Source organism: Lepidochelys kempii, chromosome 12 (assembly GCF_965140265.1).
Source record: "Lepidochelys kempii isolate rLepKem1 chromosome 12, rLepKem1.hap2, whole genome shotgun sequence".
Lineage (NCBI taxonomy): Eukaryota > Metazoa > Chordata > Testudines > Cheloniidae > Lepidochelys > Lepidochelys kempii.
In genome coordinates, this window is record NC_133267.1 from 29,979,595 (window position 1) to 30,123,773 (window position 144,179).

A 144,179-nucleotide genomic window follows, 5' to 3' on the forward strand; every position below is an offset into this window, starting at 1 on the left:
ATGCATGCTTGGCTTGAGAAGTGTGAAGGGTAGTTAGACCACTATAGGGTTATTTCACCCTTCCCTGGGCCTGCGCACAAGTCCCCTCTCTGTGCCCAGGAAGGATGAAGAATAGTGGGACTGATGTGGGGGATGCACAAAGGTTAATCTTGTGTGTGGGGATCCCATAGAATATTTAACACTGGCAGTCAGTACTGACTTGTATGCTTTCCCTGCCACACTGAGAACTTCCTGCATGTGGGGGAGATGTTTTAGGGGCAGTAACCAGTGAGAAACCATCTGTATTGCCATATTGGTTGGTATAGTGTGATCCAAGGTTAGTGCTGGAAGCACAAGGCCTCTGGGAGATTCTGGGAGATCTATGGGTTATAGAGGTTGAATCCCCTTTAGGCGAAGTGGGTAAACCCTGCTTGCCCTCTTTCCCCAGATTTATGGAGATGAATTCACAGTTTTCCCAACACAGAAATGGACCATGTTCAGGGACCAATTTAGTCCAAAGTAATAATGGCAAAGAAATCACCAAATAGCAGCAGCTTTGGTGTGCTTGGAGCTTTAGAGGAAATTTCTGCTAAGAATCCCAGTTCTGAAAACTGGTAATAATAAACACTGTTAAATAGTAAAGATGCAGCAAATAGGACAGGAGATCAGAAACCAATGAGAGAGAGACACAGAAGTGAAGACAGGAAGATTGGCGGGAGGAGCACTGTGACTATTCAGCCTCATTGTGGTTGAATTCGTTGTAGCCCTCTGCACCGTGGGAGGGTAGGAAGGTCTGAAGAGTGAGCCCTAATTAAAATCAGCTGATCCACATGAGAGATGACTTTCTCCTTGCATGTCTTTGTGCTGAGTGCATTTAATTAGGTGCAGAGTGCTGATCGTGCTCAGTGGGATTAAAATTAAAAGTGCATTTGCCAGCTATTTTTAGTACAGTAGTGATATCCAGGGACTTAGCCATTCAAAACCTCAGGGCTAAAGAGACAAAGAAGCTGTACTTCCTGTGCTTTGCAAATAGCTTTGGAGTTTGAGCAGCATTTCTCTACACCTGCCTTTTTTGAAGCCACAAAGCATTGAAATTTTAATGTCTACATTCCCAATGATTATTTATAATGATAACATTATTAGCTGGGTTTAATGTTCTAGTTGTTGTGAACATAAACTTGAACATATTTTGTCAGGGGCTATTAATAGAGGGTAAAACATTGGGGATCTTTGTGTTTTTCTTTTAGCCTGAGGAATTTTAGGCACATGCTGTTTTCTATTACTTTTATATTTTATTTCAACTGCATCTTTGGCTCACAGAGCATTTCTGGACAGAGGGAGTGCCTGAGAGCTTATCTCACTTTCAGTTTTTAATTTTCAGTGAACAAGCAGGCTTCTAAGCAAAAGTGCTTGACCAAATAGAGAATGATCTTTACTGTCCCAGACCCAGAAACTGTTGCATCTTAAACGCTTGAGAAACAAACTGCAACCTCTGGGGCTGTTGCATCTTAATACTGCATTCACTGAGTGTATATAATATGGGGATAAAGTTGAATGCTGATTGGAACCTATATATAGTATACTGTGCTATAAAACAGCCACACAGTGCTATCAAGCCTTAAATGCATAACTTTGTTGGATGTACATACTGGGCCAAATTCTCTAGAATTGCAGCTGCATACTTTTATGTACGTATCTATTACGTGTTGTTTTCTCTCTTATACTTTCCGTGGGGGAGAAGCATGTACAACAGAGGTCTTGTTTTGGTAGTTTGGGTTTGTTTAATATACCTGTTGCTCTGTGTTTAAGTTACAGAAGGCAGATCAAAGAAATGGATCTTGCACTTGGAACAGAAGGCAGTTAGATTTGTGACGGTCCTTAATTCCTTGGGGAACTCGTTGCGCAGTCTCACGGCCCCTGAGGAAGCTCTCAGATGAGCTTTGCCCGAATTGTAGAGCATTCCATTGTGTCAGAGTTGTAGGTGTTAACCAGTCTTCATCTGAGAGCTTTATGCAGTCTTTTAGATAGTCTGGGCTTAGGTTATGGAACTCCTTGAAGATAAGAACTAAGACCTTGAACTTGATTTGGTGTCCTGTTGGAAGCCAGCGTAGGAAGCAGAGGACAAGTTTGATCTGCTCATAGTAGCCTGTAGTCCTGGGGCGATATGCTGCACAGTTTTGTACTAGTTAGTACCTAGACAGTGGAGGCTTCATGCTCAAGTATCGTACTGCTGTACTCCAGCCAAGAGCTGATGAAGACGTGAATAACTGAGGCCCGGTTATTGTCCTCCAGGATGGAATGGAGTCTCCTAGCCAAATGCAGATGGTAGAAAGTGTTACTCATGGATGCTGCTGTGCAAGTGCTTAGTATCAGTGAAGAATCCAGAAGTAATTTTAAACTACAGATTGAATTGACCAATTCTGGGAGTGTATCTATCTTCAACCCACAGAGACTGCACCTTAGCTGCAAATTCTTCGAAATGGTTTCCTGTGCCCACCAGCATCCAGGGCCATCCCTACCCTACACAAATTTCCATGTGCCCTGCGCAGCTGCGTGCTGCTCCAGCCTCTGCTCCGCCTCTTCCTCTTGGCCCCCGCCCCTGCTCCATCCCAGCCCTGCCCCCACTCCTCTGAGGACTGCAGCAGGGCCGTGCCTGCACACTCGGTGGCGGGAAGTGTAGCAACCTGGCCCCAGCTGCTCCACCAGTGAGTGCTGGGGAGCGGTTCCTCCTGCCCTCCAAGCCAGCCTCCGCCCCATGGAGGCCTGCCCCCCCCGCCCCATGGGGGGGCTGCGTAGGGCTCCAGAATAGCTGGGGACGGCCCTGCCAGCATCACCTCTGTCTTGCTTAGGTTCATCTTCAACCAGCTGTTCTTCATCCATGAGTTGATCTCATCAAAGCCATCTCAGTGGTAGTGGTATGGTCACAAATATAGGTCACATTGTATATCATCTGCATATATCATCTGCATCCACATCGTCTGACCAGGTCATCTGTTGGTTGCATGTAGATGTTGAAAGGGACCGAGGCGAGAATCTATCCTTGTGGGACTCCACAAGTGAGGGGCCTAGTAGTGGAGTTAGTTTACCATCACTATTCCTTGGGTAGATCCCTTCAGGAAGCCCTCAAATTATTGTAGTGCATCACCCTGGACCTCCAGCCCAGCTGTAAGGCGAGGCAGCAGTATCTTATGGTTGACAGTGATGAATGTTGCAGAGAGATCCAGGAGGATGAAAATGGATCTCTGGCCTTTATCCATGGGCAGGAGGAGGTCAACCATCAGTGGCATTATAGCACTTTCAGTTCCAGGTCCTGGGGTAAACACAGATTATGCCAGGTCTAAAACGTTATCTTCAGTTAGATGATCTTGTAGTTGGCTTTTAGCTAGTTTCTCTGAGCTTGCTCAGAAATGGAAGATTGACACTGGGGGAGTAGTTGGCTAGAACTGATGTATCCATTGCAAGAAGTCTCACTGCACAATTTACAGGAACCTAAGTTCCCTCTAAGCTGTGGGTTCATGCAGCAGCCTTTTAAGTGCTGCTCATGTGCTCAGGCTGTGGCGGGGAGAGATGTCTCTTCCCCCAGACCCAGGCCAGCCTTGGCCCGGACCTGCCGTGGCCAGAGAAGAGGAACCTCTCCCCACCCCAGTCCAGGTGCTGCTGCGGGGAGCGAGAGCTGCAGGGAGTCCTCTCTCCTTGCCGTAGCCCCGGGGCAGCCTGCACCCAAAACCCCTCATCCCCAGTCCCACCCCAGAGCCTGCACCTCCAGCTGGAGCCCTCACCCCTCTTCACCCCAACCCTCTGCCTCAGTCCTGAGCCCCTCATCCCCGGCTCCACCCCAGAGCCTGCACCCGCAGCCAGAACCCTCAGCCTTCCACCCCAACCCTCTGCCCCAACCCTGAGCCCCCTCCCACACTCCAAACCCCTCAGCCCCACCCCCACCACATGAATTTTGTTATGTGCACCAATATGGAGGTGATGTTTCACACAAAATTCATTCTGCACATGGGCGGGAAAAATTAGAGGGAACACTGACAGGAACTATTACAATTTTCACACACATATTTGAGGTTTATGGTTGCAAAAATGTTGACATGCAATTGTAAATATGCAACTATCCAAATGTTAACATAGTATGTATGCGAATTCACAGGGGCTATTTTGAAGGCCAGAGCAGGACCTGTTTGAAATGTTGGCTATATAATTTGATGTGGGGGTTAATTGACATCGGGGCTTAGATGCTGGGATAGGCACCTTAGATACAAAATTACTTTCAGGAACTAGTATAGATGTGTCTGTTTATCTTAGTTTTTTCTAATAAACCCTCAGTTAGGCTAAAAGTCTAGAAACGTTTTGCCTGTTAGTAATAAACTGCTGAAAAACAATCTGAGTTAGTCATAAAGAAATTCAAAATCCTGTCTCTAAACGTTAAAGAATTCAAGATAATTTGTGCTGTGTTTGTCCAGAAAATCACTGAAAATCATCGCTAGGTATATTGTTTTGTTTATAGAGCAGTTCCAGCTTTCTAACAAAAAAACATGCTATTTATTAGGTTTCAGAGTAACAGCCGTGTTAGTCTGTATTCGCAAAAAGAAAAGGAGGACTTGTGGCACCTTAGAGACTAACCAATTTATTTGAGCATCAGCTTTCGTGAGCTACAAAAGTGAGCTGTAGCTCACAAAAACTTATGCTCAAATAAATTGGTTAGTCTCTAAGGTGCCACAAGTCCTCCTTTTCTTTATTCTATTTATTAAATGTCCACACCAGGGTCATTTCTAAACATGTCCACTGGGTGGCCGTCGAGGAACACACATACTTTTCTGCTGGCAAAATATATTAGGGTTTAACTTTGTGTCCTATTCTGATCATACACTAGAGTGCAGTCTCCCAGCAAAAGCATCATATAGAGCAGGGGTCTGCAACCTTTCAGAAGTGGTGGGCCAAGTCTTCAATTATTCACTCTAATTTAAGGTTTCGCGTGCCAGTAATACATTTTAACATTTTTAGAAGGTCTCTCTCTATAAGTCTATAATATATAACTAAACTATTGTTGTATGTAAAGTAAATAAGGTTCTAAAAATGTTTAGGAAGGTTCATTTAAAATTTAAATTAAAATGCAGAGCCCCTGGACCGGTGGCCAGGACCCAGGCAGTGTGAGTGCCACTGAAAATCAGCTCCCGTGCCGCCTTTGGCATGCGTGCCATAGGTTGCCTACCCCTGATATAGAGGTACAGATATTGCCAGTCTCAAGGAGAGAGAGCAGGAGCCACAATCACTCATTGGTGCACAGTCTTGACTATTGTCCTATCTCCTCCTACCACTGGGAATGTAAGGAGGGAGAAGTCCCTGTGAGTCCCTAGGATCAGAGACTGTAATTGCCCATGGTTCTTTCACAGATCAGGAAATGGGGATTGGGAGAATCATCTCCCATCTCTTGAACCATCTTCCTCCCTCCATTCTTCCCAGCTGAAGGGACAGTCACTACAGGGATCGATATGTGTAAACAGAAGTGCCAAAGTACTGCAAGAAAGCTGTTCTGGTGGTTATTCCAGAATCAAGGAAGTCGCAAATACCCTGGAGGAAATCTAACTTGACAGTGTCCAGGACTTGATTCTGACATTAAACACATCGGTTTGACATGGGTATACTTCATTGGCTGCAGTGATGTCATCCTTGATTTACAGAGATGTAACTGTGATGAGAATCAGACCCCAGAGGCTCAAGAGAGTTCAGATAAACTTTAGATAAACATCCATGCTTTTGAGAGCTTTTCTGAATGGAGGCCTTAGCTCATCAAGGAACTTCTCTGTAGGAACCTAAGTGAAAGACCATGAAGTGTCGCAATGACTTCAATCCAGTGACATGGGAGCATAAAGGGGAAACATGGTCACATGCAAATGCAACCCTGTGCAGCCTCCCTGCATCTTTTTTTCAGGCACAGGACAATTACAAGAGCTTCATGTCCTGCACTATCTCCACATGCGCTTGGGCCAGGGGTGTGCACTGTCTTGCCTCTTCCCCATGAAGTGCTGGCTGGCACAGCTGAATCAGCCTGGGGTTGGTAGTTGATAGGCAGTGGGAATCTGCTACTGGTGTGGAGCAAAAGAGAAGAAAGGAAAGGTTCATTCTAGAGCTGGTCACGAATTTTCTGCCAAAGTGTTTGAGGTTTTTTAAAGGAAAATGCAGCTTCTGCAGAATTGAATTTTCCCAGTGGAAATTACGAGTTAGCTGAAACGTTTTCCATATTCCCTCTAATATGCGACCCAGATCAAAGCCTTTCAGTTTGTCAAGCTGAATCTAAAGGTTTCATTTTGTGTCATTTTAACCTTCACCTGAACTGCGATGATGCCTCAGGAGTTGTAATTTCGGTGTCTCATGCATTTACTCTCCCCTGTGGACTGGGCTCCCTACCTGGACAGCCTCTTCCGTGAAGAACCATGGTCTCTGCTCTGTTTGAACCAATGCGATGTATCTGACTGTGGTGCAGCATGAAAGAAGTAGTTTAGGAAATTCTGATTTTCAACCAGCTCTGTTCATTTCCTGGCATGATGCAGCCACCTGTACCCCGCTCTTACACATACACATAAATGCATGATGTAGGCCTTTGGTTGCCATGAGTACTAATTTGCCTATTGCAAGTGTAAGTGGAGCAGTAGCAAGTTACAGGGTTTTGGGTTTTTTTTCGTCTTTCCACCATACATATATGAAAAGCCAGCATTCTTGGCTCAAAACCTGCAGGATTACTATGAAAAGTTAAAACATGATGCTGGAGCCAATCAGCCCTTACAAGCTACACCTGAGGGGAATTTTTTCTTAGGGAAGTCATTAAAATGTTCTTCTTTTCTCTTGATTAGATGTGACTGTTATGATTTAAACGGGGAGCAGCATCTTGTTCATGGATTCCAATATAAATGGCAGTGGGGGCCTTACTGTTCCAAAGCCATGACTTTAAATCAGCATAGTTCCTCTGTCAAAGTGGATTATTGCAAAACACTGCACTACAGAACCCACCCCCTCCAACAGTTTCAAGGGGGTCAGGGAGGGAGGGAATGCACAGAGAAAGGGATGGAACTAAGAGAGAGATATACAGAGTTCTGCGCCAAACAGTCACAAAGATTTAAGGTTTGGACGTCACATGGATTATTAACAAATCTGTTTGCAGCCAAATACATTTAAACCACTAGATGCAAAAAGGAACTGCCTCCAATTTGTGTCTCTTCCATCTATTTAGAGCCTTACAATGACACAAAGAACAAAGATGTCCTGAAAACGGAAGTGCAGACTCGCCTTTCAGAGAAGCCTTTTGGTGTTTGAAGGGAGCTGGCTGGGCTCCAACAGGCAATGGGTGCAGAAAATTAATGAGAAAATTAGGAAAGGGGGTGTACAAAAGTCAGCCCCAAGAATAACAATCTTCCCTAACTGCTCTGATTTTAATCCTAGCAAAGTGCAGATGTGTCATCTAGAAAGCTGTTGATGCTACTTCACTTAATATACTTCTGCATATTTAATATTATTGGCCAGATCTTCAGCTAACGTCGGTATAGCATTTATACCAGCTGAGGATCTGTCAGTATCCCTACCAGTAATACATTAGACAGTATTTGAACATTTGACAATTAATTTTAAAAAGTATCTAAGCATATGCTCTTCTGCTTACAGGTGATGTCAGCTGCTCGAAAAGTTGCAACTGCTGATGCTGAGACAGTCCTATTAATTGGACATTGGTGCATCTATTCTCCCTGTGTGGCATATAATAGTTTTGTTTCCTGAAGGATGTAATACTTTGGTCTAATTCTGGTTGTTGGGTTTGGTGTGGAGTAGGCTGGCGGGTCTTAGTGGCCTGTGATATACGGGAGGTCAGACTACATGTTCTGCAGGTCCCATCCCCAGAGAATTATACTGTTAAAATTGTTGCTTTGAAAGTTCAGACTCTTTAATGAGTTCAGTTATTTGAGGAGGTGAGAATAATCTATGGTAAATGTCTTGTTGTGATTCCATTGTTTTAGAAAAAGAACAATAGGTCATTAACACTGTGACTAACCCAGGCAGGCTTGTTCCCTTGCATATAGCAGGATGAAATATATTGGTTTTTCAAATGAAAATTGGTCTATTTTTAATCAAAATTCATTTCTTTGGACATTTTTTATGGCTTTTCTGACAGAAATAAAGTGAACATTTTTCACTTGTGGAAAGCCAAAAACAACCAAAACAATTTTTTGTTTTTGAAAATTAAAAAAAAAGAAGAGAAAAGAAAAGATTTCAATCTGCCCTAGTAGATGTCCCATATGGATAAGCAAATTGTAGTTCTTAATGGGTGATGCTGCTGTAGTTTTTCTTAATGGACTGGGTCATGTCAGTAGATCTGCATCCAGAGAGGAAAGTATTTGAGTCGATTTCTCTCCCCCTTCCACCTAGGAGAACTTTGTGCTTCCATATCATTATCCCCCATCTCTGTGGCCCCTGCAGAGAACTCCTGACATGTCTCCTACAATGGCAGAGAGCAGGGAGTGGGCAAACCACTGCTGGAGACTGGCTGAATCACATTGTTGTCTATGAAAATTAGTCAAAAAATCCTGGGGCCCTTCTGCAATCCTGGGCTCCTATGTGACTTGCACAAGTCCCTGATAGCATGATAGCAACAGAGCTCCTGTGGTCCACAGCTAATATGGAGGCATCCCTGTGCATCCCTGATTTGGGGTGGGCCCCGAGGCCTTTCCTGTTAGACAGGATGTCATGGGGAGATCTCAGGGAGGGAATCTACACAGAATCTTCCTGCTACCACCCTCACTCCTGCTTGCTTTTCCATGGAAAGCAATGATCTGAGCTAGTATTTCTTTTATAAAAATCCCCATAAACCTTTTCCAAAAAGCTATTGTGTCAGCTCTCATATATCATTATGAGAGGATTAATGAACACCAAAACAAAATGAAATTCATCCTCAGCCACCTGAAGTCATTTAAATGATGCTAAGAGACTATTTTAAACTCTGACGAGCACAGAAATCCCATGTTAAGGCTGAAATATTGGGTGACAGTGGCTTGACTTAATTCTGGAGGATGAGTTCAAATGTTGAGGCTTATCCAAATGTCTTTGCCTCTGTGGGCAAAATTGAGGCATTAAAACCAAGTCGCTTTGTGGTTGAATACTTTATATATGTTCAGCTATAACAGGGGTTCTCAAACTGGGGGTTGGAAACCCTCCAGGGGTCATGAGGTTATTACATGGGGGGTCACAAGCTGTCAGCCTCCACCCCAAACCCCGCTTGCATCCAGCATTTATAATGGTGTTAAATATATTTTAAAAAGTGTTTTTAATTTATAAGAGGGGGTCACACTCATAGGCTTGCTATTTGAAAGGGGTCACCAGTACAAAAGTTTGAGAACCAGTGAGCTATAAAAATATGTAATGTATCATTTCATTGCATGAAATATTACATAGCTACTATAGGAAAGATAGGTCTTACTTTTCATGGCATATAATGGGAAGGATGGTCTTGACGTTAACGCTTTGGACAGGGGGTCAGGAGATCTGGGATTCAAACCCAGCCCTGCCATGTACTTCCTGTGTGACTTTGGGCAAGTCACTCATGCTCTCTGTGCCTCAGTTCCCTATCTGTAAAATGGAAATGTGATTACTTCCTTTGCATGTCTTGTCTATTTAGAATGTAAGCTGTTTGAGACAGACACTGTGTCTGACACAGTGGGAAAGTAGCCTTGGTGGGAGATTCCAGGAGCCACTGCAATATAAATTTAATAATGACAAGTATCAATACCAACTGAATTTTGTGTCATTCACAATCTGAAATATTCTTCCATGAAGGTCCAGGAGCCTGTTTCTTGTACAATTATTTCTTTATCTGTCTATTGCAACCCATACAGTCTTTTTCATCTCTTTCCAATAGGGAGCAGATAGAGGTCCTGAGTGACACTTTTACAGATGTGTTCTTTTTCCCAAATGCATCATTTGCCCAAACCACTAGCCTCATTTGTGGTTGTTCAAATCACTTCAATGAGGTTGTCTAGTTCTTTTATGGGAGGTGGTTTTCTGAACCATGTCTCACCATTTTCCTTACATTACTTGGCATGAACCATTAGAAACTATTAAAGTATTTTTCCCTGGTGCTTGAATTTGAGACCCGTAGCTGACATCTGGTATAGAACCCTTCCTTCTGAAGGAAATACCTTTACTTTTCCAGATAATGCAAAGCCTTCTCATCCTGTCCACCATTTTTGCATGTAATGGCCACAAAACATTTTAGTTCCCTGTTCCTGCTCTCAGCATATACCAACAATGTATCACACCTTACAGATTACAATATCTCTACACAAAAGGAAAACTTAACAACTGAATTGCTATCTGAATTCTGAATGTTCTTGACACTGTTGTTTTAATTCAGATGCTAATTTAAATTACATGGAGTCTTGGTTTTTTGGTTTTTTTTAAAGAGATTTAAAATGAAAGTACACTATGGTCCAGAGGGACAAAAAAAGTATTTTCACTAGTTAGAGTTCACTGCATAACAATAAGTGGTGGAAGAAAGCAGCTGCGAGGGGTTCCGGATGGCCGTTACTAACGAGTGAAATTGTCTAAAACTGTTTAGTCTACCATCTCATGTTGCCACTTTTATTTATACCATGTTAGTCTTTCAGTTGCATTATTTAAATCAAATTTTTAGCTATTTAGTTAATTAATTTAGCCTTCTGCTTTAGTTTCACTTTTATGGGCTGATGAGCTAAAGTGGCTTGAGGTTAAACAAAAGCAAGTCCAAACATTAAAAGGGTCTGCTGGATCCGACTCTGCAGAAATTCAGCAGACAGATGAAGCAAGACAAAAGTACAGATCTGCCCTATATTCTGCCAGTCAATGGCTATGCTGATGGGAGTCAAGTAATGTTTGTGTCCCCAAGTTGTAAAATTTCTGAAAGAAGTGAAGGTACAGGCATGACATCTCAGCATTGACTAATATTCTTCAGCAGTTTTGAAGAACAGATTGAAAACCTCTGTGAAAAGTGGCATACATTGTTCAGAAAATGGAAAGGAAATCCAGACTGATTTGGCTCTTGTTCACATGAGATTGGCTAGTGAAGCATTCAGGGCATTCTTTCTGGAAGTTATAACTTCTTATTTTCAAATGTCTTTTGACGGAACTGAGGCATCCTGTCATGCCAAGAGCTCTTTGCAGTCCGTTTACTGACAGGATAACTCCCTGAATGCTCTAAGTTTATTAATTTCCACGACTGATAGTCATTATTATCTCTATTTATGACTCAGCACCTAACTTGCACTCATCTCTAACTCCTTTTTTGTTTTGACTCATTCCCTTGCTTATCCCACTTTGTTTCTCCATCTCTCCTCAGTTATCCTCTCAGACCTTGGCAGTGATGTGCATTGCTTTCTAAAGTTAAAGACAAAGCTATGTTACTCAATGGGTCATGCACTGTGCTCTTCAAATCCCCACTTAAAATTCACCTGTGTGGTGAGGCCCACAAAATGCTCAACGATGGCCAGGCAGCTGGTGTACTATGACCAAGGCTTTATTACACAATCATAATTATCTCACTTAGTTTGTGCTCCTCCTGTCTGCTTGCTGCATCCACTCCTTATTTCTCATCATGTAACTGACTGTAACGCTTTGGGTCAGGGACTGTGTTTTCATTGTATGTGTGTGCAGTGTACAGTGGGGCCCCAGTCACTGATTGTGCGGCACCTATGGGCTATTACAATAGAAATAATGAAGACGGTAATTTATTGTGTTGATACTTCTGAACGGGATTCACTTTAAAAAGGAAACCAGCAATTTGGCTCACGTTGCTATAAAACCACATACAGCAAAATGCTCATCTGCCTCCAGCAACAGTTCATGACTTCCAGGCACCTCAGGTAGTTGCGTTTGATTAAAACAATCAAACCATTGATTAACTATCTGTTCAGTTTCAGCAGTGTAATGAAATCTGAGTATGGAAAATGCAGGTGTTCTTTTTACAAAAGCCGCCATTCTGCTTTGTAAAGTGAGCCTTGGAGCAACTAACTCATTGAAAATTGCCAAACTTTGCAAACCAAATATCAGTATGAGGATTCAGCAGTTCTGTAATAGATATATATATAAATTTGGGGTTTATCCAGCAGCATAACCATACACATTTATGCAATGTTGTCTTTTTTCCAGTGTTTGGCTCCATATTTTATTTCTGTGCATGTAAACTGAGTGCACACAGGTGATACTTCTGTCCCAACAACTGGAAGATCCTACTGAAAAATGTTAAGATGCTCTACAGGCAAGTCAAGTGAGGTAATGGGAGATTTTTCTTGATAGCAAATGCAGTTTCTCACCCAGTGCAACTGCTAACTGGATAGGTCAAGGAGAACAAGTGAACCAAACATGACCTCCTGAACACAGGAGGTTTTTTTTGTGATTGTCCTGCCATCATGCTAATAAAACCATAAGCTATATCAGTTCAGGCTCTTTTAGTGTTTGAAATCTAAACTCCATTCACTGCACAGTAGTAATTCAAGTAGTCCTTGCTTCTACCACAGCAGGCTTTGGTAAATCCACAGCATGAGGAAGGTCAACAGCACAGGGGTGGGATTATGGTGTTAGGGAGGGGCCATGGGGCTTGTCAGACTAGTATACTGTATTTGTCTTAATCTAGAACAGTCTGGGATTATTTGCATTAATATAGATAAACACATACACCATTTACATGTCTCAGCATCTATTTATAGCTTCCATATTTTATTCAAGAATTTTACAATTCCAAATATAGTGAACCAGTTAGAGTACTTTATTATAAAACTTATAAAATAATTAAATATTACACTTATATTTTTGCCTTTTTTACACCATAATCCATACTTTCTGACACTATCATTTTCTCTTCTGAACTGTTGTCACTTACTTAAGGAAGTAAGTGATGAAATATAAAGGAAAAGCTATGCATTAATAAATTAATTATTTTACATCAAATAATAAAAGGACACAATTATAAAAACAAAACAAACAAAAAAAAACCCTTGCAGTTTTCCAAGAAAAAAAGTTATAATTATACAAAGTCGAATATCAAGACAGAGCCTAGTTGATTGAGATATGTTTCCAATCAACATTTCTTAAAGTATCAGAGAATACATGTTTTTCATTTAAATTGTTGCAAAAGGAACTGCTAATTTTAACTGACCACTGTCTGGCATTAGTGCTGAGATGGCTAATCCTAGTTTGAAATGATACTTTAAAAAGCAGGAAAATTGAGCTACATTCATCAAAAGAAGTTGTGGGATTGGGTGGAATTAGATAAATATGTCCCTTATAGCCACTCCCCAGAAAATTACAGTAGGACACAGCCCTGTTTCAGTTACAATGGTTTTGGCAAACAGATTGTGTGTTTTTTCCAATGCAGAAACATTTTAAATGGTACCTTTTGATATATGATATCTATTGACTGCTGGATACTGAATGACTACAAATATCATTGCAAGTGCTATAAAATGTTTAAGGAGCCTGATCTAAAAAAGTGTATTTTGAGGTTTATGAAAATGTCTAAAAATATAATTGAATTTGATTTTTCTGATTATCTTATTTTTCCAGCTGATTATATTTCATGTATCAATAGTTAACCATTCTGAGAAGTGTATGTGAATTAACAGACTATCCTATTCCTGCTATTTCTCTTTTGCTGACTGATGAACCAAAATTTGCAGAGAAAGTTGAGATAAAAATAAGTTACTCTTCAGCAGATTGGCATTTAAACAATTTATCTTCTGAAAAACATATTTTGAAGTTTTATTATTTAAAAAAACCAAGTTTAAACCTTAAAATGATTTACCTAACGTGCTTAGAATGTTGAAAACGATATAACCATTGAGCTCAATAAATCTTTGAGTTCCTTGAGTTAGTCAAAATGTGAAATTCTATTTTACCTGTATTACACAGCAATACTAAAAGTCCCACATATTCTACTGGCTGAATATTTCTAGGAGTACATTTCAAGTTGCTAGTTAACCACCTCTGAGTTTCTACATTAAGCAGAAAGTGTAATTTTTCAAAACAATAAAAACATTAGCATGATGCCAAACTTGCTTTTCCAGCAGCAAGTCTAATACAGAAGCACCATTTATCTTCGTAGTGCACTATTTACTTAGTGTGGTCACAACACCTGTGATGTGTGACACTGCATGCTCCCAGCAACAGCCATATCGTCCTCTCTCTCATGAGAATGGTAGTAAACCTCCTCCTTACTGTGAATGGACATTATCATAACAAATATTGAAAAGAAGCAATGGTGATAGACTGAGATATAGTACACTGCCACACTGTAACCTCCAGCATGGAATTCTCAATCTCTTTTGCTCACATTCTGATAAATTATCCAGATGAGCATTGCTTACCTTATTTTCTTCCTTATCACGTATGACAGTGCACAATGACAGATTTAAAGAGTGACGGGAAGAAGTGCCCTTGCTTGGGAGTGTTCAAGTGATCCGTAGTACTCTGTACTTTAGGGAGGTCAGCAAAAAAACCCAGTCCTGGATCACCATTTATCTAATAATTACTGTACCTCATATAGTCCCCTAGAAAGGTACTCCACCATACGTTTCTCTTCCATCAGTGGCTTATGTGGCACCAGGTCCTGCCTTAAAGTCAATTGAATTTCAATGTAAACCAGAAGGGAGAATCCTGACATTGCAGGCTTGCAATAAAATATTGCAATCAGTTCTTCCTTGTGCATGATTTACAGCACTGCTTGCCATAAAATTTGTGGTTGCAGACACCATGCTGGGGGACCAGATGACACCAAGGGAAGAAATCCAGACAAGAGGGATCATCTGAAAGAGGGAAATCCAATCACTATGTTTAGCGTGTATTTCAGCAATTCTGCAAATGAGGCAGGACTTCTGCTTATTGATTTCTACACACTTGCCAATGATGCAAACATGAGGGATGACTCCAGTTAAAGAAGGAGGAAGCCTTGTACACTCTTTTTTTTCCAATATCACTTTCTTTTTAATTTATTAGCTCTACTTCTGATGTCATACACTGTGGCATTAGGAGAGGTAAATGAAACAGTTTATAACACAACATTTTAAAAATAACCTAGGGTGAAATCCTTGGCCCACTGAAGTCAATGAGAGTTTCAACTATTGGCTTTACTGAAGCCAAGATTTCATCCCTTATCACTATATTATTTTACAGATTATAACCACTGCAATAAAACCAACTATTTACACAAATGGGTCCACCACTGAGCCCTATGCTAATGAATCATAGATTCATAGACTCATAGAATATCAGGGTTGGAAGGGACCTCAGGAGGTCATCTAGTCCAACCCCCTGCTCAAAGCAGGACCAATCCCCAATTAAATCATCCCAGCCAGGGCTTTGTCAAGCCTGACCTTAAAAACTTCTAAGGAAGGAGATTCTAACACCTCCCTAGGTAACGCATTCCAGTGTTTCACCACCTTCCTAGTGAAAAAGTTTTTCCTAATATCCAACCTAAACCTCCCCCACTGCAACTTGAGACCATTACTCCTTGTCCTGTCCTCTTCTACCACTGAGAATAGTCTAGAACCATCCTCTCTGGAACCACCTCTCAGGTAGTTGAAAGCAGCTATCAAATCCCCCCTCATTCTTCTCTTCTGCAGACTAAACAATCCCAGTTCCCTCAGCCTCTCCTCATAAGTCATGTGTTCCAGACCCCTAATCATTTTTGTTGCCCTTCGCTGGACTCTCTCCAATTTATCCACATCCTTCTTGTAGTGTGGGGCCCAAAACTGGACACAGTATTCCAGATGAGGCCTCACCAATGTCGAATAGAGGGGAACGATCACGTCCCTCGATCTGCTCGCTATGCCCCTACTTATACATCCCAAAATGCCATTGGCCTTCTTGGCAACAAGGGCACACTGCTGACTCATATCCAGCTTCTCGTCCACTGTCACCCCTAGGTCCTTTTCCGCAGAACTGCTGCCTAGCCATTCGGTCCCTAGTCTGTAGCTGTGCATTGGGTTATTCCGTCCTAAGTGCAGGACCCTGCACTTATCCTTATTGAACCTCATCAGATTTCTTTTGGCCCAATCCTCCAATTTGTCTAGGGCCCTCTGTATCCTATCCCTGCCCTCCAGCGTATCTACCACTCCTCCCAGTTTAGTATCATCTGCAGATTTGCTGAGAGTGCAATCCATACCATCCTCCAGATCATTTATGAAAATATTGAACAAAACCAGCCCCAGGACCGACCCCTGGGGCACTCCACTTGACACCGGCTGCCAACTAGACATGGAGCCATTGATCACTACCCGTTGAGCCCGACAATCTAGCCTAGACTAGACAATCTAGTAATGAATATTACTCTACCCTTTCTTTGATCTGCAGAGAAAATAGCTCAGGCTCTGAGAGTGTGTGTGTGTGTGTGTTTGTATACACACTCTACAGAAATAAATCTATATGTTCAGACCACAAGCTCTGTATGTGTGTGCACAAAATTGCTTGTGTACATGCATGTACCCACATTTTACGGGTGTGGGGAGGAGGGTTCATTTTCAATGATCTAAGCCTAAGTGCACAGAAGGGTTAAAATTCGCACCCACAAAGCAAAATCTATTGTAAGGTCCCTACTTTTGAGACCCAAGTTTGCACCCTCAAATGGGGAGACATCTAAATTCTACCATTTATATGAATGTTTCATTCATTAAAATCTGAACGGGGCCCCAATGTAATAATCAAGGTTTTTATCAGATTATATGACACAGTAATTTAGGGTGGAATTTTTCAAAAATGCTTAACATCGGCCTTGCTCTGCTCCCACTTCAAGTGGTGACATTCTCATTGACTTTAACGGGAGCAGAGTTAGGCCAACTCTGTGTGTTTGAAAATCCCACCTTTAATTTAAAAAAAAAAATCAGACACTAAAATGCAGATGAATTTTTGGCTTCATGTAGTTCTGTATATGATTCACACACACACAGCTCAGTTGGTTAAAAAATATTTCATGGCCATCCCATTCTACATGTTTGCAGTGGCTGCTTTATGCTTCTTTTAAAGTGCATAGTGATGATTCATATGGATGATATATAAACAAATTGAAAAAGCATAAGAAGCATAAAGTGAGGTTTAGAAAAATTTATAGCTAAACTGAACTCTTAAATGAGCATGGGAAAACATTCCATTCTGCCTTCACAACTACTGTACACATGGTCACTAAAGGGAATTTACAAGGATTCTTATTAAAAAAAATCTAGCTACCGGTGGCTGTGTTCTCAGTTCAGCTACTAAAGGGGTGGCACAGAAAAAATGCTCTTACTCTCAGACCATACAGACTCCCTCATATCTGTAACACCAGAGTTATGCAGCAACACACCCCTCTTTTTTTATTCGCTGCCACTTCACTGTATTGGCTTCTTTTTAAAGAAGGATTAAGTGTTTTGTTTTGAAACCCCCTCAAAAGATGATGTGCATGAGGTACATCATCTGACATGAGACATCATTGTCTAATAACATGCTTTCCCCCACAATAACACATTGCAAGCAACATCACATAATAACAGACTGGCGCTGGACAAACTGCACTCTGGGAAGTAGGTGGCACATCCCATGCTGTAGCATTTCCGCCCTAGAGTCCGGTTTTAAATTCCAATTTGAATGTCCAGTAGGAAGGAGATGGTCCCAGCTTTGCACCGTTTGGCCCATTATCCACCATACCAAGACAAAACCACCACACAATTAACCAAGTCTGACAGTGAATGCTCAAGACAGGACTTGTGACTTCAGGGGGAAGGGCATTGCAAGTGATGACTGAGAGGTATATGCAGAATTATGAGGGGAAAGTTCTCACAACACATTTTCTAACCCAGTCAGGCTCCTTAGTCACTTAGGGTAAATTTTAAAAAGTGATTGAGTCTCATTTTCAAAAGTGACCTAGGCACTTGGGAGCGTTCACAGTCAATGGAACATAACAAAACCCATAGCACATAAGTCCCTTCTGAGGATGGGATTTAGGCACTTGAAAAGAATTACTTTTAGGACCTAACCCAGAGACCACTGAAGTCAATGGAACAACTCCCATTGATTCCAGTTAGTATGGTCCCTCATTTTCATAAATGTCAATGTCTTAAAAAAATGCAGTTTTCCTTTTAAGATGCTCCAAGTAGCTTGGATTTACTGGCTATACGTTACAGTACCTGTTGCTGTCTCTGGTGGAGTGATGAAAATGAGAAAAAATTGCTAGAGGGGAGACCCACATTGTCTAGGAGAGCATGACAACTATCCCTGAAACATTCATTTCTTCTTCACGATTTCTCCCTAATGGCTCTCAGAGCTGGAGCTGTGCGGCTGTTAATTGAGAGTGATTTGCTTCCATGTGATTGCAGCACAGCTGGCCCCTTCTCTATGCGCTGATTTGGATGTAGAGTTAAAGAGCAGTGGAGAGAGAATTGATCTCCAGAGTCTGAAGAACCAGTTACAAAACAAAGCTTCTACAGCTGTGGGGAGGGAGAGAAACTGGCCAAGACCAAAATGAATAACAGATACCAGCCCAGACATGAAATATGGTTGGGGGAAGACATGTTGGGGGCTGATGGGTTTGCTATACATGAGAGAAAGTGATTTAATAAATTCACAAAACAAATTCTGAAGCACAGCAGAACTTCCCAGAAGATTTGGAACTAACTCCTGAGTCTTTAGAACTGTTTAGTCACTTTTCAAACTTGTTCAGTTATTTACTTATCCCGTTTAGACCTGATTCATCCATTCCTCCTACCCAGGCTGGTTGCAGCTGATTGATGAATCCTGAGGATGGACTTTGCGCAGATAAAGCAGTATTGATATTATTTCTGTACCTGTCTTGCCTCTTGGGCTCATGCAATATTATGTTTCCCAAAGGCCTGGTGGCTGATGTATCAATGCATTTTATAGGTTTTCCACACACAGTGACGCTTCAGGAATCAATATGGATGAGAGAGAATACTGTCTGATGGTTAGAGCAGGAGACAGGGAGTACGGATGCCTGTGTTCTTGTCCAAGTGCTGCTATGACCTTGCTCTAGGACCTGAAGAAAGTCAACTATGACCTGGCACTGGCTTTTGTTTTTTCAACCAGGGCACCACCTCTATTTTCAGCTCCTATGTGTAAAATGGGTATACTAACGCTAAAATCCCTCACCAGGGGTCTTTTGAGAATTAATGTTTGTAAAGTACTTTGGGATGCGGGGATGAATAGCATGATACAGGCCAAATGCTGACTGCAGTGAGAATTTTATCCAGTTAAAGACTTGAAATTTTGCCTGGTCCTTACAATAATGCACAATGGGGGTGGGGAAGGAGAGGAGGGAGGAAGATGTAAGAAACCTCCCCCTCTTTGCATGCCACATGTATGGGCCAGGGAGAATTTCAGCCCCTGCACCCAGAGGAGCACAGAGACTGCTTCCGCCCCACTCCGCTAGAGCTTCAAAACACCCCAAAGATAGCATGGAGAGACCAGAGCATAGTTCCATGTCTAGGTCCCCACACACCATGTACCTGCCAGCAGAGCTAGCCAACAGCGTAGGGGAGAGCTAGCTGTGCCTTATAGAAGGCATGCAGCATGTGAATGCCTGAGAGCTCAAGGTGGCAGTCTCCCTGGGACAGGACATTCTGACTGGAGAGTAGGGTGACCATGTGTCTGATTTTTGACCGGAACACCCATCGAAAAGGGACCCTGGAGGCTCTAGTCAGCACCGTTAATGGGGCCATTAAGTCTGATCAGCGGTGCTGCAGGGCTAAGACAGGCTAGTCCCTACCTGTCCTGGCTCCGTGCTGTGCCCCGGAAGCGGCCAGCAGGTCCAGCTCCTAGGAGGGGGACCATAAGGCTCTGCATGCTGCCCCCATCCCGAGCACCAGCTTCGCACTTCCATTCACCGGTTCCAGGCCAGTGGGACCTAGGGGGTGGTGCCTGCGAGCAAGAGCAGCATGCAGAGCCTCATGGCTCTCCCTGCCTAGGAGCCGGACCTGCTGGCTGCTTCCGGGGCATAGCGCGGTTCCAGGACAGACACGAAGCCTACCTTAGCCCCCACACTGCACCACTGACTGGGAGCTGCTGGAGATAAGCCTGTGCCCCAACTCTGAGCTCCAACCCCCTGCCACAGCTGTGAGCCACCCCCAAACCTGGAGCCCCCCCTGCACCTCAAACCCCACATCCCTGACCCCATCCTAGGGCCTGCACCCCCAGAGGATCCCTCACCTCCCCTGCACCCCAATTCCCTGCCCCAGCCCCAAGCTCCCTCCCACACTCTGAATACCTCTGCTCTACCCCCCATCCTGTGGCTGCCTCCTGCACCCCAAACCCCTCATCCCTGTCCCCACCCAGAGCCTGCATCCCTAGACAGAGGCCTCACCCCCTCCTGCCCCCAAACCCCGTCCCAGCCCAGAGGCCCTTCCCACACTCTTAACCCCTCTGCCCCACCCCAGACAACCTGCAGCCCCCTCCCGCACCCTGAACCCCTCATTTCTAGCCCCACCCTGGAGCCTACATCCCCAGTTAGAGCCCTCACCCCCTGCCCCCCTTGCTCACTACATTCCCCTGCCCTCGGTGGCTCACTCTCCCCCACCCTCACTCACTTTCACTGGGTTGGCACAGGGGGTGGGGGTTGGGGTGGGGGAGAGTGAGCCACCGAGGGCAGGGGAATGTAGTGAGCAAGGGGGGCAAGGCCTCAGGGAAGGAGCGAAGCAGGGGTGTGTGGCCTCGGGGACGGGGCAAGGCTAAAGTGTTCGGTTTGGTGGGATTAGAAAATTGGCAACCCTACTGGAGAGGTGTGACTCCACACTGCCTGTTCACTGTAAGCTGGGCCTACAGGGCATAACTGGGCCATAAGTGACAGCTACAGGAAAAATTGCAGGGTGGTACATATTAAGACTTACTTCTGTTATTATTCATCATGACTTGGAAGCCAAAGAGAGACAAATGAAAGAAAACTGAAGCTATGAGGGGCCTCCGCTCTGCAGCAGCAAGAACAGTTTGCCCTTGCTCTATAAAAAAAGTCACTATTTTAACTTTATGCCAATGTCTCTATGGGATGTTCCCATCAATAGAAGGCACTGTAAGAGGGTGGAGGTTAAGGTAATGCACAGTGCAGCCCAATCTTTACTTAACCGGAGCTGGAGAAACAACTCAAACCCGAACTGCAAAAAAAAAAAGAAAGAAAAAAAAAAAAAGACATATCCTTTATGATTCAACATGTTCCTGCATTTAAAAACATCTGTCCCCTCTTGAACATATCAGACCTAGCAGCTAGCCCCTTATGTCTGCTTGTGAAGAGAGGTGATGCACTTCCAAATTTAATATATTGCAGAGCGCAAAGGTGATACTGAATTTACACAGGAAGATACAACCCCCGCACACCTATTCTGAGAACATACCTAGCAAAGGTGATGTTTGTCAGGCTATACAATTCCAAGGAACTAAACCCACCATTGAATGTAATTCACAACGCAGAGTTTGATGTTTTACCTTTTTTCTCTGGAGCTGGGCAGAAGTTAGTATTGCAGGCTCTCGACACAGCTGGTTTCTGATGTGGCAGACACCCAGCTGCCGGTTGCCCCTGCCGGAGGCACTGCACGCTACGGATTTGCACTCCCCCACCACACGTTACTGTACACTGCAGAAAAGGAAAGATGAGAAGCCACATTCTAGAACACAGATGGTCTTCCAAGGCCCTTGAAGTGTCCAGGGCTTTGGATGAGGCCTACAAATTGTAAAGAGCCTAAGGGCCAAATTTTCAAAAGAGCACAGAGCCAGTTGTCCCGGTGCTCAGCACCCACAGTCAGAGCCAGATTTTCAAGTGAGCTCAGCTCCCATTGAGCCACTAAAGCAAGTGCCAGATTTTCAAAAGAGCCCCGTATCCAACTTGCACTGAACACCTCTGAAAATCTGGTTACTTATTTAGGTACCTAAATGGGAGATGAGATTTTTAGAAAATCTAGCCCCAATTTTGTGTGCTGATCTGTTTTGAAACTTGATTCTCTGGGCCCAGTTGTGCTGTCCCAATGCAGGTAAAATTCCCAGTGAAGCCATACTTGTGGAAATATCTGGAAAAAAAACAAGTATTTTCAAGAAGATCTCTGAAGTATTATGAAGTGAGTGAGTTTTTACTTGCATGTGCTTCATGACAAGTATGTCCTTAAGACCGATGTGATTGGTATAATCTGATTAAAATTGTCAGGCATACATTGTTGCAAGTCTACAATGTTAAACGAATACATGTCTCATAGATATGTGACTCATAAAGTAGATCAGTTCCAGAAATACAGAAGCTTGTTTGCAAGAATGTAGAAACAAATACAGGCTGATCCAGTAATTAATCATAGTATTTAAGGAATTTTAGACAATCTGTGCAGATGCTCTAATACATTGTAAATACAGATATGTAATGGTTCATCTACAGTGCACTTCCAAGAAGAATGGAAAGATGGAGTTTGGAAATGGCATAGAATGTAGTGCAACTGCAGCACATATAAGAACATAAGAACGGTCACACTGGGTCAGACCAAAGGACCATCTAGCTCAGTATCCTGTCTTCCAACAGTGACCAACGCCAGATGCTTTACAGGGAATGAACAGCACCGGTAATCATCAAGTGATCCATCCCCTGCTGCCCATTCCCAGCTTCTGGCAAACAGCGGCTAGGGACACCACGAGTAAGAGCTGAGATTCTTCAATTTTAGCATAAAGGAACTAGCTACACCAAAATGCAGGAATATGGAGCCAGCTACATTATACCAAACTATCTGCATGGTCCAAGATCTATGGAATATTGCCAGAAGCTGAGACTGGACAACAGGATGGATCACTTGATAATTGCCCTGTTCTTTTCATTCCCTCTGAAGCATCTGACGGCCGGCCACTGTCGGAAGAAAGGATGCTGGGCTAGATGGACCATTAGTCTGACCCAACATGGCTATTCTTATGTTCTTATGACTATATGCAGAAGACTCCTGTGGGCTATCAACATTAAAATACAACAGTCCCATTATGGCTGATTATACTCTATTCTAGCCCTCTCTTTGGAATGGCTGCACAACTATGCATGGTCTGCTTGTGCAGTTTCCCTGGGCATTACCCATGATTCAGAAGGTGTTTCACCAAACACCAATGCTGCCTGCGCACTGACTTCACCATGCCCCAGTCGACTTTTTGGACTGACTGCCCTACGTACCAGCCATTCCCACTCACTGGTTACATCATGTCCTATTACCACATGTTAGGCCAGTGGGGCTGCCTGGATGTAATGGAGAACACAATTTGGCCTGATATTTCGAACTCTGACAGCTGACTACAATGTGTGGTTGTGTTCAAAGAGGACTGAACTGGGAGGGTTATTGTTCTGGTCATCAAGGTGACCCACGTGGTGAATGTGAGGTTCTCCATTCCACAGTGACCAATTGTGGGAGAACAGGGTTAGATCTACCACCCGGAGGGGACTGTACACTCCCTACTGACTCCATAAACGCCAAAAGACAAAGTGCCATTAGGAATGGAGAGCTCTGAGTCGGGAGAGAAAGGAGTAACCTACTTCAAATCCTCCAGGCTGACTTTTTTTTGTCATACCTGCTGCCAGGGTGAGGAATACCATCCAGACACCATGCGGTATAACCTCTGCAGTGGACAAGCCCCTTTGTTACATGCTTCTTCTAGTTCTATGTTTGGTTTCTTTATGTTCCGACATCTTCGCTGAGGGAAAGTGATCCATTTTCCATGGATGCTTTTCTCGCTGCACTTCATTTCCCGCTTTTTAATACCTGAGCCACAGGAGGCTGAGCACTAAAAAAACGAAGCACATGCTTTTAAAATAATACATTGCCATAAATTAATATCGGTTCCACTAAAGACTGGATAAACTTTTGTCGAAATATGAATGCCTCATGGAAAATAAAAACATAAAGATCATGGGAAGATATTTCCATACTAGTATGAATTCTGCCATCTTGGAAACCACTGTGAAGCCAGGGGGGATCTGGCATAAAAACTGACAGCAGGATACAGCCAAGTGTTTTGAGACAAGAAGATGTAAATTTTCAAAATTGACTTTGAGTACCTCAATCTTTTAGACGCCCAAATTGAAACATCTTAAAGGGAGGGAAGGTGCCCTAACACGTTCTGAAAATCAGGCCTCTCCAGGTATTTTAAGTAGGGCACCTAAAAAGTAAGGTGCCACAAATTACTAGTTATTTTTTAAAATTTGGACTATATTAGTTACAGGCAAAACCCTGATAAATGACTGATCCAGAGTTTGTATTTTCATCAGATCATGACCCTTACTGAATCCATAGCACTTTTCCCCCTCTCATATGCTCCATGCATGCTTGTGTTTCAGCACTCTTTTATGAGCTCTGCAGAGAGCAAGACCGTCATTCAGATTGTGGTACTGTACCTCACTCCAAGAAGAAACCACCCACTGGAGCCGATCGTTTTTGGGACATCGTCCCAGTACACAGGTCTGTTGGGATTCTGGCTTGTGATCTGTGCTGCACATACTTTCTGGTACGATCTTCAGCTTGGAAGGGCTGGTGCTTTTGCAATGGACTTCCCGTTTCTTCATGCCTCTCCCACAGGTCTTGGAACACTTTGGCAGAAAGAAATATTCATTTGAGTTTGGGACACTTAAAACTGAGATTGAGCAGAACACAGAAGCCGTAATGAATCTTATCTGTAGCCACTGCTGTTAACTTAAACCTGTAATTCTGTTATGGAAAATGTAATGTAATAAACATACTTCTGTGGTACTTTTTATTTTTCAAACCTGGAGTTAAACATTTTATTGTGTAGCCTTAACTAACCCTCACAGCCCTCCACTACGGAAGATAAGCATTCTCTGTTCTATCTGTGGGGAACTGAAGCAGAAAGAGAGATTCTCTCAGCCCTTGGCAACACAAAGGGGCTGAAATCTGGCCCTAACTGCCCAGCTGAGAATCTCCCTAGTGCAGGGCGCTCTCAGCTAGTGTAAAGCTACACTAGCGGGTTCCTATGTTACCCAAACCCACCCTGGCATAGAGGATGGGAGGAGGTAGATGGCAGCTGTACTCTTCCAAATCTCAATTAGTGTTTGGTCCCTTGAAGGCCACAGCCAGCTGCTGTAAGTTACAGCGGCTCCAAGGCTGCTCCAATTTCTGCTAGGGCCAGGGCTAGAGCAGGTGAAGCTTGCAAATCAGGGAGACGTAACAAACTCACTGATAGCCCCCGCTTGCTCCTTCAGAGAATGGATCTCAGTTCAAAAGAAAACCTGGGACAGAGAATGCCATATGCTTGCCTTAGCCAAAGCCACAAAGCAAGTTATTTGGCAAAGCCATGACTAGAAGTCGGGATATTTTGGCTGTGGTTAGAAAACATTATAAATATTGAGTTATTCTTATTTTTTGTTTGTTATTATGTTGATTTAAAATCTAAAATATGCTTTTTGTGGCTGAAACAAAATGCACCAACTGAATATATTCTAGAGCAGAAATTGCAGAATTATGAAAGCCCTGAGATAACTCTGCACATTTCCTACCATCCTGTACTTGCTTTCCATTTGTTACTTTTTTACCAGAGTTCATTGGGTTAATCATACGCATGTAAAAGCCTGTGTACTGTGCTACCAAAGTGCATATTAGACTATGGACATTTTAAAAACATTCTATCCAAATTCAGTGCACAGTAACCTGTGCTCGCTGAAAAGCTTGGATTTGTTGTCTTCCCATAAACTGAGCTGAATTCTCCCTATCTGTCTCTGAAGAGATTTGACATTGTGAGGGGTACACTTTTATTTATGTATTTAGAGTCTGCAACATGATAGATGGAGACTGAGCTTTTCAGAGAGACCTAAAGAAGTTATGTGCCCAACTGCCATTATATTTTGATAGGAGTTTAGCCTAATTTTCTTAAGTCCCTTTGGAAATCCCAAACTGAAACAGCAAATTCACAGATGTATAGCAAAGGGGGAAAGATTGGGTTTCTCTTTTTGCTTCTGTATGATGTAAAAGAAAATCTGAAAGGTTCTCAAGCCCTGCCCACCCCTCCCTCTTGCCCCGAAGCAAAGCTATTTTTAAATTTGTTTTTAACATTAGAAATTCTGGTCCTGAAACACCTTAATGACTGCATGACTAGTGAAATGACAACACCAAAGTCAAAAGTAAAAGATGAATAACTGAGAAGGGAAAGGTATCTTTGGTCCCACAGTTAAACACTCTTCCATTTTTTATCTTTGTTGATAACTGTTTAGCTTCAATAGAAACCTCTATCATGTATCTTGCCAACTGGGGAATTTTATTTCCTTTATTTTTGTTTTTGTAACTGCAAACTTTGTCGGTGTTGAAAACATTGTCCATATCCTTTAAAAAATTAGCCATAATATCTGATTTCACAACCTTCTGCAACAGTGAATTCCAGAGATTTGCTTATACACTGAAAAACAAATAGTAATTCTTTTTGACCATTCTAAGACTGCAGCCCATTGAGCAGCTTTGTTCTTCTTGTGCAATGTGATAGGATAATGAGAAGTTCTGTTCTCCTCAAAAGGCATTATGTCCTCTGTGACTGTGACCACCTAGATCCAGTCCTCTCTAAACTCTCACAAAGAGTACTACAATTAAAAAACGTTCGTTTTTACAACAGATTTGTATCAATCTTGTAGCTCATTAAATGAAGACCGAAAAACTTAAAATGGACTTTGCTTCTTTTGACATAGGCCCACAGTGTCAGTTCTCACAGCAGTTCATTTACCCTTAAATTAACATTCACTATGTGCCAGCACAAGCATCATTGCAAAAATAGCAGAAATGAGTTTTTAACTTCAGAGTATTCATACTTTTCATACATTTCTGAAAAAGGGTGTGTATACACAGAAATCTGCCTGGGGGCCCGTTGCTACTGACTTATGCCACTAATAATAATTTACTGCACTACTAAATTACTTACTTGGAATGGGCTACACTAACCAAAGTAAATATGTGATTATTACACGTATCATTGAGTAAAACATAACTTCATCTGTCCGCATTTCAAAAATGCATGTGTGCACTGATGTGCCATTCTAACCCCATTCTTTTTCCATTAGTGGTACCTCTGCCGATATTCTTCTCTGAGAAATGTTAATATTGCTGTATGAACAAATGTCAGAAAGGGGTGGGGGGCGGGCTATGGCTTTAAGGAAACCACAGAGACTTGTCCTTCAGAAAACCAGAGAATCCTGTGGCTCTGTTTGTGTGTACTAGGAAGCTCCTCCTTTTCCCTCTGCTGACTGAGGGACAAATTCCAAATTAGGGTAGACAGATGCAAGTCCATGCATCCACTTATACCAGCCATGCTTTCTGATTAGTTTAGTACAATTGCTATCTAAAAACAAAGCAGATTATTTTTATTATTTTCCTACACAGACCTTCCAAGGTAGGCAGGATACAACTATGTCAGGAAAACTATTCTATACACATTCATTCCAGCTACCTCTGTCAAAAGAAAACATTCTGACTATTTCTCTAGATTACCTGAGTCCACGGTCCAGGGCTCCATTCAGGTGGGCAGTCTTGGGTATTACATTTCTGTACTTGGGCTGGAGTGCTGACTGGACAAAGAGAATGTGCTACCACCTCTTCCTTTTGAAAAGTCTTTTTCTGGGCGCATTGAATTGGGCGACTTTGTTGCCCTCCACCACAAGACTTGCTGCATACACTCCATTCACCTGTCGACCAGCTGATAGGAGAGAATGAATTATTTCTTACAAACACATGACTATAATGCACCATATACAATCAGTATAGTGAAGATTAAGTTCAAATGCACAATCCAATCTATTCAATCCATTTGACCGGTGTTGCCGTTAAATAATTTGCGCAAGACTCATGCAGTCCATCTGCAAGAACATTTTGAAATGCAAGAAGAATAAATCTTGCAGCCCTTGCTCAGGAACAACTCCCAGTAATTATTATTTTTATTTGCATTGTGGCAGTGCCCTAAGGTTCAATCAGGATTAGGGATCCTATTGTGGTAGATGCTGTACAACCACAAGGAGAAACACATTCCCTGCCCCAGAGAGTGTTTAATATGAAACAAGACACAACATGTGAGTGCAACAAACAGTAGGAGAGAGGGGAGGAACAAAGGGCACACTAAAATCTCATGCAGTCACACAGGTTGATGTTGGACAACTTGATGGGTTCAACTCATCAGAAAGATGGGTTTTTTAAAATAAATAAAACCAACTCTCCCTGAACGCTACATAACTGGGCCATCATTTGTTGATTGATTTTGTGCGGGCCTCACAGAGAACTCGATGGGGGTGTTAGCTGAGCTGGAATTAAGACTACGGGATTTGGCCGAATATTTAAATTCTACTGGTGCTTGTTCTGCTAGGGCACATGCATGTCAACACACCTATGGGCCTGCGCATAAAGAATGGAATTTTGAATTCTACAGAGAATCTATCACATTCTCTCTTTGGGCAGATAAAGAATATGATTCCCAGAAAATCAACTAACCTAGCTAACAAGTCCTCCCTACCGCAGTCATCTTTCTTTTTGAAGTCCGGTCTTCTTTTTTAATTTAAACCTGTTTGGCTAAAAACAGGCTTGGCTTTGGAGAAAAGATAAGGAGTTTGATTTTGGCCATGTTCAGTTTTAGTTGATGGTGAGATTTCCAGCAGGAGCAGCCAGAGGGAGGGACAGGTTATGGTAGAGAAAAAACAGGTCAGATGTGGCCAGATAGAAATATTGGTTGAAGGCTTGTGAGAAAATGAGAGACTGGAAAGAGAGGAGGAGGCCAAGGACAAAACCTTGTGAAACCCTAAAGGAGTGTTGGAAAAGAAAGAGAGGACCTATCAAAACAGACTCTGAAGGAGATGCCAGTATGGCAGAAGGAGAACACTAAGGACCAAATTTTTCAAAAGCACCATTTTCTAGATGCTCAGCCTCCATGCATGCAACCCACAATGTATAAGCATATGGATGCTAATGCAGATGGACCTACGTGTATTATTGGTGCTGCACAATTCTAGTCTTCCTCTCTTTGCTTTGGATAATAAATCTGTTTACAAAGTTCTCTTGCTCTTTAAAATAAAGCAACAAAGAAATGGTTTGCTAAATTCAGTAACCCTGTCGTTAGAGTTAAGAGGATTTAGATGATGTCCCAAGACAAATACTTTTGGCAGTTTAACCAGCCAGATTATATGAAATCTAAATAAAACATTATCAAATTAACCAGCTGACTACTACTACTCCAGTCACCCAACAAGGTTCCCTGATGCATATCATCACTAAAAATCACACAGGGTCCTCAGGTGTATTGTTGAACTGCACAGGCGGGGTTCACTTTTGAAAATGAGCAATATTATTTGTAGTACAGTGCAGAGCCCCATTGTGCTAGGCATACAACAGATAACAAAGAGACAGTCCCTGTCCCAAAGAGCTCACAATCTACGTGAAAGACTATAGATAGCAGGTGGATGCAATGAACAGATGGAGGGAGCACAAGGAAACATATAAACAAATCCTGCGTCTATGGGAGAACCTTGAACTGATCCAATCAAATTAATGAGTCTCCAAAACCTTCTCCCAATATCAAGCTCTGAATTTAAACTGAATCTTTTAAAATAGGAATTCTCACTCTTTTTTATTATATGGACCCATCAAGATTGTCCCTTTTAATTCACAACTGCATGGGCCACCAACTCTCCCACCCACGATCACAGCATAAGCCCTATGGCAACCAGAGCAGCTGCTTATATCAAACAGAAAGTATTTGAACTCTTGTAACTATGTGGAAGATGAGCACCCATTTCACCAGACTGTATTTCAGATCTGCGTGAAATAAAAATTAATTTGCATGTTTAAAAATGCATGATGGCTCCCTTGGGAGATTTCCTCTGGGAAAAGAAGAACTCCTGAATCACAATCCAGATCTCCAGGTACCAAAAGCTGTGGGAAGTTTTCAAAGCTACCAATTCTAAGGACAAAGGAATTTTAACACACACATCATGCACCAAATGCATTCCATACAATTTCAGGACTGCGGTGGTCTGCTGCTGTTGGACTAAATATGGAAACGGATATGGAAAGCTTGGAAGACTTTTCTAAGGAAACAATAAAGAAGCATGGAAGTTGCCTTTTAACACTCTAGTGGGAATCTGAAAAACCTAGACTTTCATCCTGATTAACAACCTGCTTTCACTCAGCCTGGATTTCTCTCTGCTTTTTGACAATAGCACTGTGAGGAAATAAATGTTTTTTCAAATTGGGAAAATAATATAACACTTATTTCAAGTAAATCTGGTCAATACTAGGATTCAAGAACTGTCTTCTCCTGTGTAGCCTACCTTGAAACATATGCTTCTGGAAAAGTCTTGGTTCTAATCAATTCTATAGGTTTTAATTAGTTATACTAATGGTACTGATCAGTTTGATAGGTAAACCAGCCAAAAAAAAATTGTTAGTTTTAAGAGCCTACATACAGTAGTTGCCTAGAAAATCTACCTTTTCATACGGAAGAGTTCAATAAACCTGCTTTATGCCTCTTGTAAACTGCCATTTTCCAAGAGTATCTTGGCTATGTTTCAAGAGTATCGTCCATTAGTTCAAATAAGCTCAATAATTATGACTAGATTTGGCAGCCCTTTCTCCAATCATAATAGTATGCAGTTCCGATGCCTTTGTGTATTCTTGCTGCATGAAGTGAGTAGTAATTTTATTCCTTCTCATATTGAGTCTTTGTTCTCATTGTGCAGTAAGGATTTTTCCCTTGAACCTTAAAGCTTTGTCTTCTTTTTTTATGATGTCATGTCAATATCATATTAACTTAAATGATAAGTAAGACACATTTGTCTTTATCTCTTGCCTATTATGCCTACCAAATTTATACATGTTTTATATTCTGCTTACCACTTGTTATTCTTTGATTTCTCAATATCATGTATTACCGTAAATATCTGGGCACTTACAGCATGAATTGAGTGGAAGCTATTGCACACTGTAACATAATGGTCTACATCCTCAAATGATACAATCTTCATTGAGTTCACAGGAGTTATTTTCACCAGCTGAAGATATGGTCCTATACATAGCTCAAATATGCATTTAGTGAATGCCAAATATTCTGAACTTTGTGTTCTGTGTTATGCTACAAAACAATCTGTTTTTCTGTTAAAATACATCAACTGCCCATCTTACACTACTGAATCTGAGAATATCTATTTAATGCAGCATGGACGAATGATGTTGTATGTCAAAAATGTTTTTATTCACTATTAATTCTTATTAGCAGTATGTCTGACATACTAGCTTCAAAGGGCATGGAAAGCTCCCATTAATAGTAAGGCAGTTGCATACGTGGCCTGTTGCATGATTAAAATAAATGTTATATTTTAGAAACATTATACGAAGACAATGCCAAGTCGATATGAAGGCATTTATAAATAACTAAAAAAGACTGCTGGAAACATCAGAGATTGTTTTTTCTGTCTACAAGAAATTGAGTCCATTGGATAAAAATACATTTGGCAGAAGATAAGTCACATACAAACAGATTTTGTTTGGTTAGGAAGATTACTTAAAATTAGTATTCAGACAATAGTGTGGCTAAAGTCAAACCAAGGAAACTGCTGAAGCAGGCATATGGGGCTCTCACGTGATATGCTACCACTATTTAAACCTTATCTCTATTTTTTGTGCCTCTACTGTATAATTTGCCATTTGAATTTAATGTCCTGTGTTATAATTTTAAAATTTTGCAAGAAATTTCAAACTATTACTGAACCACTTTTAAGGGTGTTAAATGTATTACAAACTATAGACTTTAACTAAACCAAGGCCATTCCACAGTGCAAATCTTTTTGACTTATCCCACCAACATATTCCTGGATGGGGAAACAAATCCCATTAAATTTCACTAAATGTGCTGAGTTGATATAATAATCAGGTCTATGGTGGGTTCAGCCAATTAGCGAGATATACAGTTCTATGTGCCTATCAGAAAGTACAGCAAACACAAGGTAACGCTACAGAAATAAATAACACTTACTATGCTGGGCAGGGATTAGCATTGCACAGTTTTGTTTCAGTTAAAGGCTTTGTCCTTGGGCCACAAAAGGAGGAATTAACTCGTGTACGATGATCTTGTAAACAAACAGCTTTTGCTGTAATGTGCCCTAAGGAGATATTAAAAAGAAATACAATAAAATAAATTGTTACATTTGCTCCTTATATTTAGGGTATTGGTGTAGAAGGTTAAGTAACATAGACCAGACTCATCCCTAGTACAATTCCATGGATGTCAATGGAGTAACATGGGTGGGGGCAAATTGGCCACTTGTATTAATGTTAATTCACTTTTCTGCAATATAGGTGCGACGGCTGCCACTGAACTCAGGTATTTCATTTTTATGACAAACAATCTATTGGCAGAAATTAAAACCACAGGTAGATCGTAAGATGTAAATGTAAGACTCAAACACCAAGCCACTCTTTGAGTTCTGTCTACCTGCAGAAACGAGCAGAGAAAATTTCTTAGAGCTTTTCTCGGGTGTTTAGAAACTGTCCATCAAACCCTTTTGTCAACTTTTTATTCTACCTTTATAGCTATCTTTACGATCTTTGAGGCTCCTGTTCCTGGTGCATATCTACTCTGAACCATATTTGCTGGGAAAAGTCAATTGGGAACTTTGCCTATGAGTTCAACATATTAAGATTTAATCATAGGAAAACTGTACTGATCTGAACCCAAACCATTTGGAACTTCCGGGCCTTCTGAATTGATGAAGCAATTCTGACTCAAACTCTGGTAAATGTGCAAAACAGCTGTATGCTCTTGATTGCAAGTGAACTTATTCTGAGCCAAACTCTTCTCACCCTACTTCACACAAATAATCCCATTGAAACTTTCTGTGGAACATATACGAGGCTCATTCCATAAAGAGATAGTCCATTGATTTCATTTGGGGCTGCGAATGATTTAAGAGCATTCCATAGATTTACTTTTCTACTTTGTAACTTACTTCACATACAGTCTGTGGGTACAACAAAGAGAAATCTGGGAAATACAAAGGCATTTCGGGCTACTGCTATCTATTTTTTAAATAGAGATTTTACCTGTATGCTACTCCCAGGGGGGCAGATTCTGATATCTTTACTCATGCTGAATAGCACCTTACTCCATGAGTAATTCCACTGATTTGCTGGTAAATATGTCAATGAAACTTACAAAATATTTTCATGAGCCTCGCTTAGATTTTCTATCTACATGTTCTCACATGCCTGTTGCCTGTCTCCACTCTTTGTCCCAGAATTAGGTTTAATGACAGAATTTCTAGGATTTAGAAAAAGTAAATAAATGTATAATAAAATCTTTCCTTGAAAAAGAAAGGAAAGGTTTATCATTCAGCTACATGGACTTTCAGAGATAGACTTTGATGAACTCAGCTATTTGGGATTAAATTTACACATGCTCTCTATTGCCTCCTGAACATGATGTTTTAGACCTTTACAAAGCTACAGGGATTTGGAGTGGAGTGTGTTTTAAAAAGGAATGAAAGAAAGAAAGGATGGGATGTAAGAGAACTACCTACCCCCGCCACAGGAAGCTGAGCAGTCTGACTGCACTGTCACCCAGGAGTAGCTATGTCTTTTGGCAGATGTCTTGTTCTCATTGATGATCTTGGGGAATGTGTATTCCCAAGCAATACCTGGATTTTTGCCTTGTAACAGGATCTAAATAGTATAGGGGGGGAAAAGAGGGGAATTAAAAAATACGCAAATTCTGGAATTCTTAAGGTAGCTGAGAATGTTTAAAGATGTCTATATGGAGTATTTTTATACATGTTACATTTCTGAAAGAGTATTCAGAACTAACTCCTGCAGCTACAATGCACCTTTGTAACACTGAATTGTCCTGGTTCCAATAGTGGTGTGATATGGCCAAACCTTGGCGGGGATGGCACTTCATGCAACAGGGAACACAGTGGAATATTGCGTGCAATGTGGGGCATGATTCAACACCCTTGGAAGTCAATGGAAAGAGCCCACTGAGTTCAGTGGGAGTTATATCAGGTTCAGGAAGTGGAAATAGCATCTGCTAGTATGAGGTGACACCAAAGGCACCATGATAAATATTTTTCTCAGTATGGTCTTGCCCCACATGTTCCTTGGCTACTCAGAATAAATGCCTCTTTAAAATGTGGATCCCTGAATCCACTGGGGTTCTGTACAGGTACTGGACTTTTCTTGTGGTGTTTCAGCTGCTTGCTTGAAGCCACAGTCTCTGATGCTGGGTGAAACTCAGTGTCCCATGCTATTCAGAATGTTAAGCTAACTGATCCTTTCCAGCACTGAACTCCAGTTCAGCAAGGCGTTTAAGTCCCATTGCTTCAGTGCTAAATACCTTGCTAACATAGAGTCTGAGTGAGTGAAGTAGGAATGTGGGTGAAGGTTGGCGCAGATGTGGTTGAAGATCTCTCTCTTGCTTTTGGATCCACGGGACACAAAATAGCTGTTTTGCCTCTAAACAGGTACTCCTGCATGCTTATAGTCACACAGTAAATCCACAGCAAATGCAGTTGCTGGTGAGAAGTTTGTGGGGCGGAGGGTGGCTGAAGTCAATGGAGCTATGACAATTACATCACCCAAGATCTGCCCAAGCATGTCTAATATGGAGAAGTCTGTATCGCTCCCTTGTGCATTGGCATATCGCCCATCCTATTTTTGGTCTGGGAAGACCTGGCCCACAGTAGAAATTTTATAGAAAACAGGTCTTTTGATTATAATAATGCTGTGACCACTTCATTCGGGTGGTCTGGCTGCTGGTGGTGCTCCTCAGTGTGTGTCTTCACTATATTTAATATATTACTGGTGAATTACATTGCACCTTTCATGGGAACAACTTCCTAAAATTTACTGCAGTCATTCCAACAAAAAAATAAAATAAATACAAGCTTCATAAAAGCCTGACACATATTTGAACTCAAATTTGAACTGAAGCAGAAATTTCCATTTTATAATATTTCTTTTAGTTAGGGGAGTTTTAGCAGCTAAAATACACTAGTATCCATGTTCAGTAGAAACTGTGCCTTGCATAGAATACTTCTAAAATTACAATGTTCTGTTAAGTTTTATTCCTTGAACAATATAGCCACTCCAAAGATAGAGAGCAGGTGCAGTTAACTTCACTTCCTAACCACAGGGTTTGATACACATTAGAGTTTAAAATAGGATTCCGGTCTATGTTAATAACTCACTTCAGGGACATTAATCAAATATGGTGGGCAGTCAGTATCACCAAATGTCTGCACGAGTAGATCTATGTAGGTAGCAGTCATTGCTAAACAGAGGGGTTTCAAAAACCAGCAGCAAACTTTCATTGTATCTTTTTATGATCAAGAGCAACATAATAAATATTTTAAAGGCAGTCAAGGGATTTAAACTATTCTGAAAATGTATATATTGGAAAAAAGAAATGACCCATGACAGTGAAAAATTTAGAAGAAATGTACATGAACTCCAGTGCAATAACGTTGAACATATGAAGGATCTGGACAGAGTGCTATTTACATCTGCAGGAAAAAAATGGATGATATATTTTCCATTGCTACTAGCCAGATATTTTATTTCAGTTTGTGAATCTTGATATTGATCCAAACTGGGAATATAGGAGTTCAGGTCTGTAACAGGCAAAATATATTAATCCAGCAGAATAATAGCATACTCTGGTTTATTGCAAGATTCAGATACAAAACACCTAATACTCAGATGAGTTTAAGTTTGGGTATTTTATGTGAAACCAGTGGTGGAAACAACATATGGCTACGAGCACAGAGTTTGATTCATGGCAATACTAGGATATGTTTTGTATGCATGTGTGTAATAGTATTTAAAGTAATTATCCATTCTCACATTTTAAAAAATAGTCAATATTAATGTTTATAGTACACATATGACGATAGAATCAAGTGTCACCTTCTAGTAATAATACTCAGAAAAACTACATGATTCAGGCTGCAAAGTCAAACACTCAAAAGTTAGGAAATACTGGAATTAAGGTTGTCTGTGTAACCTTAATTTGGCCTTTCTGTGCATATATATTATGATACAGTCTTTAACTACATGATCACATACTATTTGTCCACAGGAACCCTGCCTTTCTTGGTGCACACAATGGGTGATGTTTGCTTTATGAGCTGCTATTTTATATTTAGTTTTATCCTCACTGTTTAATGTGTGGCTCCATGCCCTATTTACTGCACAATGATCAAACCATGCTTAGAAGGTAGAACTATTAATTTTGTCATCGACTTTTCCATAGCTATAGCATGTGGGTTCTTCACAAACATTAATAATTTTCTCAACACCCCAGTAAAATAACAGTGGGGTATCATCCCCATTTTACTGATAGGAAGCTGAAGTACAGAGAGATTTAGGTCAAAAATGTCCATTACTTTTTGGTGCCCAATCTGAGACACCTAGGACCTGATTTTTTATTGTAGGTATCATAGAGCACTTTATATGTTCAAAGCACAATTCCAATTGACTTCAGTTGCAGTGGAGAGAGATCAGCCCCATGGTCTCAAGCTGGACTTTCATAAAATGAGAAACACACCATTAGTGGCCACCTGTGAAATGTTTGGCATAAGTGACTTGCCCAGCATCACACAGTAACTCTGTGGCAGAGGCAGGGATAGAATCCAATTTTGCAGGGCAGCATTCTACTGCCTTTAACATGAGACCACCCTTTTTCTTCCTACAATACCCTGCTTCATTCACTACACACCTTCCAGCTTCTGTAACAAATAAAGCAGGAGTCCTACAGACAACAGGTTCCTTCACTGTACAGCCCTATTCTGTCCCCAGAGCAGGTCCATTCTGTGCACTGAATGAGGCAGGGGTCCTGTCAGAAGATAGCATGTGATCATGTAATTAAAGACTGTATCATAATGCACATGCACGAGGTGGGGCGCAGGAGGGAAAAATTAGTGTTGCCCAGGCAACCTTATTTCTGGCATTTCCTAATTTTCAACTGCGTGACTTTGCAACCTTAATAATGCTCTTTTAATGTGTCTAGGTGTATAATTTGCGAGGTTTTTAAAAAAGCAAACTGAATAAACAGAAATTCTATCATGTACCATCATATTGACACCTGCACGAGCCACCAGCAGGGTTGGAACCTTTAGATCCACCAAAAAGATCCCTGTCACCTCAGCTAACAGAGTAACTGATAGCAATAGTAAGTTGCAAATTGTTATGTAGACCAGCTTTACAGAGGGATGAGAGACACAGCTGTTCCAGTGGTTTTCTTGCTGACGGCAGAAGAATTGAGATGCAGGGATCTTGGGTTCCATTCCAGCCTCTGCGAGGAGGCGTGCTCTAGTGGGCCCATTTAATCCAAGCTTGACCCCTTCAGCCATCTCCTCCAACCTGTCACTGTCCCAGTCCTGTATCTTTCCCACCCCTGGCTCCTCATCCCAGTCCCATTCTCCTCACTTGCCAGAGCCAGTCTCCACTCCTCAGGCTTCTCATTCCAGTCCCAGTTCCCCCTGCCCCACTGGCTTCTTGTCCCCAGTCTTTATGCTCAACCACTCCCAGTTCCCTCCTCCAGGCTCCTTATTCAATCTGTCTCTTTTGCCCCCAAGCCTCCAGTTGCCCTCACCCATGTTCTCCATCCCCACTGGCTCTCAGTCCCAGTCACCTTGCCCTGGAAGCCAACTCTCCACATCAACTCCTATGTCCAATTTCACACTCTTGTCAACCTCCAGTAGCAGTCTCCGTTCCCCTCACCCAGACTCCCTAACTCAATCTCCCCCCACCACTCCCAGGTCTGGCTCTTGTCCCCTGTGCATTTGAATCAGGCAATTTCCTCCTCCTCGCTGCCTGGTAGGCTGGCCAATTTTTAAACCAGACAGTCCTACTTTTGTAATGTTTGTCCTCCATCTGGTTCTGAGACAAAACCAGATGTGGTTTTGTCTGTTATCAGATGGGGGACACCATAATGTACGATGTGCCGCTCCCGCATCCCTGCCACCATGACCTCTCATGCACAGCATGTGTGCATGGCCATGCCAGTGGTACGCTCGGTCTTTAAAATGGCATCCCCTGGGCAGTGTGACCTCTCATGTACTGTGTGTGTTAGGTCACACCAATGGGGGTAGGGTCATGCCAGCAGGGGCAGACCAATGCCATATCCACTAGCACCCAATGTCTGGTGTTCTGGGAATATGCAACTGACCACGCTGCTGCCTGGGCATCAGCAGGGGGCACCGAGAATCCTGATCTCAGTTCTGGTGCTCATCTCCCGCACACAGCATCCTAGAGTTACAACTGCAGGGAAAGTCCTACTCAGGCCTGGGCTGAAGCATGCTCAGTTCAGACAGAATCTCTGGGGAATTTAGCTATGGTGCTCTGACAAGTCTCTTCTGAGCATCGCAAACTATGATTTTTTTCCAAAGGTTTATAACGTGGCCAAATTCGGGCAGATTTTCACAGGGAAAATCCCTGACCTGAAGGCCACCTCCCTGCCAAATTTCAAATCCCTGCCCCAAAGCCTGGGAGTGCTACAGCTTTCCAATTAAAGGTCACCAAAAAAATTTTAACATGGTCAAAACATCAATTTTCTCCCCCTCTGTCCTCGCTCTCAGAAAGGGCTGAGCTCTTTTGGCTGAAATTTTCCAAAAAAGAAAACAAACCTCCCCTCCCCCGAATCCTGAGGCAGAAACCTCAGCCCAAATTATTAAAGTTTGGCAACGATATAAGCAACTAAATTAGGGTCTCACAATGGGCCATGTCAGGCCATATGTCAGTGCTACCAGATTGGCCTATAAAAGAAACTGAAAGGCTACTGTGAAGGATTTGTTAGCATGCAAAAGAAATTCAATAATAATAATTTATTAACTCTATTGCAGTAGCACATGGGCGTTCTAATCATGAACTAGGACTCCTCTGTGCTACATGTTTTACAAATAAAGAAGACAGTCCCTGCCCCAAAGACCTTACACAAAGGGATGTTTTATATTTACTGCAGTCTCCAAAGATAGCTCTCATTAGCCCTGCTCAGGTGACCAAATGCTGCCATATGACATGCAAATTGATTCATAAAGGCTTTATGCCCCTTTTGTAACAATATCATACCTTGTCGGACCTTCCCGTAAGAGGACAGGTGCCAGTGACACAGTGATAATCTGATATATATATAGTCCGAGACCAGGTCCACCGGTGTAATTACATTGTGCCCAGCACAATAGGACTCTGATGCTAAGTGACACTACCAATACTAATTAGCTATTATTTATTTCTACAAATGTTTGCTTTTGCAAATGAGTCTATTTATTTTTTTTTACATGCAGCCTTGGACTGCTGATGGTTTTAAAAATAGGTGTTAGAAGCTGTTGGGGAAGGTGAATAAAGGAGAATAAATTACTGCAGACAGTGGAAGAGTAGATGTTAATTCCCTATTTATACCTGTTCAGCTACTCTGGCCAGTAAGCAGCCTAAGTTAGAACCCCTCCTTAACCACTCAATCCCAGGAGGAGATACTGGGAGAGCTGGGACTGCATTCTGCAGCAGATTTGGATGTAAGAGCTGGGTATGCTGAGCAAGGGGAGGGAGGGACCTAATGCCTCCTTACACCCCTGCTCAGCCTAGTAACGGGAGAATAATCTAGCTGTATTAAAATATTGCAGACCAGGTATTGTACAACTTAAAATTGCATAAATATAATTTATATTCCATGGCATTCATGTTAAACATATTGTGTAATGCTCATCTAAGTTATCATCAATGAAAGTTTCAATTTGCCAAAGAAACAAGCATATACATAGCTCTTCTATCATATTTTCAAACATTCTCTATAAAGCCCTTCCTTAATAACCCAATATTTAAAGTCTGCATATATAGCCAAGTTGTTAGACCTACAAATTTGGAAAGACCTCCAGTTTCAGTCTACTTAACTGGATTCATTCCAGAGACTTTTCAGCCAACTGGCATTTGCTCCCAAATTTACAGCTGGCAAACAACCTTCTTAAACATTTCCAGGTCCTCTGTAGAACTGTTTAATGTCTACCTTTAACACACCAACCACCTGACTTCAGACACAACACTCAGCAGCTCGGACCACAGTGCGCAGAGTTATAAAATTTACAGCTTCTTGAGTCTGAAAACCACAGGCTCTCTGGCTGGAATCTGCCAAATCTATTCTGAAGAAAGAAGACTGCAGCTTTTGCTTAGGGCATAAAATGTTAAAACAATGGATAAATTGAATTCTCTTGAGTAAATAAACCTTTTCTTTTGCTGCTAATTTTGATTTCAAAGCTAAAACAATAAATTTTCTAAACCAGCTGTGCATCTGCTTCTCTGTTTAAGGCCCTTTTTTCATTGCTATCCCAGGTTTCCCATGTAAGACCTAACTTTGTGAGTCAAACCTTTTAAATGTCTATCAATACATCCTTTCCATGACTGGCTTTTTTAGTTTTAAACTGGGTTTTCATATAAGAAGCATAAATTAAGCCACTGGTAATATATTTATTAATTTCACTGACTTAAGATAAAAGCCTGACAGCGCATGATGTACAAGACAACTTACAAATGGTGCTTGTAGCTAGTCGAGAAAATGAATTAATATTTCTGGGAAGGGCAGGTAGACAAAAGTTATCATTAGAAATAAATATATTTTAAAACAAGAACCACAAAAAGCTGTCATGATACTTATTGCCTACCTGCCCTTTACAGAAATAATCATTCATTTTGTCAACTCTTTAGAACCACCAACCATCACTAAATATTTTTTATATTTTCTCATACTGCATCTGTGTAATGTTCATAGATGGGCTTGAATCAAAACTCTGAATCCTACTACCACACCCAAGTTTTGAGAAGTTTTAGATATGGATCCAGATTTTGTGATCACTTCCATCTCTGGCACTGATTGGTCATTTCTATAGGTGAGGTATCACCAATGATGGCAGACCAGTGAGTCTGCAGGCTTCTGTGTGGGGGAGGTTAGTATCTTGTTGAACTGGTGGTGTTCTTGGAAAGATCACTGCACTTTTCACCTATTGTGAACCAATCTGACATTTAATGGACTGGCATTCCTAGTAGGTTACAAATCAAATACATTTCTTTGGCAGCTTAGTTACATAAAAAAAACTTTACTTCCTGTTCATTTTCAACATACTGAGCCAGATTCTTATTTCATTTACATCTTCATAAATCTTGAGTTATTCCACTGATTTCAACAGAATTTACTCTGTTTTCATTGGTGTAAATGAGACCAGAATCTCATGTACTGTATGCTGTGGGAGGCTGCCAAAAAAGCCTATTAGGAATACAGGAATGCCATATTAGAGTGGTCCATCTAGTTTCCTGTCTCTGAGAGTGGCTAATACCAGATGCTTCAGAGGAAAGCACAAAAACCCTGGAGTGGACAACTACAGAAGAGGAAGGGTCTTTCTTCCACCTGTCATTTGGTGGTTGGCTTAAGCTGTGAAACTCAAGGGTTTATTTATATCCTTTTAAAAATTTCTAGAAGGCATCATAATATCTTACAATTAGCTTCTGAGAAATCAGGACTCTTCAGCCAATTCCTCTAAGGTCATTTAAAAATAAACAAGAGGTATCCTTGGAAAGTCCTGTATGATTTCATTCCTACTTGCAGCTGTTTCAGATTTATCCTCTTTTGTTATTGTCTCCTTCTTTTTACTGTTCACATGCTAAATGCACTATTTTAAGGGATACTGTCCAGCTAATCTCTTTTCACTAAAGCAGGATCCTTTTATCCCTTCTGTAGGATCTACATCTGTATCTTATAAGCACATCTCTGCTCTCTTCAACTCACTTTCTCTTTAGGAGAAATCAATACATCTGGTAGCTAACAACAAATGTAACGCTTTATAACTGCAACCTGCCTGTCTCCTAGTGGCAGTTAGATAATCAGTAAAGTCGTTCCACCTGGCTTCCTTTCCCTTTTCCCCATTCAACAAAGAGGAAGTGATTTATTGATTTTAATTAGACATCTTTTCCTGCTTTGAAGCTACATTCACCTTCTCTTCCTGTGAATGTTCGCCTCTTTGTAAAACATCCCATCCATCTGTTAGTTATTGCTGTTGAGATAAACCCATCTTCTTTCACAGAGTTTTCATTTTTCCTTGATTCAATATTTCAGGTATGTTTGCTGAAGACTTTAATGTTCCCAATTATTTTATGTCATGTCATCCTGAGAAAGTCACTGTGCTTTCACATATGGATATAAAGCAGGTGATATGGTAGCACATTTCACTGATAAATAGGCAAATGTGTTATTACATTATCTTGAATTCCAATCAATTTATCAATCCATGATCAAACTACTTTATTCTCTCTCACATCTATGATAAATTTAAACTAAATAGTGGCATTTAGTTTAAACCCTTACCCACAATTCTAGCCAATGGTGTGGAGTGACTGAGTATTCTGAGCCCCTGGAAGTCAGTGACCATTGCAAGCTCCTTTGGAAATCTGCAAAATTTTTGATGACTAAGTTCTCCTTGCTATTCTGCTTACTGATGCTAACCTAATATGGAGAACATATTTTCACTGCTTACTTCCCACCATTGTCAGGCCTGATTTGTAAGGCTAGGCAAATGGAGTGTTGAACCCACAATAAATTCTTTCTTGAGCTAAATCTCTTGCTAAATTCTTTGAAAAATGCTGACAACTTCTTTAAATTGAAACCAGGTGACCTTAAATTACCTATGTCTGAATCTCAGACAATTGTAATAGCGTCAAGCACTGAACTTCATTTAAAAAAATTCTAGTATGTCTCTACTTAAGATGACACAATTGCCTTACCAAAACCATATGTTAAAAGCCTAGTATTCATTCCTGATCCCAGATTATCATTTAACTATCACATTTCTACCACCACAAAGCTTTGTCTATTTTTTCATCCAGCCAAAATCTGGCCATTTGTGGAGCTAGTTTGTGAATCCACAGTGAATCTCGGCTTTTGTTGTTTCAGTTTTCATTGGCTTCTCTAAACCCAAATCAGCAAACTATAAATATTACTAACTGTAAGCTGTAACTTCAGGACTTTCCACTGATTCCAAGAAGCACTGGCATACAGAGTAACTGCTGCACTTTATCACCTGAGATTCCACTCACTGCCCTATCTGGAAAAGCTCTGGTGGATTTTGAAATCTCATTGAGCTTTTGCACTTTTAACAAAGCGTGTAATGAAACACCACTGCCCTCACACATTTCATTCCTTGTTCTCATCACAATTTTATTCTCTTCCACCAAAAAATAGTTGGCCATGGAAGTTCATATTTTTCCCCCCGCAACCCAGCTAAATTATAGATTCACTCCTGTTTGCCTTCCTTGGTATAACTGGTTCCCGTAATTATATATATATTTGTAATATTCCAATGTAAATATGAAAAGTGCTGCATCATGCTTTTCCTGCCTTTCACCAATTTTTGAATAGTATTTTCATGAATACTGTCAAGTTTTAGATTAAATGAGGTGCTCAGCTGAACTCTGACGGGGTGGAAAACCAAAATCCCCTAGGTGAATTTTTCATGAAATATTTAGTGGAATCTTAGGGCAAGATTGTCACTTTTTAGCGTATCCAGGAAGGGAAGTAAGGAAGCATAAGGTCCCACTTGCTTCCTTGCACGTCATAAGGAAAGGGGAGAGCAGCATCCACATTTCTTCTACTCCTTAGAAGATAGATTGCCTGGGAGTGAGGAGGCAGGGGCAACGAGTGGATGGAACCTTTATCTGGCCCCACAGGGCTGCAGCCAGCACAGCCAAGCAGGCACTGGTTAAGGTAATGGGATAAAGGGCTGATCCCAGATACTTCCCGTTTGGAGGAAGAGGGAGAACTATGGGCCAAATGGTGCAAGTGTGTGATGCCCCTTACTGAGGGAATGTGGTAATTCATTAATGTGGCCTTCAGTGATTTTTAATACTTTATCTCCTGAAAGTAAAGGGGAAATAAGGTATGTATGTGACAGAGAAACAATCCAGGGACCTTAAAAATTGTCAGCAAACAAAAATGTAAAATGAATTCATCTTGCTTAAATCACCTTCCCACCTCTTAAAACATGCGTCATACTGTACAAACTGGATATCATAGAGACATTTTGGAGAGTGCTGGAATGCACAGATAAGTAAACTCAAGCAATGTGAATCTACCATGCAAAGGATCATACTGGATGATGCAACCGGTGCACTCACAAAACCTTGCATTGGCAGATGTAGGAACCTCACTCCTTTATATGTGCATGCATTTACTCAATTTACACATGCAAATGCCAGTAATGCATGCACTGTGGGTTTTTACAAGGACACCCATTGTATCCTCCTGTAGAAATCTTCTCCAGAAACTAGTAATTGAATTGCTCTTGGGTCTTGGAAGAATACTGACAATAATAAAGCATCATAGAGACAAGGTGGGGGAGGTAATACCTTTTATTGGACCAACTTCTGTTGGTGAGAGAGACCAGCTTTTGAGCTACACAGAACTCTTCTTCGGGTCTGGGAAAGGTCTGAGTACCTGTCCCAGATCTGAGGAAGAACTTTGTGTCTCTTGAAAGCTGGTCTCTCTCACCAACAGAAGTTGGTCCAATAAAAGAAATTACCTTACCCACCTTGTCTTGCTAATATTCTGGGGCCGACGTGGCTACAACAACACTGTATATAATCTGTATACATCTCATATACATTTTAAAAAGCAGACCCAATTTTTTAGACAAAAAGTTGTCACTATATAGGGGCCTGATCCTACAAATGCTTATTTCATGGAAATAAAAACTACCTTTGTGAGAAAAATGTTGGCAGGATTGGGCCCCCAAGCTGGCTGTGCATGCTTCTCTGAACAGGGGCATGTTCAAATACCCCTTGTGATATGCTGTCTGCCTATCTTAGGTCTGTATCGTTGAAGCAGGATCTGCTTCATCGTTTGTACTGAAATAGTAAATTGTCATGTTACGTTTTAGGTGCATGCCTGGTTTCTAAGAATGGATTTGTGTTTGTTTATATTTTGGATTGGCTTTTTCATAGCTTAGAGTAATTGATGGAGCCAAAATAGTGTACCTCTTCGAAAGCAACATGCTTCGCATTGCTTAAGAATAAAGTCCATTGAATGTCACTTAAATTATAGACGGTAAATATATATATATATTAACAACAGTCCATAGATTATATAGTTTTGGAATGCATAGTCCTACAAGCACTGTAACTTTCTTAGTCATTAAAATCCCTGGTTGCCAATGCTAGTAGTGTGGGTATTTCAATAAAAATACATGGGAAGTTTAAATAACCTCTCATCGGAGCAATAGCCTGAAGTTAAATGTGAAACCTAAGCAAAGCTCTTCAGCATAATTTGCTAGGATGAAAATAGACGAGTTATCTGGCATTACAACCAGATTTTTAAAAAATATTTTTGCAGAGTATTTGCATAATCTGCAACAAAACAAGTCACTTTCTATGTCAATTTACTATTCATACTTCAGTTGCAAGATTATAACAATATAGCTCAAATTACACTGCATTATGATAAATTAGATTCCCCAGATTTCAGTGTAATATTTCTTAGTATTTGTACGTATACTTGGAGCTTTGGTATAAAGCTATTTTGGACATGACTGCACAGACTGGGCTTCGCGTCTGAAATGTTTCACTCCTAAAGGCTAAAATGTTCATGTCAATAGACAAATATACAGAGAATGAAAGAAATTAGTAGCTTTTAAAAAGCACAAAATATCAAGATATACTGTAATACAAGAAAATTCTTTTGGCCCCTTTCAGCAATCCCTCCCAAAGCAAAGCACTCAAGCACGGGCTTAAATCCCATTGGTTTCGATGGGATTTAAGAACAAAATTAAGTACAGACTTAAATATTTCCCTGAATTAGAGCCTTAAAGACTAAGTAAGACTTAACTCAACTATTAAATATTCCAGATAAAAACTATACTAAATAAATGTAAAGGTCTGGCTAATACTGAAAGAAGCCAAGAAAGCAGAAATTTCACACTGTGGTGTAAAGAGACCTTATTGTGGCTTTGTTTTCCTGCACAAAGAAATGAAGGAGAGGTGGGATGTGAAGCTCTGGGCTTGTTAATCATCGCGGCTAAGTTTCAGCAGGATACCACTTTTTTCATATTACAAGTATTTTGAATGTAATGGGGTGTAGGACCAGACACGGCTGCCTCAGAGAAAGATGTACAACACTGAATGTCATCCTCCACATGTGCACTGAAGGCAAAATAATGTATTTGGTAGTGATCTAATCTGGGCACTAGTGCACGGGGTGGGAAAGAGTTGAATTCCCTAAGGGAAGAGCTGCTTCCCCACTCTGACAGTGAAGGATGAGTCAAAACATGCCAAATGGACAAGCTAGAGGTTCCAGAGACTTATCAGAGATTTCCAGGGAAAGAAGTAAAATAATGTAGCTAGGGCCTCTGTAATTATCATCAACTAGCAGTTGACCATCAATTGTTCTGGGACACATTAAAGGAAAGTCTGGTAAAGCAACTGGGTAGGGAAAGGATTTTTCTTACCCAGAGCAAAAGTGCTGCAATTCTAAAACAAAACCAAATCAAAAATGATCTGAGCACTAAGTTCACTTTCTGCTGTACTGATCTCTGACTCAGAACACGTGGCAGACAGACCAGGCGGTAGTGCCTTGATTGTGAAAAATCTTTCCCCCCCCTCCTCTCTCCCACTTGGCGTTAGCTACAAAACTGCACGAATGGAAATTGCCTAGGCATCCACGAATAGTGTTTAGACAATCAATGACCTAATCCTCATGCACAAAAGCCTGTATGTGCATATAGCTTCAGAGGAAATATTTGAAAATGTGGCTCTTACGCTTTACCATGCTGTTTGGTATTTAGTTTGCACGTCACTGAATTGTATTGTATAACATTTATTGAATGAGACTATAATCTCCATTACAATTGTGTGGCAACTGAGAAATAACGCGGTGTAGTTTGTTTTACACATTTTCCTTTTCACTAGCCTTGTGACAGTTTACTAAATCCCAGACCTCAACAAACTGGTGAAAGGCCTTTCAGTCTAGCATGACTATACAATTAAGTCTGAATAGTACCATGACTCAATGCTATTCTTTAATCTGTGTGAGAGCTACAGCACTGAGCTAAAGCTGTCGTTGCTAATTCTGTAATAGACATCAATGATAGAATAAACAGAAGAAAGCTTACTTCAAAGACCAGTGTCTCATTAGTTGGCCCTGCTGCATATAGACTCTCTGGATGATTAAAAGAGCGTTGATAATCAAAAATTGTCCCAGCAAAGGAGAACTTTCCTGGCCAGTCAATTGTCCAGTCCCCTGTTAGATAATACTTCTTATTCAGGTTGCGCGCTGCAAGATAGCTGGTGGAGATGTGCAATTCCTGGATTTCAATACTACGTGCTCCTGCTGGAATGGTGACCACTGGATAATAGTCTACAATGAAAGAATTAAGCAATATTTTTCCCAATTGTAATAAAATAAATAACTATTTTGAGTAAACCAGGGATTATATAGACAGCAGTCCTGATCCATCAAATTGTTACTTTAGATTTATGATAGTGTAACAACATTGATTTTAAAGGTTCTACACCAGCTTATAATTAGAGCAATTTAGTGGGTGAATCAGTCCCTGGAATTCTATTATTTTTTTCTTCCTGAAGACAAGAAAATCAAATTCTTTTTTAATACATATCAGAAACAATCAATCTGTTTCAGTTGTTTTACCACATTTTCTCTGTAATACCTATAATCTAACAGGACCAATACACTTTTGGGGTGAAATGCAACAAAATGCAGAGTGTGTGTGCAAGGTCCTAGACAGATCTAGATCTTCCAGTTATTGGGGATCTGCCTTATATACAGGCCATTTCCATTGGAATGAAATTGTGTTTTACCTATTCATACAGTAAGGATTTATGCTGGCCCTCACCCAAAATTTCACCCATTCTGCACCCTGGTCACACACTACAAATCACTTGGACTATAACTCCCAGTGGTGTATTGCTTCTGTAATTGCACAGGCCACTTGATTTTCCAATATAACATTGTAATGCTATATCTCGATATCTGGTCCCATTACCACAGAATCTGACCACCTCACAATTTTAATGTATTTAGCCTCAGAACATGCCTGTGAGCTAGGGAAGTGCTATTATCCCCATTTCACACATGGCAAAACTAAAGGAGACTAAGTGACTTGCCCAAAGTCACATAAGAAGTCTGTGGGGGAGCAAAGAATTCAACCTGGGTTTCCCAATCCCTCCACTAGGATCTTAACCACTGGTCCATCCTTCCTCTCTCAACTGAAGATGACTTTCCTGAGTCCCAGACTTGCACGCTAAATACTGGCCCATCCACAGAACCCAGTTGAAAGGTTCCAATCAAGGTACATCACAAAATATACATAAATTGTTTTTGGTTCTAAATAGAACAAGAAGCACCTGCATGTTTGTCATTAGTCTGTGAACAACTTTTTATATCTTCCACAATCTCATTCAAGACAAAATAGTTCAGATATTTTTCACTCACCTGCGACCTTGAACCCTCCACCCTTTAAACCAGTGGTGGGCAACCTGTGGCCCATGGGCCACACGTGGCCCGTCAGTGTAAACCACTGGTGTGCCACAAGACAGTTTGTTAACATTGATTGTCTGCAGACACGGCCACCCGCAGCTCCCAGTGGCCTCAGGTCCCCATTCCCTACCAATGGGAGCTGCGGGAAGCGGCGCGGGCCGCAGGGACATGCTGGCTGCTGCTTCCCGCAGCTTCCATTGGCCAGGAACAGTGAACCGTGGCCACTGGGAGCTGCGGGTGGCCATGCCTGCGGATAGTCAATGTAAACACTGTCTCGCGGCCCGCCAGCAGATTACTCTGACAGGCCGCAGGTTGCTCACCACTGCTTTAAACTCTTTTTTGTCATTAAAGAAAAACAAACAGGTGAGCGTGGAAAGTGGCTTAAGTAACAATAAAATAATTGCAGTTTAACTAAGGAAGACTTATGGTTTTCTTGTAGTCTAGGAACAATGGAGATATGAACTCTTACTCACTCTCCCCGTGAATTTCAGTTTACATCTGGACCTTGAGCCATTGCCCTAATGAGCAAAGAGCCATATATACTACATGGAGATCCAGCAGAGCAATGAGCTGATGATCATGTGGAACAGCTTTCCTTACCATTAGCTTTGTGCTGGATCAAGTACTGGCCTTTAAAGAACTTGCACGTTGAATTATCTCCTTTACAAACTCCACAGGCATCCAAAGCAGCTTTTGAACCAAGTCCACGGTCACACCCTACTTGCTGAAAGCAAAAGGCAGAAGTGAAGGACTCAGACACAAGGGAATTTCAGTAACAGCTGCATTTTCTATTATGGAGTAAATTGTTCACTTAAAAATGACATTGTTACTGTAAGAAACTTCAGTTTATCTTACTTCACAAATTCCATCAATGCAAACATCATGTTTGTTCTGGGAGCATAAGGTTCCATCTTTCACTTTGCTGGACATTGCAAAGAAAAAGTCAAAGTCTTCAGCTGTGCAGTACAATTTACATCTATCTTCCTCTGAAAACATGAAGAGACAAGTAGATTAGGAAAGGGATAGATAGTCATTAGGAAAGGGATAGATAATAAGACATTAAATATCATAATGTCACTATATAAAACCATGGTACACCCTGACTTTGAATACTGCATGCAGTTCTGGTCGCCCCATCTCAAAAAAGATTATATTAGAATTGGAAAAGGTGCAGAGAAGAGGAACAAAAATGATTAAGAGTATGGAACAGCTTCTCCATATAAGGAGAGATTAAAAAGACTGGGACTTTTCAGCTTGGAAAAGAGGTGACTAAGGGGGGATATGGCAGAATCATGAATGGTGCAGAGAAAGAGAATAAGGAAGTGTTATGTACTCCGTCACATAACACAAGAACCAGGGGTCACCCAATGAAATTAACAGGCAGAAGGTTTAAAACAAACAAAAGAAAGTAGTTCTTCACACAATGCACAGTCAACCTGTGGAACTCATTGCAAACTTATAACAGGGTTCAAAAAAGAACTAGATACGTTCCTGGAGGATAGGGCCATGGAGGGCTATTAGCCAAGATGGTCAGAGATGCAATCCCATGCTCTGGGTATGCCTAGCCTCTGTCTGCCAAAAGCTGGGAGTGGATGCCCAGGGATGGATCACTCAATGATTGCTTTTTCTTCTGTTCATTCCCTCTGAAGCACCTGGCATTGGCCACTGTTGGAAGACAGAATCCTGGGCTAGATGGACCATTGGTCTGACCCAGTGTGGCCGTTCTTATGTTCTTAGATACACAATGGGGTACAAAGTACTACTGTGACAGAGGTGGAGCTGCTCTGTAATAATCTAAGAATACTGCTATGTACTAATTTTATCAACTCTGCATGTGACGTGGTCAGTCAGGAAAAGTTATTGTATAACTGTGGTGGGTTATTAGAATTTCCTGTGTGACTGTATTGATCTAACTCATATTAGGGTTAATGGAATGTAATGCTTGAATTCCAGGAGAATGGTCACCACTAAGAAGACAATGGATGATGAGGATACCCCAGCACACCCTTGGAAAACAATGGGTAAAGCTATCATCTTCCAGGCTCTGACAGGGATAAATCATGCATGAAAGTTGTGCATCAAAGTTGTGAAATGGGCTACAAATGCAATAAAAAATAAGGTATTCCAAAATTTAATAAATGGGGGGGAGGGGCACCAAAGACACTCCTCACTTGGGGTGCCATTTGATCTCGGGTCATCCCTACGCACAGTTAGCTGCCAATCAAGTCCTTCTTATACACAGATCACGCATTATGCCTACAAGGGAATTGATTGGTTAAATATTGGAAAATTCAATAATTGTATTGTAATGATTGCTTTTCATAGACTGGACAATATTATTGAGTCACTCGCTATCAATATTAAGCACTATGGTCAAGATTTCAAAAAACAGGAGGCTAAACTTAGACAGCTAAATCTATATTTAGGCTTCTAACTAAGGGTATGTATACACTGCAAAAAAACACCCGCGTCAGTGAGTCTCAGATCCCTGGTCTCCAGACTCAAGCTCACAGGGCTCATGCTACGGTGTTAAAAATAGAGTGTTAGATATCCCTGCTTGGGCTAGAGCTTGGGCTCTGAAACCCAGAGGTGTGTGGTGGGGCTGTGTCTCAGAGCTCAAACTCCAGCCCGGGCAGGAACACCTGCACTGCTATTTTTAGCGCTGTAATGTGACCCCGAATCTGTAGACCCAGGCTCTGAGACTTACTGAGGTCGGTGGTTTTTTGCAGTGCAGATATACCCCAGGTATTCTAATTTTCAGGACCCAGAAGTTTCCATATAAAGTAAAAGCTGTTCAGCAGTTTTGAAAATCAGCCCACCTCCTTAAGTCTAAATACAGACTTCAGGGGAGATTTTGAAAAGCACAAATAGGGCTTTAGGTGTGTAAGTCCTATTTACTTTCAACAGTACTTGTGCTCCTAAATCCCTCTGGTGCTTTTGAATTTTTTTCTGTTAATGCCTAAAAGTAGGCTCCTATTTTTGAAAATCTTGTCCCATCTGTTTAAAATAAATGTGTCACAATGATCGTAAATATTAAACAAGATACATCATATGAAGGATTTAATGCAATAGACATTGCCACCTAGTTCTGAAACCCACTCCAACTAGATCACTCCTCTTTAGTTTTACACATTCCTCCCAGCCACAATGGTTATATCAGAATGCAGGCTTCTAAACAGTAATCAAACTACTTATAATATGTCTATATAAATAAAGATGGCTTAAATCACTGTATTCCCAGCTAATGTTGACTATCCTCAAAGAATATTTAAGCAGACCACAAATAAAAGCATATTTAAAAATATATATGTATATAAAAGTATGCCCTCTCAAGGTATTTGAAGGCAACTTCTGTGAATTGTAGACAAAGCAGCCACAATATGACCTATACCCACCACTTTCATTTAAGAAATAGCAATCACAAATATTCACTGTGCTTTGAAACTACAGGGAAGTATTTGTAGCTATTAACTATCCAATAAAATCCTAATAATGATACTGGATGTTTACAAAATTGAGGCGTATGCAGGAAAAATAAACTTAAACTTGAGCAACAGACAAGGAATATTTACTGAGTCATGAGTCTTATAAAGCCCCAGCAACAATTCTCAGGAGAATATAACAGTAGGAAACTCGAAAGGGTTGATTTACTGTTACATTTAGAAATCTGAGAACATTCCAAATGAATTAAGATTCTGGCATGTTATTGTAGGAGTTGGTGGTTCCCATATAGAGAAATTCGTGGGAAAAGGTGGTTTGTTGTTTGGGTTTCCTTTTGTTTTTTTATTTTTGTTTTGTTTTAACAACAAAAAAAAGCAATATAAAACAAAAGTGAGGGAGAGCATGGTCAGGGAACAGAGGATAGAGATCTAAATTCACAATCAAAGCCAACTTTTCTGCAGGCTCTTACACATGACGTTACACCAAAGACCAAATTCATCCTTGCTAGAAAGCATGTGCAGCTCCACAGAAGTCTCTCTGGATTTCCACACATTTGAGGCGCTGCATTTGGCCCAGAGTATATCAATGAATTATAACGAGGTAGCCTGCCTCATGCAAATCATTTTGTCAATCAGAACCATGGCCAAATTACCTTCAACTTTAGTATAGGGCTTCCAACTGTAGTACCACCCACGGAAAGGCTTGCTGTTAAATTCCGCACACTGCTGGGCACGGAAATCCAGACTACTGGGTGGACATGGCTGAATATTGCAAAGCTGATAAATACGACCGGAGCCCTGACAGAACTTGCCACCGTACTGTGGCCTGCAAAGAAAGAAAAAAAAATATTTTGCAAAACCAAAAGTGGATATGATTGACACCTGTTAAATACATTCAATGACAGTTCATTAAGAAGCATCATTCTATTGACTTCTGTTGAGCTAAATATCATGACTTATTGACCCAAAAGGTTCTTATTTCTCTCAAGAGACAATGAATTTTAATCATCACCAAAACCAAGCAAAGTAGTCAACAAACGCTATCTGCTTGGATCATTATATATCCATTTAACCATGTGCCCATCTAGAAGTGAATAATGTTTTCATTGAATTAAAGTCTTGCCAGTCAGGATATTTTTATTTGCATGTATGATCTGATTGGTCAACACAATTACAGATCTCAGAATTATTGACCTGTGGAAGTAAATAGTATCAATGTACTGACTTGCTATATGCCAGTTTTCAGTCTACCGTGATCCAGGAATTCTCATGTATGCAACAATAATTATTTACCATAATAGTGCTTAATAAAGGAAAATGTAACAGATAACGTAAAACGAATCAAACATACATTGAATGAACAATTGCATTCTGATATTGTTAATACTAGGATATGTAGAAATGTGCCTTTAAATAGTTACCCAGCAGCTCAATTCTTACAGGAGAACAAGGGATTGTGCACAGTTGTTTTGATGTAGGAAAGCATTTATGCACATGTTTAACTTTACACACATGTTTAAGGCACACTGACTTCAATGGACTTTAATTGTGCACTTGAATACCCTTCTGAATAGTGATGCTTTCCTAAATTTGGACTAGTACGAAGTTAAAGATATCATTAGTTTGCTATTATTCATATATTAATTATATCATTAGATTTTTAACTGCTATTGGGTGTGTATAATATAAACAAATTAAAAATGTTAGCCTTGCTCTTTTTTCAGAATGCCTGCGAGAGCTGAGCAGTTGATTACTGTATTTAGTCACCTCTCTATTCCATGCAGATCTACATAGAAATCTACTGATGTTATGGTTTCAATGTACAATTTTGCAGAGTTCCAATATACCACTGTGCCCAAAACTATGTGATTCTATTGTTGTTGTTAGTATTATTTATTTGTATTTTCATAGTACCTAGGAGCCCCAGGCATGGACCAGAACCCCATTGTGCTAGGTGCTGTACAAACACAGGACAAAAAAACAGTCCCTACCCTAAAAAGAAAAGGAGTACTTGTGGCACCTTAGAGACTAACCAATTTATTTGAGCATAAGCTTTCGTGAGCTACAGCTCACTTCATCGGATGCATACTGTGAATGCATGCATCGGATGCATGAAGTGAGCTGTAGCTCACGAAAGCTCATGCTCAAATAAATTGGTTAGTCTCTAAGGTGCCACTAGTACTCCTTTTCTTTTTGCGAATACAGACTAACACGGCTGTTACTCTGAAACCTACCCTAAAAAGCCTACAGTCTAAATATAATACAAGAGAAAATAGATGGATATAGACAGATGGACAGGGGAATACAAGGAAACAATCTGACTGGATTGGTCAGCATGATAGGCTATGTTCTCAGCAAACCAGCAGCCTAACCATTGTCAAGTATTTTGTATTATTCTACTTAGCTTTGCTTCTAGTGAAAAAGATGTAAGTAGAACTATTGTTCCAATTCTGCACCTGCATACATTTGTCTAATGATGGTTTAAAATGTTAGGGAAAATATACACTTGGAATGTATGTTATGGTCTTTTAGTGAATGGCTTGGCTATGTTACACATACATCAAGGGAAACACTTTCAGAATAATGTACCTGGTGCAGTATTTGTACAGTTCCTAACTAGGATAATGGGAGTAGTTTGTTTAAATCCCTACACACTGTATTATAAATGTACCCCATGTCCAGTATATCTTGTAACTTATGTTAACACACTTTTCTGTTGAATCCATTGTGGAGTGATGCTGAGGGGACAACTAGGTAAAATATGGATAAGAGATTCCAGGTGCATTTTGCAATTATATTTTTATACTATTTGCTTATTCCTATATTCTAATCCTCATACATTTGTAAAACAAGCTGGAGTCTGTTTTCATGTCTTGAATCAGCATTACTGCTTTGAAGGCAATACAATAGCTGGCTTTTTCAGAAGTCTTTAGTGAATACTGGACAACAGAAGAGTCTCTCAAAGGAAGTGGTGGAAATCCATCTGTTAGCCCATTTAAAACTGGGCAGAGCACTAGGGAAATGTGCTGTAGGGAACAATCTTGCACTGACCTCACCCGAGGGCTGGACTAGAATTGTTACTAGCCATCTTAACACTGGGCCTATAGTGAATTAGGGCACGCTTCCCATCCTGATTGGCAGCCGTTCAGTTCAGCCAAAACTATTCTTCAGTTCAGAGAGAATATATGTTGACTCAGTTTTGCCTGAGTAAAGTAGGAAAAGTTGTTGGGCCCATACTAATTTCTGTTCAGACACCTTTCCTTTACAGCATGTATGATTTCTTTTAGTTCCTCTGGCCTAGGGAACAAGCCTCTCTATATGTAAGCAGGGGAAAGGAAGCAAGTCCCTGCCCAAGTACAAGCCACCAAACAAGCAAAATAACAGAGTCATTTAGGGTTAAATTGTGGCTTTTAGCCCCAGCCCTGCATTTGAGGATGGTAAAAAGTTCCACCAACCTAGAGGAGCACTGAGAGAAGCATTCTAGTTTTCCATTTGTGCTACAGAACTTTAAATGGTGCAGTATACTCCACTCTCTGCCAAACTGCTAGTCAGTGAGTAAGCGGAAGGCAGGGTATGGGTTGGGTTCTGCTTTCTCCTCACCTGTCTCTGCCCCTTATCAACGAATCACTCCCAGAGGGGAAAAACTAATTAGAAGACCCCCTCACCTGTGGGAAGCCCTTACATGGGCTGTCCAAGAGGACTGGAGTGCTAAGTAAGGGCTAACCACAATCTAACCCTGCGCTGTTACTATGTGGAAGGGGTAATCTTTACAAAAAGAAGGCTGGCTGTGTTGTCCTATGGATGTTCGGGACGGGGAGAGGCTAAGCACAGAGATTTACATGTAAATCTCAATGTACTAATCAATTCATATTATTGTTGTTGTTTTTATTTATTTAGCAGAACCAAATAGTTTGCTACACACCTCACAATACAAATAGGAGTGCACAGTCTCTGTCCAAAGTGCTTACAATTGAAGGCCCTGATCCACACAAACACATTCATAACTTTACACATAGGAGTAAAGTTACTCGCGTGTCTAGGTGTTTTCTGGATTCAGACAATGGAAGAACAAAGGGGATACCAAAACACGCAAGCAGTTTTGAAGTTGGGGCTGCAGAGAATAGACTCCAAAGACTAATTTATAAACCATCTCAAAGAGTCCAAGCACAAAGACTCCAATAAATGTACTAATAAATAACACAATTAATAAAAGACCTAAGGTATTAAAATACTATTAGTGTGGCTTAAATGAATTTGCCCATCTGCAATACCCATAGCAAAGCCAATGCCTCCACTCCAAAACTATTTTAAGCAGCCCTAGCGGTGTATATATATGTGTTACCATATGCACATTCCATCATTATAGTAGTAGCTAAATGATTGATTATGAAGTCACATCTTCTGCAAAAAACAAAAACAAATAGACATGTAGTCAATACCTTGTTGGAGCAGATGTGACAATAATTAAAAGATCTGGGATGACTACTCACTTGAAGCTGAAAGATGGAATACAAACAATACACTGCAATGATGTGTACACTGCTCTTTACAGAGATGCTGTTCAATGCAGGACAATTAATAACGGTGACTAGACCATGAAGTGCTGGCTCCCAAGTCCTTCAAATTTTGGAATAGTTTACATCTAGATGTGCACACTTCAGCATTGGCCTAAATGCTATTAATAGTATTACAATGCTAAAGTATCATTTTTTCCTACATGAAGTCAATGGTCTACAAAATTCTTTCATGGTCCTTATAAAATTTGATTAGTTACTGTTTCAAACTGCATTATTACTTTAAATTTTCAGTGCTTGTGATCATTCTTAAAATAATTGAATACAAAAGAATAAAAAGTTGTTTTAGTTAATAAATAATTCTTATTTTAGTCTTTTTATTACGCACATGCCTAAAACTGTATTCTAATATTTTTAGCAACCAGTGCACAATTATGAAGCAGGTAGGAAAGGACACAATCCCACCAATATGATTTAGGTATTAACTTAAATCTCTTGGGCACTATTTAGGCTCTTTACCAGCTGAACTATTAAATTATGTAATCTATTTCTTGGGAAACTATCTTAATTGTAAAATGTTGTGATGTATGAAAACCAGATCCCTGAAATTATGCTGTGGCAATTTATACAAGCGTAATGAGTTTAGCAAATCTGCATAGCTCTCAGTATACTATAGCTGACCTCAGTAGGTGTTTGGTACTGTAAATTCATGCTTACCTCAGACAGTCATTCAGACTATGTTTCAGCAGACTGTAGAGCAGGACCACAGTGACTGTCTTACAAGCATCAACAAAAAGGAAATTGAATTGGTTGGGTATTATTTACAGGAAGAGACTCATACTCACACACAGACGTGTGCGCGCACACAGGACGAGATTTTCAAAACCAGGAATCTAAATGTATTTCATATTTAAGCTCCAAATAAGTGATCTGATCTTTAAACTCACTGAACATCCAGTAGTTCCTACTGAAGTCATTGGAGACTCCATGCTTTTGAAAATCAGGCCATGTATTTAGAAGACCTATTTTGAAGGCTGAAATGAAGCTTCAGTGGGGCATACTCATGATGCTGAAGACTGAATTTCACCAACAGAGTTAAGGCTAAATTCGCTGAATGCCTTGGTGTCATCCAAAACCTTTGAAAAATCAAAGTGGGAGAAACAAATTTAGTTTTCCACACGCAGTTTGGATTTGGGAAACAGAAATGGATTTCGGGAATTTTGAAGATTTACATCAAAATCATTAGGATTTCATGCCTGTGCACATGCACAGAATACAGTGAATGTGTCGTCATTGTTTTTAACTGTGTTTCCACAGTGTAACTAGCTAAAGACTCTTTCCAATGAATTCACCTTTATTTTAAAATCACTATTGGTCAGGGATGTGAAATACATCTATATGTATATTTGTTCATCCTGGAACAGGATGTTCTGTAGACAGTGTTTTTTATAGTGTTGGGGTTTCATAAGTCTAATTCTGATAGAGATTTTACAGTTAGTCCTCTTGGCTCTAAGTGAAGTATCACTAACCTAATGTAATTAGAGTAGGCAGAGACAAGATCAAGTACTGGCACTGAACATAACGTGTTCATACCAGAGTCCATAACACACATTTCTTAATTATGGTTTAAATACAATATACTGCAGTCACACATGGTTCCAGTTGGAATGGTTTACTTATAACACTGGCTAAAATGTAAGTCAAAGTACTCAAGCTAGTTGAAACATTTCAATTAGTAGAGGTCCCCCTTCTATATTCTATGCTGTGCCGAGATAGCCATACAAGAACTTGAGAAAAGAGCACTAAGTAGATAGATAGATGGTATATACATAGATCCCATGGAAACTTCAGCATAAAAACTAACATCTATCTACCTGCATTAAAATTGTGATACAAATGGACCAATGTAAAAAAAAATCAAATGTTTATGTGACTCTCCATTGAGAATCCATTTGTGCACGTCTAGAGACTGCTGTGAATTCATATATACCATGAATCCTGTGTCTATCCAATAACATGGAGACACAACAGAAAAAGTTAAGCAAGTGCCCTGCCACAGATTTTTTAAGGATTAGTTCCATTAATTGAAGGGCAACAGAGACTGTTATCACTAAGCCACTTGTTCCCATACTATAAAATGTGAAGTGTGAATATTGCTACTTTCATATTATATAGGAGGTGTGTATGCTACTTTACAGTTTCATATAAAATCTGTCATTCTTTGTCTTTTTATTGGCCATGGTTTAAATAATCATTTCATGGGCTGCGATGGAGAGTATGTGTGTCTATGCCTGTCTAGAGATGTGTCCAGAATAAACCAGTGAACCATTTTTTTTTCCTGCAAGCTAAACTGAATTGAATACTTGAAAAAGATGTTGGATTGATCACCCTTTGTCACTCATCTGAACTGGCAATTCTAAGCCATGAGAGGGTTTTTGCAATCTACAGGCCAATGTAATCTTTGCCTTTTGGACAGAAATGCCAATTAAGGTACAGATTAGTGAAAGCTGGGAAGGCAGTGTGGGAGCATGTACACTATATAACAGTAAAATGTATATATTAAAACAGACATTAGAGCTACTTTAAAACTATAGCTGGTCAAAAAATGGTTGTTGTTTTTTGCCAAAATTTTGTCCCTTTTTTATTCTAAACATTTTGATACGTTTCAACCAGTTCTATTGAAAACTCAGTCATGCCTGATCAAAAATCTATTGATGTCAATGGGTGTCTATTCACTTATGTCAGTGGGCTTTGGACAGGCCCTTAGTTCCTGATATCGGAATATCCTCCATCTTTCACAGCTCTCCATCCTACTGATTTGTAACTGACTGCTCACAGTGTACTGTGGAGCTCTCTGAGAGTCTCAGAAGGAGACCCCATGTGAATTTGCAACAAAATCTACTCTTTCCCCTTTTTTGTTATAATATCAGAAATAATTATTATAAAAATAATACCTTTCCACAGCAATGTCTTACTTTGGGTTATTGCAGTGTCTCTCTTGATAGGTGACTCCACCTCCACAGGTCCGAGAACACTTGGACCACTCAGACCATGCAGCCCATTGGCCGTTAACAGGCTTGGGTCCATGATCGCCATATCTGACACATTGACCTCTTCGACACCACTGTCAAAAGAATGTCAACAAATGTTCCGTCACAGCTGGTGCTACCTAGTAAGCTGCTGAGAAGAAAAGACCCAGGTGCCAATCCTGCCATCACTTAAGTATTCATTTAATTCTATATAAATTAGAAGTCCCATTGAATTCAAGTGTTAGCAGGATTGGGGCCCTGAGTAGTACCAAGATAAATAAGATGACATACAAAGAAAAACTCTAGCACTTGTCTAGCTTTGAGACTCTGCCTACGTTGAGGACCACATTTTCAAAAGTGGTCTTTAATTTGGCGTGCTTCAATTTTGGATGGCCAACTCCAGACACCCTATGTCTGATTTTCAGAAGTGATGAGTACCAAAAATTCCAGCTGATGTTAACAGCTGCTGTGGGTGCATAGCACCCTAAATCAGCCCCAGACATTCAGAGTTGGGCATATAAAAATTAGAAGCCATTTTCCCCTCTAGCTACTAATTTACTGTTATTGCAATACGAGAAAGGGGGAAATGAAGAAAGATACTCAAATATAGCAAGGAAACAAATCAGGCTCTTGAAAATTACAATATCTAATACAAATTACCAATTACAGTAAAATAAACTATCAGTAATTATTGAATCACATGCACTAATAGCAACGATTATTATCTCTCATACTTGCAATTACAGTATCATGGTAAAGCAAATGAACGTAGACTCAGACTCCTTCCAATAGGCTGATCAATAAAGATAATACATCTACAGACTATGGGCCAAATGCATTCCCGGCATAAGCAGCTACAGTAAAATATATGCTGCTTCTGGCATGCCTGAATTTGCAGCCTTCATCTAACTCCTATTAAAAGCATTGGATGTTTTTCAGCATCTTAAATGAAAGTTGCAGTTGGCCCTTGGTCCACTGTATTCTAATACAAGTTAGAATACTGTAGCTCCACTAATTAAGTTACTTACCATACTTATGCCACAAGCTGTCCCTTCCGCGGCTGGCATGAACTTTGTCTCACATCTATGACCTACTTTATGACACCAGAGTGATTTGCATATATCCTAGAAAAAAATCAGAGAATTCCCCCATTGTATGCTGATGTCGAGAAGTTTTCATGAGTGACACTTCATCAAAGCATTCCTTTGCTATCACAAAAGCCCTATGAATTAGACCCATTTCTGAACAAAGAACTAGTTCTACATTGTATAGCATAATGATTACTTGCTGGTCTACTGACTTCATATTTCTAGAACATTTTCAAGTTTGGTTCTCTGATTATTTTCTTGTCTTTTCAAGGTGAGACTATAAAAGAACCAAATAGCTATTAAAACTCCAAGGGCACAACATGAACAACTCTACAGGCCTTCTAAAACTGCGGAGGGAATCAATTTTCTTGAAACACACATTAAATGTTTGGAAAGACTGTGTAGAAAAAAATTGTTGTCACCTGGCAAAATGCTGGTTAACATAAAATAATCCCAAATGTTGCAGCAGAGCCATAATAATAATAATAAATAAATAATAATGACAACACATCTTCAGAATGGCCATATTGTGATTTTAACAGAACACCTTCCTTAAAGAAATCGAAGAGACTGGAACAGCCACCTGCGTAAATATTGGATTAATATGACTACATCCTACATCAAAAAGCTAAGGATGGAAAGCTGCATTTTTATTACTCCGAAATAATCTTCTCATGAGGAGCTAGATTGTGCCAGGCCTTTTTGCAAATGCATAAGGACTGAAGGAGCATATAAAATCTTCCTTTCCTTGCACCCTCTGTACAAGTGACACAATTGCAGCACTTAGTTTCCCCTGAGTTGTAGCCACACCACCCTGGTCCCTGGAGAAAAGAGCATGCTGTAGCATCCTAATGGATGGTGAAGCTTGTGCATTCAACCTGCACTTCTTGTAGATCCTGGAAAGATTTTGCATCTCAGAGGCACAGTCCCTTCTGAAGCTCCCTCTGGGGTTGTGCAACTCCCTAACAGGCTAGAACCTTCAGAGCATATGACAAGCATGCCAAGCAATTTCAGGTTCAAAAATAATCCAGACCTTGTTGCTCATTGTACTACTTGCACTCATTTATAGAATATTACAGTTTTCTAATGTCAGTTCTAACTTTGTTAAAAAATATTAAGAGGTACCTTCACAAAACTGAGGTTGCATAGTTTTGCTTTCATTCCAAATTGCCATTTGCACTGGGTATCAGCATCATAGATCTGCCCTGGCAGTTTATCAGGGTATTTATATTGTCCTGTTTGTTTAGGTTCATCAATCAGGCAAGCAGCTTGAGCTGTACTACAATGAGAATGTATATTTATTAATCATGATGTTGACCTTTTTTATGAAAAATACTTTTATTTGCTAGAGAACCGCAAAAACACATGCTATTGCATACAGTACCTTTCTCTAGCTTTGTAGGCATGCACTGAATGAGAATATTTGCTGCAGGAGCCAAGAGATGTTGACTTCTCCTTGGTAGCCTGACCTGCAAAGTTTTAGGAAGCAGGAATTTCCAGGCTCTAGGATTATGGTAATTTTAGGTATAAATGGTGTCAATTTCCTATTCTCCCTTCCTTATGTGAGTGTAACCAAGAGCAAGGAGATCTCCCTAGACTACGCTTTCCAGAAGTGGAACCCATATGTGCAGTGTCTCATTTCTGCGTATTCTTCATGTGAAAGGCCACACAAAAAGGCCACAGTGTTTTAATTGAGAGACCAATCAGCATTGTTTTGGTTTTTTTTGATGGTTGGGCACACGTTAACACCAAAATTACATATTATTATCCATCATTCTTCCTCCTTAGTGCTTGTGGTTCCGTGAGTATGGAAGTTCAATCTACCTACAGTTTGTCGTCCAACTATGCGTCTGTTGGACCATACTAAATGCTTGAATACCCCAAAGTGGATTAATAATTTTCCTATAGCAATATTACTTATTGTGGCTGAGAAAATCACCCCAAACTCTGTCATCTTTCCTTTCCCCTGATCTGGTAAACCAGTTTGGTATCTAAGTGTCCACTCCTATATTCAATGGCAATGTATGCATATTATGCCATTGTGGGGTTCATGTAATAAAAGCAAGAACTTATATTGCAGAGATTGCAATTCTGGTGATTCTAAATGCTAGAACTAAAGGCTGCTCCTTTATCAGCATACATGGTTTGTAACATAAGGGAAATAATGGGATACCATTTTTTTTCAGCAGCTCTGTAAAATACGCTTATTGAAAGCATGGCAATCAGCTATGACTAGGTCAGGAAAAAATCCACAAATATTCATTCATTTCCACAGTCAACACCCCTCTTATATTCACTTTTCACTAATATTCTAATAAACCTGTTTGACAATAATGTTTGGGGAAAGAATGAAATGCAAGTGAATATTGCAGCATATTCACAGAGAGCCAGCACAAAGGCCTATAGTACCACTTATGTCCCATACAAACCAAAGTTTGTGGGCTCATCTGGTACACTGGTTTTGTATTGGCCTTTTTCACAGAGATGAAATCCATACCAAAGTTAAATTTTAATTTCTAATCATGAGTATTTGCACCAGAAAGCCAATTGTAAGAGTTGCCACCCTCCTATAGAAGATCCTGACTTATATCTGACCTACCTGAGGAATTTATTGAGATACTGCCTGCTGCATACAGACCAGGAAAACACCCCATTGTTTCCTGTAAGCGTGGGAGACATAATGTTACCTTCGGCTTTTCTACAGGGATTTCCTTCTCCATCGTGAATCATGCCAAAGCTAGAAAGAGAACCACAAATGAGAGGGGCACCAGAAACAAAATGCCAGAAACAAGAGACAGCTTTTAAGGAGAAAGAGACGCTGTTATTTTATGCAATAATTCTATCAACAAAGTCCACAAAGAGATGAAAAAATGTACAAGCCAGAAATAAATGAACACAACAATGGTCACTAGTCAAGCCCAGGTTGATAGAGATTGAAATTTATTTTTGCAGTACAGTACATGGAACCGGACAAAGAAGGTTGAGTTTCAGGGGAAATCTAGTTTGGTGAGGCATCAGGGGTTCAGGAACATAAATCAAACCCCCAGGCTGCCAGTACACAAACACCAGAACATCAGCATGTAACACCAGCATCTCAGCCTGCTTAATAAAGTTCTCTTTCCTGCACATCAGTTTGCTAATGAAACAATTGTCAGCTGTTTGGTGGCCCATGCAAAATAAGGTGCTGGGCTCATTCCTCTGCTCAGGGGAGATTATTTTTTTCCTCACACCACAGTACCTACTGCAATTGCTAACACATCTACTGTGGACTGAGTTATGCTAGTGGTGAACTGAACTCTCATTCACAAGTGGACATGTTAAATCTGCAACACAAATCCCTGGGTGCAGTACTGGCCCCACTGAATTCAATAGCAAAACTCCCACTAACTGGGGCCAGAATTTCACCCCATATGTCTCTTTTCAGCTTACAAGACACTGAATCTTCACAGTCTATTTATAGAGAACCTTCATCCTGCCACACTAATTTGAGGGGGTAACCAAACATATTCAACTACCGTCAAATATGAACCAAAATGCAACAGAGGCAGTGTGACTAGTGGATAGAGCACTGGACTGGGGGTCAGAAAACCTGTTCTATTTAGGTACATCTACACTACATTGTAAACTTGGGTCTGGGAACTTGCTTGTACGTGCACACTGCATGGTAAACTTGGGCTTACAATTGCTGGATTCAGGTCTCACGGCTGTGCTAATTCATCCATGCTGCAAAACGACAGGGCTTGGACCGGAGTCACAGCAGAACTTGGGCTCTGACTCACGCCCCCAGCAGGGTCCTAGGACCCAGGCCCTGAGTGCTTGCTAACCTGAGTCAGACTTATCTGTGTGTGGATGGAAGGGAGACTTATGCTCAAACCTGAGTCAGAGCCCAAGCTTAGAGTGCCTCTGCCACTGACCCAATCTGGGACCTTGGGAGATTCACTTCTCCTTTCATTATCCTGCTTTCCCATTCCTCCAATAGTACATCTTGTCTGTTTAGACTGTACCTCTTTGGAGGAGGGAATGTCTCTTACTAGATGTTTTGCCAGATGTCTAGGCAATAGTACCCTGATTTGAATATGGTAGGTACTACCATAATATAAATAATAATAAGCAATAATAAAACGTCCATTAAAATGCTAAATGTGGAATTTATGGCTACACAAAAGTTAATAGTTTCACATCTTTCTAATTCTCTACTTTATATTTATTTTATATATGGTACATCTGAGAATTTCAGTGTGTTTTGAAAAGAAATTTCACGGTCTCCTACTTCAGTTCGTGCATTGGCAGTTTTGAGCATGTAATGGGTGTGTGCGGGGGAGGGAGGGAAGACTAGATGCTCAGCTGCTGTAAATCAGTGTAGGCCCATCAAAGTCACCAGACCGCTTCCACCAGCTGAGCATCTGGCCCTGCTGAGAAAATTGTTCACTTAGCAAAAAATCCCAGTTGAGCAAATATTTTATTAATAGTTAGTGGAATAAAAATTTAGTTCACTTGCTTTGCAGCCAAAGAATCCACAGATTTAATGCTCAATGACACAATAGATCATCGACTCCCCAAAGAGCTATTAAACGCTCAGGTAAAAACATAAACTATTTAAAGAAGACCATAAAAATGTTTAACAATAATAGCCATTCTCAAGGATCTCAGTGTGATCTACCGAGTATATAATACACATAGTAAGAAATCCTTAGTTTAGTATTTTCACAATAAACCTCAGCAACTTCAGAACAATCACACCAGTTTATCAGATACACACTGTGTGCTTTAATGAATCCTGTATTTATAGTCAGGATCATTAGGGATTAGAAAAGCAGAAGGTTTTGGACAGAGGTCTGAAATTTCCCCAAGTCTGGAGGTTCACTGTAGAGAGAGGAGCAAAAACAAAGTTCAGACTTATATCTGGATCAGTACTTTCCCCTAATGTCAATGGGACCAAGATCGGGGGAGGAGGGGTCAGATACTGTGTGACTTGAAAAGACACTGAATGCACAAGGGACTGTGCCGACTCCTATGAATGAGTACTGCTTTGTCATGTGAGCAATACTTTGAAATGACCTGAACTTACAGACGTTCCCATGGGGTATTGTTTTCTTTTTTGCTCTCAGTAGTCTTGAATAATGGAAATTTTCATATAAACGTTAAAATGTTAAATAATATGTTAAAATAAATGAAGATTCTTGCTTAAAACCATTCTAAACTGCGGATTACAGGGCCAGATCCTCAGCTATATTTGTGCTTTGCACTTCTCTAGCAGTACAAACCTGCCCTAAAGTTGATAAATCCCGCTACAGGAGTACTCTCCCTGTACAGGGTAGGGAAATTCCATTGCATTGGTCAATCATATGTAAAGGATCACATTCTGTTCTTACATAATCTCATTCAGCCCCATTTCACACAGTGATATAGGCCACTTGTTTCTATAATGCACAGCTTTGCAACTTTTAAGCAATGCATGCCCATGAGCCCCATTAGTAAAACTAAACCAGGTACACTTGTTCATTGATAGATTTTTTTCATACCTGTGAATCACCATTTCACAAATGCAAATCTTAAGCGTGTACCTGGAGCTGTTAATTAAACTGAGATTACATTAGTAGTAACTTTGATTTTCAGAAGGAAGTATTATTAATATTTAATTTAATATTGCTAATATTAAAGTCCATTGCATTTATATGATGAAATCTTGTATTTGTTTCAAATGCACTTTCCCACCTAGTATTGCTACTTGATTGTCAATAAGATCATCAGGCAATATTTCTAAGGATAGTCTGCTTCCAGGCACCATTGCTACCAAATTCTGCTTTTCCCATACAAAGCTCTTTCAGGAACACAAGCTTGGATGAATGACAGCAGGGAAATTTTCTACCTGTTATTGCAGAGTAAAGATGGCAATCTTTCCAGGATGCTATATTTATTTAGTTTGGAAAGACATCCTTCCTGTCAGGATGCAGAAATACAGAAGTAATCAAAGAGAAGCCAAAGAATATAAAGATTAGAAAAGCAGTAGAGATGACAAGCAAAACTTAACAGCTACAAATATATTATTTAAAAGAGAATGAAGAAAACAAACAAGAAGGAAAGAGAATTAAGATACGAGAAGAATAATTCTAGAACAGCATGCCATATAAGGAGTAACTCTACTGAAATCAGTAGAGTTATGCTGATGTAAGTGAGGAGAATCAGGCCCTATATATTTTACTTATTTGGTCCCATTGAAATCACTGGCAAAACTCCCACTGACTTCATTAAGAGATGGATTATTCCCTAATTCCTTATTTCCCTTCAGATGTACAGAAACCTGTGAAAGGGACGCTCATGTAGACATTAGGTCATAGTGTATGCTGAAAAGTATATTTATACAATGAAAACTGAATAGCCCCAGTTCAGTCATGCAGTATCAGAGGGATTCATGTAACAACTGAACAGCAGAATCCAGTACCTCTGTCATTGACAAAGGAAAAGTTCTGAATAGATACTCTATGTCAACATCTAAGAGAATAGAAGATCAATGGCAGGCACCTAATGTTAGTGGCAGAAGATCAGCAGATGTTAGAAAATATGGGACGAATTCCTACTATAGAAATAAAAGTCCAGTGGAAATACCTGCAAGAAGGTGACAAGTGGCCTGAGAACCTCTAGAAAGACTACCTTCCACCAAATCTTACCCTAAATGGGGAGGAGTAAGAGGCAAAGGAGGATGGTAGGGAAATGGCTACTAAACCCTATGAATCCCAGGATCTGCTGAGACAGAGATCATTCAATCACGCACAAAGGGGCTGTTCCTCCACACTGCTATCTGCTGTGTCCCTTCCTTCTACGGCAAGACCTAAGCAGTCAATCCTCCACCGGGACAAGATCTCCCTCCCTGGGGGAGTATACTTGTGCTGTACAGTTACTTCAGGCACTTCAGGCAAGATTCACTTTGGCACAGCTATCAACTAGAATAGCCACAACAAGAAGGAAGAACAGCATCACGGGCATCAGTTCCTCCACTTACCACTCCAGGATACTCCCCTCACATCCCAGGGAGCCCTAATTCTTACTCAGCAGAGGAGATTCCATAGAATCCCACAGAGGTAAGAACAGCGACATGCAAGTGGCATTGGTCCCCCTTTTTGTGTTCCGCAGGCAAGATATGCCACAGTAGGGTCTCCTCAACTCACGGCAGCTGAGTGGATGATCATGACTTAGACTTATGGTGATTACAAAATATGACACATTGGTTGTATTCTAACAAGATGCATATATAAAATGGGAACAGAATCCAGGAGCTCTAACGGTCCCCTGTTCTAACCACATGACCCCTCTCTGTAAATGATCTATAGAATTTTTCAGTGGGGTATCAGCTTTTTCATAATCGCAGCAGACATTCAGTTTCCGTTCATTGATATGTTTATCCATAATATAGATACAGGAGGGAAAGATTTATCTATAATATAAATAAACTTATATATCTATAATATATATATAGGGGGAAGGACTCACGAGAAAAATAGCTTACTTGTGTCCGGATTCATGAGCAATAGTAAAAGCCAAGCCAAGCCCTGTATCTTCATTGATGGTACAGCTACGGTATTTACTGCACATGCCACTAATAGGGGCAAAGCCTGGGGAAGGAGGAAAGGCAGAAGAGATGTTATTTCAAGTACTGTAAGATACATACATCTCATTGTGATGGATACTACATGTTTTCATGAGTACATGCTTATTTTGATGTGTGAGGAAAGTTCAGTTCATTTTGGAGCACCAGGAATTGTAGGCAGAGCTACGTTTAACAAAAAAGGGAGTGTTGTATAGAGAAGTGCACACATGTGCCTATACACACATCGATATATGCACACACTGGGCCCAATCCAGAAGGAATTCATTCTGTAGATGCTGGCCTACACAAGTTTTAACACAGGCTCATTTTTAGTGCAGGTGACTCAACCTCAGTCAAGTCAGCTGACAAAGCCATTTAAAAGGGGACAGCTCCTTTCTGAAGGTCACTCAGGGATAACAAAGAAGGTCCATGTGGCCCAGATGTATTTTTGAAATGCAAAATGAGATCAGTGGTGGAGAAAATTTCCTGACTGCAGTAGAGATCCTAAAATATGTCTTTTGAAGGTCTCTCTGGCAGTGGCCAAAATACTGGCAATATGGGTTTTTTTAAGTTTTTTAAAGTTTTTAAAAGAAAAAACTAACACTCTTGTATAGAGCTTTTCAGTAGATCTCAAAGCACCTCACAGTCTTTAATGGGTTTATTCTCATAGCACCTCCGTGACGTAGGGAAGTGCATTTAGCCTCTCTGTGCCCAAGTTTCCTACCTGTAAAATGGGAATTCTCCCCATTTCGGAAGTGGGGAACTTGGACCCAGTGAGGCGAAAAGACACACATAAGGTCACACAAGAAGTCTGTGGCAGGGCAGGGAACTGAACGTGATTCTCCCAAGTCCTAGGCTAGTTCTCTAATGGCTGGACCATCCTTCCTCTCATTAACATGTTACTTTCCACCTTGACTGTTCCTTTACCACATCTTCAAACATTCTCATTAGCCACAAAATTGGGATTTCTTTATTTTATTAATCGAGATGCTGTCAGTTGACATTCATCAGTTTTGCAGAGCATATTTTCTTACCATACCTAAAGTGTCACAGGGTTCATTTTTCCAAGAGCAGATATCAAATCCTGTAAGCAAGATGGCATGGTCGTGACGCTTTCCATTCTTTCCAACCAGAGCAGATTGCCACTGACAAAAGCTATTTAATGACTGGTCCGCGTGATGGTTGATCATTAATCCACCCTACAGATATTTCATAGACACAGAAATAAGATGCTTCTACCGGCAGCTGAGGAAGGTGATTGAAGGAAGAAGAACTGGGGTCGGGGTTGGAGGAAGGGGAATTACTTTAGTTATATGACTAGATGTGAAGAAATGTCACCTCTCCATTTCCTATGTCACTATATATTTGACACACCTGCCTGAAATAACTATTTCAAGTCAATCAATCAATCATAATTATAAAATGAACCTGAAGAAACTCAGACCCAGGGATATTTTCTAAGGCACGGATGGAGTTTAGGTGTCCAATTCCCACTGACTTTCAGTAGGAGTTGGACACGTAACTGTGCCTTTGAAAATTCCCCAACAGTATTTCAATAGCAAGAGGCGATTCATAAACTCTTTTAAACTTTAATTGCAATCTGAATGATTTTGGGGCTTGGCTTCCCCTTTTAGAAATCATTTCACTTGTGAATTTGTGCCCTTTTGGTTTTCACTGGGTAATATGCATGAGGTACAAGTGTCTTTGGGTCTCTTGATTTGGTTTTCTTGATAAAAATATGTCCTAGATGAATAACTACTGAAGGCAACAGCCCTTATAAAATATTTGAGGATTCTAGAGTAAGAGTCAGAAACACTGAAGGGTAAAGGGGGAGTTAATTAAACTCCTGGTTCTATTATTAAAAAAAAAACTAGGAGCAGTAAAATATGGAAAATGTAACATCAAAGGTTCTGGTGATGTCATAAAATCTCACACTTGAGTCTTGTGGTTTATAATGTCATGACAAGCCCTCAGTGGAATTTCCTTTGCATAGTGTGGGCTTGTCCATATATTCCTTGTGAACAGTGTCTTTCAGATACACTCTGCTACAAAAGAATAATGACACACCACTTACAGGCTCTTGTTCCAAAAGAAGAAGGCTCACAACAATGATGTTTATGTCGCTGCCGATTGTCCCATCTTTAAAAAGACTAGAAACCTGCATGAATATGTAGGAGAGGGTAATAAATAAATCAATCTGTAATAAAAATAGACTAAAGATAATTAATGAGTTATCATGACCCAACTTTCAATGACAGTCAAGAGGAACTCGGCACATTGCAGGATTAGCCCCACCTCCATCTAACAGAAATGTGCACAAAGGGACCGACAAATAGCCCATTGAAATTAATTGAAAAATTCCCACTGACTTCAATGGGCTTTGGATCAGGCCCCAGTTCTGCAGGATCAAAGTCACAGCAGGTAATCCTCTTGTGTCTGCCCACACAAATAACTCCTCTTTCCAGCAGCAGGGAAGAGGGGAAATAAAGCAAAGCTTTTGTGATGGGGCAAAAGGAGCTGGCTGACTCACTTTGCTCACTAGGGCAGCTGTTCAGGGAAGTAAGTAGGAGTAGAGTCCCCTTTACTGCCCTGCTTAGATTGTGACTCAAGACATCTGCCTATTTACTCCCCACTGCAGACAAGTGGGGGGGAGTAGAGGGAGCTCTGGCTTCACCCCACCTTCTCATCAGCCAGAGTAGGGATGAAGTTACTTACTCCCACTTCTCCTTCCAGCGGAAGTGGAGAGTCAGGGAGAAACTGTGATGCTTTGAGATAGAAGTCTCCAATCTGCCCCCGTCCGCTATGCACCACCCTATATTCAGAGCAAGTTGTAAAGCTACAGGCCAGCCATTAAAGACACTATGAGCAATATATAACCCCACTAATTCTAAAAGAAATTACATTAGCAAAATTGACACAAACATTCAGAATAATTATAAATCCCAACTCCACCCACACCACAAAACAAGGGTGGGATTTCTAGGCTGGCACACGTGGACTTGCAGAAATCAATTTAACAAGCGGAGTTTTCAGTATTGCCAACTTTTGTGATTTTATCATGAGTCTCACCAAGTTGGGTGTTTTTCTTAAAGCCCCAGCTCCTGGTTGTCTTGTAGATTTTCCACAGCTGTAGATGAGTACAAAACCAATGGCACGTCAGTTACACCAGCTCTTACCATGTTCATAACTGTTAAGATATATGTGGTTACATTGTCCTTGCCATGCTTCTCCAACATTTTTTTATCCGCCACAACAAGCGTTTCAACATTCAGACTTCCACTTTTTGGGGTTTTAACAGCTGATCTTTTGAACCTTGCTGAACTTCCATATTCATCTGATAGGATGTATGTATCCTCTGTGGGTGGCTTAGGTGTGTCTAAAGACAAACAGAACACGGTTTTGGAAAGGGTTCAAAACGGGTCATTTTTATGAGCAGTTTGGTTAGATAGTAAAGCGCCTGGGGAATAGAGCCCTAAATGAATTTACAATATTGTGCAAGAGCCAGGTAATGATTAATATGGCCTGTAAGATGGTGAGTTCTTCTAATACATTATTAATTAAGATCTGATTCATTCTTCTTTAAGAAAAAAACCTGAATACAATAAGCAATTCAGAGGAAAGAAATAATCTAGTAAAATGAGTTTCATGTACTGCAGGGAGAAATAGTTAATATTTCTCCCTGAATAGCTATATACTATTTGACCATTTTGGCACCTTCCTGCATCAACTGCAAACATAGCGTACGGGCCAGATTCTGCCTCCCTTAATAAATTCCTCCAAATACATACAGAAACTAGATATGCTGCAAAAGCAGAGTTCCTGTGTGCCTGTATTTTGACTGGCAACAGCCCCCCATGGAGACTCTCCACACGGATTACTCCTGGTTGGAGCACAAAATTCAGAGAGTGGAAAATAATGACCATTGCTGGATCAGAAGCCATGTGCATAAACATGCGGTCCATACTTCCTGAGAAATAAAGCAAGACTTGCCTTCTGCTTGTGTAGGGAAGGACTGCAGAGTCAACCCTCTCTCTGGGTTTTGAAGAAGCCAGAATTAGGGCAGAAAACCTTTGTTCCATACTCTTCCTGCTTATGGCTTTTCTTGCATAAGCCTATGTGCCCCTGGCAACCAGAATTCAGCCCACTAGTCACTATTTGAAAATGCTAGTTAGATAACAACAGGAGTTGTCCTTGCAAATCTTTATGGCAAAAGGAATGAAACATGATACGAGTGATGGAGCCCCGGGTAATTAAAAAATGTAACAACCACCTTTGTCTAGAAGCCCTACCTGTGACTGTGTCTGACAGTTACTCCAACAACAGAGCTATGTTGGCATCTACCTCCTCCTTGGTCACACGGGGACACCAGGAATCCAAGGGAAACAGGATGGTAAGTAGGGAAGCTTATTTGCATCAGTTGTCTACCCAAAGTTAGTTTCATTTAAGAGTCTTCTAAGGCAGGCCATCTCAAAGCTGAATAAGTTATGCTCAGATGGAGCTTTGATCTACGGCCTTGCAGAGCTTGTGGTGTTTAGAATGTTATACTTGTTTAGTTGCTACTTAGACTGTAAATTCTTGAGGGCAGGGCATGTCTTTGTGGTCTGTTTTTGTACAGCAAGTAGCACAATGGGGTCCAGGTCAATGACTGGAGCTCCTAGGCACTGTAGATATTACAAAGAGTAAATCATAGTAATGAATGCTGGACTGGTCCTTAATATTCTAAGTGAACATGCTGTAGGCATCAATATGCTGGTATTTAGCAGATACAAGTTGTAGCAATGCAATATCCCTAGTGATTTACTTCTGAGAATTCATTTAATCAGAACTATATTTCAGAACACGAATGAATGAATGAATGAATGAAAGATATTTTAGTTATAATATCAATCAAGAATTATTATCCTGTTAAGAATGTAGAGAGGTCTCCTCTTCTGAAAGCATGTACAGACAAGCATCACCTATCAGCAAAACGCATAGTTTATTTCCCAAGTACAGCAATTCCTTGTTTAGGAGGCAGCACAAGTAAGTGGCTTGCACTTGATTCACAAAAAGTCTCTTTTATATTGGCCTGTACTGTGGGTGGCTCTCATCACCGCCGAGACTCACCTCTCTTTTGCACCTGCTTTACTACTACTAAAAGTTATTCAGAAGAAGCAGCTATTCTCAAATATGACTTACAGAGGGCGATCTGTTCAGATCTTGTGCTCCAAACTTTTTAGCCTGTGATGAGATAGCTGAAAGATGGCTTACCTGCTGTGCTCATGCTTACAAACTGCACGTTCAACATGGCTACTAAAGAAAGTTAGAAGGGTTAAGCTTTAAGTCTTCAAGCATATCCCTTTGCAAGCAGCACCGTACTAATAATCTCTTTTCCTGTACTGCAAAAATGGATAGATTCTGGATTAGGGATTAATTAACCCTGTTGTATAGGCCATCTCCAGTTAAGTCTCCCTGGTGCATCCCATTAGAGGACCTTGTTTTGGGGCTGAAATTATCCATGCCAGGTGTCTACGTGAGACTGAAATGTTTTGGAGATTTTCAACTAAAATGGTTCACCTGTTTCCAAGAATGTGGTTAAGGAAAAATACATTGTTTTGCCTATGATAAAAAAAATGTGTATAACCATTTCATTGAGAAACTCTAGAGCCACCACCGCCATTGGTTGGAGCAGGGACATGGCCCTTCTGCCCGTGACATGACTTTTGCCTGTGCTACCTTAATTCAGCCCCCTTGTGCAAATGTTTTATGATACGGGCTTTAATGGTACGATCACATTCCATTTTTTTTTCACAGGACCCCTGCCTCATTCAGTGCCCTGGATGGACCTGTTCTGGGGTTGCATAATGAAGATGGCTATTGTATGTAGAACCCCTTGCTTCATTTGTTGTAGGAGTTGGAAGATCTCTAGTGAATGAGGCAGGGGATGGCAGGAGGAGAAAGGAAGGTCTCGTGTTTAAGGCTGTTGAATGCTGCCCTGGAGAACTGTATTCTGTCCCTGCTCTGCCACAGACTTCCTGTGTGATACTGGGCAAGCTACTTACATCAGACTTTTCACAGGTGGCCACTAATTGTGTGTTGCTCATTTTACATAATCCTATCTTGAGGCCATGGAGCTGAGCACCTACTGAAGTCAATGGAAGCTACGCTTTGAATATAAAAAGCTTGATACAGTGCCAAGTACTCTGAAAAATCAGGCCGTGGGTGCATCAGCTTAGGTAACCAAAATTAGTGGACATTTTTTAACCTCAGCTCCCCATCTGCAAAATGGGGACAGTCATACCACCTAGTTTCACAAGGATTAATTGTGAGGCTGTTGTGAGGATTAATATATATTTGTGAAGCACTCTGATACTATAGCAATGAACACCATAGAAAACCCATGAGAAAATTAGTAATTCTGTCTTCAGAGCAGGGTTTGAATAGTGTACAGTGAACAAGGCATGGGGCCCTGGATTGAACAATGAGGAGAAAACAAAATATCGAATAGCTTCTCATTAAATGGGCACTGTCCATCATGTGCACGAATGAGGTAGGGGTCTGGTGGAAAAAAACAGCAAGTGATCATATAATTACAGACTGCATCATAATGCATATATACAATGGGCTGGATTATAACTGTTTGAGCAACTATCATTCTAGCATTTCCTAACTTCTGAGTGCTTGACTTTGCAGCCTTAATGTTCTTTTAACATAGTTTTCAGGTGTTATTTATATAGAGGTCTTGTTCCTGATTCCTGTAACCCGCCTTATTCCTGCACACAGCATCATTAAAGTCATTGTGCTTGTAAAGTCTTAAATTTAATTCAATCACTAGTAAAAACGTCAACATAACTGAAAGTTTAATTTTGTGCACTTAACATAGGGGGTCTCAACCCAGAATCGCAAATAGATGTCAAGTAGCGATGGCCGTCCTACTCTTCCTATATTGCTAAACAGGAGGGAGTCGTAGCTATATCCAAGCTACATGAAAAAGTAGAGAAACCACTGCTTTAACAATTAGGAGAAAGGCCAGTGAACTGTATTCAGCAATATAAGCAACTATATACCTTCAAAGTGTAAACAACCCCCCTACAGCACCACCTGTCCTCTTTCAGCACCATGTTTGGATACAGATTCAGTAAAGTACCATTTTTACTTTCAAAATCCAGTTAACTTTAATTGCAAGAGCATTAGCCACAAGTCCAAATTACTCCTGCTGTGTTGTCCCCTTGAACGTACAGGGAGTTGTGTGTCCTTTCTATCCCTTACATGAAGGAATAAAGGCCCACTGATTAGGACTTTAGCATAGGGGCTGGGAGACTTGGGTTCAGTTCCCTACTCTGCTACAGATGCCTTCTGAGACTTTAGACAAATCACCTACCCTCTGTACCTCTGGTAAAATGAGGATAACAGCACTTTCCTACCTCAAATGGGTGCTGTGAGGATAAATGTATTGACTATTGTGAGGTGCTAGTGTACTACAGTAATAGGAACCATATAAGATAAACTGGCCAACATGGAAGAGCCTGGAACCCTCTCTATCAAAGCCATCAATATCATACGGGTTTTGTAATCAGTGAACAACCTTTTGAAAAAACGCCCTGGTGGTCATGGAAAATGAGAAGACCATGAGCTAATGCAATATTCCTCACTTCACTTTCTAAAGTAGACCCTGCTGTCTTCCATTCTCATTAGTCATTGTATAGCAGTAAAAGAAAAAAAAAGGACTGAAACAGGATGACCATCGGTTTGTACAAGAATTATGTACTGGGGCTTCTTAGACTAGGGGAGATTTAGCAGGAAAGGGGAAGAAAGTAGCAGAGAGACCTGCAATATTGAAGAAAAACATGAATTGATTGAAAATATAAAGACTTCTCAATCTTTTCAACCAGATCAATATTTTCCTGCAGAACGCTCAGAGACTTTCATTCCTTCCTCCTTCAATTTTCTCCTCCCATTTTCTCCTCTTCTCTTCCCTTCTGTTTGTTCCTCTCCTTCTGTTCCCCAACCCCTTTTTATTTTCCTTTTTGAAAAGAAACCCTCTTGTTGTCCCCAAACTCAATTAAAAATTGGACAGGACATATTTTGGCTGATGCAACTTTTTCAGTTACAGTATTCAATTCTTGGGGCTCTAGTCATGAATCTCAATAAAGGCCCACAAAAAGAATCAAGGGAACATAAGAAGTATAGCTATAGGATCCTTGAGGAGCTCCTAAATATTCTTCAAGTTGAGGGCCTAATGATGGCCTCACAATGGACGTTGGTAGGATAATGTAGTTTCAATACATTTTTAAGAAGTGACTCCAGAATTTTATTTAAACAATTTCCTTGGGAGGTTATGGTTGAATCATCTCAGTTGCTGACAACGTCATTATCAAATGGTGGATTGTGAAAGACCTATTCCCCCTCCTTTGCCAAATCAATGATTCCTAATGCCCTTCCTCCATCTTTCAAACTAATCGCATATCTCAGATTAAGAGAAAATAGAGCAGGGAGTTGGAACTGGTAATTGTACAGAAGAGGCAGTGTTAAAGCACCAGCAAAAAGAGGAATGGCCCATTAAAAGATAAATCAATCTCACGAAAACCAGAGCGATGGATCTTCTAAGTTGAGCACCACATTCCTAAGAAAGTCACTCACTGACTAGTGGTGGAGTTGTAATAATAGTGATGGACAGTGCCATAAACTTAAATGCATGATCCAGCTCCTTGTATCTGTCCTCCACTTCCTCTGTTAGCACTACTATTTAAAAAATTCAGCCCCCATCAGAGTAGTGGTTACAAACCACAATAAAAGAAGCACCTACAAGTCTCTAAGAACTACTATCTCAAACAAAGAGAGAAAGTTTCCTTACATACATTTCTTTCGACGTCCACAAAAATGCTGCTTTTGAAACCTTCCATGGTGGTAATCATTCGCCTGATCATGATACTTGTGGTGTGTGTGATTTCTGTGATGACCCGGGGAAAAGTGATTGGAATTGGAATCTACTTTGTACCGGTGCACTTTCTCCTCTGCTCTCCGTTTGTATAATACATGAGGTTGATGTCCAACAGGTGATGTGTAGTTGTGTTCCTGTGCTAGGTGCTGAGGTAATGGAGATATAAGGAATTCGTTCTCCTGCATCCTTATCAAACCTGACTAAAAAAAAAAAAGCAAATTAAACAAAAGAACATTATATTTTGCTGTTTGACAACCAATATATTTGTGTCCACTTCTCAGCACTAGGTTCCTTCTAAATAGCTGAACCTATTCTCTTAATTGCAGAGTCTCTTATACAAAACGAAGACTTTTAGCACATTGTCAAGCTTGCAGGCTGGTTTTCTGGATATATGGTCATCAGCAGCAGTAGAATAGGGTCAGGATGAATGAGATTGTGCTGCATAGACAAGAAGGGAACAAAGTTGAAGCACAACATTCTTTTTTTAAAAAAAAATAGCATGGCCGGGAAAATTGTCAAAGCAAATTTTTCTATTTGGATTCTTAAAAGAGGTCTATACAATTAACAGATTCCCATAGGAAACAACTGTCTGTGACATCAGATTCCGGTAAATTAAATCTCTGAATTCCCTATTCTAATTGACAGCAACAGATTTCCTTAGCAGCTAGGCTTCCATTCCACTTGCTGTACTGCATTCTGACTAATCATGGAACTCCATGCCCCAGCAATTTGCTTGTGTTCCAGAAGACTCTAGTCCAAGACAATCCTGCAGTTGCTCTCAGAGAATCTCAGAATCTTCATCTCTAATGGCAGAAGTGTATTCACTAGGGTGGATCAGAGAGCAGAATTTTGTCCTAAACTATGAAAAGTCTCTGCCACTAATTGGCACCTTTTTTTCAACCTCAGCACAGAAACCCAGGATTGAAGGACTGTGGCCAATGAATACCCTCTCCATCCTTCAAGATATGTCTATTCTATTAGTAAGGCAATGTTGTAAAGCTGTTACTGCGGCAACCTGAGCCCTACAGTTCTTGCTCTGTGGAATAACTACAAGACTTCAGGTTGCAGGGTTGTCAGTGCATCACCTTTTCACCAACACTAAACTACTATCATCACATTAAATATTAACTATGATCGCTACACAATGTACACTAAAAATGAATACATATGTATTTTTACCAACACATTTTGTGTTTAGCACATTTTTCCCCTTTCATTGTCACTAGAGGGCAGAGTTAAGGTTGGGGAGAAATACGTTGTATTTTTCATGCATTAACTATGAATAAACCTACACATATGCTTAAGTGTTTCCAGGATCAGAGACAGCATCAGAAATGTGGGTAGCAATGAGGAAGTATTTATTTTCAAGTCATAAACCAGTTGCGCTGTTCATTCCCTTGTTTTGTAAAAGCTGTTGAAATAAACACTCTTTTTCACCATGAGATGGATGCAGCAAATATTAGTGTGTAGCCAAGTGGGGCAAGAAAAATTTGATTAGATGAGTACATATGTAATATTACTTCCAAAGTTTATTTTGGGTCAGTGAGGCACTACCCCATGGAAAGTACCTTTTTCCAAAAGTGGCATCCCCCGAGAACCACACAGCTCTATGAACAGCTTCCCAGAAGTATGTGCAGATAAGCAAGTGCAACCATGCTATATGATATATTAGCTCTCTCAGCCCATGATACCACCTCTCCTTGCAAAGAATACTTTCTGATGTTAGATGGTGGAGCTATGCTCCTAGCATTGCACATTTTGGATATGCGCCATATCACCCATCTTGAAATTGATTTTTTTTCTTATATGAGCCCCTATGTGCAGACTGGCTAGGACTTGAGGATAAAGAGGAAGAGGGACTTCAACCAATACTTGATTTCACTAGAGTGTTTCTTTGGGATTTGTGGACCTTTCTGCACTTCCAGAGCTTCATTCCAGGAGGAGAATTTTTCAGAAAATAGGGAGTTGTAAATGAAATCCTCATTGCTTTAACTGTAGTGTTTGCTACTGAGTTAATGCTATCACTTATATCAGATATATCCACACAAAAAAACAGATTTATCAGGAATTTTAGTGACATGGGTCCTTACTGCTCACCAGTCAGACATCAGCCCTCTGATTGACATTCATTACTGTATTTTTCCAAATAGAGGGAAAATATGTGCTTTCCCTTTTGTGGTCAATTACCAATTATTATAGATGGACAACTCAACCAGGATTTTAACAATAACTCTTTCCTATAACACTAATTGTGAGGATCTTCTGCTTCCCAAAAGTTGCTGTGAACATAAACAGAGATCATATTGTGATAGACATTTTCCTTAATTCAGAATACATTCAACAAACATTCATCCTATATTTGCTCAACATATTATAAGGAAGAGGTAATAACATGTCAGCTAATGAAAGATCAGGACTGAGGAACTTCACATATAGAATTTAGCTAGCTTGCTTGCCCAATTCAATGGATTGGCAATCTTCAATCGTCAGATCACAATAGGACAAGACAAAGCACTTCCGTGTAGGGAAGAGAACTGATATTTTAATCCTTATGATTTATGTCATCAGATATTTAGAACTGACACAATTCAAATGCAGTTCTGGGCAAGAAGAGACCTTCCACGCAATCATCTGTTATTCAGCACTGATAACTAGGCATCTGCTAACTGATTTTACAACCTTCTATTGGAAAACAGAAACATAATAAATCTGTTTTTTATTTCTCCATTTTAAAGGTTTCCACGTCTGAAATTACCCCTACAGGATTCATTTAATAAATGATTCAAACCATATGGAATAGAGGATTTTCTACATTTTCCTTGTAAGAAACTGTCCCTGATGTACATCAAGTTTTAGTCCCAAATGGAATTTCTATATTTAACATCACAAGGGTGGACTGAGAATTCCAGAAATGTGTGATGAATTGAATTCTGGCCCATGTGCTGAATTCATTTTGTTGCATGATTTTCATGTGCTGTAACTAGCTGGTGAGTGACCTAAAAACCTTATTCGGTCAGCCCTTGCAAATTTTTCTCCAGCAGAGACCAGGGCTGAATGCTCAAATGAGATGTACTCCCTTTGGGTTTTAAAGTAAATCAGAAAGGATTATTCCAATTGGAAAGTGTTATGAAGGATAATTAATGTCTACTTTTTCTTTTTTCTAACACAACATCTAGTTTCAAGCAGTCTTGCAGCACAGAGCAGTCTTTATAAGATAGGCCGCTGGTTCATTTCTATAATTTGTGAGCAAGTTTCCAGTATTCATATTTAACTAATCTCTAACAATTCACAAAATATTGGCCCAGATCGCTCCCGCTTGGAGATCCACAAACTGGACTGGATTTCAGGTGGTCAGTTAGGTATGTGGTTACAGCTCCTTGATTCTCAAGTGGCAACTACTCTAGCTTCAGACCTGATGTTAATTAGAGCAGCATGTGAGCTGCTCAATCTTGTGTTAGCAGGTTATGGTCCTCAAAGGGGATATGCCAGTTGAGAAATGAGGACAGATGCCTTCCCCTGATGTGCCCACTGTTGATATGATACCCTAAAAATGGTTAAGGTGGGGAGCCAGCTATGCTAGCTTTATGCCATCTGAGACTCTCCCATGCCAGAATAATTCCCAGAGGGCTAATTAAGAGCAGGTTCTGGCCACCTTGCACTGCCAGAGCAGTGCAATGGGGACAGAAACAAGGGGAGAGACTCTAGCCCAATCTCTCTATTAGTCTGGATTTTTTTCAAAAGAACTATGAAGTTTAAGTGAAGTCATGAATTAAATACAGTATGTTTCTCCTCATTAGCAACTTCAGCAGATGTGTGGGTATAATTAGTAAAAATTACTATGGATAAATGGAAGCTAGGTCTTTGTGTTGCCAGGACCAGCATTAATATAAGTGCATACCCAATCTTAGCTTAACCACAGCTCACTGAAGTCAATGGGAAGTCTTTCCATTGACTTAAGTGTGCTTTAGATCCAACCCTTTAAGACGAGAAGGGGCAGGGCATTCTTCATGGCTATGTCTACACTACAGTTTTTCTTCAAATTTCCCACTGTCATAGCCCCACCAGAGGAAGCCGTGTTACAAGTGCCAACATTTTCACCAAGTCCAAACAACACAGTGGTGAAAAGTCCCTGGACCCCAGCAGACGATCTACACCTTCACTGTTGCTGTCACGAGGGGAGTGGCACCGTTTGAGAAGTTTGAAGAAAAATGCTTACCTAGGCAAGGCCCAGGAAAAGTCTTTGAATGAAAATTGCTACCACCTTGGTCTGCCAGAACCTAAATTTGCTATCCTTCGAGAAACACTGTAAGGCCTATCTTCTCTCCCATACCTTTGGAAAGGTAGATTATAGGATTTAGGATGGAATATGTAAGGCAGGAAGGTTGGTCTAAGTGTTTAATTAGAACAGCTCAAATTTCAAGCATCCAGTATTAGCTTGTGAACAAGCTTAAAACCAAGAATCATTCATAGAAATTATTCAGCAAATTCTTAATCAATCGGAAATTTGCAGTCTATTTGTAGATAATTTACAACGAGACAAAAAAAGACAACATTCATTAAATAAATTATTTGTTCTTAATTGTTTGCTTAGTTCTTTGATCCATTAAAGAAATTTTCAGTTTGAGATGTTTCCTAATAAAATTTTATATCATTGGGGTATTAACACCAAGGCATTTGTCCAAGATTTTCCTGGTAAATCTCAAAAGGAAGGGGAACTTCATAAAGAAAGCTGGAGATGGTGATTATAGGAAGCAAATCTGCTTTAGGATTTCTTCACTGATATTGTATTATTATGTAGAGATTAAGAGTGGGCTTTTCAAAAACATTCAACATTGGTCTAACTCCACTACTATTAAAGTCATTGGTACAACTTTCACTGTTTTCAGTAGATGAGTTAGACGGAAGTTGAATGTGTTTGAACATCACATCCTAAAATGTTTTCTCTCCAAGAATGGGTGATTTGCATCTCATTGAAATAGCATGCAAGACATCTTGTACTCTCTGTGCTTAGAATCTGAATCAACTCCCACTGAAGCTGGCCTGCGCCCTTACTGTCTGATCTTGCAAGGTATGGAACACTTCCTGCGGGTTACAAACATCCTCCGCTTCCACTGTGACATCCCAGGGAGTGGAGGATGGTCACCGTCTCACAGGTGCCTTAGGACCATGGTATGAATGTGCTTCAGGAGCACAGCTAGGGCGCTGCAGCTGAGCTGTTGCAGAGTAGATACTCCCTGCATTGACAGAAGCGGGGGTTCCATCCATGTAGCTAACCCACCGTTTCAAGAGGTGGTAGCAAGGTTGACAGAAGAATTCTTCCACTGAATAAACTGAATCCACAGAGGAGGTTAGGTCCTCCTAACTATGTGACATAGGAGCAAAAGTTTTCACAGCTATGAACAATATGGCTAGGTCATCTAATATTTAGGTGTAGGCCAGGCCTTAGGGAGACGCACTGCAGTGGCAGCTGAAGGACTCATCGTCCTGGAGTGGACTTCTCAGAACTGTTGTTTTCTTGTCTATATTTAAAAACTGAGATTTTGAGATGGAGTCTGTTCCTTTTCCCACATGAGGAAAGCATTGTGGCTACGGATTTCATATTTCCATAAAGCCACCTTCATTATGTGTTAATTCAATTACAGGCAACAGCTCATCCATATGCATTAAGAGTTACATGAGATTCATCATCCAGACACAGATAATGTGGTAAAAAATGAAACAATGTGAAATTCAAAACTAAGGACACAGAGGACAATCAAACATCTCAGCTGCAATATCTGCTAAACAAATAAAACTACCTAGCACAGACTTATGCCAAGTACAATTACTCTTTGCATGATAACAGGAGCACCTTGACTGTACCAAAGTACTAAAATATATGTACAAATACCTTCTAAGCAACATTAATTATTTTATAACACTTCATTTGATGTTAGGTTATGCATACACATCTGAAGCTATTAAAAAGCCTATGACCACTCTCTTTTAACTGTGAGCAAATCCTGATATGTTAACAGCAACCACTGCACTTAGTGAATAAACAATTTAACATTGCATAGGGATGGTTGCAATCAGCGTGAAGAATCTTTTTTAAGGGAGTGTTAAGTGTGAGCTCTTTTGAACCCATTAAATGTCCTCCAATGTTACACACAATGTTTCAAAAAGCAGTTGACTTGGGGCTTGTTCCACAGGCAGCTGAAGTCAGTCTAAAGACTTCGATTGACTTCAATGGGCATAAGTCCAGTGCCTTTTGTTGGGCTATTTCCCACAACGTACAGTTCCTACAAAAAAATATTGAGTCAAACACAGATTAACCACAACAAGAGATACAGCACATAACAGAAACAGACTGCACTTAAAAGTACAACTTTCCGTTGTGCTTACAGCAAAAGGAAAAGATAAATGAAGAACCTCCCTGCAATATAAACCTCCTGAGAGGAAAGATGATCTAAAATATATAGTTTTTCTTATCCCAAATGAGCAGAAATCTAGCTAGGAAGATACATGCATTCCTGGAATTCCCATCATAATAATATCTGACACTGACACATCACAGAACACTCGCATGCTTTCTCACTCAGACTGGAGTGAAAGCTCAGGGAATGCTATTGGCTGCAATTCATCCTAGTGTCACTCAGGTTGTAGTTTTAAGGCCTGAATCTCTACTCAGTTTCTGGCCCTTTGGCACACTCAGAAGGCACAAAGGGCCTCAACTGCTTATCAGAGAATTCCCTTGTCAGAGGCAAACCCCCTGCTGGCTCAAATATGACAGATCTGGGTCCTGTGTCTGCCCTCTGGAAGAGGGAGGCAGGATTTCTCCACATACATCATTTTTCAGAATGTATTCAAACCAATTTATTCAAGAAATCTGGCCCAGGGTTTTGTAGGAGTGGACTCTCATGAGATTTCCAAGAGTACACTTGTCTTACTCAGGTCAGAGATTCTATGGGTGACACTCAATTTTCATTTTCATTTAGATACCTTGCCAAACCAGGTAATGCTAAGGCATGTGTGCACTGAAAAAACACAGAAACAAAGAGTGTAAGTTAACTAAACTTTGCCTGAGTTTTTATGTTATGCAAACAAATTCACCCATCCCTCAGACAAAGTGTTGAGATTTTTGCACTGTAGGTAGCATTTGTTGATGATGATACCAGAATTAGGAAATTAAAAAGGCCAGAAGACACTTTCTTAGGCCAGGTCCTCACCTGGTGAAAATAACCTCAGTGGAGCTATGCTCATTTCCAGTAGTTTGGGGGATCTGTCCCCCCACCTCCATTCTGAATATTTAGGTTAATTTAATGTCCAACATGCATTATTAAAATATTTTTAAATGAAAGAAAAATGAGAGCCACTGGCCACCGATTCTGGATTGTGAGTTGACTATTGTCAAGTTTTCTTTCAAATCCAGATAAATCATAAAAATACTGAACTCTCTCTTCAAGCATAACATAGCTGACTTACTGCCTATATTTTTAAACTTTAAAATGTTAAGATATTTTAACAACATAGCATTTTGCTATCCCAAATCAACGGTCCACAGGGAGTGGGACCTTAAAACAACCATTCTGAGTTCATCATGAAAGACTCTTCTGTTCAGTTAAACTGCACAAAATGAGTATTATTCTGAACGTTTGGCAATTGTTGAACCAAGGGTAACAAAATTGCTTTCCTTTAATTATTCCTATATGAACAAAGGCAAAGTTATTTCTGAATAGTGCCTTTGTATTTTTGCAGTTGACTGAACTTGTTTAAGACATCTTTGTGCCATGCTGCTTCTATCAACATGTAGCAAATACTGAAATAGTCTAATTTGCTTTTCTGGTTAAGGTAATTGAACTGCCTGAACAGTGTTTAAATATATTAAGCTGACATTTATTGCAGGGTAATGATGACATATTCTAGAAATAATACTAAGATTATTGCTCTACCACAAATGCAAATTAGGACTCCTGCTCATATCTATCTGCACCTCTTATGCCTTACAAGCAAACACTAAATATTAGAAATGACATTATATATATTACAAAAATTGTACTATAAATGTCAACAAGTCTGACAGGTTGCATCCTAGATTACATGGATCATTAGTGATTCTATCACTGTGGGCCCAACACAGCAGTTTGAACACAAGCAAACTTGCCCGCTGAAACCTATCTTTCTCTTGCTTGTTCTAATCTAATGGATCCAGAAGTCAATTAGATATGAGCAACAGATCCAAGTTAGGTTTGACAGTTATACAGGTGGTTGGGGATGGACTGTTTAAGTAAGGCCCCAGTGATGACAAGATAAAATCTAGATATTCTATTAGTTATGACAGTTCTGAAACCCATCACAAAGCAAACAGGAAGCAGAGGGATTATTATATGAATGTACTAATGCTTCACTTACTTTATCTGAAAGGAGACAGTGCAGTATTTGTCATGTGTTGTCTAACAGCTGATTAAACACTTGTGGTGCATCAAGAAAACTAGACATAAGGATACAGGTTAGCTAAAGCCCTGATCCAGCAGCCCATTTAAGGATGTACATTAGTAAATCATTAGGATTATTCATATGCTTAAAGCTATGGATATGCTTGAGTGGTTTGTTGAATCAGGACCTATAGGTGGTGCTGACAGGGTGATTAGAACAGCACCTTCCAAGGGACTAACTTTTATAGAAGATAAAATTCACCCCTGTTCCAGCACTGGGCTGGTGCACCATTTAAGTCCCACTAAAGCCTTCCAAACAGGACTTAAATGAGGCGTAGGTCTTGTGCTGGACCTCTGAACAGGGCTGAATTTCCCCCACAATAAAGCATTTTCTGTGAATTATTCAGTCCACCCCAATGAAAAGGTGCAACAAAAATGTATTATTAGGATTATATTTCTTTAGTGTGTATGGCTGACAATTCTTAAATGGATGGAATACATCTGTCCTAATGATTTTTGTGATGTGTGCTATTAACGTTGTATTTTCTTTGTGAATTTTATCCTGTTATAAGTGTTTTAGACATAGACATAAAAATAACAAAAACTATTTGAAAATAATAAAATAGAAAATGAACAAGTTAGGCTAGAGAATTGCTGGCAGATGTTAAAGACCTTAGTTGCAAATACTTTTACATAATACCTATTTAGCATTCATCAGATGCTTGCTTTAATGTTTCCAAGTAGGAATGTGTTTCTGCATCAGAAATGCAATCCCAGACATTGATAATCAGGAGTCAGACTCTGCAGAATGATGAGAGTGGCTTATAAATCATGAAATGTTTTAAAACTAAAAAAACAGCGGTTCTTCTTATTTCCCTTCTGGTTCCCAAGCCTTTAGGGGCTTTTTCAAGTTTTTCTCTACAACCATGGGGACTAGAAATGTACCTGTTTATTATTAATAATTATTATTATTGTTGTTTGGTTTCTTTTTTAATGACTGGTCAGATTCTCAAGTAACCACATGATTCCAGCCGCTGGAGGTCTAAGAAAGACAGCCAATGTCATGAGACTCATGATCAGATTGTGAGATTTGGCAAAGCTGGAAGTGACTTGGCTGCCTCTCTCCCCACAACACGCGACCAGGAGAGGTGTTCGGACTAGATCTCCCTGGATATACCGTAAAGGTGGCTTCTGGCAGTGCGAAGACAATGGGGCTCTCAGTCTCAAGGCTGCTTTAAATTGCACCAGCTACAAGGACACCAAGAGGCTGTTCCTGCAGCTGAGATTGCCAAAGCACAAGGGTTCTTTGGCCTCATGTTCTTTTCCTCAGCTACATCCTCTTTACTGAAGGCTGCAAGATGTGGGCAGTGTAGCACCAGAGTGGCACTCTGCTCGCTGTTGGCAGAGAATCTGGGCCAGTGTCTGCTCTGCAATGATTCCAGGCAATGAAACAAATCCAACTAAACTCACCTAATTTTATTTTTTTATGAATAGTTCAGCCAGCTCCGATAACAATGAGGCCAGACTATGGATTCAGGTGATATGTATGCGTCTGGGTGTATTACTTACTAAGAGGTTAAATCAGTGGTTCCCAACCTTTTAATTTTTGTTGTTGCTGAAACACTGCTTGCAATGAGTTCGTTACACCAGACAATGGCCACAAGCCACTCTGTGGAGAACAGATAGGCCTGGAGTATCACCCATAAAACAAGCATACCTGGTTTACCACCTCCTTGCCTCCCCGGAACAGAGGACACACTGAGGGGAAGCATGGTTCAATAGTTAGCCTGGGTCTTGAGAGAACCAAGGTCAATTCCATGCTCTACCACAGAAAGTCTATGTGACTTGGGCAAGTCATTTAGCCACTCTGTGCCTCAGTTCCCCCTCTGTAAAAAGGCACTTCCCTACCTCATAGGGGTATTGTGAGGAGCTCAGATACTACAATGAGGGGAACCATATATGTACCTAAGATAGGTTATTCCACTTCATACCCCCCGCCCACAAAGCTTACTGACTTGGCATCTGTGCAGGAGGCCTCACTTTCTCTCCCTCTGTTTTCGTGTAATCACCCATGTGAAATAGATACAACTCTAGATGCAGCTGAATCCCATTTTGATTTTGAATTCTGATAAAGTGGTAAAACTTTATTTCTTTTTGGATGCAATTCAAGTTGTGCTAAATCTGCACTGCACAGCACCATTATTTTGCTGAAGATCCACTAGTTTAAAATAAGATTTCATCCCTTTCTCATGGCTTTTCACTCTGAGAAACCTGTAAAATGACAGCTGTATCTTTTAGGTGTATGGTAAGCCACAGAAACATCTTATAACATCCAGATTTTAATACAAAACGTGAACTGGAATAAGGGAGTTATTGGTGAAATTAAACTGGACACGTTTCATCTTGATTCTATGTCACGAACAAGCCTAATTTTTGAGAGAACAATTTGCACTCCTAAAATATGCCTTCCTAATTTTATGTGATTTCTGGGCACAAAGAAGAGTTCTTGCACCTCACCCTTATTTTTACCTAGAATCGAGTAGCTTCCACTGGCAAGTAATTAGATGCGGTGGCACAATTCAAACACAGGTGCAAGATTACAGATGCTACTTCAGGTCTGCAAAAACTGACCCATAATAACTGAAATACAGGATGACATGGGCCAAATATCTCCTTGGTGCAACTTTGCTGTAATCAACTGAGCTACCCCCTGGGTAAATTTGGCCTATTCTGAGGACGTATTTAATATTAATATTAGTATACCAGAAAACTCTCTAAGAAATAATTTTCAAGAAAGTGCCAGTGCGACAACTTCTGTAGTAGGCAGACGTTTGATCACATGGTGACTGTCCAAGAATTTATAGCTGCTTACTACTTCATGGCAACTCTCTTTGTTATTGGAACAATATTTTTAGATTTAACATTGGCCCAGGTTCGCAGCTGGTGAAAATCAAGGTAGTCTCATTGGAATCAACTGAACCACACAGTCTATCCCTGCTGAGAATCTGGCCCAGAGTATCTAGAGACAGGCTGAAACCACATCATTCAGATCTAAAGCCATTTCTGGATTCCTAACACTCAAAGTTTACAGGTTTCAGACATATGGTTGTGATTCAGATCCATATAATAGCCTGTTTTTTTTTTAAAATGCCCCAAAGACTAAGATGGTAATGAAAGGGTACGTTCAGTGTAACATATCGTACTGAGTATAAGTCTGTGACATTCTGTGACTTTTACAACATGCTGTTTGGCTGGGACTGTTGTTATGAAAAGTGTGATAAACTGTGTGGGAGCATTTATGTATTCCCTTTCACTGAGTTGAAGAGATCAGCCACATTGAATCCTATAGAGATTTCAAGATGGTAGGAACAGAAGATGGAAAAGAAGCTGAGTGGAGAAGATAACAGTCCCCTTTTCTACAAAGGTCCATAAGCCAGTCCAAGAGGGGAAGTCTTTAGTTCCCATTGCATCTAGCAAAGATTTGTTAGATAGTTTGGTTCAAGCATGTAAACTGCATTTCTTGATGAAAGCATTTACACAGTAAAATGTTTCTAAATGTACTGTCTGGTATATTCCCAAAACATGGACCACCACCACTCTGTGGAACCTGCAATGGTGCAGGAGACTCCCAGTACAGAGAGAGAGAATGATATGGAAAAAGTTGGGAAGCAATATTTTTTTCCAAGGGAATCTCTCTCTCAAATAGATGGAGATGGGCAACATTTTTCTACCAACAGGAATGCAGATTTGGTGAAACTGAAAAGTTTCACAAATTTGTGTCAGTTTCACTAAATTGTTTGTTTGGTGGCAGGAAATCATGCTGACACTTCTGAAATGAAACATTTTGGTTTTTTATTCAAAACAACTTTTTATTTCAAAATTTCTTTTAATTTTTTTTTAATTTAAAATATTAAATTCACAAAATCAAAACAAAATGTTTCATTTACAGGTGGAGCAAAACAGATGTACTTTTTTTTTAGACTTTTTGGTTCACCAAACATTTTTTGTTTGGGTTCAATTCAAAAGTTGTTTGGGTTTTGGGGTTTTTTTATGATTTTTCGGAATTGTCAGCTGACATTCATTATTTGCCTAGCTCTAATAACAGTTTGGGCTAAAGAAAAAGAAGAGAGATCTGCTGGAAAGGTTTCTAACCTCAGTACAAATGTATGAAGGTCACACCATCTATACCTTGTGTGGAATTTGTGGACAGTTTAACATAGTGAGGACCAATGTAACAGAGAGATGGGTTCAAGGCAAAATAGTCACATCTGGAGAAGGATCCAGATTTCGAACTCCCTACAATATTCTACCAATTGTACAATTGTGATATAGGTTCAGATACTGAACATCCTTACTATTCAGTGGGTATTCAGAGGCTGGGGGTCTGGGCCCATCTCTCATGTCATTATTTGGAGTCCAATTCTGAAGCCCTCATTTTTTGTTTAATATCACAAATCCTAACACTGCATCTTGATTGCACTCTTTAATATGGAGGGGAACAAGGAAAATGTGAATTCATGTAATTTTACCTCTGTGCTCCCAGTCTATGAAGAGATTCCATCTTTTGCTTTACGCAATATCTTCCTTATCCCTGAAAATGTATTAAAATGTATCTTTTAAGAACACTTCAGAATTAAAAATCTTCAGCAGAAACACTTTGGACACCAAATTTCCAAAGTGTCTAACCTTCCACCTGCTGAACGGTCATAGGTCCGGAGAAGGGTAAGGTTCCAGGCAGCTGGGGAATGTGGGTCAAGGAGGCAGGGTTTCTGGAAGGCTTTGGAGCAGTGTGAGAGCTGAAGGCAGTTGGAGAAGTGCTGCAGGGCCTAGCTGCTGAAACATCTGCAATACCTGGCTGTGAATCATGGTGTATTTGGTGTACTAGTAAGGAAAAAAGTCAGGGTGCCAAAACACTCCAGTGACCTTACAAATGACAGAAAATGTCAATAATGTGAATGTACAACATTGCACGTCCAAGTTTAAAGGTGGAAAAGGCTCTACTCAGCTTTTTGCCTGCAAAGATCACTTGAACAACAACATATTTGCATCCACCCTTTGCCGGTTCCAACATCTGCATCAACTAAGGCTCTGTCCCTACATAGGCTTTGTGCAGTGATGTACTCACATCTGCATAACCAGCTGCTTCAGCGCAAACTCCCAGCGTGGGAATGCTACACTATTGTTAAAAAGGACTTGTACTGCTGTGGCTCATTCTGGTTTCAAACTCTGGTGCAAGAAACTCTATACAGACAGGGTCTAAGACTTTCACGTGTACTTTAAGTCCACTAATAACCCATGTGTATGCAAGCATTAGAATTTCTACTCATAGAACCCTTTGCCATGCATTTTGCAGGTGTCAGTCCACATTTCTATGTGTGCAAATGCTAGAATATTTAAAGTGTGCAAGAGTTTGGCTTTATAGTGGGTATACGCATCTGCAAAATGTGGGTGCCAGTATGTGTGTGCATAATTTCACAAATGTGGGGACCTCAGAGAGGCCTAGCTGAACATTTACCCCAGCATTTTTACCTGTGCATCCTTCTCTGGGTGTGTACTAAATACTACACTTCCGTAACATTTCTTGTTGAAGAAACTGAATTTTAACCTCAAATACATAGTCTAATTACAACAGATCATTATTTAACCTATTGTGTTCATAGTAATAGTCTGGGATTAGAGTGCTGAATTCCCTCCGGCACCCTTGAAACTACCAGCCTAGGTGCCTGCACAACATTGCTGAGGTAACAAAACAATTTCAAGCCTTCTATTGTAGTTCAATGGCCCTGGAATCATTGTGGCCAAATCCTGTTTGCCTCACTCACACAGGCAGTCCTGTTAATTCAGTGGCTCTGTGAGTCAAGATTCAAGGCCCCAGTTAAGCCCTGCAGTGGCACTATGTGGAATGGATGCGGAGAGTGGTGGTCTCTGCACTGGCTTAACCGGTATCAATGGAGGTGGGTTGGGAGCAAGGCGGGAGAGAGGCCACTGGATCCGTGTTTGCACAGATCCAGTGGCCCTCACACATACAAGGAAGCTACCACTGCTACTCCAAGCTGTAGGCTGGAGTAAAGACAGGATAGCTGCCCTGTAGCCCAGGTCCCAGGTTAGTGCTGGATGGATTTCACTTCCTCAGTCTAATACCCGACACGTCACCTACCCAAAGGCCGATTATTCAGTCTTAATCTGGCTAAAGTGAATTCCATTCTCATTTACTTCAGTAGGACTGCTGGCATGTGAGAGGCAAAGCAGTGTTTGCCCCTGTGTGTGTGTTCTGTGATCTTTAGTCGTGCTGCTAGAAGTTAAAGTGCAATTCTGTTCCATCATGCCACTTCACAGCATGAATTTACTCAACTTAATGTGTCATGACTAAAGATGTGACTGTTCAGGCAGTCCATCTGGAGCATCACTCATTTATTCCACCTTTTCTTCTTTCCAGGTGGTAACATAAACAGAGGAAAATCCAGAAGGACCACTTGTTGTGAAACATTTCCTCTCTTCACATCATACACTCCTCCCACAGTATAAAACCAGCAATGTGGAAGTTCTATGGAAGTAAATTAGTCACAAATAGCACCCAAGGGAACTGAAATGCTTTGAATTTACACCATATAATCAGGAAATGCCCACCCTCCTTATCTGTCAGGAACAAGGAAATTAAAAGCAGTGTAATTTTAAACTGCACTTCAGTTGCTATGAATCCATCAAAAATTTCCCCGCTGAGAACCATCATGCAGTAGGAGGAGAGTGAGATAAGACAAGGTTTAAACTACACTCCCCATCCTGTTGAAAGTTTCGCCCTGAGATACCGTATTTGCCTGTCTCCAGTGCTCCAATTTGTGTTTACACATTGGATTCACCAAATGGATTAAGGTGAGCCACACATCACATTCTTTTTAAAAATGTGTTCTATTATTACGCACTCATACGGATTGGCCATTCCTAAATAGATGTCTAATTCTTCAGAAACTCCATTAACTATGTTATCAAACTAATTCATGGACATTGTATGGTTCCTTCAATTATACATTTTTAGTATTCCTTGTAGTAATAGCAGTTGTAATATTTTTTTTGAAATTCTTAACCATGGGCTATGCATCTATTCAATTACTACAAGGAGCACTTTATGCCCAGAAAATCACTGTTTTAACTGAGATATAATTATGTGTGTAGAGAAAAAATATTTTTAAAAACAAATAAAATATTATTAATTTTATTCTGGTGAAATACCAATGATGTTGAATGGCAAAATGATAACAGCGCTGAGAAGCATTACAGGGGAGTTATCTACAGACCATGTTACAATCTTAAAGGGGTTGGATTCCAACACTGTGCTGTGGTTTGCAAAAGTAAAGGATTAGCATTGATCTGGTATATTAGGTGCCATTTAAATATGTATCTCCATTCATATTAATTAGCATACCAGGTGCATGGTGTATATATATATATATATATATGGGGTTAGCATTTAAACCTTTACTGAATGTGTAGGGTATCAAGAGGCACTAAAGTGGTCACATGGGTAACAAAGAGGATGTAGCATCTTGCAGGATTTCTAGATGCTTTTGTGTATTTAGATGATTATGAAAGCTAACACTACAGCCAAATGCCCTGTGCTTGTCTACATACAAATGTGCCCAAATTTAACCCAGTTTAGAAATATAGTATATTGATTTATATCAGGAATATATACTGGTTTATATAGCAGAGTACTTCTCTCTGAGGCACTCATACACTGAGTGCTAAGGCAGTAATAATATTCTCTTTTCTTCCGGTTTTCCACTCCACTTATTAAAGTGTCATGTTTACTTTTTCCCTTGGAAATCTTTACAGTTATTCAATGATACATCTGAAGAGCCACAACAACCAAGTTCAACTCCTCCAAAGTCACTGCCATCCTGTTTCCTTTCAAGTTATTATTTTGGACACCATAAAAGAAGAAAAGGCTGGGAAATTACACACAAAAAACCCCCCACGGTCAAGGTGACTCATCCCAAAGGCCACAAATATGTTGATATAAGGGTTGCAAAGTAGAGCTCATCACGTCCCGTGTGATTGATCCCCAGATTCAGCTCACCATTGTAGTCTCTCAGCCTCTCTCGCTGACTCAGTCCAGACTGTCCTTACAGTGGCATTTATTCTGTCACACGGGCTTATGGAGAGAGCAGCCCTTTGTCACTATCTGATTGGTGCAATATGATGTTCAATGACACTTGCACCGAATGTGTGCTACTCGGCCAAGAATGCTTCTGTACTCTTTGTGAATGGCACCACGCTGAAGGAAATAGTCCAGGGCACAGAAAGCGGCAGGAGCTATTGTGCCTCAGGGAGTAAAATAGCCACCCAGAGCTCCCTGGCATGGAATGCCAGAGCTGCAGCACTCCTTTAGAGGGTGCAATATCCCTCCCCTCTGCAGCTATCCAGCTCTCCTGGCCTGTGAAGAGGATGTTGAGGCTCTGTCCTGCCTCCTCCATTTTCTCAATAGGCTGGCTATGCATAATAGCCTTGTGCAGTCCTTGTACTCATGTGAGTGCAACTGTCCAGCGGCAAAACTCCTAAAAACCTTCCTTGCCCTGGCACACTTGTGGCTTGATCCAAAGGCCAAGGACATCAATAGGAGTGCTGACTCCAATGGGATTTGAACAGGAGCTGAACACAATCTGGCCCTGTAAACTATTATACTTACTCTTTGGCTTCCCTTCCTAGGGTTGCTGGCGGTTCTCAGTGCATTTCCTTTACCTTCCGCTCTCGCTATACTCTGGCTGCAGCATCAATACACTTGACAGTAACGCGCTGAAGTGTAGCTGGCAGGGCCAGGCACCAAATGCCAAGCATTTCAGTGTAGTCTACCAATAGCAGCAGCCTCAACCATTCTCAGGGTAGCTGGCTGACCTCCTGCCTGGTTTCACTTCTCCCTGTTGTTAGTCAGTAAGGAAGGTCCATGAGAACAGGACAGGGTCAGCCTGCAAGATGGGTTTCCCTGTCCTTCAGTAGACTATTTTCCTGAGTCTCACTTCTGATTCAATGAAATTTGAGAATAAGGGGCTACCTTAGATTATTTACGAGGTTCCTGTGTCAGGTCCTTCTACCAGTATTCCACACCTTCTCGATGAGTCAGCAATGCTTTCAGCTGTGCACAATGTCTCTCTGCTAAACCAAATAATAATGGTAATAATCTGTGCTACAGAAACTGTACATCTCTTGCTTCAAGGTGTAACATGATCACACCAGGGTCAGAAGGAAACTCTTCCCTATGTAGAACCTGATCCAAAGTCCAATGGCATCAACAAGAGTCTTGCTACTGACTTGAAGGGGCTATAGATCAGGTGACGTCAATGAGAGCTGTAGATATCCAGCAGCTCTAGAAATCAGACCACTTATTTAGGTACCTACCCTAATCTTTGAAAATTATGCACTTTTTGTTTGGTGGGTTTTTTTGTTTTTCATTTCCTTCCTCTCTTGTGATCAGTACTGGCTATTACTGCTGGAGGTAGGATATCAGACTTAATGGACAAATGGTCTGATAGTCAATGGAGCTATACTGATTTATGTCAGCTGAGGATCTGGCCCATGTGTGTTCCTGTGTGTGGAATTTAGCTGGGCTGCAGTTACCTTTTACTGAATATCCCCAATGCACTTTCCCTGCTAGTGTTGATTTCATACCATATAATCTAACATGGAAACGTATTTATTACTGATATTTTTACAACTGTGACTGGTATGTGAATTAGCCTGCTCAAGAAAGACAGAATTCTAAAAATTTAAGAAAAGATAGTCAGTGCGGTACGGTTCCCTAAAGTACAGTGCAGGAATAAGTTAAAAAAAAGTTTACCTCCAAATTATAGCTGCAGTATATTTATGACTGCAAATAGAATTATTAAACTACCTACATCCAATGAAGTGAGCTGTAGCTCACGAAAGCTTATGCTCAAATAAATTTGTTAGTTTCTAAGGTGCCACAAGTCCTCCTTTTCTTTTATCTCTGAAAATGTAATTCATGCTTGCTTGTTCTGCAGAGAAAATATAACTGCTTTGCTTAATTGTTTGTTGTGTCAATGTATTTTTACGCTTAAATTCATACTAGTGGAGGTTTGCATCTAAGGAACTGTCCCAATAAGAATGCCCTATTTTTGGTAAAACTGACAGTACAGGTTGAATCCAAGATCTCATGGCAAACTTCAAAAAAATTACCATTGATGACAGACTCCTTTATAAAGTGCTTTGAGAGCTACACATGAAAAGCAGTCTAAGTTTTAAAGTGGTAGTCATGTTCATCTGTATCAGCAAAAACAATGAAGTGTCCTTGTGACACCTTGGAGACTAACATATTTATTTGGGCTTATTACATAAGCCACAAGGACACCTCATTGTTTTTGCTAAGTATTAAACATCACTATCTCCACTTTACAAATGAGAATCTGAGCCGGATTAGGGTCTGAGTTTGGAGCATACCTGCAGCTCTCCCACTGACTTCAACAGGAGTTGTGGGTGTTCAGAATCTCTGAACATCAGGCTTATAAAGATTAAAGCATGTTGCCTAACGTTACTCATCAAGATTGTGCTTGTGCAAGGAATACAACCCCCATCTTCTGACCCATATCCTGACCTGTCTTCTGGACCAAGATGCATTATGGCACAGCTTTCAAGCAGGAATTCAATTATAATTACTGATACATTTAGTGCCCTGATTCTGGGGTCTTCTGCAACCCAGGATGAGCTCTGTGGGCATACAGGAACTATAAAGGCAGCAATTATCTACACTGGGCAATATCCCTGATGACACAGGGACAGCAGAACATCCCTTTGTTGCCCTCCTAACAATGAGAAGCCAGATGGCAGAAGAGAGTGCTCTGGTTAGCCTGGGCTGTAGGAGGACTACATAGGGAGCTATTGCAGACAGTACAGTCTGGGAAGTGCAAAGGTATGCAGTCCCCTCTGTCTCTCTACCACCCCCACTAGGCTACAGAAAGCTTGGCTCCACCACATTCCAGAACTGGGGCTCTAATCTCCATACAGATGTTCATGGGAACCCGTGAAGGCCACCTGACTCCTAGATGTCAAAAGTGAATATAACAAGTGTTGTGAACCCAAATTTGCTCCTTTAAATAAGAAACTTTCCCACCATTCTACTGTCTTGAAGTTTTGCGTCATTCACAGATTTCCTTCACTCTGACCATTTTCACTTTTACCTACAGTATTACATTTCTGACTACAATATTAACTTTAAATGTTTCCTGAGATTTTGACTAGATTAATTTAAAACTTATGGTTCTGATAATGACTTCCTAGAAAAAAAAACAAAAAAACCCCACAGCAATAATGAAGATGTGGTACATAAAAACAGGTCTGATTTTTTCCCCTCTAAATATATAATTATGTGAGTGAAAAATATAAGTTCTAGACATTTAAAATAACTATGTCTGGAACAGGCTTGTTTTAATTTTATGTCTTTGGAAATCTAATTTTATTTCAATTTTATAAAATAATTCTCTCTCGTGGCAGAAAGACAACAGGTCTGAGGAGTGATCCATATTTCGTTTGTGTATCTGCTATCCACAGAATGTATTATTACTCTCTTAAATGAATTGGATGCCATACTGTGCAGTGGTTTGCAAAAACAAAAGGAAAACATTAGTGTAGGTCTAGTGTGTTTTGTGTAAGTCCATTGAAAAGTCTTATAAATACATTTCTATTAACAATAATAATCAGCTGCAATGCAGAAGGGCTTCACTGAACATATCTAGGGCAACCAGATGCACTAAAGTGGTCCCATGGTGAACAGAGAGACCCCACACCTCAAAGGATAAAGCCTCATGTGCTAAAACTGTGTGCATGCAACAGAGAGAGAGAGAGAGAGAGAGATGGGGAATCAAGAAACATTAATGCCACAAAAGGATAAAAAAACAACATCCCACCATATGAGCGTGCCAGTCACATCACCTCGCTGCCTCAGTATGCCCGTCTCCTAAATGGGTATACTTAAGCAGTAAGAGCCTCATGTGCCAGCTCCTCATTACTCCAATAAGGGCCAGCTTAGATAGCTAAGAGCCCTGCAAGGGCAGCCAATGGCACGTTGCCAAACTACTTCTGATTTACATTGGTGTGATGTGGACTATTTCAGACACCTCACTTGACTTGCAGCATTCCATTTGTTTTAGAATAAGTACATACTGGCTTCTACAGATACTAATATTTCTTGACCTTGGATATACTCCTTGGTCAATATTTCCGTTTAGGGACAAGCAGTGATGAGCTGGAACCAGTTCACGCGAATCGGTTGTTAAATTTTGAAGCAGTTTTAGAACCGGTTGTTAATCCGCTTCCCTACAGGGGGTGTTGAGGCTTTGATGGGCTCCAGCTGGGAAGCGATGTAATTCCTCCTCCGGCCGCCGGCGCTGCAGGAGCCACGTGGGCTGCCGCCTGGCCCTGGGCAGGAGCCCTGTTGCTGCTGCTGCTCCCCTGGCCCTGGGGCTCCCGATGCTGCCTGGTGGGTCCCCGGCTGCTCTGCTGGGCCTGAGCTATGTCCTGCTGCTCTCTCCATGAGTACCCACCACCCTGCCCGCAGCCAGCCCCTGTCTCCAGCCACCCCCGCACCCCCTGCCCTGCTCGCACCAGCCCCTGCTGCACCCCCTGCCCTGCCCGCAGCCGCCCCTGTCTCCAGCCAGCCCTGCACCCAGCCCCTGCCCTGCCTGAAGCCAACCCTGCACCCTCCTGTCTCCAGCCAGCTCCGCACCCCCTGTCCTGCCCACAGCTAGCTCTGCACCCCCTGCCTCCAGCTAGCCCTGCCCCGCGCCCCTGTCTGCAGCTGGCCCCACGTCCACTGGTGCCCTGCAATTCCCAGGGCAGTAACCCTGCACACCTGTTTCAATGAGGGGGGCAGGGAGCAGCTGGGACCCACACATGTGCACCAGATAGCAAGTGTGAAAAATCAGGACAGGGGGTGGGGGGTAATAGGAGCCAATATAAGAAAAAGACCCAAAATCGGGACTGTCCCTATAAAATTGGGACATCTGGTCACCCTAGCACACCCCCAGGGAGTGGCGGGGACATGTGAAACGGAGCTCATTTCTAGTTCAGGCCCATCTTTTTAAAAAAGAACTTTAGGCAGGGTTAACACACATCCGTATCTTCCCAAACGGGTCAGGCTTTTTGGTTCTTAAATCACTGGCCGGGAGGAATTTTTAAAAATTTAAAAATTCCTCCTGGGAGAATACAGACGTACGGTAACCCTGTTGGTACAAAAAATACATACTGGGACACATCCCTTAAATCAGAACTTTTTATAGGGAACCGGTTGTTAAGATTTTGGCAGCTCATCACTGGGGACAAGTTATATATATATATATATATAATATATATATATTCAGTGTTGTAATCATTCAAACAGGTAGACTAGAATCTCCATCTTACTGTATAAACTGCTAGAAAGATTTCCTTATAAATGAACATTATAAAAGATAAATTAACTTACAAGGTGAGGAAAAATAATTCTGAATCACAAGATAGGGCAATTGTTTTCAGCAGCAGCCATTCAAGATTGAATATATGATCTGATTGGCTTGCATTTCTCCAGCACTCAATATTAATGACTTCTGAGGAGGTAAATTAAAAGTTACTAACTTATTAGATATATGTTACAACTACTTATGCTAAACGATCCCTTCCATCTTCTATTTAGCTGTGACACTCTGTGTACGTTTCCTAGATCTGAAGAATGGCTCTGTGTAAGCTTGAATGCTTGTTTCTCTCACCAACAAGAGGTGGTCCAATAAAAGATATTACCTCATCCATCTTGTCTCTCTAATATCCTGGGACTGACACAGCTACAATACTGCGCAAGAGATGTTACATGACTTTTTCCAAACAACAATATGCCAGGATTACCTTCTTAGATAACACATCTAATTCATAAGCATGTATTGAGGCTTAATTAATTTGTTTGTAAATTGCTGTGAGAGTCCAATTTAACAAACTCTATTAATGCAAAGTATTATGATTTCAAGTTTCCGTAAATTTCTACATCTAAATTTTCAAAAAGGCTCTACTGTTTGAAACAAAAATAATTTTGCTTTCATCAGCCCATCACATCGCTGGTCAAATCACTGTCAGTGCAAATCAACGGGAAATGCCTTTAGCACATTGTAATTTATGCTAGACCTGCCACAACAGAATTTGGATTGAAATGGGATAAGAAAAGGCAAGAACGAACCAAAGCTCCTGCACCCAGTGACATAATCAGAAAGACAGAGGAAAACCTTGCTTGTAATGTATTTATCCAAAAAAGTTCAAGTCAGATGCAGGGTTTTATTTAAAGGGGTATTGTCAACTAGATGGAGCTCTCCCAATCCAAAATATAATGAGCCAGATCTTCATATGATGGCAATGGCCAGAGCTCTATCAGGCCTCACTGGAGCTCCACAGGGTGGTTTTACTAGCACCTGACGAGTCTGCCAACTTGAGGTTGAGCCTATGCCCTCTGATGGGCCAGCCAATGCAAGTGAAAAGTGCCTCTACACTCAAGGCTCTTTGTGTGGCTGGGACTCAAGTTGGGGCACCACTCAAGTTAATTCTGTAGCGAACACAAGCTCCACTTCAGCGGAGCGATATCAATTTGCACCAACTGAGGATGTGGCCCAACAATAAAAAAAAATATTTTCTTGCAATCATGAAAAACAAATTAATAGAAAACAGATTTCTTTTTATTTAAACAAATCCCCTAAGAAGTTGTGAATGGAAACACCAGCAACATTGAGTTTACCCATGAGAACCAGAAAGTGAAATTAAATATAAACAGTGTTGAAACGACTTACTATATTGTTTACTCTTGCTATTGAATGCAGTGGAAGCAGTAAACAATGAGCCTAAACCATGGCAAATAAATCAGGTGTTTCAAATTCTGCCAGCTTGACTAGTCAGATGTGCGATTAGCAGCACAGATAAGGAAATATACAGCACCTTTCGGACTATGCTGATTTACACCTGCTGGACATCCGTCCTAGGATTTATCCTGACAATGTCCAGACATTGCAGATTTCAAACAAACCTTATGAATAAATAATAATAAATAATAATAAATCATTTAACACTATTTCTGTAGATGCCCCAATCATGGATCAGAGCCCCACCGTGTTTAGTGCAGACCACACAACAAAAAGACAGTTCCTGTCCCAAAGAGCTTACCAACAATGTATAGCTTTGAATTATGTATCCAAAGATTTGATGGCAATGGTAAATATTCCTAAAACATAAACTATGACTAAGACCACAAGAAATAAGTCCCCAAAGGACTGGATGACTCAGGGAGTTGGTAATGAACTGTCAATCACAGCATAGACTGGCCATGCCCTCTTTTGGGTGGCTTATATGAAACCAAGTTATGTTCTCAGTTCAATTAAAGTGTCCAAATCACAAAAACCTAGCATCATAATTGATGAACTGGCTTAACAGAGAGGTTAAAAAATCAATACCTTTGGGGAAAGAACTGCCCTCTTATGCTTTGGGAAGGGCTACCCCCAAGGCCAGGCCGGAGACACCACTAAATCTGTTTAATTAAGTGGACTGAGTCAGAGCATGGAGCAGAACCAATGCGGTCATGACTCCAATACGCTGCTGCAGAAAATGCACCACAGTGTGTCATTTACACAGCCCTTGAGGTGGAAATGGGTGACAGGGGCAACTTAAACTACTGTTTCCCAGGCTGTCATTGTGTTTTGAGGAAATAGACAGCTTTATTCTCTGGTTCTATTAATCTGGCTCCTTTTACAAGCGCTAAATTCACTGTTTGAAAGTGGGAAAAATGAAATCCTGTATAGGTCAATTATTGGTGTGAGCTGCAGAAATTGCCACTTAAAAAAAAAAGCAACAGTGTTTAGTATTTTCTGAAAATCTAATATAATTAGAGCAGATAAAAATATCTCCCAAGTTTCAGGAGCAACGGATAAGTACTATAGTCCATGTCAAAAAAATTCAGCTTAAAATAAAAGTCCTTATTTACATCAAAGACATCCCGCCACTAGGAGGTCAAGTCTCTGTCCAGACAGATCATCCTTTCCTGACCTTTAATATGGTATTTTAGTGTAATCTCCCTGAAAATTAGCTAGGAAAACTGTGGGAACAAAGTTGCATCGGAAGTCTTTGATACAGCTAGCGAAAGACTGCTGTTTTGTGGCTAGACAGAGAAACTGATCCATATAAACCCCCTTCACGTATTCTGAAGTAATGATAAATGAAGACGGAGGGCCAGATTCTTGAAGGGAGAGAGGGTGGGTAAGAACAGTGCTGCTTCCTGATCCTGGGGCTATGGTAACAGTGTGTCCCTGGTGTAACTCAGAGCAGCCTAAGGGCTGCTCTAAATTACACTGGTTACCCCCAATGGATCAGGGATTGCTGGAAGCTCAGTGCACTCTAGCTGTGGCCTCTCCCTGTCCCAACACGCCTCCTACATTCAGGGAGCTGAAGGGGAATTGGCACAGAAGTTAGTTATGCCTGCTCTACACCCCTGTAGGAGAAGCTGCAGCTGATTTCCATTCTCTGGGCCATTTCTGCAGTGCAAAGGTAGTGGAGAAAGGATGTGGTCCAGAGAACTAAATTGTTCCTTTACGCATGAGTCCTCTGACTTGCGCTATATCCAAGAACCACTCTACCCATGTAGAACCCTATGTAGAGTCTGCACCTACTCAACGGGAACTTCATGGAGCATTGTGCCATATTCCTGTATGACAACACCAGTAACCCAGCCATTGTGCCCCCAACCTTGAAGGCACAGTGTGCATTTTTCCCTCCTGCCCACTGAGGGCAGATCACTACCACAACCCTAAGTCTCAATTACTTTTGTTATAAGCACCGTGAAAGCAGTAGAAGAATCAGAGTGCCTTATCCTGGACTGTTGAAATCAATGGGAGCAGGGTCGAGCACACAGAGATGGAAAAGGCCAGTTTCATCCCCCTCAGCCCTGCAGTCCACTGTCTAATGATCTGCCCAGTGCAATTTTAAATGTCTCCAGGGATGCGGCCTCTATTCAATGTCAGGAAGATTTCCCTGAAAAATGAGACTCTCTTTCCTCCTCTTTCATGCTATTATAGCATGGGGTGAATTCAGAGGGGCGGTGAACATTTCAGGCACAGTTCAAATTGTTCACTTTGCTCTGGTATAACGGAGAAATAATTATAGTATCTACTACTGACTTGTGGATAGACTAATAATACTATTGGGAATTACTCAAATCCCCAGTTCCTTGCTCAGTTTCTAATCATCCAACCAGACCAAATTCTGCCCTTTTGCACCTGTATAAGCCAAAAGCAACTTCACACAATCAACAGTTACTTTCAGTGTATACCAGCATAAGTGAGAGCAGAATTTGGCCCATCGATTTCACTGGCAGTTTGACTGAGCAAGTACCATGGGATTTGTCTCAGTATATTTAACTGAACATAAAACGCAAGCTTTACTAGTAACAGGTGTTGTTAGAGTCATTTCAATAATGCTAAATATGGGGTGCAACTGAATGACTGAGAAGAACGAGGGTATGACTCTCCCTGCGTGCCTCTTTGGTGGCCAGACTGCACTGAGAAGCTTTAATTTTGTGGCTTCATTGATACTGTGAACTAAGTCCTGCCCTCAGACATGCACACACAACTCCCACTGAATTAATACATCTCCTGTTTATCTCTCACTGCTACAACCAACCCTTTTATTCACAGACTCCTCTGACAGCTCAGTGATTGTAACATGATTCATCCTTTCCTCCTTGTTCTCTTCCCTTGACTAGACACCAGCAAACACAACAGAACTTGAGACAAGAGAAAGAGGCCCCTCATAATGAAAGATTCAATCACATCTTACCAAAAACAAAGAAGGGCACTGGCTAATGCATGAAGCTGGCTCTTCTCTGCCCTAATTGAGGTACGTAAATAAAAGGGAGAGAAAAGCAGACATTCAGCTCTGGCATAAACAGGTGCAACTCCTCTGACCTCAGTGATGTCACACTTGCTTAGGGCTAAATTTGGTCCAAGGATAGGGTCCTGATCCAAAACCCACTGAAGTCAAAGGCAGCCTTTTCATTGATTTAAACTGGCTGTGGGATACAGCCAAAACGACCAATTGTGAGAGAACTCCTATTAGTCAGACACCAATATAAAATCATCTCTCTCTCCAGGTTTCTCTTCCAGAGGCATTTACATTGCATTTCTTGCGTAGTATCTCCCAACAGAGAAAGTAACATCTACATAAATGACAAGTGATTACAAATGAGTAATCCATTCACAACCTTCCCTACTTTCGGTGCCTGGTGTATTGAACAACAGCGCAAACTTTCTATGGTGGTTTGACTTTATAGGGAAAAAGGGGGCTGGCATAGCTGGGGAATGTGTCCTACTCTGTAAGCCCACACGTGACAAATATAGAGGATTACTAAGAATGACACTAGACGACATGACTGGCAAGTACAACACTTGGATTCTCTTCTACTCTGCACTGATTGTCTGTGTGACCTCAGATGAATCACTTAAACTCCCTGTTCTTCAGACAGTGCAGACACAGTCCCTGTCCCAACCAGCTTACAAACAAGTATACACAATCTGTATATACATAATGGGCAGCAAAGGGGGAGGATTAAAGACAGAGTGATGTCATCAAAGTGCTGGACGAAGCTGAAGAGTGTGTGTGTGTGTGTGTGAACCTTGGACTGTTAGGTTGAGTGACTCTAGTCGAACAGTAAAAAGGAACAAGGATCCGTTGCTTTGCTGTAGACCTGCTAAGAGAAGTTTACATTGAACTAGATATACCTCAACGAAACCTTGGCATATAGCTTAGCAAGATGAAAGTAATAAAATAGTAGACCCACATTTATTTTTTCATGTTGTTTGTAGAGTGTGACCAAATTTTGCCTGCAGAATTCAGGGGAATTACATCCATAATTCAGAAAAGTGATGGGCAGGACTGGAGACAGCCCGGTACTGGAAAGCACCGCATGCTCTGCCAAAACACACGCATAAGGTTGATGGGGGCAACGTTGGTATCGGGGAGGTCATAGAGGAAGAAGTTAGGAACGTAGGAGTTTCCATCTTTTCGAATAAAGGTCATGGGCCAAATTCTGCCCTGTCACATCCATGTTCCTGAGTTGACTTTAATTCTGCAGGCAAAATTTGGTCACACTCTACAAACAACATGAAAAAATAAATGTGGGTCTACTATTTTATTACTTGCCTCTTGCTAAGCTACATGCCAAGGTTTCGTTGAGGTATATATAGTTCAATGTAAACTTCTCTTAGCAGGTCTACAGCAAAGCAACGGATCCTTGTTCCTTTTTACTGTTCGACTAGGGTCACTCAACCTAATAGTCCATTGCCACTCCACAGGCAATGGCACATAACAGACAACTGAATGACTGAGTACTGTAGGTCATCCAAAAAATTAGATCAAAGAGTCCCTGTAGTCTATTGAAATGCAATTGCTTCCAAATCACATTGTGGTGTTCCAGGCTTGAAAGAATGGGTCACTGCAGTTTTATTGTAGGGAAGCTACTGCTAATGAAAGGAACAATGGAAAGATTAGTGCTACCAACCATATAGAAGAAACACCACTTTCAGTTTAATTGCAGTGAACAAAGCAAATAGGAAAGAAGGGCAACCAAGTGACAAAAGTAGTTGGTGCAAAAAGGATATAGAGGCTATTCACGAGGTACCCTTGATCACAGCACAGCGTCCAGACTTAACGTATGATTACTGAATTTGGATCGCAATCAAAGATTTTGGTATTTTCATGACGGACAGATGATATATTTCTAAGCAAAGCAGCCCAGTAAACGCAGGAACTGAGAAGTTTGTTGATGATGTTTACTATTCATTGGTTGTGTAGAAGTTATTATATGGTTGGAAAAAAAGCCTGGTTGCAATTTTTATAACATGTTAGGAGTGGGTAATGAGTGAAGTTGTCAGTTTAAAATATCTATTATTAGGGCAAATCTAGTGAACCTTGTAATTCAGAAAAGTGATGGGCAGGACTGGAGACAGCCTGGTACTGGAAAGCACCGCATGCTCTGCCAAAATAAATCAATTCAATCACAATATTCTCTCCCTTCTGGTCAAATTCTGGGTCTCTCCTAAGTAAAGACTGCAAGTCATGACACTTTGTATAGCAAGACAGTGGTATAAGACCAAAGGTCTATTTCAGACTAAGTTAAGATTGCTAAACTCAGTTTCCCTGTGACCTAAGGCAGACTTGAACCCTGGTTCTCCAGACAAGAATCAAACACATTGAAACATTATTCCACATTGTTCTAATAATGCATTTGTTAAATACAAAGCTTACCCAAACAACCATGATCATCCAAAATGTAATAATTGTTAGTAGATATGGGATCTAATCTCAGAGGAACCACAAACATGATGGGAAGTGAAAATGGTATACAAACAAATATGAAGAAAGTTGGTGATCATAGAAATGAAGCCACTCTAATAGAAAAAAACCCAACACCTTAGTCATTGTTGATATCATCAGCACTACAAACAAAACAACAAACAAAGAAAACTTCATTCCAACTCCCGGCACCTGCTGCAAAAGCCTCTGTCTCAACTGCTTGGATGACATAAATGATGCTAACTCCTTTTAGTAGCTGTTATTAACTAATAAAAAGCAACATCGCATTCAAAGTATAATCCAGCCCATTTCAAGCAGCACTCAACACCATCCTATAGCTCTTCCTTATGGACCAACCATTTCCAGGGAGCTGAATGTGATCCAATGTGAAAAAGTATTTATTTCAAATGAAACTGGATTTATTTTCAAAGTAAATGAATGTTTTCAATGCGCCTTTCTTCTGTCTTGTTATACAGTAGTGATGGCCATATATCCAAGTATCCTTGCAAAGAAGGAACTGGAGATTCACTCAACACCTCATCTGCACTTCAGATCTTAACTGACCTCATAAGCCATGTATCCCCTCATATACTCTAATGCCATGAATGTTATTGTTCAATCCAAATATTTACCATGGTACACACCAGCCATTTTTTCTAGGAGGATTGCATGGAAAGCAAGACCTTTATCCTAGGACATAACGAGAGCTATTTAACTCTGTGGATGTTCTTTTGCATTGTACTAATGAGTCAATGAAGACTTCCTTAGAGATAAAACAATGTAGAATGTAGTCTAAAAAAAAGTTTTAGTAAAATTTTTTTCATCTTTTTGGAAAACACAGTGGTAAACAGCAAATACTGCAAGCAAAATACTTACACTCAGGACAGGGTTCACCAATTAAGACTGTTTAATCAATGAAGGCTTGAAACTTCCAAAAGAAATATAAGGGAGCTAAGCACCTAACTCCTGTTGGATTTCAATGAGAGCTGGGTGCCAGATTTCTCCCTCAGGCACCTGACAATCCTAGACATAATGTTTATTTTTTCTCATAATTTTATGATCTTGCAAATTTTATTGCATAAGTAGTCCGAACACAGAAGCAAGAATACGGTCTACTCACAAATGCAAGAAGGGCATTTACCTTATCAGAGCAATCAGACACTGCATATAGCTATCACGAATTCTCTGAGAATGAATGAAAATTCTCATGAATTTATTACACACATCTGCCATCAAACTGTGTTTTTCTTAAAAATTACCCCCGAAAAAGTTACCCCCGAAAAAACACAGTAGTGTGACAAAGACAAAGTTTATCATCTAACATTAAAGAGCTCTTGTTAAACGTGATGATGCTAGGTCAGCTAATGATGTTAGGAAAATCTGCAAAATGGTCCATGGCATGAAAAATATCCTGTGTGTTTCAGGAATCTGATAACTTAATCAAAATAGGTATTTTCTGCATATGAAAATCTAATGCTATATTTGCTTTAATGAAACACTTACCAAGCCTACACATGTAGATATTGCTACTGAGGAGGTGTTATCGTTCCTTATAAATCCCTGATAGAAACACCGCTCAACTTCACGTTCCTGAGAATCTGTGACTCCATCTTTCCCAAGTACCTGGACAATAAAGTTGTTGCTAAATATGGTAGAAGGTTTAAGTTCTAAGTGCAGTTCCTGTCCAAATGCTGAAAATTTGTAGTGCAAGGAACTTTTTGAACTTTGAGTTGATCTCTTTTTCCTAATGCTGTGCAAAACATCGTGTGATATGTACGATCCACTGGAATCCACTTCGACAGGTGTCACAAATACGTAATCTGTAATGGCAAAATGTTGACCATCAGCCTTTGTACTCAATGAATAAAGTGTGTCATTTTTTAACATAGCACTCATTTATGCAGCAGATTTTCACTGTGGCATGAAGTTTCCTCATTTAGGGCATGGCACCAAAAATCCAAGGGCTACATGTATCTAACGCATGCATAAATTCATCTAAAGCAACTCCAAGCTGTTCCATGTAAATCACACGGACTCTAATACAGTGTTTGTTTCCTTTCTGCCCCACTGAGAGGGACAGACTATCATAGCTGTGAACTTTCCCACAGTCATTCTTGTGAAGACATTTGTTATCACTAACCAGTCTATAGATTTCCCCCCTCCCCCTGTATTAATTGCTGTCACATGGGAAGAGTGGGGTTTTGTCTGTAGTTGTTGTTTTTTTCCAAGAGAGTGTAGCAAATATTATAACCTTGGTACTGGTTTAACAGATGTTGTAGAATTGTTCCATTTATTCAACTGGATTAAAGGATTAATCTGTTAATTCCTTAACACAGTCAGACCTCATCTTTTTGTAATGTCTTGATTAGACTAGTTTTCAAATCATAACTGACCTTCAGCAGAAAGAGATTACATACTACCTCATAATCTTTATTCAGCCATTGCTAGCTGAATGTCAGTGTCTTTGTTTGTCAGTTGTTTTGGCTAAATTATGTGAAAGAAATTCTGTGCATATTTGGGAGAGGAAAAATACGATCAACTCAAAATATCTGGAGAAGAGAAGAATATAGGGCCTGATTCAGTTACGTGTTTAAGCATGTGCCTAACTTTAAACACGTGAGTAGTTCCATTAATCTACTCACAGGGTGATGACTACTTACATCCTTGAAGTTAGGTACATATTTAAGTTCTTTGCTGAATCAGGACCGCAGGTACTCCTGCAAATGACAGCGAGGCTTACATTAAAACCCATATATTAAGTAGCCTACTTCCTAACACTGCTTAACTTTTGATGTGTATCTTGGTCAGAATGCCAAAAGATATCCATATCTTTGATAATCAAATGGTTTTTTTTTCTTAAATTGAAATGCATCTTTATAAGGAATACAATTATGTTCTTATATAGTAGCCAATGTTGCATACGATTAATTTCCTTGCTTTGAACAGATTTTATTGGGTGCATATTACACTGAAAATTTAGCCAGAGATAGGTTTCTGTTTGCTGTAGACAGTGGAAGCAATACATCAAGGGCTTTCACTTTCCTTAAGTGGTGTTAATCAATGGCAGAAGCTCAGGACACTAAGCAGGCTGGTGGCCAAAAATGCAAGCAGCTGCTGGAAGAAGGGAATCCCCCAGCAAACAGACATACACTGCAGGAGTATTTTCCCTTCCTGAAACCTGTGTGTACTGCACTGTACTTATCACTCTCAGCAAGTGCAAATATATAGAAAGAGAGATTGCAAGCTTCCAAAAGGCAACAACATCAGAAAACCACCACCACCAAAATAATCCTGTTATAAAAGTTTTCTTCTTCTTCCTGGATTGTTACAGTCCCTTAGCCTGGGTTGCATGGCTTATTTCCCCCTGGTTTTCTATTATTATTTTTCCCATAAGTGAGTGGAAATTTAGTTTATTTTCCTGGCACTTAAAAAAACAGTCTCTTTTGTTATTGTTAATTTTTCAGCTGGTGCCCGCGCGCCAGAGACACGGCATCTGCAGGTAGGCGGCATGCCTGGGTTGCGTTGAAAAGTCGTTGAAAAGAAGGACCAACATTTGGGGCTCGGGTTGGATGTTCCGTGTCACAACGACGCGTGCATGCACTTTAAAACAGAGAGACGGATACAAACCATGATCCAGTCCACTGATGCCGCCGCCGCCGCCGCCGCCGCGGTCGCTGGTTAAAGCGGCTGCGAAAGACACGCAACAGAGACCGCACAACTGAAGGGTCTGCAAGAGAGAGAGAGAGAAAGAGACAAGCGGGTATTGGGCGAGAGTCCCTGGACAAGGGAAGGCCGAGAGAAACGGCGCCGCGACCTGGCATGTAGGTCCTCCCGGCGACTGCAAGAGAAAGTGCTCTCGACCTGCCTTTGCAACGCCGCCCAGCCACAGGGTGGCCGGGAACTGCACGGAGCGGCTGCTGAGCACCGCCGCAGGTACGGTCCACACGCAGAGCAGGAGCCAGTCCATGATCTTCCGGGCACCTCGCATGTTACCTGCGCCCACAGATGCCCAGCAGGAGCGGCCGGGTCTCCCGCATGGTCACCTGGGCGCGTCGGCTACCGCGGAGCCACTGCCTCGCCCGGGGCAGCGGCTCCCATGGAGGGGCTCGCAGGTAGCCACGGCCGGCGCGCAGGCTTTAAATTGCGGCCGACAAATGACAGCCCCGGCTCCCGCTCCCCGGCTCCGCTCGCAGCCCCCGGGACGGGTGGACGCGGGAGGGGGAGCGCGGGCGCGGACCAATCCGGAGGCTGCAGAGGCCGAGCGAGCTGCCCCCGCCCCGGCTGCGGGAGCCGCGTGTGCTCCGGGCTCAGGGCGCTGGGGGAGGGGGCGTGAGAGTTCCGCGCCGGGTGCCCCGGACACCTGGGTTCCGCTGGAGTCTGGCACTGACCTGCTGGGTGACCCTTTCGGCAAGTCCCTCAGGCACTGGACACATTTAGCTCTGGATAAGCAGGAACCGCCCCTTTCCCCCCGCCCCCATTAATTTTCAGTGGGGTGGGCTAGCCTGGATCCTCACCCGCGCCATGCCAGCTTACCCCGCTGTGCCCCCACCCTGAGAGCCTCGGGCAGAGGAGACTGCCCAGGTGCGAGGCCCCATGATCCTTACACCCAGTGCAAATCCCAGACTGTCCTTTGGTTCTGTGTTTGTACAGTCCCTAGCACAATGTGGGTCCCTGACTCAGGCTCCCAGGGGCTAGGGTAATACAAATCATAACTAACCATAAGGCAGAGAAGGTTGTAACTGGGCTATTCGTTATCAGCATTAGCACCCATATTTGTAATTATTTCCAAATGTGAAAAAAGGCCTGGGGGGGGGGGATCATTGAGCTGGGATTGTGCACAAGCCTGCCCTTAACCTGACTGGTTAGGAGAAAGAGTTCAGTAATAACAATCCAGCTTTCTGCCTCTCATTCATTTGGAGAGCGAATACCCTTATTTCTCATTCATTTGTAAGGCAGGAGAATATGTTAATTGATTATATGGGGGAAGGGGTGAGAAATATAGCCATAAAAGCTTTTGTAGTGGTAAACACCCATTTTTTTCATGCTTTGTGTGTATAAAAAGATCTTCTATACTTTCCACAGTATGCATCCAATGAAGTGAGCTGTAGCTCACGAAAGCTCATGCTCAAATAAATTGGTTCATCTCTAAGGTGCCACAAGTACTCCTTTTCTTTTTGCGAATACAGACTAACACGATTGTTACTCTGAAACAGTAATATTGAAAGTGAGGACTGTAATGTTGAATGCTGATTTCCATAAAGACGCTGACTTGTGATACAAAACTCGTTTATGATGTGTTTGGCTGCACTTTGAGAAGCATCTCTCATCTCATGATCTTCCTTTTGTTCTGGACGTTTTCCCAGCATGTATCTCAGTGGGACGTCCAAAATCTCACTCAAGCCCTGTTCAAAGATCACTTTGTGAGAATAAACAGTTGGTAGTTTGTGCCAATCCTAGAGGAAGAGCTGCTCAGGCTGGCACGCAGGCTAGGGAGCACCATGGAGTCCGAGGTGAGTGTTGGCTGTACCACCAATACATAGTGAGGAGAAAACTCACATCTGAGAAGACATGCCTTTTATCTACCTCTTCACCAGAGCTTCCTTTGTAATTGGTTGGGAGGTTGGACACACAGACCAAGGGGATATCCCCAACTGTTTCCTGTCTGTGAACATTACATAACTCCCCAGCCAGGGAATGTAATTTCCCCTTCACCTCTCTATATTTCCCAGTGGTTTGCATTGTCACCTTGCTAAATATATTACCACACAGTCTTTTCTTCTGTCTGAACCTTCAAGATCTTTCTGTAATTCCCGCTGGGAACATTCAAAAGAATTCTCTGGATGCAAGTTTTCCTTGGCCCCAGTTCAGAAAATCCCTTAAAAAACATTCTTAAGTGCCTCACTTAAGAGGGCCTATGGAAGAAGATATGCATTTGACCAGTTATATACAACTATCCCTTTAACTACTGTGTCTTCTGGCTGTACAAGCGTGTTTGGTTGTTTTCAGTAGGTTGTGCTGCTGTGAATTTCATTCATTTTATTTAAAGAGTTAAAAAATACAATTTTTGCAGGAGGCAGGGGAATTGATAAAAACCTATAACTGCTAGCGCTAGGTGCAAGATCTTTGCCCCACTGAAGTTTTGCCATTTATGTAAATTGCGACAGGATTTCACCTGGGGGATTTAGCACATTCGGTTTATAATAGTAATAAAAGAAGAGAACTGATTCAATCCTTGTGTGACTGTATGTAAAATTTCCCCAAATATTAGTAGGAATTAGGGCAAACAGAGTTACCATATAATAAGGTAGAGAAGAAAAACTTCATGTTGTGACTCAAGGTAGCCAAATGATGCACTTTGCTAAACCTACCCCTGTCTGGGGTAATGAAATTAAGGACACATACCAGTTTCATTTTGTAAAGGGACTGCCCAATGCACAGGAATCACACACTACTACAGGTTGGGAACACGCTGCTTTACTGAACTACAAACATCCAACTAAACAAACAGGAAGTTCAAATAAGGGAAGGGTGGAGCATGTCTCCAACATGTAATACACTTAGTAACTCAGTTAACCCCTTGATATTCATTTCACTACACTTTTGCAGTGACTATTCAGTAATTTCCAACTCGTATTGTCAGCCCATATTCTCCCCATATCTGAACTGTATGCGGTGTATGATGATATAATCAGTTATTGAACTTGTTATTCTGTTTAAGCAGCTGGTGTGCTGTTACCACTACTTTTCATGCTGACCGGTTTTATCTCATTACTACCTGGGTTTCCCCCTGACTGTTGTCTTCACCTGTTGTCTCATCTCTCATTTAGATTGTAAGTGCTTTTGGGGCTGGAATTATCTTTTGTTGCCTGTGTGTACAGTGACCTCTAAGCACACACACACACACACACACACACACACACACACAATAATATAAAATATAGTAAACTTCACCATGAAAAGTCATTAAAAAAATAAAAAACTTTTAATTCTGAAAATGTCAAAATAGGTTATTTTGACATTCAAAAAGAACATTTTTTCTAAATGCAGTTTCATCAGAATCAGCGCAATTTAGTGAAAAATTTTGGTTTTGTCAAAATGGAATTTTCCCACAGAAAACTGTTGTGATCAAAATTTTCCAAGTAGCTCTTCTGTCTACTCTTGCACACCCACACCCAATACTTTGGGTAGCCAATGCAGAGATGTAAGGGGATTCTTACTCCTAAATATTTCCTTGTGTACAAAGACAGTTCAAGTCACAGTCTAGAGTCAATTGGATTGGTTGGTTGGTTCATTTTAAATTATTGGTTCTCTTTTCCTTATTTTTGACTATTCCTTTTTCTTGACTTTTTGCTTATTTAACGCTTCCCCTAAGAATCCATGAGTGCTAGCAGTCGGGTAATGATAAGGGGCTGTAAACACATTCAGAACTCACATTAACAGCAACAGGACTGACAAGCATGCAGAACAAATATGTCCTGACTATAAGTGCCATTGTGTTTGCTTTGGCTTCTTTGTTTGAGCAAATTCTTTATCATATAACACATTTGTTGCCACTGAGTGGAGCTGAGTGATAATTCATAGCACTCCATTATTTTACAGTCTTAGCCTCTTCCTCTTTCAGCAGTTTATCTGGGAGTTTGATTTTTTTTTCATATGTGTATTTGTTGTTCAGAATCTGTTTGGATTACTTGTACCATTAATTTTTGTTCTTCTCGTTTGTGATTAGTTTGATGTGATGAAATTTGAAAATGAGGCAATGATGGCTACTTATGATTGGACGCATAAGTCACATAGTATTGTTTCTGTTTCCTTAATGGAGGCGTGTAACTATTAGAATCAGAGCAAAGACTGGCATTTGCTAATTCAGCATTTGTTTTCTGCAAATTTTACTTACAATCAGCTGTTTTCATGATAATTTCCTACTAGGAAACACATCGGCTGAAATATTCCTGGTAGTCAAACACAACCAGGGCATGAGCAATGCTAAAGCAAGTGGGCTTTGTATTCAAAAGGGCAATATACCGGGAGAACTTTTTGAGGTATTCTCCCAGCTGTTTCTCTAAGAGCTCTTTGAGCTTGATTCTGCAGGGAGAGAGGTTCTTTCATGAAGTGCTGAGCACTCTTAGGCTCCAGCCACTTGCAGATTCAAGCCCTTTGCACAGAGCAGCGTGTTAGTCTAGACTCTCCTAGACATCCTGGAAAGTGAAGTCTTTGAAAATTATTCTCTTTATAATCAATTCATAGATTAATAGATTTTAAGGCCAGAAGGTGATTCTGATAATCTGGTCTGACCTCCTGCATAACACAGAACAGAGAATTTCACCCAGAAGTGCAGGGAGGAGAACTGATCCTGGGAACTTTTATGCAGGGGAAAGTGTGTGATATAGAGTATAAAAACCCCACATTGGCCAGGGAAGGGTTAATGGGATGCCCTGGGCTCAATCAGCCCCATCCTGCTTTGTCTGCAAGAGTTGTCAGGCTTGGAGGGGGGCATTAAAAGAAGACAGCCTGCTCAGTTGAGAGGAGGCTGTGAGGGAGAGCAAATTTCTTGTGCTAGCTCACTGAAGGAAGGTCTGGCTGGGGCCAGGACCCAACCAAAGACTGCTAGATCAGTGGTTCTCAACCTTTTTCTTTTTTCCTGCATATCAAAGCTAGAGCCAGCATTAGGGGGTAGCAAGCAGAGCAATTGGTCTGGGCCCCATGCCACAGGGGCGCCGTGAAGCTAAGCTGCTCAGGTTTCGGCTTCAGCACCCGGGCTTGAGGCTCCGGACTACAGCCCCATGTGGTTGGGCTTTGGCTTTCTGCCGTGGGCCCCAGCAAGTCTAATGCCAGCCCTGCTCGGCGGACTCCATGAAACCTGGTCATGGCCCCCCCAGGGGGCTCCGGACCCCTGGTTGAGATTCACTGTGCTAGATGTCAGAGCCTCCCTGAGGGAAGGTGGGATTATTATGTTTACTTTGTTACCTAAGCCTATTGTGTTCCTTTTTTGACCTGGGGTATTTTTTCTACCTGGGACCTGCCGCTGATCTGAATGAGATTACTGCAGTCAGTGCTCTTCCTCCCAGCGCCCACCACCAGGGATGACCACCCTCAATAAACCTCTGCTGGGCTGCCTCCAGATTCCTTGTAGTGATGTGTCACAAGCACGGAAGAGACACAGTCACAGTCATACACACTACAGCTAATCACAATCCTTTGCCCTTCTGTCGCACCCGTCATCCAAGAATCTCAAGGCAATTTGTAAACTTTATGTAGTTTATTCACACAAAACTGCTGCAAGGCAGGTAAATATTATTCGACTCCAGCAACAAATGAGTAAGCTGAGGCGCACAGAGGTGAAAGGAAAGCTCTACAGTGATATAACGCTAGTGCCAGGAATACAGTCAGTGTTACCTAAGGCCATTTCATACCACACTTTAAAGGCAGGAGACCAGATGCTCAGTGGATATAAATCAATGTAGCTCCATTGTTGTGCTGATTTATACCCGCTGGGGATCTGGCCTAGGGCATCTTCTACTGGGGAATATCCCCAGAATAAGGAAGTTCCCCCACCAGTAGAGAGAGAGAAAGATACTGGCCTATCTCTCAGCCCCAGACGTAAAGGGCAGACACTAGATATGAAGGGGGGCGTGGCTGGAGCATGCTGCATTTTGGCTGCCATGGCCTTTAGTGGGTACGTCTACACTGCAATTAGACGCCCGCCGCTGGCCTGTGTCAGCTGGCTGGGGCTGTTTAATTGCGGTGCAGACGTTCTGGTTTGGGCTGCAGCCCAAGCCCTGGGACCCTCCCACCTCACAAGGTCCTAGAGCCTGGGCTCCAGCCCAAGCCCAGACATCTACACTGCAATTAAACAGGCCCGCAGCCGGAGCCCTGCAAGCCTGAGTCAGCTGGCACAGGCAAGCCACAGGTTTTTAACTGCAGTGTAGACATGTCCTCAGAGACTTTGGACACCTCCAGCCAAGGTCATATTAACACTAAAGTTGCTCTGACTTCCACCAGGCAGGCTCAAATGGTCCCCAGATGATCCCAAAGTACAGGAGTTGCAGGAGACCCCCCTCCTCCACCCTCAGTTCTACTGCTCTTTGTCAAGAGCACATCCACTTCTAGTCTGTATTCCCACCCTGAATTTCAAAAGAGAGGTACTCATTAGAGAGAGTGATGCTTTTTTCAGTTTGTGTGTTTACTTTCATGGAGTCTGAATCTATCTATGAAAGTCTCGAGAAAGGAAAAAGATAGCCTAGTGTACTGACAAGAGCACAAAGAAAGCATATTTCAAGAGTCCTTGCCATTGTACCATTTATAACATAAGCCATTGTATTAATGTTGTTTTTGCATTATGGCTAATGGCATTCTTTAGTGACCTATGGCACGGGCTACACTATGCCACTGGCTATTCTGTTTACAGATAACTATATTTTTCAGCTGACATGGAAACCGGATAAGTAATAAAAACATCTACTGGTTGAATTAGTATGGTTCCTCTATTAATTCATGAGCCTGATGGGCCAGAAGATTCCTAGAATAAAATTCCACCATTTCCCCAATCTCTGTATTAAATTCTGCAGAAGCCCCAAAAAGTATGTGAGAAGTGAATCTATTTCCTTGAATGAGCTCTAAACCCCCAATTCTAGGTTTGCATCCTATGAATCCTGACAAACTCCAAGCAGCAAAGAGCAATCTCTGTGGAATAGGTTTTTACCACCATTTACAGTAGTAGTTTCTGTAAATAAACCCCTAAATTAATGTTGCATATTTTTTTAATCACGGAGACCGGAAAAGGGACTTGATTCCACGTTCCCACTGCACCCCAAACTCCCAGTGGAATCAAAGAGATTGTGTTTACATTTTTCCTTTGTCTAACTAGCATGTAGCACTCGGCTGTTACTGTCCAGAATAAAAGCTTTTGATTACAAATATTAAAAGCAATTTTCTGCTTCCATGAATATCACTGTACTGCACAGCATGTCCATCCTAATTTGATTAGTTCTACACATTTATTTGTGCTTACTAGACATCCTACTTTCTGGCATTGAGAGAAAAGTTCCAGTCATCCTGCTGATACATTAGGATTGTACTTGCTGTGGCCTGCTACGCAGGACAACTGAGCTCAGGACCAGAACTAAGATTGTACTTCCAGGTACTCGTGGCTGATAAACAGAATCTTCACAAAGCAATCGTCTGCAGTTTTTTTTCAATGATTGCTGAAGGCTAATGCTTAGATTTTAGAAGAGATTAACTGACTTGCATTTCCAGTGTCACCACTTTTTCTTTTTTTTTTTTTAAAGGGGAATTCCAAACCAAGGAAGCAAAAAAGACAACCTAGAAAGTGGGCAAATACCATTCATTTGGACTGGTGCCAAATATCACAAGTTGCTGCCTTAGCATGCTGACACATCCCATAGACAGCAAAGGCACAGGAGAGACGCTGTGCTTCAGTACACGCAGGCTCTGTCATACTCGCAGACAAAAATTAAATAAAAATGTCCATCACTAATAGGAGGAAAATAAAAGCTGTCATTGTGGGTGGTCCATGTTAAGGCTTTGCAAGTAGTACATTTTAGCAGAGTTTTCTTGGAAGCTTGCCAAGTGTAATTAAAGAACAGGTACCTCCAAACTCTCAGAACTCTAATAAAAACAATTATACGGTTTATAGTGTCGTGCGCACGCCAAACTCTGTATTTATACAATGGATCCAAATGGCACAGGAGAAACCATGCAGTCCAGCAGGCTCAAAGATCCACTTTGAAAACACTTTTCCTAAATACTGATTTGGACCATCTACTGAAGGCTCTTCAGCCTCAGGAGTCCCAAAGTACAGCTCAAACATTGCAATTTACTTATAAGATGCTGGTATCATTTCCAAAAATGCTTCAGCATAAGGTAGCTAGAAAGAAGGTACAGTGTCTCAGTTACATTCACCCAGTATCTACACTAGCATAAACCCTGGACAAAGACACCCCAGACAGAAAACCTCAGGGGAGTTTTCTGAATGTAGGAGGCCAGCCCATTCCCCAAAATGGGTAGTTCTAGGCAGGAAGGGGGCATGGCTATCCTCCCTGAGTAGCCCATACTCTTGCTTCCTACAAACAGAAGCCCAAAGTGAATGTTCTCCTATCCACTTCTGCCACTCTTTCTGTTGCTTCTTGCTCATGGTTGAGCTGTTATCTTGCTATTCAATTTCATTTCCGGATTGGCAAGTCCTGATCTGTCCTGAGTTTATACAATCCCGCTCCATTTATAATAGCCATGTGGTCTAGTGCCTAGTATCACTGAATACTGGAGTTCTAGAATCATCCTGGAATGCCTGATGTGCTCTCTTGCAGGGGACCTGCTTGTATCTATTGAGTAGTGGTGTGGGTGTCTGAATTCTGGGATGAAAAGTTCATTCCCCTCGGACAGCTTGATTTTCAGGAGCACCGAGAATCTGCAGCGCCATTTGAGTTTAGTCTCCAAACATTTTTACATGTGGTTTTTCTTCTATTTGGTACTAGTTTCACGAGCCAGGCAAAAAAGAAAATTAGCTTCTCTCTTACCTCTTAATTTCATCATTTGCAGATTTTTTTTAAAATACAAGATAATGCTTCTTTGGCTGGCTCCTGAGATTCTTCTATTAAAAAATTCCCTGTCTTTCACATCAATGAATCTTTGTTACTTCCTAACTTCTCGCTGGGAACATAGATTGCAAAGAAGTTCATGAGTCTGTTCAGTCCAACCCAGATACTTGTTAGTGGCTGTAATCACAAATAACCTGTAATATCCCTTTTCAGTTAAGTAGCAGTCTGTTTCCTATAGGAATGTGATTCTTCCTCTGCTGCTTTGATGTGTTCTCAGTGTGTCCTTTTTGGAAGATGATTTTGACTGCACTTTCCATTCTCATTCCTTACTCAGGAAACACTCCCAGTCCTTTCAGAAGAGTTCTGGCTAACTAAGGATTGTGAGTCAAATCCTGATCTCCTAGTAATTGTGCAGGGAAGTTCCACAAGGGGTAGGGGAATGAATCATGGCACAGAGCTGTTCCCCAACTGCTACTATATCCCATGAGTTACAACAGCTTACATGGATTCTTGGCCTCTACTATATGGAGAGGGAGTTTTTTCTGGTGCAGCTACATAGATGTTCTATTGGTCATGTACCAAAAGAGTCAAACCCTTTCACTACTATGATGGAAAGGAACATGAATTGGACATTGGAAAAGCAGAGTTGTTTTGAATTGAAGACTGATTGTCATTTTCACTAAGGCCCCTTTGCCCCACTATACACTCACTTTAGAGCCCAACTATAAATGAGAATCAGCCTCTAAATGTTTATTTTGGTTCTTTTCCACCAAAATAATAATAATGCTCTGTGACCTTCCATTAAATCAGGCTCATTTTTAGTTTCTGTGAGAGAGGAGAGTTTCTTGCCAAAGTTTGTTTTGCCATGGATGTTGTTAGTAGTGGTAGTATTAATTATTATTTATTATGCTATTATTAATATTTTATTTGCATTACTGTAGTATCTAGGAGTCCAAGTCAAGGACCAGAACCTGACTGAGCTAGTTACTTTAGAAACACCGAGCAAAAGATGGCCACTGCTCCCAAAGAGCTTCTAATTTACCACAGCATTTCTTTAAATTCCTAATTTACAAACAAAACTATCACTTGACTGTGCAGTGCTGATTTCCAAAGTGAAATTTTTTGGCATGTTGATGACTGGAGCAGTTATTTTATCAACTCAGTGTTGCAATGGCAGTATTAATAATTTCTTGGTGCATGGGCATTCGGTGGTGAATGTTTATTTCAACAAGCTGGAGATCTTAATATTCATAAGAAGCAGAGGGTAGAAGAAAAAGAAATAAAATCAGTTTCCACTGTTAAGAACCCAGTCCTACAGCACTAAAATTAACAGCAGCTCTCCAAATGAGTTCAATGGGAGCAGAATGGGTCTTATAGTGATAGTTCAGGACCTTACATGTTAAGATAAATGTTCCATTCAGCACTTATCTTTTAAAAGTGCTTAAGAGAGTTAGGCACAAATGGGTTCCTTTAGAAAACCCCAGCCTCACAGCATGAGACCCTAATTGTGCAAATATTTATGTACATGGTTAAATTTAAGCAAGTGTATAAATGTTTGCTGGGTTGGGACCTAATAGCCTAATCTTGCCCCTCACTCTCCTTTGCAAAACATACCAAGCCCAAAAAGCAGTGGAACCACTCCTGTCCTGCTCCCTTGCTGAATTGTGTACAAGCCTAATATTAATAGAAGTGATTTCATTGTCTTTTCAATCATTTTATTTTTAAGAAAGACAGGATTAAAACTAAGCTACAAACCTTTCTCTGTAGCATTAACAATGCATTACAGCACTGTGGAAAGTCCTGAAAACCAAAAGTTGAAACTGACTAGATACAAACATGAAACTGACTAGCCTAATTTCATTGTCCAAAGGGGACTGAAATGCAACAATAGGTAAACAAAGAACACAAATGTAAAATGTGAATTAGATTGTAAAAATGTTTTTCCTTTTAATAATCTACGGCAGTAACAAAATTAGAGATACCTGTTTCTAAAAGATCTGTTACTTCTTTAACATCAATGTCCCTTTAGTTATATTTTTTCCCCTGGAACTGCATTTCTCTTGCAATTCCTCAATGATATGTGTATCAGGCATAATGAGTAACAAATACTGTAATCATGTGTAAACAATATCACTCCCAGGCTCCAGCTACACTACAAGCTGTAGAAAGAAAGCATCATGTTCATTATTTCTTTTCCAGATACATTCTTTCTCAATCCTGCCTCATCACAGTATATAGATGATGCGATTTGAAAGCATATTATTTTGGATGGGAGCCAGCCATCTGGGAATCCTTTACAAGTACCTGAAAGAGAACTAAAGTAGGGCATACTGAGGTGAGCAGCTTTCCGATTCTACCTGAAAGCTCGCTAGGTGGCCTAAGGCCACTTGAATCAAATCCAAAATAGGCACCTGGCTCTGGGATGGAAGCCTGCCAGTTTTATAGCATATTCCATCCCTGAATTATGGTGTCTGGACTCATTTCATGGCTTATTGTTGCATGTCTTTTTAAACTAATTCCTTACTGAAAGATGTTTGAAATTCAAAGCTTTCTTCAGTTTCCCACTTTATTTTGGAGCTGCAGACACTTGCCCTGTTAGGTTGAGGAAAAACCTGCTAGAACAATTCACTACGTAGAGTTTAACTCTTTATTAGTATGTGAGTTTTGTTGTTCTTCAGAGGTTTTTTGTGATAGTTTTTTGTTGCTGACAAAACACACCAGGATACATTTTCTGTGGATTCAAAGATTTCATAAAGTGTCGGTAACATTAAACTTTTAAGGCAACTATCTTTATAGATGTAAAGGGAGCAACCCAGTATTAATGACTAAAACTTGCTTTTTTATTAAGTAAAAAATGTGGATTGTATATGCTAGCCCCTGAATTATCCTTATGCTTGTTAAAGCTCAGGCTTTCATATTTGAGTCATATTATTCTAATCTATTGCTTATGGGCTGCCCAGAAACTAAACTACTAGAGGACCTCATGACTGCTGGCCTTTTCAGACTACCATGCCAGACGTACTTATACACCAAACCTTCAAATGAAAAAAAGAAAAAACATCCTAAGATCCAAATGTGAACAGCTTTGTTGGTCACAAACATCTTTTTTAAAGGGAAATTTTAGCTATGTGTGATACTTGTAAATGTGAGAACTTTCCCCTGTGAGGCAAATTGCTTTTCAAGTAAAAGTATTTAAATGGAAAACATTGCTAAATTTTTTTAGTGCTACAAGGGCAGTTTAATTGGTATTGTATTCGTCCTCTTTTCTTCACAGCAGATCAATTGGAGAGGTTTGTATCTCCATGGTTTTGTCTAACTAGCATCAAAAAGGGCAGTATTTTACCAATACTAATGCCTACCAGATGCCTTGATTTTATATTGCAACATTGAATGTACTTAATTACATTAATAAGTGATTATCATAATGAGAATAAAAACTGCAGAGGTAAACTTTAAAAGAAATGGATGATGATCATGAAATGCAGCACATTTGTAATACTTTCCTTGAGTCCTGTAGCCTCATTGTGACTGCGAACATTGTATAATTAAAATAGACCAGAAAAGAATGAACTGACTGATATTTATTACAACATACAACAAAAGAAAAATCCCTTTGGATCCATTCTCTCACATGTGGTGATCTGAAACTGCTGAACAAGTGTTAGATTCATTTTAATACGGTACGTTTAAAATGTTCAAGTAACATATACCAAGGTAAATTTCCTACAAAAGGTGAAAGAGTATTAGAGTGGGAAATCTGTGCCCAGTTTTGAGAAAGTTGCTTTTAACAGGTAGTCAGATGCCAGGACCCTACACTGAAATGAGCAGACATTTTTGTCGACTCATCCTCAGCCAGAACAAGTGGACGCAGTTAGCTCCCACCCACAATATAAGAAGGCTTGGAGTGACTCAGAAGGGACTAGGGACAGTGGGGTCCTGTAGGGAAAGCCCTACTAACGCAAAACTCAGGAGGAAACTTAGGTTGAGACTTAGGAGTCCCCCATCCTATTCCCAAAGCAATACATACAAACTACATTAATGTCTTATTCATTCAACCCCTCGGACTTTCCTTTATTCTTATTTTAACAACAATACCTAAAACGGATTAGTGCAAAGTATTAATTCTGATTAGCATGATCACAATCCGACCATTCCCATGAAAAATCTGATCATAGAATCATAGAATATCAGGGTTGGAAGGGACCTAAGGAGGTCATCTAGTCCAACCCCCTGCTCAAAGCAGGACCAATCCCCAACTAAATTATCCCAGCCAGGGCTTTGTCAAGCCTGACCTTAAAAATATCTAAGGAAGGAGATTCTACCACCTCCCTAGGTAACGCATTCCAGTGTTTCACCACCCTCCTAGTGAAAAAGTTTTTCCTAATATTCAACCTAAACCTCCCCCACTGCAACTTGAGACCATTACTCCTTGTTCTGTCATCTGCTACCACTGAGAACAGCCTAGATCCATCCTCTTTGGAACCCCCTTTCAGGTAGTTGAAAGCAGCTATCAAATCCCGCCTCATTCTTCTCTTCCGCAGACTAAACAATCCCAGTTCCCTCAACCTCTCCTCATAAGTCATGTGTTCCAGTCCCCTAATCATTTTTGTTGCCCTCCGCTGGACTCTTTCCAATTTTTCCACATCCTTCTTGTAGTGTGGGACACAAAACTGGACACAGTACTTCAGATGAGGCCTCACCAATGTCGAATAGAGGGGAACGATCACATCCCTCGATCTGCTGGCAATGCCCCTACATATACATCCCAAAATGCCATTGGCCTTCTTGGCAACAAGGGCACACTGTTGACTCATATCCAGCTTCTTGTCCACTGTAACTGCTGCCGAGCCATTCGGTCCCTAGTCTGTAGCGGTGCATGGGATTCTTCCGTCCTAAGTGCACTTGTCCTTGTTGAACCTCATCATATTTCTTTTGGCCCAATCCTTTAATTTGTCTAGATTCATCTGTATCCTATCCCTACCCTCCAGCATATCTACCTCTCCTCCCAGTTTAGTGTCATCTGCAAACTTGCTGAGGGTGCAATCCACACCATCCTCCAGATCATTTATGAAGATATTGAACAAAACCAATGATGACAGTCTCACCATATTAGAACAAAGGGGCTTGAATCCACAATGTCTCCAATGGAGAAGTCCCTTTTACATCAGTGGGATTCTGTGCAGAGGGATTACAAGTATGCACCACTTTCCTTCATGTTTAAGAGCTGGGCAAAAACATGTGTTGTGGCAGTTTCATGAAAAAAATCAAAAACTAAGGGCCTTATTATTTCTAAACAGGGAAATAGATGTTCTTCACATCCAGTAACTTTAAAAATCTTGGGCTTAAACATGGACCCCAAGACTTAAATTTTCAAGGAAGATAGGAATGCCCCCCAACTAATTCATAGTTAGAATCAGCCCAAAGCCAGCTGAAATATGCCACAGGTGAGAGTTAGTCTCCCATGGTCCCATATGCTGAAATCTTTGGCAGACTGACACATCTCTATCGTACAACCACTATTCACAAAATGTGAATTGTAAAACAGGAGGTAAACTCAAATGATACAGTAACTCTGTGCTCACGAGTGTGCCATTGCTATAACGCCAGAGTTAGGTTGAAGGAAAGAATTGTATTTGAAATGGTTGATGTACCCTACATACTCCATGTGTGGCTGTAGGATACCATCTCAAATAGGCATCAATAGTTAGTATAAATACTTATTTGTTATACTTCAGTTATAATGGTCATTAGCCATAGTGTGCAGACAAGGGGATGCTTCCTAAAAATCTCTCTCATACACACACACACCAAAGCATGGAGCAGCACAGAAGCCACAACTGCGTGACTTAACGTGACCGATCAAAACCAACCAACCAGCCCAGCTCATCACCTCATCTGCACCCTATGGCTGTACAGACTTTATGGTTGTCAGCGTGGAAAGAACTCACAACCATCCACCCAGATATCACATGCCTACACTTCACTTAAAGGATACTTTCCAGTACATGCCATAGTACTGGGATTTCTAGCCTGTTTAGGATTCAGCCATTAGAGGGCGACACACTCACACACTTGAGCAGGTCTGAAATTCCATCTGGTAACCCTTACACACCAGTTTTTATGTTACATGTTGTTGTTCTTTTTAAGGCACTCAATTTAGTTTATAAAAGAGGCAAGAGACAAAAAAATGTGATGGACATATAATAAAAAAATCAAAAGTGAACTGGCTCTACTGAAAGATTAATAAATATTCAGCTGCAAGGGTGATTATATAGAAGACCTTTTGTCCTTTTCATTGGCTGTCTTCCAACTTTAAACTCTCAAGCCTCAGGATGCTATTTGAAACCACTGTCTCAGCTTGTAGCATTTACTTTGTATGTCTTGTTTTCTTAGTTCTGCTGATAGTTTCAGTACTGGTTCAGCTTTGTAGGTTTTCACACTGTACTAAGACTGCTCTGAATCATGGAAGTTCTATAATACCATGTATGACTTCACTGCATTTAAGTGTGGCATTAGAGTCTCACTGAACACAAAGCAATTGAGGACTCAATCCTGCAGATATTCCAACTCTGGAACTCATATTGAAGTCAGCATGAAATTTGGCAAGTGCAGTATTGCCAATCCTAAGCATTCAAAATTAATGACTGAGGCCCCCAAAATCAGGAGATTTGTTTAAAAATACTGAGATTTACAAACAAACAACTCACCCCTTCCCCCCCCCGACACACACATTTGGGGTTCTTTTTATTTGCCTCTTGATTTTTGAGCTTTAGAAATTCAAGTTGGTCACATTTTCAAGCTTTTGTCCACAAGCATAAGTGCCAGGAACTTGCTTTTATATAAATAAATGAAAGCTGAGATTTTCATGAAATAACATGACTCCAGAAGCTGGGGCTTTAAGAAGAACACCACATATGAGATTTGCAAACAAGAGTTGGCAATAATGCATGTAAGAGAACTTCAAGAGTAGCCCCAAGAAATGCTAATCTCCCCTTGCTGCAGTCACATAACATCTGCTAATATGGATGGGGATTGTATACATGTATGAAGAGGATGCCAGTATTTGTTACATAGTTTCCTTATGCAGGAGAATTATCCTGATTTATGTTTTGTAGATCCACATTGCTGATCTGATATTCATAGCAGGGCTGAGTATCACATTACTGAAACCCTAGGGTAGGGAGTCCTACCCATAGAAATTGTAACCCTAGCTCCAAATGAGCCCTCATTCCTTGCAGCCTTTTTGCTGAGAACACAGGGCCAAATTCTCTGCTGGTGTGAATTGGTACAGCTCCACTGAAGTCACATTTCACTACTACTACATGGAATTTCAGGCTTGCTCAAGTGTGTGATGAAACAATGGAGCTGGAGCAATGTAAATCAGCAGATAATTTTAGCAAGGGATTGCAAAGAACTTTAAGGGGGTATTCAAATCCATCCCAGATATCTTGTATTGGCTGCACCAATGAACAACTTGTAACATCCTGTAAGCACCATGACCAGCTGCTCCAGAGAGCAAAAAGCTCTCTACTCCCTCTAATGGTGAAAGGGGGAAAGTGCTGCAATAGAGAGTTTCATTTGCAAAGGCTGCCTATCCACACTTCTGCTAGTGACACATGGGAGGTCACCGTAACTATGCATGTACTTGAATTTTGAGGCGTGGAGAAGGACAAGAATTCATACCTTGTGGCAGTATTTACTAATGCATCCATTTCATGCTGTGAAATACTGTAACAAATAAATAACAAAAACTTTAAACTACACCTGTAAAAATAAATGAACCAATGGAGCTGGGGGATGCAGGACCTTTGATTTTTTGTAGTGGTTTGTTCACTCATGTGCCAGTCCTCCACTACGGATATCAATGGAAGTTTTACCATTGATTTCAGTGGTGAAGAGTTTAGGATTGTATTTATAAAAGCATCTAAAGCAAAGACCCTTTGGAAAATCCCACCCAAAGGGCTAGCTTTTGTAATCAGTTTTTGGCACCTTTGCACCATTCAGAAAACACAAGACCGAGACATGCTGCAATTTGTAAGGACAGAATTATTTTGTCAGAGGGAAACTCCAGGCTGGAGCAGATGCACTGGGATCCAAGCCCAGTAACTTCTACCCCCCTGCCCCCATTTCTTCCTAGTGTAGTGGGCATGTAGAGGAGAGAAAAGCGAGCAAGACAGGTACAGGATGTTGCATAGCTCTGCTCTAGCAAATCAATCCTGCACAAGTTTAGGACTCAGTTAATGAACTCAAAGACAACTTAAAGCTGCCTGTCAACAGCCTTAAATGACATCAGATTCAGAATTGGCTCCAAGGATCAAGGAGTTTGAGCTGGCTACATGAGCCCCACCTCCAGCCAAGCTGAGTTTTGCTCAGTGTGGGAGAGAGAATCTCTCTTTAACTTTCAAAACCTAGTAATCTGCAGCCATGAATTAATGAGGTTCTGTATGCAGCTTCTTTTCATTCTGAGGTTCCAAGAAGCCAGTAGCATTACTGGTCAAGTTCTTTGATGTGTTGTGTAGGCAAAATTAATGATCTTAGATTGGGTGAACTCCTTAAGAAAGAACATTGAATCCTTTTCCCCTAAGTAAATAATTGTCAGTGAACTTCTCCAAATCCTTTGAAACCTCTATTTGAGTCTCTTTATTATTGCCATACATTTATATTTCTTACTACATTTGTATAGTGCCCTTAATGTCAAAGTTTATTTCTTTAGAGTCTTCTCCTTTGGCATTGTAATCTGTAATTAGATTACAACTCTTTATGTTAAATTTATAATTTTAATTCAAGAGAACCTAAAACTGTCTGGACAAATTAGATACATACTTTGAATACTGGCCTTTGACCAAGACAAACAGTGTCTGTTATTATCAACAGTGCCAATATTACCCAAATAATGAGGAAGCTTTACAAACCAACATGATATATTTTAAAAAAGAAAAACAAAAATCTCCAAAGGAAAGGGGGTTTTAGCACTCATTAAAATTAAATCTTCATGGTTGGGTTTATTTCCATAAACATCCACTTCTTGTAATTAGCTACTGGGACCACTGGGCTTTATGATTTTAATAAATATTTTGCACACTGTTAAGAGATGTAAGTGGCTGCTGTGATGATTTGAGGTTTTCTTCAGTCTAATGAAATATAGATGACGAGTAGAAATTAATAATTGAAAGTAAATGGAGATAACTGATGGACATATTTTCTCTCTAAGAACCCCACCTAGCTCTCTTGAAACAGTTCTAATACTTAGGATCCAGTCCAAATCCCAATCAGTCTTTCTACTCTAAGGGCTTAACCTTGAAACTTTGAGCCAGCTCCAGCACCAGCCTAAAGAATGGAAGGGCAAAACAGCTAAGGACACACAGTAGAGAAATCTGCAGCACCTTGACCAATTCAAAAGACACTAAGGCAATTCTCGTCCGTGGGTAGAGGGCTGGAGGTATGTTGGAGGCCTGGCCAGTTGTCCCCAAACCAATTACAATGTCACAATCAGCTTCATGACATCCTGTTGGGGACTAAACATCAGGAGATAGATGAACTCTTAAGAACAAAGCTCTGGTTTTCTTTCAAATCCCCTTGGGAAAGCAAATATTGAGAACTCATGTACACTATATCAGCAGAATTGTTACGGGCCAAGGCTAAGTAACATTTTATTCAGTTGCAGTCCATGTACTGAAATAGCCATACTCTTTCTAGTTCCCTTATTTAGGAATAAATGTTTCTGAGGTACCTTAGGAAACTTCATCTACTGGTTGTTACAGAGCTATTTGGGGCTACCGTTTTGGCCTAGGTGCAAGCCTTACTGTTTGGAGGGAATGAAGCATTTCCATGTAGGGTACATTTTGGTGCTAGGAATTTTTGATATTATTACAAACTACAGATCCATACTCTCCCCCCTGAGTGAAATTCACTGCTGTGCAGAGAGGTCTATGCCACATTTATCTTATAGTATTATCCACTTACGCCAAACATTCAAAAATCAGTAATTCAGCCCTGAAAGTCACAGGATTTTTTAATAATAGATTTTTCTGCTTTTTCAAACTTTAGGGTTCACATTTTCAAGCTTTTCTCCACAACTACAAGGATTAGAAACTTCTCTTTTAATTTCATTATTAAAGGAAAAAATGAGATTCTCATGTAATCACTTGACTTCAATGGAGTCAGGATTTTCCCTCCATTATCTGAGTATCTAGGCATCATCACTGTGGTATATGAATGAGCACCTAAAGTTTGGATGGAAGGATTGACACTGGAACTGACTGACTCCCATTAGATCAGCAAAAAAGTGTTTTTTTCTCATCCAGAGCACAAAATCAGTCTTCAGACAAAACAAATAAAATCCCTAACAATTGTTAGAGATGCCAGCTATAACTTTTAAGATGTAAAGGTTTAAAGTCTCTGAAGAGCATTTTATTTTGATGGGTTCATTATTTTCTTCTTCTAACATTGTTGAATGTATTCCCATCAACGGAGCATTCAGAAGCTGCGAGTTCATGTACAAAGTAGTTCAGTTATTACTTCTAAAGAAAACTAGCCATGGTTCAATAATACATGTTAATAAAAAAGAAATCATAACTGCAAACAAGGCAAGCTAAGCAGAAACATGCTTGACATTTCACAAATAAATCTTCAAAAATCCAAGCATATGAAAGCATAGTCTCATGTGCTCTAGTGGAAGAATGTGATCTCAAACCAAATGTTTATTTTTCAAATAAAAGAAAAAGAAGCAACCAGTCAATTTTATTCCAGGGTCTTCATTGTGGTCTAATTAATCAAATCAAAATGAATAAAAAATGGTACCCATTTGCCAAACAGGAAAGAGATGTCTGATGCTGATAAATAAACATCTCCTCCAAACAGACAATCATTTCTAAAGAAAAAATACTTGGGTTTTTGTTTTGTTTTGTTTTTTCCAGATTTAGAGCTTTCTGAATTTTTTTCCCACAAGTTGATATTTTGAAAAGACTAAATATAAATTTACCATTTAGCAACTGCATTGTTACTTGTCAAGAATCAGGCCAGGGATCTCTGAAATTCTCTCTGCTTGAACCTGAAAGTCTATCAACAAATCAATTTTGCTATGTCCCCCCCGCACCCTCCCTCCAGCTAGGGCCCAATTGTGTGACTAATTTGTAGGACCAATAAAGTTGCTGTTGTGCACTGCAAATATCTTTGAGATCACATAGGTCTTAACAAATAGTATCTGTCATATCCTCCTGAAACAGTAATGCACGTGGTTTGCTTAGCCGTTAACACAATCCAGATGAAATTCACCCCTTCACAGAGACCCAGACCAAGGCCTGCATCCCATTTATGTCCCACTTAAGTCTTCATAATACGGGTGAGTTTCACTCTTTTAGAGTAAGCTGAATATTTCCCATATTTCCAGTATGGGGATTGCAGTGGCTGACAAACTATCACTAAATATTATTTAGTAATTAATAATGCATTATTTATTATTGAGACAAGTTGGGTGAGGTAATATCCTTCATTAGACTAACTTCTGTTGGTGAGAGATACAAGCTTTTGAGATTATACAGAGCTCTTCTTCAGGCTTCTTCAAGCCTGCCTCTCTGACCAATAGAAGTTGGTCCAGTTAAAAGTAATCCTCACCCATCTTGTCCCCCTAATCTCCTGGGACCAACATGGCTACAATAACACTATTATTATTGGCATTTTGGTAGCACCTAGAGTTCCTGATCAAGGATGAGGGTCACATGGTGCTAAGCCCGGTACGTGCATATAATGAAAAAACATTTAACTGCACAATCTTTCCCAAAAGTATTTGCTGCTTGATATTTGAGGGAGCTGTAATTAAGCAACAGGTGGATTAAACTAAACATTTTCTGCAATTTGCCTGCTTAAATAACTCCTTGCTTGTCTCAACATGCCTTCTTAGGATGTTAGGATTCTGTAAACATTTTATTAATTTTTGAGGTTAAAAAACATAAAAAACAAAACCTTCACTAGACTCCAAGATTTTTATCCAGACAAAAGTATTTTGCAGCTTCAGTGGTGTGCAAGGTCTTGAAAAATTGGCTTCACACCCAGCTGGCTGATTCAGCTTGAAATCCACCTGCCCACAGAGGCTTTTCAAAAAAAATGTTGGAGGCATGGAAAGGTGTTGAGTAGATCTATGGCTCGCAACACAGAACTTTACAGACTGTGTTAACTCCATCTTGTCCTGTGAATTTTTGTCAACAAGAGAGGGTTTTCTTTCAATGGGCATGGAACAAAAAACCTTCTGTTTTAAAAGGTTATTTACCACCTCCTTTCCCTCAATCCATAAAACAATCTAAAGCTCTTTGTTATTTTTATTCAATTTTCAGGACCATTGATCCCTTAGGACCTGAGCAAAGCTCATTGACATCAGTGAGATTCTTTCCTTTGACTTCAAAGGGCGTTGGATTAGGCCACTTCATGTTTCCCTTCTTCACTGTTATATATTTCCCTGAAAATATCCAGGGTGATCTGTATATCCCACTGTTGTGCCTCGACTGCTACTGTGAAATCAGAGAGGCAGACATGGATGTGTATCTTTCCATGGATGGTGCTATTTAAGACACAGCTATCAAATTATCTAGCAACACTCCATGCACAGTGTTAGGACACTGAGGAACACGCTGGGGGATTTCCCTAAATACACTGGTAATGGCTCAATTTTTTTCGTATTGGAGGTTTGGAGGGCTGCATTCTTAGCCACCAAGAAAGGGAAAATGGTTTACTGCTTGTCACAGTTACAACTGCAGAGCAAAGGAGGGTTGTGGGACTTTGTTGATGAGAAGCTGTGAAGCTAATTTTAATTTGTCTAGACTAGAGTCTTCAGATCTGATTAATTTTTTTTTATTTTTGTGCAGCAAATGTCCCCCTTAATCACAGTGGCTCTGTTTTCTGCCCCTCCTTGCAACCTCTCTGAAGTCAGTTGTAACTAGGAGCAGAATTTGGCCCGCTGACTCCAATATTCAAACAAAATTCTGTACTACACACCTGAACATCTAATATTCAGCTAATAATGAAACTAAAATCCAAGTGTGATTGTTCCCTGTGTGTCTGCAAGTGGAGAGGAGATCTAAATCCATTGGATGTGGCCGGGAGGAGAGGGATGCAGTAATGGGAAAGTGTTGGCTCTGCTGCAGTGTAACCATCTGCCTGGTAACCGTTACAAATCCATCTGTATGAGCTCTACAAGACTGGACTCAAAGTATTTAAGGGGATAGGTCCAAAGGGACATCTGGGCATGCTCTCCTGCAGAGGTAGCTTATATCCACCCCTAGGTTAATATGTCTAACAGCAGCCATGACTTAGCCTCTTTAGCTAACAGGCACTTGTTTTCTACCTAAAGGAGACATTGGCATGAAACAGGGTAACCTACAAAACAGAAGTTCAGTTTTCCAGTTCACAAGCTGATTTCTCCTTTTTCTCAAGAGATAAAGGGCCAGATTCTGATCCCCTTTCACATGATGGGTAGCACCTTACTTGATAAACAGTTCTCGACTCCATTGAGACTATGTGTGTATTCCATGTTGGCTCGATTCAGAAGGAATTCCTGCTGAGGATGTTTCCCCTCGAAAGACTAAAAGAATTGAGAAGCATATTTCATGAAATAATTTATTTGAAGAACAGCTGCGTGAGTTTTCAGATTGTTGCTATAGGATACAGTTACATTAAACTGTAAGGCAAAAATGTCTGTTTTTACGTATGTCTATTGTGTCAAATGTATAGTATTGCTTATGCAGGCTCAAAGTTTTCCTTATAAATCATTAAGGTATATTTAGACCCCTCTCCCTGTTTGTGGTCTTTGTTTGTTTAAGAATGACCACAAAACATGTGAATTAAATTATCTACCATACTTGACCATGTGTACTACAAAAGTTGTACATTTTCGAGATATGTGGATGTAATTTCTAAATCATTTATGTAATACTTTGAATGCATATGAATCATTACATTCCTTTTTTGCTGTACTACAGCAAATGAAAATCATGTCTAATTTGTATATTTAAAAAAAATAATGTGACTACATACATTTGCAAAATCATCAATAATTTGATCACAGCAAATTCCTCTGCTTGATCATTCTTAGTGGTTCCCAACCTTTCAACTTTGGAATAGATTGTTAACTTGGTGACCCCTAACTCTCTTCTCTGGCCCCCTTCTTCCAAGTGTAGGTACCGTAGATTTCATCTCAAGAGAATGAAGTTTACAACTGCAGATAACGGATAGAAGGTGCCACAGTAAGGAATAGCCTTTAAGGGAGATGGGCTTAGCCTCCACCTGTAACTGATCAGTTGGTGAGATAGAAGGCCAACAAGCAGCTCACTTAGTGGTGAGAGTTTCAGGGAGTGGGAAGGGTCCTGCATGAGACCCCTAGTCAAGGAAAGGACCTTAAAGGGAGCTTGCCTTACCAGGTAGGGGAAAGACCTGGCTGGGGATACCTGCACTATATGCAGGGGCAGAGGTTTTAGGAGAAAGTGACTGAAGTAGGACCTGTCTTTACTGGTACTGAGTTGTATTTGAACAGTCAGTGCATCCCTTGGAGAAGAAAATGAAATACTGGTAGTGGTGAGAACGTCAATGGCACAATGGCCAGTGAATTGACTCACCACCTTACATGAGTTCTGAAACTGAGGCAGAGGCAGTTTGGAGGAGACTGTTACAGAAAAGCAATAGGAATGAGGGAATTCTCACATATTTCAATGGATGCCATGTGTGTCCACTGCAAAGCAGAATGTGGCGCTATTGTGGAATTATCTGAGGGTTCTGCTGTGTCAGTCAGACGTATAGCTGGGGGAGAGGAAAATGTATATATTGCGGGGGGAAGTCTTGCAATGTTGGAATTTTTTCTCTTGGTGTATCTTCATTTTTTCATCAAAATTTGAAATATTGATATTTTAATCAAATTTTTGAATTTGAAAAACATCAGCTACAAGCATGAGGGCTGTTAAAAGGAATACAGTGATCAATTGTTCTCTATGTCTGCTGAAGGTAGGACAAGAAGCTGAATCTGCAGCAAGGGGAATGTAGGTTAGATATTAGGAAAACCTTTCTAACTATAAGGATAGTTAAGTACTGGACTAGCTTCCATGTGACGTTGTGTAATCTCCATCCCTAGAGGTTTTTAAGAATAGGTTAGACAAACACCAGTCTGGGCTAGTCTAGGTATACTTGGTCCTGTGTTAGCACGGAGACTGGACTTTGATGACCTCTCAAGGTTCATTTCAGCCTTACATTTCTATGATTCTGTAACTGGTGACAAAAAACAGAAAAATATTTCAAGACAATTATGTCAACACTATTTTTCCTTTTTTTCCATCAAAGTTAAAAAAATTGATGAAAAATGTTGTTGGAAAATTGAAATTTGAACAGACTCCAGCCAAAGATGTTTCCTACACAAATGGGCGTTCAATTAGGGTTTGTTTGTTTTTAGTCACAGTAAAGAAAAAAATAAAAGATAGTTATGCATTTACAATAAAGGAACACAACAGAAGCAGTAGCTATGCTTGGCAATATACTATCTCTTAATTTAATTTCCTAGTATTATAACGAGCCATCATTTCTGAGACTTGCTTTTGCTGCAGAGGAAAACTCTTCTCTCTGAAACAAATATCACGATTTAAAATTCTGTTAAAACACTGGAGGAAAAGAGTGGCCCGCAAAATACATATGCTGTTATCAAGTGTTTCCTTAGCTTTCTTCAATACTGATAGAGGGGTAGAAACCACTGATTAATTTAAATAATTAATGAACCAAAGTTTTGACACAATATATTACATTGGAATTTCCTACAATAAGCTCCCAGAATTACTCAAGGTTAATAAATAATTACCACAACAATCCCACATATTGTCCCACCAGGCAGGAGAAGAATGCAATGCACATTCTGCTATTCAAACTGAGGTTTTACATGTTTAGATTTTTGGGTGGGCAACAGAAAAAGAGAAAAGGAAAAGAAACAGTCTTTCACCAAATAATCTGACATAACATAATAGCAGGGAAGAATCTTTTCCCACTCTGCTTTGCCCCTTAACCCACATTAGAAGACAAATAGGCTTTCATGCACTCCATTTCCATCCTGTCACTCTCCAAGCCACATTCAACTCTTCCTTGCTTTAGGCACCATGTGTGATCCACATATTCCTGCAGGACACTAAAGAAAATACTCATTGCTGGGAAAATAATAGCAGAAAACCAGATTCACACAATACACAGCCCATTCTCACACAGCAGAAGCCTCAAACAGTCAGAAAATGCAGTACAATAAAAGCCTTTTATTTAAAATACCATCCCTAGGAAGAACAGTCTGTTCCTGCCTCCCTGGGGCATTGTTCTCTGCTTTTTGGCAAAGAGTGCACTGTCTCCTTGTGCCCTAGGTAATAGAACCACAAAAGGAGATCTAAAATGATGTCTCTTTTGCCATTAAAATCCCCCTGCAAATGACTGGAGATAAATTCAAAGGATTTTTTAAAAGCTACATAAAATGCATAGTTAGAAAAAGAATTAAAACAGTGTAATATTCTTATTGTGGAATAATGGGAAACCTTACGAGTCTTAGTACAGAGTCCACAACTTGGTTCATTTCAGTGTAACTCACATATAAATAAAATCATTCTATGAATTTGTCTTCACTAATCTTGTAGTGATGTCAAACAGACATATAGTACAATGGTTAGCTCACCACCTCTTCAGCGTTTGAAGAGGCCTTTGTGAAACTCAGTAGATCACTTTCCCGTATACATCTTCCCAGTCGCCCTTTCTTGCAGGTCAATCACAGGGTTTTAGGAGATAATGGGATATCTCTTGGGAGGAAGAAAGGGTAAGCAGCATGGAACTGTTCCTTAACACATCACCATTATGCGGGGTGGGTTCCAGAGGTGAATTGCTTAGCAAGGGGGTTGGACTAGATGACCTCCTGAGGTCGCTTCCAACCCTGATATTCTATGATTCTATGATTAAATGTATCACTCACTACATGTATGGTCTAGATGTTTGGTATGGCCAAGAACCACTTAGCAATGCACGTCCCATTCTGTGAGCTACACAGTGCCTCCATTTGGCAGTGTAGACTGGTGCAATCCATTCAATTTTGTCTCTAATTATTATTTAATATTTATATTAGGTGATTAGTGTGATCCTGCACATGAAGCCTGCTGTGCATGTACTGTTGTCCGATCAGGACACAAACACCAACAACTCCTAGGGGGAAATTATTACAAGTAGGTCTGTAGGAACTTTTCTGCAGAGTTCCTCCATGTTGTAGAGTCCCCTTAAAAGTGGAGTTCTGGGGGGAGCTGTAGCCTGGGGAGTATGGCTTCAATTCAGCAGTGCTAACAGGTAGGAGGAGAGGTCTGGGAGCCAGTGCAGAAGTGCAGGGATATTTCTGACCTCTAGAAGATTTGTGAGGACTGTGGTCTAGGGTCTGAACATCCAATCCCCTGTGGAGGTCCTTCCCTCAGGGTTCCTTTCCATGAGTTTTCCCACAGAAGTGTCCTATGTTCCTTAATTGCTACTCAAGGATACCTCTAACATCAGCTAGTTCCATACAGACAACTCACAGAACAGTGCAGTATAACTTGATCCCAGCTAGGCAGGAACCATTGCCACAGGAGGGAACGTATAGTTTATGGATGTGTATTTTTTTAAACACCCTGCATATGTGTGATTTTGCTTTTCTGTTTCTATTGTGGTGCATTTTAAATCACTGTTAAGCATAGAGGCCTCTCGCAGCTTTGAAGCAAAGCAGGTCTAAGCGAATTGCGGCATGTGCGAGAAGGCAGCCTGCAGTTCTCTGGTAATGCCTGTCACCCCTTGGTGTCAAGGTTCAGACCAAGCTGACTGCTGAAAGAAGCAGGGCCAAGAAAAGAGAGAGATCATGTTTTACTTTATCATGTATGTGGTCTGGCTAAAGCAACAGCCCCACAGAAGGAACCCAATCCATTTTCTGAAGACATGGCTCACTGTTTACGTGTCCTATATGAACTTTAGATGGGTTGCTTGGTCATATTATTACACCATTCACAATTCTGGGGCCCACCAACATTGGAATTCTTCTTTTTTAACTTGCCCCAGGTTTTCCTGCAGATCTTTGACATGTGGGGACTTTTACTTTGTTGTTTTGCTTAGTTAGCAAAAGCATGACAGAATTTCATAGGGAAACTTAAGAAGGTCTCAAGAATCTTTGGTTTCAAAGTTGTTAGTGGGGCAGTTCCCTCAACTTTTTGGGTGGCTCCAGCCTCAGAGCCCTCCTGTAGTGGACACCCTATGGTATGTGGCTGGCTGCTTCAGTGGACTGGTACAAGGTGATTTGTTTTTCTAATCTGAGACAAATAAAGATTTTATTAAAGAAAATAGCAGTTTGGGAACTGGGTTCTGTTCTTCACAACTGTGATGATTAGAGAAAAGGAGCTTTTCATTTAACCTGTTCTGTTCCAAAAGAAAACTGGTGCTGAATAATGTATGTACATCACAGGAAAACTCTTATTGTCCTGGTGAGATGTGCCCTACTTTTGTAGTTGCAAATTCTCTTTCTTCATCTGTCACCATTAATGATCTTCTTAAATTTAGATAAAGGGCATGCATCCTATGTATAGGAAAGAAGGGACCACCATGCTAGTGTTTTGTGAAACATTTTCCTTTGTGCTCCCCACATCTTATTGTTGTATTAACCTGTCCTCCATAGTCTTATACTTAGACCGAAACTAGCATAATGTCACTATATAAAGCCATGGTGTGCCCACACCTTGAATATTGCATGCAGTTCTGCTCACTCCATCTCAGAAAAGATATATTAGAATTGGAGAAGCTATGGAGAAAGACAACAAAAATGATGAGGGATATGGAAGGGTTTGCATATGAAGAGAAATTTAAAAGACTGGGATTGTTCAGCTTGGAAATGAGATGAGTAAGGTGGAGATATGATCAAGGTCTATACAATCATGACCGGTGTGGAGAACGTGAAGAAAGAAGTGTTCTTTATCCCTTCACATAACACAAAAACCAGGGGGTCACCCAATGAAATAAATAGGCAGCAGGTTTAAAACAAACAAAAGGAAGTACTTCTTCACACAATGCACAGTCAACCTGTGGAACACATTGCCAGGGAACGTGGTGAAGGCCAGAAGTATAACTGGGTTCAAAAAAGAATTAGATAAGTTCCTGGACACAATCCCATGCTCTGGGTGTCCCTGAGCCTCTGACTGCCAGATACTGAGACTGGATGAATCACTCAATAATTGTCCTGTTCCGTTAATTGTCTCTGAAGCATCTGGCACTGGTCACTGTTGGAAGACAGGATAATGGGCTAGATGGACACAGTATGGCTGTTCTTATGTTCTCACTGTAAGCTCTTTGGGACAGGGACCATCCTTTGTTATGAGTTTGTACAGCATCTAGCATTGTCTAGCCCCCAACTTCTTGGATCTACCACAATATAACTTAATAACATTGCATCCAAAAAAAACCCTACATTAAATGAATGTTAAGGTTACAAAGTCAAGAATTTAAAAGTTAGGAAATGCCAGAACTAAGGATGCCTGTGCAACATTAATTTGATCCCTTTGTGCATAATGCATTATGATACAGCCATTTTTTTTCACAGGACCTCTGCCTCATTCAGTGCACATGATGAATGGTGCTCACTAAATGGGTAGTTAGCTAATCATCATTGTTATTATCCTCATCATTCATTGTGTGGCTTCCATGCATTATTTTACTGCACACCATCTAACACTGAACTGAGTATATAATTATTAATTTCCTTATGAGCTTTTCAAAAATCTTTTTAATTGGTAAAAGTGACTGGTTTGGGGTGCCCAATTTGAGAAGCTGCGGGCCTGATTTTTCAGAGTAATTAGCACTTTTATATGGACAAAAGAGAGCTCCCACTGACTTCAGTGGCAGTTGTGAATGCCCAGTATTTCTGCAAATCACATGGCAGGCGTCTCCAGCTGGGTACCCAAAAAATGGCACACATGCAATTAGGGTGTGCCTACACGGGGCTTTGGGAGCCCACGGGAGTGAGCTTCCCAGCCTGGGTCATCAGACTGGGGCTTGAAGGACTCACCCTGGCGCTCTGTGGGGCCAGCGCTTTGAAGGTGCAGCTCCAGCTGGAGCTCAAGTGCTGAACCTAGGGAGCAGCGGGAGCTTCAGAGCCTGAGCTGCAATGCCAAAGCACTGTCTATACAGTATTTTAGAGAGACCAGCAAGGAGAGCCCCACAAGCCCAAATCTGTCAACCCAAGCTGGGAGCTCACTGCTCCGGGCTCCAACACATTGTGTAGACACACCGTTAATGGCCACCTGTGAGAAGTCTGGTTTAAGTGACTTTGCCCAGCATCATACAGGAACTCTATATCAGAGGCAGGGGTAGAATTCAGTTCTCCAGGGCAACATTCAGCTACCTGAACCATGAGCCTGTCCTTTCCCTTCTTACAGTCCCTTACCTCCTTCACTACACGTGTTTCAAGTTCTGGAACAAATGAGGCAGAGGTCCTATAGCCAACAGCCTCATTTACTGCAGTGCCCAGATTCTTCCCCAGAGTACAGTCTGGCCTATGCACTGACTGAAGCAGACATCCTGTGGAAAAATGCCCCTCCCTTCGCCAGTGCCTTCACCATGCTCCCCCCCACCCCCCACACACATCCTATCCTCCTTCCTCCCTGGCTTTGTCCCTCCCAACCAGCCTCCACACACACACACACACATACACACACACACACAGTGTTCTGCCCTGTCTCCACCCCCAGACTCCTGTTCCATCTGTTTACCTGGACACAGAGCATAGGAGAGAGACACTCACTCTTCTCATTTTCTATGCTGTGTACCACAATATCCCTCTGCTACCAGAAGCAGCAATTTCAGAGACAATCCCTGCAGCCCAGGTCATGCTCAGCCACTCTGTGAGGATGATGCCTGCACAGTACAGTCAACATATAGGAGCTGTGAGATGGAGCATGCTCAGTGCAGGTGGGAATCTTTGGAAAATTTAGCTTCCAAGTCTCTACTGAGGATATGTGAACTGTGATTTTTCAGAGGCTTAAAACTTGGCTAAATTTGGGTGAATTTTCACAGTGAGAACAAAAGGCACATCTCTGACACCCCCCTACCAGATTTCAAGTTCCTGTTCCAAAGTATGGTAGACGTTCACAATAAGGAGGATGTTGTTATTTTTTTTATTTGGGCAAAACATATTTTTTTCTCTAACCTCGTTCTTGGAAATGGCTGAACCATTTTAGCTGAATCTTTCCAAGAACAGTCAGCCTGAGGCAGACACCTGGTATGGAGAATTTTGACCCAAATGGTTTAAGTTTGACAAAGTTACAAGCAACTGAATATAGGGTCTTATAATAGAAAGTCTCAAGCAACCTTAACTGTGTGTCTCTGCCTGTGCTGCCTGTAATAACAATAATATAGACTAGCTAGGTTCAGCTTGTTAGCATTGGGCCCTGATTCAAAGCCCATTGTAACCAATGGAAAGACTGGATCTTCTCTCTGTGTCACCGGAGATAGGGATTGGGGATGGTACAGGAAGTGAAACAGGCTTCCACTATATAAAATCACATATTTTGTTCCCTAATCATTCATTAGAACTACAGATTGTAAAGCTAGGCCAGCCCAGCTGGGTGAGCTCTGGGTGGCTCTCAAGATCATCAAGAGGATACAAAGGTGTAAAATAGCACCCTCACAGCTGGGCACATCAGCCAGCCTGGTATCATTTCCTAAGCTGTTTTGCAGCCTGCTGTAAAGCTAGGTCAAATACCACTGCTGAAAAAAGAACAGCCTGGAGCTTGGCATGGCAGGTCTTTAACTGGCAGGTTTATCCCATGAGATGTCACGCTGTGCTCTAACGGCATTGTTCTGCAGAAGCTATCAGAGAAGAGGCCCATGCGCTATAGTGGCATTTTAGTGATATGTAAATCCCAGGGCTTTCATACTGTCAACTGAAGCTTACTTAATACAGTGTGTGTGTGTGAGTGTGTGTGTGTCATGAAAAACAATGGAGGAGAGCATTTGCCTTCCCAATACATTAGGGCCAAGTCTTTGCAGCAAGGACTGGAAAAGCGAAATAATGGCCCTGTCAATTTTTAATTCCTTCTTTCAATAAAAATACAAAGCATGTGATCTCCAGGTGTATGTGTCTGGCTGTGTGATGAAAGTAGCAAGTGGGAGAACTGGCATGGCGACCATAATGCTCTATGAGCTTTCCCTGCTGGCATGGCTATAGGCAGATACAGTGATCTCAGAGGTGGCTGAATGCGCTGCCTTTCTGACTGGAATGTTAATGACAATAAGGCGATCGCAGCTGAGATGAAGCATCCAAAATGCCTTGTTAGTGTTATGTTTGTGGCACACACACACACACTGAAGGAGAAGAAAAACATAAATTCTCTTTCGGAAAGGTAGCAATGGACCACTCGTTTTTTCTTAGAATCCAGAACCCTAACGCACAACAACCAGTTTTCAATACCCCCCCAACCAGCTTTGATGCTTATTGTACAAAGGTGGGAGCTGCCAGAGAAAGCAAAATACATATGAGCGGCATTTTTCAGCTGCAGTGTGTGTGTGGCTGTGTGGGTCTGCAGTGGTGGGGTGGGTGTTCATCCATTGATTCTCTTTCAGTATGCCAGAGTAGGGGCAGGAGAGAGCAAGGCCAGAAAAAAGAATTATGGTAGCTGCTTACTTTTTATTTGTGATCTTCTCTTCAGTATGCTTTGGCCTTTTAGTTATTTGTTTATAATTCTGCTACATTTATCGCTGTAGGTCCTTGCCCACAACCCTACACAATCCATGAATTTTGAATGAGGCCCATGTATTTTACATTCTCCCTTTAGCATCCTTTGCTTCTCTTCTATATGGCATGAGCTATCTACCTAGTCTGAATAGCTTCAGTATGGTGGTGCTGTTAAACACTACAGGCTCTATTATGGCTTTAAGACACTGATTTGTAGTAGAGCAAGCGGGGAGTCAAACAGTCAAGAGGGTGCAGTATGCACTCCTAGCCTACATGCCCCACTGGCTAGGTTGGGGGCAGGCAGGGCTCATGGCCAAGCTTCCTCCACACCCCTCATTGCCCCCTTTGAGGAAGTATTAAGTGCAGGGAGGTGAACACAAGCACTTCAGTGGGGCTTGGCCCCAGACAAGGGATGTAATGGGAGGGGATACATTGTGCCACTTTTGGACTGCACAGTGCCCAGACACACTCTGGCCTTACATATAGCTCCATTATTTTAAAATAATACTTATGCAGTGACAGCCCCCGATATGTCCTATTAAATGTAGGAGCGGGAGAGACAGGGTGCTGGTCCTGAGCACTATGTGCACATCCTCGCACTGTTCCAAGGGTCACAATATTGCCAACCCCAAGTGTTAAAAACTCATGAGTCAGGCACTCAGAAATCACGAGATCGGTTTAAAAATCATGAGATTTCAAAAATGTTTGGGGGGAGAGGGGGGTCTTATTATTTGCCTGCTGGTGTTTGAACTTTTATGGTGCACCTGGTCCCATTTTCTAGCTTTTTTCCACAACTGTGGAAACTAGAAGCATGCTTTTCTTTTTTAATGAAAGCTCAGATTCTCCTGGATTGACTCAACTCTGGTAGTTGTGGCTCTACGAAAAACACCAGATCACAAGTCTTGGCAACACTGGACTTGGCCCTTTAAGACTGGGGACTGAATTCAGGGAGGTCATGTGACTGCAGATGGCAAGTCACACCTGCTATAAATAGAGAGAGCCCACACTTAGTGGTGAGAGACCAAACATCAGAGTAAGATCTTGGAGGAGCTGCTCATATTAAAAAGAGCTGCCTATCAGGCTAAGGATGTGCCCTCTCCCTTTCATAGCTGGCAGAAAGTATCTGCTCTAAAGTGTTTTGTATTATTTTGATGCTTAGTATCTTCTGTTGATCAGTAAACTTGCCCTCAGGAAATTGAGCATGTGGGCTTTATTTAGAATGTCCCGCCTGTTGAAACTGCCCTCCACACACAGAGTTAATCAACTTTTTGTAGGCTAATCATCTCTTTAGCATTCCTTCTCATCAATTCATATTTTTTATTAAACAGCCATATTTCTCATGGCTCTAGAACACTGTAACAATTCAGTGTAGTTGGGTCTTTATATAGACTAATTTAACCACCTAAACCACATGCCCTAGAGAGAATCTCTTGAACAGGATGTGACTGAGTTAGTTTTACAGTTAAGTATTCAAAAGGAAGGATTCAGTATTGATGCATTATTTAGGGTTGGCATGGCAGAATAAAAGAAGTGATTCAATTAAATGTGCTATTTATGAAAATGTAGCTGAGCAATTTAAGTTCAAAATGTTCCATCACTATAGAATATGCTCCCAAATAACGTACTTTTCACAGACTTTATACATATTAAATCATGTTTCCTCTATGTTCATCATGTTTCATCTATGTTCATTTTTGTTGCCGTAGCAAGTGTGCAGACCAAAAGAGTATAGATCCTGTCCTAAAACAGGTGTTTAGCTAAAGTAATTTACAGTGGTCATTCCAAAATATTTAGCTAGTTTGAAAGCGGGCAGAGGCAAAAAAAAATCATTCTACATTTCAGAGTTTTTTGCAAGAAAGTCCGTTATGGCTGCCTGAAGATTTTTCATAAAGTATGATGAGATTGCACTTCAAAAACTTTTCTGCTGCAGATGTTGCTGTCCCAAGGGAGTGAGAATATGTCAAGAATTCTATTAACCTCCCATGTGATTATGTGACATGCTTTCAAAATGCATCTTTCACGGTCAATCTACAACTGCAGAGAAGCATGAGATAAGGAAGATTAATTTAGTCAGGAGCAGATCTAACTTACGCATCTGCCTCCTACATTGCAATACTTTGCTCAGCTCTACCCATGGCTCAAAATTGTTCCTGCCTAAAAAGCACTGCATTGCCCAATATTTTCTATGTGCATTAGATTTGTATAGTCAACCAGAGTTCCTTCCATTACACTGATTCAGTAAAGAAACCCATTTAAATCAGAAATTATGGGTACAGGTCTAAGGGTAAGAAAAGCTTGTTTGTTAATTGTGACCTTGACTCTGCAACCTGTACCGATATTGAGTGTTGGATGCGAAAGCATAACTCAGGAGAGTAAGGATTGCAGAATCTGTCCCTATGTGATTCTGTTATTTAATTTCAAGAATTGGTACCTAATCTGTGCCTGCACAATGGGTGCAGGTTAAAACAGATGACAACAGAAGCACATTGAGTATACTACCTCCCTCATGGGAGGTTAGGCTATGTTGGAAGTAGGATAAAAGAGGTCCTGAAGAATAGAGGGGAATTTTGCACTTATAGACTAAACTTGACAAAAAAGCAAATTATATGACTATTTAAGCTCCGGGATCCCTGACTGTAGTCTGTGTGATGTAAGACCAAGAAAAAGGACATAAAAGGTTGTTACAAGGAAGGAGAAGAATTGTTCTTCTTAACCCCTGAGTATAGGACAAGAAGCGATGGGCTTAAATTGCAGCAAGGGCGGTTTAGGTTGGATATTAGGAAAAACTTCCTAACTGTCAGAGTGGTTAAGCACTGGAATAAATAGCCTAGGGACATTGTGGAATCTCATCATTGGGGATTTTTAAGAGCAGGTTGGACAAACACCTGTAAGGGATGGTCTAGATAATACTTAGTCCTACCTTGAGTGCAGGGGACTGGACTAGATGACCTCTCGAGGTCCCTTCTAGTTTTATGATTCTATGATTTTATGATATTTGTGAATGGCAGGCCAATAAGGATAGATACACACCTCTGGATTTT

At 40.8% G+C, this 144,179-nt stretch overlaps 1 protein-coding gene across 1 annotated transcript; it reads right to left on the bottom strand.

Annotated features, from left to right (window-relative positions):
- Window positions 1–13,857: 13,857 nt before the first annotated feature.
- On the bottom strand, window positions 13,858–109,929 carry ADAMTS18 (ADAM metallopeptidase with thrombospondin type 1 motif 18). Its single transcript, XM_073308471.1, has 23 exons — window positions 109,724–109,929; window positions 109,486–109,585; window positions 107,362–107,678; window positions 77,010–77,292; window positions 71,349–71,548; window positions 70,247–70,330; window positions 69,212–69,371; window positions 68,092–68,197; window positions 63,187–63,324; window positions 61,713–61,866; window positions 60,528–60,623; window positions 59,446–59,594; window positions 52,610–52,782; window positions 49,372–49,502; window positions 49,117–49,240; window positions 47,132–47,376; window positions 33,518–33,659; window positions 31,975–32,101; window positions 27,453–27,657; window positions 24,365–24,556; window positions 23,542–23,754; window positions 21,445–21,592; window positions 13,858–14,792 (listed from the first exon to the last, which is right to left on the bottom strand). The coding sequence occupies exons 1-23, from the start codon at window positions 109,844–109,846 to the stop codon at window positions 14,677–14,679; spliced, it is 3,726 nt and encodes a 1,241-aa protein (XP_073164572.1). The 5' UTR covers window positions 109,847–109,929; the 3' UTR covers window positions 13,858–14,676.
- Window positions 109,930–144,179: the final 34,250 nt, after the last annotated feature.

What these genes read in the sequence shown, in the direction of transcription:
- ADAMTS18 (XM_073308471.1), bottom strand. Translation starts at nt 109,846, where the DNA reads ATGCGAGGTGCCCGGAAGATCATGGACTGGCTCCTGCTCTGCGTGTGG. An exon ending in GCTCATGAATCCGGACACAA is followed by an intron (nt 63,325 to 68,091) that starts GTAAGCTATTTT and finishes TTCTCTTTCTAG; the next exon opens with CTTTGGCATGATTCACGATG. An exon ending in ATTCCTCACCCTGGCAGCAG is followed by an intron (nt 21,593 to 23,541) that starts GTATGACAAAAA and finishes CCTTTTCTGCAG; the next exon opens with TGTACAGTAACGTGTGGTGG.